This window comes from Nerophis lumbriciformis, linkage group LG14 (genome assembly GCF_033978685.3).
Source record: "Nerophis lumbriciformis linkage group LG14, RoL_Nlum_v2.1, whole genome shotgun sequence".
Taxonomy (NCBI): domain Eukaryota; kingdom Metazoa; phylum Chordata; class Actinopteri; order Syngnathiformes; family Syngnathidae; genus Nerophis; species Nerophis lumbriciformis.
This window is the reverse complement of record NC_084561.2, coordinates 40,421,324-40,546,323: the sequence shown is the minus strand read 5'-3', so window position 1 is coordinate 40,546,323 and position 125,000 is coordinate 40,421,324. Positions and strand designations below refer to the sequence as shown.

The 125,000-nt window shown below is 40.9% G+C and overlaps 2 protein-coding genes across 7 annotated transcripts; one reads left to right on the top strand and one right to left on the bottom strand.

Annotated features, from left to right (window-relative positions):
* Window positions 1–25,399: 25,399 nt before the first annotated feature.
* dnajc19 (DnaJ (Hsp40) homolog, subfamily C, member 19) lies at window positions 25,400–36,093 on the top strand. Its single transcript, XM_061976340.2, has 6 exons — window positions 25,400–25,548; window positions 25,797–25,848; window positions 32,733–32,806; window positions 35,650–35,729; window positions 35,820–35,890; window positions 35,954–36,093. The coding sequence occupies exons 1-6, from the start codon at window positions 25,546–25,548 to the stop codon at window positions 36,019–36,021; spliced, it is 348 nt and encodes a 115-aa protein (XP_061832324.1). The 5' UTR covers window positions 25,400–25,545; the 3' UTR covers window positions 36,022–36,093.
* A 6,638-nt stretch (window positions 36,094–42,731) lies between these two features.
* On the bottom strand, window positions 42,732–99,104 carry fxr1 (FMR1 autosomal homolog 1). 6 transcript variants are annotated; one of them, XM_072914713.1, is made up of 18 exons: window positions 99,019–99,104; window positions 83,968–84,020; window positions 83,788–83,881; window positions 80,956–81,027; window positions 79,062–79,210; window positions 76,216–76,309; window positions 75,935–76,051; window positions 75,672–75,842; window positions 70,341–70,419; window positions 60,677–60,786; window positions 60,475–60,570; window positions 55,830–56,058; window positions 52,416–52,509; window positions 52,147–52,250; window positions 50,491–50,691; window positions 50,217–50,294; window positions 48,439–48,521; window positions 42,732–44,211 (listed from the first exon to the last, which is right to left on the bottom strand). In XM_072914713.1, the coding sequence occupies exons 1-18, from the start codon at window positions 99,067–99,069 to the stop codon at window positions 44,032–44,034; spliced, it is 2,055 nt and encodes a 684-aa protein (XP_072770814.1). In that variant the 5' UTR covers window positions 99,070–99,104; the 3' UTR covers window positions 42,732–44,031. The 6 variants fall into 6 exon arrangements, with proteins under 6 accessions (XP_072770814.1, XP_061831516.2, XP_061831517.2 ...); XM_061975532.2 differs by having other exon boundaries at window positions 50,491–50,694; window positions 60,475–60,567; XM_061975533.2 differs by having other exon boundaries at window positions 50,491–50,694; window positions 60,475–60,561.
* Between the last annotated feature and the right edge of the window lie 25,896 nt (window positions 99,105–125,000).

The following is a 125,000-nucleotide window of genomic DNA, read 5'->3' as shown; positions in this document are numbered from 1 at the left end:
AATACATACTTGCCAACCCTCCCGGATTTTCCGGGAGACTCCCGAAATTCAGCGCCTCTCCCGAAAACCTCCCGGGACAAATTTTCTCCCGAAAGTCTCCCGAAATTCAGGCGGAGCTGGAGGCCACGCCCCCTCCAGCTCCATGCGGACCTGAGTCCGCTTTCCCACAATATAAAGAACGTCTACAGTAAAGCAGTCCGTCTGCCGTAAACAGCAATGTTGTGACACTCTTAAACAGGACAATACTGCCATCTAGTGCATTTGATGAAAGCACTTTTGTGCGTGCCACACAGCAATGCATCATCAGAGAGGGTGTTCAGCATGGTTAGAAAGATAGTGACAGAGAATAGAACAAGGATGGACAATTCAACCCTTAACTCAACAATGAGTAGATGAGTGTTATGTGTGTGTATATGTGTAAATAAATGAACACTGAAATTCAAGTATTTAATTTTTATATATATATATATATATATATATATATATTAGAGATGCGTGGCTAGGCAATTATTTCATCCGCAACCGCATCAGAAAGTCGTCAACCATCCGCAATCCACCCGATCTAACATTTGATCAGAACCGCATCCGCCCGCACCCGCCCGTTGTTATATATCTAATATAGACGATGCAAGGCATTAGTGAGGTTATAAAGCTTTTGCCTGTTAAAGAAAGGAGACTGATCCAATGCAGCACAGACATTCGCGTGCCACGCTGTCACGACCCAGACGCACACCAGTGCGCAATCATATGGGAGCCGCGCTGAGCGCACCTCCAAGCGCGTCTCGCTGCCGGCGACGGCCGGGTATATGGGCCCGACGCTCCAGCGCCATCCATTTTCAGGGCTAGTTGATTCGGCAGGTGGGTTGTTACACACTCCTTAGCGGGTTCCAACTTCCATGGCCACCGTCCTAGCTGCTGTCTATATCAACCAGGGTGAGCCCCACCCCTTTCGTGAGCGCACTGCGCGCGGAGTGACCCCTGTTACGCGCCCCCGGCAACAGGGGTGGCGGGCAGGTAAGCTGCGGGGGCGGAGCGCGCGGAGTGACCCCTGTTACGAGCCCCCGGCCACGGGGGTGGCGGGCAGGTAAGCTGCTTACCTGCTGCGCGTGACGCCGGCCGCGGCGAAGGCGGACGAGGCGGGGTGTCGGTGCGGTGGGCGCGGTGGTGACCCTGGACGTGCGTCGGGCCCTTCTCGCGGATCGCCTCAGCTACGGCTCCCGGTGGGGCCCTCTCGGGGGAAGGGGCCTCGGTCCCGGACCCCGGCGAGGCGTCCCTTCTCCGCTCCGTAAAAGTGTCCAACTCTTTTTTTTTTTTTTCTTCTGTTGTGGCATATGCTGCAGGTGCCTGCTCGTTTTTCGTATGTGGGTAACAACATTTAACTATGTATATATATTTCCGAATTGGTTTAACTGCCACCCGCCTGAATCTATTTAAAATCTAATTTTGTTTTATTTCAACCACCCGACCCGACCCGCGGATAAAATCTAATTTTTTTAAATTTCATCCGCCCGATCCGCGGATAATCCGCGGACTCCGCGGTTGTGCCCGCAAACCGCGCATCTCTAATATATATATATATATATATAATATATATATATATTATAATATAATATAATATATATATATATAGCTAGAATTCACTGAAAGTCAATTATTTCTTTTATATATATATATATATATATATATATATATATATATATATATATATATATATATCTCCATCCATCCATCTATCCATTTTCTACCGCTTATTCCTTTTGGGGTCGCGGGGATATATATATATATATATATATATATATATATATATATATATATATATATATATATATATGAAATACTTGACTTGGTGAATTCTAGCTGTAAATATACTCCTCCCCTCTTAACCACGCCCCCACCCCAACCACGCCCCCCGGGAGACTCACGAATTTCAGTGCCCCTCCCGAAAATCTCCCGGGGCAACCATTCTCCCGAATTTCTCCCGATTTCCACCCGGACAGCAACATTGGGGGCGTGCCTTAAAGGCACTGCCTTTAGCGTCCTCTCTCACCTAAAACCTTGACCCCTTAACAGCTGCATGCTGTCCAGGCGTCCGCTTTTCCTCCATATAGACAGCGTGCCGGCCCAGTCACATAATAATATAACGTTGGACGGGTTTAACAATGGTCTTTACTAGAAGATGTCAAGAAATGCTGACACGTTGTAAGATCTTTTGACTGATTTAATGATAACGTTAATTTCAAGCACACACACACACGCACGCACAAGTGAATGCAAGGCTTACTTGATCAACAGCCATACAGGTCACACTGACGGTGGCCGTATATAAACAACTTTAACACTGTTACAGATATGCGCCACACTGTGAACCCACACCAAACAAGAACGGCAAACACATTTCGGGAGAACATCCGCACTGTAACACAACAGAACAAATACCCAGAATCCCTTACAGCACTAACTCTTCCGGGGCGCTACAATAACATCTACGGCTTTTGGAGCTCAGTGCACAACTGCACACACAACAAGAAGGAGACGAAGCAGAAGAACGAAGAAGAGACATGGCGACGACGAGTAAGAAGAAGAAATACGCTTGCAAGTTCTAAAATGATTGGAGAAAAGAATTTCATTTCATCCAGCACAGCTCGAAGGGGAAGGGGTATGCTGCCCGCACCTCAACCCCCCCCCCCCGCAACCACGCCCCCAACACCCCCTCCATCTCCCGAATTCGGAGGTCTCAAGGTTGGCAAGCATGATCCAGACATCCCCGTGTTTCTCCTTCTACATGAACAGACGCTTGTGGAAATCACACATGAATACCTTAAGAGAAAGCCATTGCAGCTATTTGGGATACAACACTTCTCAGACGGCAAGAGAACTTTCCAATGTCCAGGTCAGCTGTGATTCTACTTAGCGAAAAACTACGTCCATTTGTCAAGAGAATGCGGGCTCCCGTGGATGTGATAAAAAAGGTAAGGTGTGCTTTGTATTACCTGGCCGTCGAGGGAAGACTACGGAAAACAGCGAATGCTTTTTGACAGGCAAAGCAGACTGTATCAGTTATCGTCCGCCTTGTATGTCACCGACTCAACGTCTAGGTCCAGAGTATATAAAGTCACCAAAAAGGAATGGACAATGAAGGTGAGGGCAAAAGAGTGAGGAGTGTCCTGACCAGATATCTAGATCCCTAGATTGATTGTTGTAAAATGTTCTTTATCACATTGTTTACTTTCACGTGTCCATTAAAAATTAGATTAATTTATGATGGCTCAGGTGTGATTCACATTACCGATGGGAAAATACACTTTTACACTAGGAGACACCGAGAGTAACAAGCGGTAGAAAATTGATTAGAAAGGACAGATTTTAAAAAATAATAATTAAAAAAAAAGAAGTTTAACTTGGGATTTCCCGCGGGCCGGATTTCAGAGGCTGGTGGGCCGGATGCGGCCCGCGGGCCGTAGTTTGGGGACCCCTGGTTTAACATGACTTTAGCCACGCTAACTATGTGGAGAAACGGGCTCCAGTTCTGTAGAAGACGTCACACCAAGAGGAGGCGGCATATGGAGTCTGGGGCGTTCCCAGTACACTTAGCTAATTGATAATATGGGAAATGACTGCCTGACTCACTTTAAGTGAGCAAACATACATAATGACAACGTTTTAGTGAAATGATGTGCATCTGGACACTGAGGGTCCTTTAATGGAACAGGTGTGCTGTCTCTTCTGACTTTTTACAGCGGGACCACCAAATTTGAGTGCGATCATGTCAGGCTCCGTTTGATTGGTGAAATGGAGTCAAACGTCACGAATGGCTACGTTGGATTAGTGCAGTTCTTCTCAAAAAGTGAAGCGGGCGGAGGTCATACCTGCCAACCCTCCCGGATTTTCCGGGAGACTCCCGAAATTCAGCGCCTCCCCCGTAAACCTCCCGGAAGAAATTTTCTCCTGAAAATCTCCCGGAATTCAGCCGAGTTTAGTGTGCGCGCACAAGGAGACAAAGCAGAAGAACGAGACCATAGTCGAAGAGCGCAGGGGACACACTTCTCCAGGGCTGATGTATGCTCGGGGCAACACCCTTCACCTTACCCGGCAGTGGGTCTCCACAGCGGACGACTTTAGGGTGAATGATGATGAGTCCAGCGATTAGTTGCAAATCTTGCTTTATTGATTGCTTGCACACAGCCAATCCAACACAAATCCAACTAGTCCCTCCCCGCACTCACGCTACCGCTCCCTCTCGTCTCTCGCCCACACACTCACTGACGTCACTCACCTCACATGCTGTCACCTATTAAAGGGCCACACACACACACACACATACTCTACTCTCATAATACACAGTACAGTTAGTAGAACAACTGTATTTTCATTACTGTGTATTTGATAGGTGCCATTGCCCAGGAATTGTATTGCATTGTACTTTCAAGTACAACAATGAGTAGATGAGTGTTATGTGTGTGTACATGTGTAAATAAATGAACACTGAAATTCAAGTATTTTTTTTATTTATATATATATGATAAAATAAATAAATATATATAGCTAGAATTCACTGAATGTCAAGTATTTCATACATACATATATATATATATATATATATATATATATATATATATATATATATATATATATATATATATATATATTAGAGATGCGCGGTTTGCGGGCACAACCGCGGAGTCCGCGGATTTTCCGCGGATCGGGCGGATGAAATTAAAAAAAATTAGATTTTATCCGCGGGTTGGGTCGGGTCGGGTGGTTGAAATAAAAAACAATTTGATTTTAAATAGATTCAGGCGGGTGGCAGTTAAACCAATTCGGAAATATATATACATAGTTAAATGTTGTTACCCACATACGAAAAACGAGCAGGCACCTGCTGCATATGCCACAACAGAAGAAAAAAAAAAAAAGAGATGGACACTTTTACGGAGCGGAGAAGGGACGCCTCGCCGGGGTCCGGGACCGAGGCCCCTTCCCCCGAGAGGGCCCCACCGGGAGCCGTAGCTGAGGCGATCCGCGAGAAGGGCCCGACGCACGTCCAGGGTCACCACCGCGCCCACCGCACCGACACCCCGCCTCGTCCGCCTTCGCCGCGGCCGGCGTCACGCACAGCAGGTAAGCAGCTTACCTGCCCGCCACCCCCGTGGCCGGGGGCTCGTAACAGGGGTCACTCCGCGCGCTCCGCCCGCGCAGCTTACCTGCCCGCCACCCCTGTTGCCGGGGGCGCGTAACAGGGGTCACTCCGCGCGCAGTGCGCTCACGAAAGGGGTGGGGCTCACCCTGGTTGATATAGACAGCAGCTAGGACGGTGGCCATGGAAGTCGGAACCCGCTAAGGAGTGTGTAACAACCCACCTGCCGAATCAACTAGCCCTGAAAATGGATGGCGCTGGAGCGTCAGGCCCATACCCGGCCTTCGCCGGCAGCGAGACGCGCTTGGAGGTGCGCTCAGCGCGGCTCCCATATGATTGCGCACTGGTGTGCGTCTGGGTTGTGACAGCGTGGCACGCGAATGTCTGTAGTGCATTGGATCAGTCTCCTTTCTTTAACAGGCAAAAGCTTTATAACCTCACTAATGCCTTGCATCGTCTATATTAGATATATAACAACGGGCGGGTGCGGGCGGATGGCGGGCGGATGCGGTTCTGATCAAATGTTAGATCGGGTGGATTGCGGATGGTTGACGACTTTCTGATGCGGTTGCGGATGAAATAATTGCCTATCCGCGCATCTCTAATATATATATATATATATGAAATACTCGAGTTGGTGAATTCTAGCTGTAAATATACTCCTCCCCTCTTAACCACGCCCCCAACCACGCCCCCCTCCCCAACCACACCCCCCACTCCCCTCCTCCCGAAATCGGAGGTCTCAAGGTTGGCAAGTATGCCAGAGGTGCACGGTGCGATGCCACGGGGGAACATGCGTTATCAGTATCATGCTTCAAAAAGCTCTGCACTAAAGCACTTGCTCATTGTAACCATTATTACCGAATCCCTCATTTTGATTAATACAAAAATGGTACAAATTGTTTTACTAATTTTTGTTTTGTAGCTGCAGGAGCCATTTGTGTCTTCCTTGGGTGTAGTTTATTTGGTTTGTGCTATTTGTCGTTTGACCACTGGTGACAGTAATGAGGTATCCCTCATTACTGTCATCGAGGGTGGACGCTCCCCTTTCCTCTCCTGCTTGCTTCTTTGTCTTGTCTTAACTTTTTTTGTTGCCTCTTTTTGCACTGTTCTCCAAATCCAAACATTGGAACTATTTAACTGTCCTCAACGAAATTAACAAGATCTTGGGTTTGGGGGAACCCGCTTGTCGTGATGGAGCGGTTGTTGCTGGACACACGACGGACTCTTGGGAGAAGAAGGAGTGGCGCGTGCCTGGCGACCCATTCAGTCGATGACGTGAAGATATCTACCTATTCGGAATTATGACAACAGGACATCTGCTGATTGGAGTAAGCATTGCTCTGGTTTGTCCACAAATTGGAAGTTGCTGGCAGTCTTCAAAGAACCCCAAAGCTGCCACAAATGATTGGAGGATGCGGGAAGAACTGTGGACACTCTTGTGATTTGGATAAAATCGGACTGTCTGCCCCGCAGGATGAATTTTGAGGACCAGTCATAGACAATTTAGAGTGAAAAGCAAATTTTATTTTCACTCGTATACAAAACATTCTAACTTGGATTGTTTCCCTGGTTTCGAGACTCTCCTGAAGGACAGTGCAGCGAAGACACAACAAACTCCCTTCTTGTCTCTCATGGACACACACCCGTTGTTGTTGACTTTGGACTATCGGCTGCACAACATCAAGGCCGCGGAACAGAGACACACTGAAGGCTTACACACACGTGCATCCACAAAAAATATACACCACACACTATATAGCCAAATACTTTTGGCAATATAGTGTACGTTCTAGACTTATAACACTAGTTGCTGTATTTAAATGGCCTTAAATGACACGCAAAGCTAAAAGAAGAAGAGGCTGCAACGTTTCTGCCGTAAGCTGGCTTGTTGTGAAATGTTTGCCATTCCAAAGATGCGGAGGACCTCAGGCAGGGTGCAGGTAAGATTATTATTTAGCAGCGAGACACCAACAACAGAACTCTCAAACAAACCGTCGTCTGTAGCAACTAAGACAGGGAAAACACCAGAATACAAAAGGGGAGTGCTTAGGGGCGCAACCGGGTAGGACGCTAATCAATAAACAGAAAGCAGGCGGGGCTAATCAGCCACCTAGCAACAAGAAAACGTAACTAAGGGAGAGAAGGAGCATTGATAAACATAACAGGCCACTAAACTAAGGAGAATAATACACAGACACGAACCTGGTGTGACAAATCATAACAGTTTCCTACAGAGGTTGTACGGTATACCAATACTAGTAAAGTACTGCGATACTAATCAATCACATTCTGTACTAAACCGCCTCTAAAAAGTACCGGTTCAACCCCCACCTTTTTTTTTTTTAACAGGTAAGAACAGGCCGTCGTCACGTCATGAGATTGCTGTTTTTACGAGCAGAGGAGCATGTTCGGCAGCGCACAATCACAGAGTACTTACAAGCAGACACAGCGTGTAGACAGAAAAGAAAGAACGGACGCATTTTGGCTTAAAAACTAATGATAAAGGTGAAGTTATAACACTGAAACGCCCTCAGGAAGAGGTGCTTTAAAACATGGCTAAACGTCCAGTCAGCAGTGTTTTAGCTACTTCTAAATCACTAATCCTTGTCTCCATGGCAACAAATAAAGTGAGTTGCTCACAGGTAACATTATCACTGGAGGACGAGGAATAGCTAAACATGTTTCACTACACACCGGAGCTCACCAGCGTCAAAATGTAAACGCCATTGGTGGATCTACACCTGACATCCACTGTAATGATACCAAGTATAAGAGTATACTACTATGATTACATCAATGTTTTTTAGCATCACAAAGTCTGTTTTTGGTTTTTTTAAATGGATATTATGTTTATAAACTCAGGAAATACGTCCCTGGACACATGAGGACTTTGAATATGACCAATGTATGATCCTGTAACTACCTGGTATCGGATTGATACCCAAAATTGTGGTATCATCCAAAACTAATGTAAAGTATCAAACAACTGAAGAATAAGTGATTATTACATTTTAACAGAAGTGTAGATAGAACATGTTAAAAGAGAAAATAAGCACATATTAACAAGTAGATAAATAATCCATTTTATACAGCTTGTTCTTCATAATTTTGACAAAACAATAGAATGGAAAACGACACAATATGTTACTGCATAGGTCAGCAGTCAAATTAGGAGCTTTTGTTTGTTTACTTACTACTAAAAGACAAGTTGTGTGACCTCCTTCAGCCTTACTGCCCCACCCGATCCTTAAGATCAGCCGATCAGCTGCTGTTGACGGTCCCTGACACAAGGCTGAAGCTTAGAGGTGACAAAGCTTTCGCCGTTGCTGCTCCCAAGCTCTGGAACGACCTACCCCTGAGTGTTAGACAAGCCTCCTCTCTTCCTGTTTTTAAATCTCTCTTAAAAACATACTTTTATTCCATGGCTTTTAACACTGAGTGATATCCATCCTGCAATGGCGCCCCATAATACACCTGCTGTGATCCTGTTTTATGTTTTTAGGTTTTAATTAATTCTATTTTAGTTATTTATTTTTTATCGTGTTCTGTTTGTGTTGTGTTGTGTTTGCTCGGTACTCGTTTTATCTTTTAACCTGTTCATTGTACAGCACTTTGGCTACCCCTGTGGTAAATTTTAAATGTGCTTTATAAATAAAGTTGATTTGATTTGATTTGATTTATGTTCACTATTTTATTTAAGGACAAACTTGCAATAATAAACATATGTTTAATGAATCCAATTTTTTTTTTGTTAAAATAAAGCCAATAAAGCAATTTTTTGTGGTGTCTTTTATTTAGAAAAGTATCAAAAAGTATTGAAAAGTATAGAAATAAATGTTGGTACCGGTTCTAAAATATTGGTATCGGGACAACCCGAGTTTCCTATGTATTTATTTATAAGGCGGACATTTATCGACAAATGAAAGGCTCCAGCCCCTTCACACCCCGATGGGACAAGTGGTGGGAAATGGATGGATGGATGAAATTTTCTCCGCCACAGACAGAATGTGTATTTGTATTTATATTTACATTTTTTTCGTTGGTATTTTACCTGTGCAGCAAAAACAAAAGATGACTAAGTACATCATTCCAGACCATAAAATCATGTTACTTTTGTGTTAAACAAATGCATGTAGTCTAAAAAAAAAAGGTGCTTTCAAATCAACTTTAAAGAGGCCTTATCTCTTATACTTTATATTTTAGTCAACTAAATTTACCGTCATTTTAGCTGACTGAAACTAAATCAATTTGACTAAATCTAAAATAAATTTCTCTCAAAAGACTGTGGCTGAATCTAGAATTAAAAAATGATATCAAAATGAACACTTAATATGTATGTGAAGGCAAAAAAAAAGTCAATTTTGTGTGCTTGCCTCGATCTTTTTACATTGTTGAAATCAAATGTTGGCACTCTTGATACATCTCATCTTTGCAATGAAAAAAGGGCCTAAGGCAGGTTTGGTCACTGCATGACTGCAAGCTAATCAATGCTAACATGCTATTTAGCAGAGGTGGGACCAAGTCATTGCTTTGCAAGTCACAAGTAAGTCTCAAGTCTTTGCCCTCAAGTCTCGAGTCAAGTCCCGAGTCAAGACAGGCAAGTCCGAGTCAAGTCCAAAGTCAAGACTGGAAAGTCTCAAGTCAAGTCCCAAGTCCTGCATTTTGAGTTTCGAGTCCTTTCAAGTCGTTTTAACCACAGACTAATGTATTTACACAGATTGTGTATGCTTTTAAAACGCTGCATTTATTTATTAAAACAAGTGCATTTGAAATTGCAGGGAAAAGGATAGTGGTGACATTGCACTTCATAATAGCACTGTTAACCAGTCATTTTAAACATGTAATTAATTCCTTTACAGAATAAACACATTTGAAAAAACATGTGCAACTGTACTTATTTGCACAAAAGTATTAACATTATATTTCCATGGAATATTGCATTGTAACTAGTTCCACAGCAGTTTATATCCTGTTCTTACCTTATCTCATTGATCTCATCTCATACTGTATGTGTGTTGATGTGTGCGTACACATGAAAAACATAACAAATATATGAACATAACAATGAACAGAGTTGTACTTTTTAGGAAATCAGGGCCCTATGCAATATGTACACATATTCTTAATATAATATACATTTTAACTGACCTTTATTTGACTATGTTTGTCTTTTTGTAGGTGGCTAAAATACGCGGTGCTGCTGACCACCGTCTAACGTAACGTTACTGTGTGTGATACATTGACTAACGTAACGTTACTGTGTGTGATACATTGACTAACGTTACGTTACTGTGTGTGATACATTGACTAACGTTACGTTACTGTGTGTGATACATTGACTAACGTTACGTTACTGTGTGTGATACATTGACTAACGTTACGTTACTGTGTGTGATACATTGACTAACGTAATGTTACTGTGTGTGATACATTGACTAACGTTACGTTACTGTGTGTGATACATTGTATCACACACAGTGGTACTACCGACCGGTGTCCCACCTTCCCTTTATTTCGAAAATCCTTGAAAAAATTGTCGCACAGCAGCTAAATGAACACTTAGTGTCTAACAATCTCTGTGAACCTTTTCAATCCGGTTTCAGGGCAAATCACTCTACGGAGACAGCCCTCGCAAAAATGACTAATGATCTACTGCTAACGATGGATTCTGATGCGTCATCTATGTTGCTGCTTCTTGATCTTAGCGCTGCTTTCGATACCGTCGATCATAATATTTTATTAGAGCGTATCAAAACACGTATTGGTATGTCAGACTTAGCTTTGTCGTGGTTTAACTCTTATCTTACTGACAGGATGCAATGCGTCTCCCATAATAATGTGACCTCGGACTATGTTAAGGTAACATGCGGAGTTCCTCAGGGTTCGGTTCTTGGCCCTGCACTCTTTAGTATTTACATGATGCCGCTAGGCGACATCATACGCAAATACGGTGTTAGCTTTCATTGTTATGCTGATGACACCCAACTCTACATGCCCCTAAAGCTGACCAACACGCCGGATTGTAGTCAGCTGGAGGCGTGTCTTAATGAAATTAAACAATGGATGTCCGCTAACTTCTTGCAACTCAACGCCAAGAAAACGGAAATGCTGATTATCGGTCCTGCTAAACACCGACATTTATTTAATAATACCACCTTAACATTTGACAACCAAACAATTACACAAGGCGAATCAGTAAAGAATCTGGGTATTATCTTCCACCCAACTCTCTCCTTTGAGTCACACATTAAGAGTGTTACTAAAACGGCCTTCTTTCATCTCCGTGATATCGCTAAAATTCGTTCTATTTTATCCACTAGCGACGCTGAGATCATTATTCATGCGTTCGTTACGTCTCGTCTCGATTACTGTAACGTATTATTTTCGGGGCTCCCTATGTCTAGCATTAAAAAATTACAGTTGGTACAAAATGCGGCTGCTAGACTTTTGACAAGAACAAGAAAGTTTGATCATATTACGCCTATACTGGCTCACCTGCACTGGCTTCCTGTGCACTTAAGATGTGACTTTAAGGTTTTACTACTTACGTATAAAATACTACACGGTCTAGCTCCGTCCTATCTTGTCGATTGCATTGTACCATATGTCCCGGCAAGAAATCTGCGTTCAAAGAACTACGGCTTATTAGTGATTCCCAGAGCCCAAAAAAAGTCTGCGGGCTATAGAGCGTTTTCTATTCGGGCTCCAGTACTATGGAATGCCCTCCCGGTAACAATTAGAGATGCTACCTCAGTAGAAGCATTTAAGTCCCATCTTAAAACTCATTTGTATACTCTAGCCTTTAAATAGCCCCCCTGTTAGACCAGTTGATCTGCCGTTTCTTTTCTTTTCTCCTCTGCTCCCCTTTTCGTTGAGGGGGGGGGGGGGGGGGGGCACAGGTCCGGTGGCCATGGATGAAGTGCTGGCTGTCCAGAGTCGGGACCCGGGGTGGACCGCTCGCCTGTGCATCGGCAGGGAACATCTCTGCGCTGCTGACCCGTCTCCGCTCGGGATGGTGTCCTGCTGGCCCCACTATGGACTGGACTCTTACTATTATGTTGGATCCACTATGGACTGGACTCTCACTATATTATGTCAGACCCACTCGACATCCATTGCTTTCGGTCTCCCCTAGAGGGGGGGGGGGTTACCCACATATGCGGTCCTCTCCAAGGTTTCTCATAGTCATTCACATCGACGTCCCACTGGGGTGAGTTTTTCCTTGCCCGTATGTGGGCTTTGTACCGAGGATGTCGTTGTGGCTTGTGCAGCCCTTTGAGACACTTGTGATTTAGGGCTATATAAATAAAGATTGATTGATTGATTGATTGATTGATTGACTAACGTAACGTTATGTGTCGGTACCTCATGCAACCCTGCTTAAAAAAAAATCACTTGACAAAAAGTATAAATAAGGTAGCGAACTGCAGTGGACGCAACAGATTGCCGTGTTTGCAACGACGTTATAACCATAGACATCTTATAAGTACCGGTAGACGCAGCATTGGTTGCTTTGATGTGAGCAAGTTGGCCGCCATCTTGAAGTGGTGATGAGGAGCCGGCGAGCAGCCTAAACTGACAGTTGACAGGTAGAAAACAAAGATGCCGGGCTGGTGTTCAGCGTTTTCCTGCTCAAATGAGCGGACTGTTGAAAATAGGAATCGGGGGATTACTTTTCACAAGATTTAACATTAACGTACTATTGGTTGTATTTTATGAAAATAATATTACCACAGAGTTGAGAAGGAGCAAAGATCTTCAATATTTGTATGTGAAAATCACAAAGAAATCTTCTGGGTGAGGATGACGCCCCTACAGGGGTTTGGTTTACAAACTTTCAGCCCCACCTAAAACAAAATTCACCAGCCGCCACTGATTATGATGCATTCTCATTTTAGGCAAAGTATAAGACAATACTTTCTTAACAGTATAATTGTAACCAGGAATCAGTCTTCAAGTAACAATATTCAAATACTAACATTGTTGGGTAAAACAGAATTTGGTTTTATTCTGAATCCAGTGAAACAGATTGGTGGTTTTAGCTGATATAAAGACTTTCAGGTGTTTTATATATAATAATAATAATAATAACTGGGATTTATATAGCGCTTTTCTAAGTACCCAAAGTCGCTTTACATGTAGAACCCATCAATCATTCACACCTGGTGGTGGTAAGCTACTTTCATAGCCACAGCTGCCCTGGGGTAGACTGACGGAAGCGTGGCTGCAATTTGCGCCAACGGCCCCTCCGACCACCACCTATCATTCATCATTCAATTCACCGGTGTGAGTGGCACCGGGGGCAAAGGGTGAAGTGTCCCGCCCAAGGACACAACGGCAGCGATTTTTTTTTTGGATGGTAAGAGGCGGGGAGCGAACCTGCAACCCTCAGGTTTCTGGCACGGTTGCTCTACCCACTACGCCATGCCGCCATATATGTTTAAGTATTTGGCAGACGCTTTTATCCAAAGCGACATACATAAAAAAAAATACATATAAAACAATCACTGCAAACATTATCATTTAAGGGAAGAATGTAATAGAAAAAATCAATACAAAGTGTCAAGACAGAATAAACTCTCTGCTGCTGAAGCAACAGAGACACAGTCTATAGGTCCGTAAGATATATAGATATCTAATGTATTCATACATTGTTTATGTAGGATACACGCATGTATATATAACCTAATCATATTGTTTCTTCAATTTAAAAATAGCTTACCGTTTGTTTCCCCCCTCTCTGGGATTATATTCCCAGTTTTGATCTCGGACGTCCTGTCTCTTATAGCGTATAACAATATTATATTACTGTTAAGCAAACTATGAATAATAAAACACGCCAAAACATGTGTCTGTTATCATAGCTACACATATGACAAAAAAGCGCGTGAAAATCAGTGGTATTCAGTGAGGTAAAATGAATTAAATGCGCTGACAGTTCATTGCTCCTGCCAAATGAATTGCACTGAGTGGAGAGGATCACCACTCCAAGATGGCGGCCCCGCGTCTCGTCTGCGCCAGTAAGCAGTAGCGCTCCTTGCTGCGTCTACTTATAAGATGTCTATGGTTATAACGTTAGCAGTGAGTTTGCAGTCTCACTGATTTAACTACACAGCAAATAAAAGTCACGTTACTTAGCCAATAAACGTTATCTTACATTCAAAACTTACCCTTCTTTGTGCAACTTCAAATGTCGAACGAAGTTGGAAGTTGTTGCGTCTCCGTCTGTAATATTCGAACTGCGTGATTTGCATACGGCAATTCGTTTTTTGTTGACCAAGTCGTAGTTTTTATACCCGAACGAAACCAACTTTAACATAATTATTTCTCACTGGCACGTTGTTTGACAACTCTTGTTCATTGGTTGTCCTGCAATTTGATTGGATGAATGCTGCGTGATGAAAATAACGTAGATCTAATTTGATTGGCTATTGAACTGAGAGCACACCAGCTGACAGGAACAACACGCTGACCGACACAAACGAAGAAAATTAAAAATACGGAGCGCTCCCAAATAACTTTTTAAGCTTTGGATTTTGGGGAAAGTGTCAAGTCATGTCAAGTCAAAAGGCTCAAGTCCAAATGAAGTCACAAGTCATTGATGTTAAAGTCTAAGTCGAGTTGCAAGTCTCTTCACATTTTGTCAAGTCGAGTCTAAAGTCATCAAATTCATGACTCGAGTCTGACTCGAGTCCAAGTCATGTGACTCAAGTCCACACCTCTGCTATTTAGGCTAGCTGTATGTACATATTGCATCATTATGCCTCGTTTGTAGGTATATTTGAGCTCATCACAAAGCAAAAAAATCCATTAGAAGAAGACGGCCTGCCGTTTCCTTTAACTTAGACAAACACATCCATACCTTTGGCCATTCTAAGCCAGACATTTCCAGGAGTTATCTCACCCTTAGAGAAGCCTCCGCTTTACTAATGTTTTCAAATTTTACAAAAATGTGTAAAATAAATATTACATTTTAACATTTCTATCAACAAAGATTTGCGTCAGCCTGTGAAACATCGTCATTTTGATAGTTAATAGCTCATTTAAACACATACACCATGTGTTGCCTTCACCATAAGAATTATATACCGTATTTTCCGCACCATAAGGCGCCCTGGGTTATAAGCCGTGCCTTCAATGAACGGCATATTTCAAAACTTTGTCCACCTATAAGCCGCCCCGTGTTGTAAGCCGCATCTAACTGCGCTAAAGGAATGTCAAAAAAACAGTCAAATAGGTCAGTCAAACTTTAATAATATATTAAAACCAGCGTGATGTGGGCGCGCATGGAATCGTATATCAACATGGACAGAGCTGCGTGAAAAAAGCCACCCGGCCTCTTCGCGTAAACTTAAACTTACCTTAACCACTCGCTCATCTTCTCTTCATCCATCCCTTCGAGTTAGCTTTTATGATGACACCGGCTGGAAAGGTCTCTTTTGGCAAGGTCTTCCTTTTGAATATCCCCATGGGTGGAAGTTTCTGGCCATTAGCATGGCAAGCTAGAACCACAGTGAAGGATGACTTCTCATTCCCTGTGGTGCGAATATTCACCGTACGTGCTCCCGTTGTATCCACAGTGCGGTTCACAGGAATATCAGTTGCTGTGAAATAGTAATCCGTGTGCGGATGGAGAGATTGCGTCTTTTCATGAACCGGATCCCTGTCGTTTAGTAGGAGCCATTTTGTGGTCTTTACAGATGTAAACACACAAAGGAAATGAAACGTACGGTAATATCCGCGCGCTTTTTCTTCTTCTACGCGGGCGGGTGGTTGCTTACAGTAGAAGAAGAAGCGCTTCCTGTTCTATGGGGGCGGGTGCTTACCTTGGCGGTTGCTTGCGTAGAAGAAGAAGCGCTTCCTGTTCTACCGGGAAAAAAGATGGCGGCTGTTTACCGTAGTTACGAGACTGAAACTTTATGAAAATGAATCTTAATATTTATCCATATATAAAGCGCACCGGGTTATAAGGCGCACTGTCAGCTTTTGAGAAAATTTGTGGTTTTTAGGTGCGCCTTATAGTGCGGAAAATACGGTATCCATTTTCTACCGCTTATTCCCTTCGGGGTCGCGGGGGGTTGCTGGAGCCTATCTTAGCTACAATCGGGCGGAAGGCGAGTTACACCCTGGACAAGTCGCCACGTCATCGCAGAAGAATTATATAAGGCTTTTAATTTTTTGCGGCTCCAGAATAATTTTTTTTTGTGTATTTTTGGTCCAATATGGCTCTTTCAACATTTTGGGTTGCCCATCCATCCATCCATTGTCTACCGCTTGTCCCTTTTGGGGTCGCTGGAGCCTATCTCAGCTACAATCGGGCGGAAGGCGGGGGTACACCCTGGACAAGTCGCCACCTCATCACAGGGCCAACACAGATAGACAACATTCACACACTAGGGCCAATTTAGTGTTGCCAATCAACTTATCCCCAGGTGCATGTCCCTGGTATATACCAACATAGCCTGTAACCCAGACCTGGGCATTCTGCGGCCCGCGGGCCACATCCGGCCCTTTGTGCGTCCCTATCATAAATTACAAAATAAATTGAAAAAAGTATCTATGTCGAGTGTGCAATACAACGGTGCTGCTTTTGTTTTGAAAAACGTTATTTGTATTACTTCCGTGTGGACGTATGCGCGTGTGTGATTGTGAGTGAATGTGAACAGCGGCAATCACAATTTACAAAATAAAGTTTAAAAAAAGACTCTGCAGCATCGCGTGGACATCGGGGGCGGTACCACTGGATTGGCAGACCGGGGTGGTGGTTCCTCTCTTTAAGAAGGGGAACCGGAGGGTGTGTTCTAACTATCGTGGGATCACACTCCTCAGCCTTCCCGGTAAGGTCTATTCAGGTGTACTGGAGAGGAGGCTACGCCGGATAGTCGAACCTCGGATTTAGGAGGAACAGTGTGGTTTTCGTCCTGGTCGTGGAACTGTGGACCAGCTCTATACTCTCGGCAGGGTCCTTGAGGGTGCATGGGAGTTTGCCCAACCAGTCTACATGTGTTTTGTGGACTTGGAGAAGGCATTCGACCGTGTCCCTCGGGAAGTCCTGTGGGGAGTGCTCAGAGAGTATGGGGTATCGGACTGTCTGATTGTGGCAGTCCGCTCCCTGTATGCTCAGTGCCAGAGCTTGGTCCGCATTGCCGGCAGTAAGTCGGACACGTTTCCAGTGAGGGTTGGACTCCGCCAAGGCTGCCCTTTGTCACCGATTCTGTTCATAACTTTTATGGACAGAATTTCTAGGCGCAGTCAAGGCGTTGAGGGGATCTGGTTTGGTGGCTGCAGGATTAGGTCTCTGCTTTTTGCAGATGATGTGGTCCTGATGGCTTCATCTGGCCAGGATCTTCAGCTCTCACTGGATCGGTTCGCAGCTGAGTGTGAAGCGACTGGGATGAGAATCAGCACCTCCAAGTCCGAGTCCATGGTTCTCGCCCGGAAAAGGGTGGAGTGCCATCTCCGGGTTGGGGAGGAGATCTTGCCCCAAGTGGAGGAGTTCAAGTACCTCGGAGTCTTGTTCACGAGTGAGGGAAGAGTGAATCGTGAGATCGACAGGCGGATCGGTGCGGCGTCTTCAGTAATGCGGACGCTGTATCGGTCCGTTGTGGTGAAGAAGGAGCTGAGCCGGAAGGCAAAGCTCTCAATTTACCGGTCGATCTACGTTCCCATCCTCACCTATGGTCATGAGCTTTGGGTTATGACCGAAAGGACAAGATCACGGGTACAAGCGGCCGAAATTAGTTTCCTCCGCCGGGTAGCGGGGCTCTCCCTTAGAGATAGGGTGAGGAGCTCTGCCATCCGGGAGGAGCTCAAAGTAAAGCCGCTGCTCCTCCACATGGAGAGGAGCCAGATGAGGTGGTTCGGGCATCTGGTCAGGATGCCACCCGAACGCCTCCCTAGGGAGGTGTTTAGGGCACGTCCGACCGGTAGGAGGCCGCGGGGAAGACCTAGGACACGTTGGGAAGACTATGTCTCCCGGCTGGCCTGGGAACGCCTCGGGGTCCCAAAGGAAGAGCTGGACGAAGTGGCTGGGGAGAGGGAAGTCTGGGCTTCCCTGTTTAGGCTGCTGCCCCCGCGACCCGACCTCGGATAAGCGGAAGAAGATGGATGGATGGATGGAGTTTAAAAAACCTCTATGTCGTGCGTGCAATACAACTGTGCTGCTTTTATTTTGAAAAGTGTTATTTATGGGCGTATGTCCGTCCGGGTGTAACCTGTGAATGAAAATGCACAGCGACAAGTGATGAGACGCTAAAAAGAGAAAAGTTGATGACGAATGGCGTGTTTTCAACAAGACATGGACTGCCTAGTATTTCTTTACAGAAATTAAAAGGTAAAGCCGTGTTTAATTTGTGGTACACATGTTGCTGTGTTTAAAGAATATAATTTGAATCGCCACTACACGACGAAGCACGAGGAAAAATACCGGAATCTGTCTGATGAGGCGCGTGCAAGGGAGGCTGATGCGTTGATGGTAAAACTGCAAACCCAACAAGGACTTTTTGACAAATTCCACACCCCCAGAGATGCAGCCGTCAGGACAAGTTTCGTCATTTCTCAAAAAAATCGCCAGAAAAAGTAAGGCGTTTTCTGACGGAGAGTTTATTAAGGAGTGCTTATTGGACTCTGTTGCGCTGATAATGCCCGGAGACTTTGACTGTTTTTCGCTGGCTTTGGATGAGAGCTGCGATGTACGTAACACCGCCCAGCTGCTCATCTTCTTACGTGGGATAACTGCCGACTTTCAAATCACGGAGGAGCTGGCAGCCATGCAGTCAATTAAAGAGACAACCACAGGTAATGACTTGTTCACATAGGTCAGAGGTCGGCAACCTTTACCAGTTAAAGAGCCATTTTGACCAGTTTCACAAATTAGAGAAAACAATGGGATTAATTAATTTATTAATTTATTTATTTTTTTATATATTTTATTAATATTATTTTTTAATTTTCCCCTCCCTCAGGGGGGGGGCTCGGCGGGGCGGTTGCTGGTTGTTCCATCTCCATCGTTGGGGTCCCTGCGGGTGGGGTGGGTGGTTCCCGTGGCCCTGTGCCTGGGTGGTCCTGCGGCGGCCGGTTTGGGTGGGGTGGCCGGGGGCTGGCCTCGCCGCGCTCTCCGGGGGTGGGGGGTGGGCTCGTGGGGGCCCGGTTGCCGGTGGGGCGGGGGCGGTCTTCCCGTCCGGTTGCGGGGAGTCTCTGGGTCCCTCGGGCGGGGCGTCTCGCCTTTCTGCCCGTGTGGGGTGTGGTCTCTCGCTGGCTTGGGGTCTGGCTGTCCCCTGCTTTTCTCGTGCCCTGTCCTCTGCCGGGTGCGTCTGTCTGCGGCCTGCTGCTGGCCCTTGTGGGCGGTACGGTGGGTCGGGCTCTGGGGTTCCTGTCGCTGGCCGGCTTGGCTGCGTGGGGGCGGTGGTCCCTGGTTCCCTGGGCACCACGCCTCCTGTTTGTGGGTTGGGCTCTCAGGGGTGATGGGGCCGTGCTCTGGCTCCCACGCACTCTGGGAGTCGATTGTATTGTACATGCAAATTCACATATGCTCACATACGTACATAGGTACCTACGCTCCCACATACATACACAAATACAGTACATATTTACCTACCTAATGTTCGTACATCCACACGCACATTCAATATACAAACATACACATACACATACTGTACATATACATTCACTGTACAAACACATATACACATTCTGTACATATACATTCATTGTACAAACACATATACACATTCTGTACATATACAAGTACATATGCATACTTACACTCATGCACATAATCACGTTTCATCAAACATATATTAACGTTGTTGCCCTAGGGTAAACTGGGTGTAACACATGGCACACTGACAAAGCTTAACCTATTGTGACTATAACAATCTACAAGGTTAATGTAGGTTGCTTCTCTTTCTCCCCCTCCATTTTTCTGCATTCTTTCGTATCTCAAGTTATCATTACGTATATGTATTGTTGCATTTAAACAACTGTATTGTTGATAATAAAGGTAAATTATTGGTATTGTTCATTATCAATAGCAATATTTCTATTGGTATTTGTATTGATCCATTTGTAGTGTAATAATGCTCATTGTTATTTCTGTATTATTTTTTATTTTTCGCTAACTGCTTATTTGCTATTACTTTTACCATCATATTTGTACATGTCATATTTGCTGATGTTGCTCTATTGTTGTTGTTGTTGTTGTTTGCTGTTGTTGTTTTTGTCTCTCTGTCTAATCCCCCTCTTGTCCCCACAATTTCCCCCTCTGTCTTCTTTTTTTTTCTCTTTCTATCCCCTCCTGCTCCGGCACTGCACTAAATGATAATATAAATACATTTAATAAAGTCAAATACAAATAAGGCAACAAGAGAAGTATCCTACACTTCTCTTTTGTAAAGTAAATCTGAACAGCCGACATGGGCATCTACATCAACTATATGATTTGCCTGAGAAGCTGGACAGGACATAAAAAAAAAATAAAAAAAATAAAAATAAATAAAAATAAAAAAAAAGAGAAAACAATGGGAGCCACAAAAATCTTTTGAAATTTAAAATGAAATAACACTGCATACTAAGGTTTTTTTTTTGCTTTGTGCTATGTATAAACCAAGGGTCTCAGACACGCGGTCCACACCTTAATAAGAAAATGTAATGTTAGTGCGGCCCGCGGGTTTTATATGAATAGCGCTTGACAGCGTCATACTTGTCAACCCTCCCGATTTAAGGGCAACTATTCTCTCGAACGTGCCGTTGCCGTGATGGTACAGCATTTAGCGACAACTACAACCAGCGTGTCGAACTAACCCCACCTTGTATGGGGCTTCTTCTTGCTCACGAAAGTGAGGGCAAAGCATACTTGGTCAACAACCACACAGGTTACACTGACGGTGGCGATATAAAAAAACTTTAACACTCTTACTAATAATGCGCCACACTGTGAACCCAACACCAAACAAGAATGACAAACACATTTCGGGAGAACATCTGCACCGTAACACAACAAAGCAAATACCCAGAATCCCATGCAGCCCTAACTCTTCCGAGCTACATTATACACCCCCGCTACCAAACCCCGCCCACCTCAACCGACGCACAGAGGAGGAGGGGGGGGGGGGGGGGGGGGGGTTTGATGGTAGCAGGGGTGTATAATGTAGCCCGGAAGAGTCAGGGCTGCATGGGATTCTGGGTATTTGCTCTGTTGTGTTACGGTGCAGATGTTCTCCCGAAATGTGTTTGTCATTCTTGTTTGGTGTGGGTTCACAGTGTGGCGCATTATTAGTAAGAGTGTTAAAGTTTTTTATATCGCCACCGTCAGTGTAACCTGTGTGGTTGTTGACCAAGTATGCTTTGTCCTCACTTACGTGAGCAAGAAGAAGCCCCATACAAGGTGGGGTTAGTTCGACACGCTGGCTAATCCATTATTAACATATTCAAACGACGGATTAAGGAGGCGATCGGACCATACTTGCCGACCTTGAGACCTCCGAATTCGGGAGATGGGGGAGGGTGTTTGAGGTGGGGGGCGGGGTTTGGTGGTAGCAGGGGTGTATATTGTAGCGTCCCGGAAGAGTTCGTGCTGCAAGGGATTCTGGGTATTTGTTCTGTGGTGTTTATGTTGTGTTACGGTGCGGATGTTCTCCCGAAATGTGTTTGTCATTCTTGTTTGGTTTTGGTTCAAAGCGTGGCGCATTATTAGTAAGAGTCTTAAAGTTGTTTTATATAGCCACCGTCAGTGTAACCTGTGTGGCTGTTGACCATGTATGCCTTGCTGTCACTTGTGTGTGCGAGCAGAAGATGCACATAACAAGAGGTTGGGCTGGCAAACTGTTAATGCAGATTGTAGAGGGCGCTAAATGCTGTACCACCATGGCACGCCCTTATTATTATTGTAAGGGTGATTATCGGAGAATATTAATCCCGGGTGTTTCCTGCGAGAGGCACCGAAATCCGGAAGTCTCCCGGGAAAATCGGGGGGGTCGGCAAGTACGCAGCTGAGCCGCATCAGAATGATCAAAGAGCCGCATGCGGCTCCGGAGCCGCGGGTTGCCGACCTCTGACATAGGTAAATGCGTGTTTGGACATGTTAGGACTGAAATTGGACAAGCTGGCAGGTGTGACAATTCAATCCACTTTATTTATATAGCACATTTAAACAACAAAGTGCTGGACAACAATATTAAAAACAATATTCAAATATTATCCTTAGCTCCACCAATGACTGAATAAAAACAAAAAATAATAATAAATATGATTAAAAACGATTTTTAACAACAGATTGTTGTCCAAATCTGACGGGGAAAAATGTTGGATAATGCAGGATAAAGTGACAGAAATTAACCCTGTGCAGAAATGGACATTTTTGCATTGTATATACACCAGGAAGTGTTGTGTAAGACAGTGTTAAAAATAAAACCATCAAAAGCAATCTGCTTTTGTATAAAGTTAAGTTAGGTTAAATGAAATTATTATTATTCATTATTATTATTATTATTATTACCAGTGACGTGCAGTCACTAGAGGCAGGTGAGGCGGGGCCTCACCTGCCATCATGGAAAGAAAAAAAATGTAAAAAGAAAAAAAAATAATTAAATTGTTATATGCATCCAGTGATTATACTATAAAGTTATTTTCCATTTAACTTCACCAGTTTTAGATTATTTTATTCAAAAATCGCTGAATTTTCACATTTGCCGTTCAAATACTGAGAAGAGACGGTGCGGTGAACAGCAGCCAGTTGAGGCACGTCACTCAGTGCCTCAACATGGATTGCGGACTCGGCTAACTGCTGGCCTGCTGTGCAGTGAGACCGTATTGCTATATGAACTATATTATACATTTCCATAGTTTAGTTAGCTGAGGTATATAATGTACAGTGTATTTTGTCAACAACTGTATGTGTGTAACGTATTTCTTGTGCTGAGCGATCATAAAACGGCTGCAAAAGACGCACTGGCTGAGGCTCCAGTAATCCCGCCTCCTGCACCCCCGCCGTAGAATTGTTATATCAACTAAAGCCCACACTTAAACTTTCCACGTGCAAGATTGAATCTATTTAAAAAAGTTATTTCATAAGAAGCCAAAAAGTGCAAAAACAATAATGTTCATGTTGGAGGAGTTGTGAATGACTGCAGGGCCACAACATTAGGTACACCTGCAGACTGCAGGTGTACCTAATTCACAACTCCTCCAACACGAACATTATTGTTTTTGAACTTTTTGGCTTCTTATTAAATAACTTTTGTAACCTATTTTCATGGGCTTTCCTCTTTGTGATGTTAAGTTCCTGTTATGCGCTGTTATACAGTATATGCCTTGAGCTCTTATTTTGAAGGCGCTAAGAGCGGAAGTGATCGTAGGTTTTTGAAAGAAGGTAAATAAAGTGGTCCTCATGTAAATTGGAGCCTCCGTGTTTGTTATTTTGTAGTTTCATACAGTATAGGCGACATTTATAAACCCTCGGTTACACTTTTTTAAATAGATTCAATCTTGCACGTGGAAAGTTTAAGTGAGGGATTTAGTTGTGGACTTCATTTATAAGTAAAGGTAAGACCATAATAACGTTTTTTTTAATTAAATGTGCTTTTTTGTGTGCTACAGTTTGTATGTGTAAAGTTAAAGTTAAGTTAAAGTACCAATGATTGTCACACACCAGAGGTGGGAAGTAACGCGCTACATTTACTCCGTTACATCTACTTGAGTAACTTTTGGGATAAATTGTACTTCTAAGAGTAGTTTTAATGCAACGTACTTTTACTTTTACTTGAGTATATTTATAGAGAAGAAACGCTACTTTTACTCCGCTACTTTTATCTACATTCAGCTCGCTACTCGCTACTAATTTTTATCGATCTGTTAATGCACGCTTTGTTTGTTTTGGTCTGTCAGACAGACCTTCATAGTGCCTGCGTTTCAACAAATACAGTCACTGGTGACGTTCACTTCGTTCCACCAATCAGATGCAGTCACTGGTGACGTTGGACCAATCAAACAGAGCCAGGGGTCACATGACCTGACTTAAACAAGTTGAAAAACATATTCGGGTGTTACCATTTAGTGGTCAATCGTACGGAATATGTACTGTACTGTGCAATCTACTAATAAAAGTTCCAATCAATCAATCAAAAGTGTGAAGGAAAAATGACCCTTTTTTATTTCAACCGTTCATCCCGTCAAAAGCCTAAAGACTGACTGCACAGTTCCTGTCTTCACAATAAAAGTGCCGCTCCATCGCGCATGCGCTTTCAAAATAAGAGTCTCCGAAAGCCAGCGCAAACAAGCTAGCAAGCTACGGAGTTTGCCGCCAATGTATTTCTTGTAAAGTGTATAAAAACGAATATGGAAGCTGGACAAATAAGAAGCCAAAAACCAACCACTTTCACGTGGTATTAGACAGAAAGGAGGAACTTTTTTTCTCCTCCATTTGAAAACGTGGACGATCATTATCATCACTACTGTCTGATTACAATCAATGCAAGTCATCACAATCAGGTAATACACCAACTTATATTCTTGTTTTCATGAAAGAAAGGAATCTATATGTGTTAAACATGCATGTATATTCATTAAAACACCTTTAACATGTAAACAAAAACGGCAAAATAAATAAATATAAATTATATACTGTATATATCAATGTATGTATGTATATATATATATATATATATATATATATATATATATAATGTGTGTGTGTGTATATGTTACTCATCAGTTACTCAGTACTTGAGTAGCTTTTTCACAACATACTTTTTACTTTTACTCAAGTAAATATTTGGGTGACTACTCCTTACTTTTACTTGAGTAATAAATCTCTAAAGTAACAGTACTCTTACTTGAGTACAATTTCTGGCTACTCTACCCACCTCTGTCACACACACACTAGGTGTAATGAATCATTTTTTGGTGATTTAACCCCCAATTCCAACCCTTGATGCTGAGTGCCAAGCAGGGAAGAATGCTGGTATGAGCTTTTAAACATAACCCGTTAACTGCTGCCAATCAAATGGTGAATAAGATACTCTTTAGGGTTCATATGTTTGTAAATCTGACTGTGATGAAGTCAGTGCCTCACCAGCCATCAACCTCACCGCACGTCACTGATTATTACTTATCTTACGGTATATAAAAAATAATATTGAGCAATATTTTATTGACATTTTGTCGATGTGGCCCTCCAGCAGTGCTCGGGTTGCTTATGCGGCCCCCGGTAAAAAAAAAAGAAATGAATTGCCCACCCCTGCTGTAACCTGAGGAGACACACTCCAGTACAGGAGGTGGCGCTATGCAGCTGTAACGTTGGTCGCCACAAAATGAAGACGAAAAAAGACGACGTTTCCGACACAAACACAGAGACGTCAGGAGGTCGAAAGTGACTACGCTCTTATTTAAATAACCAAAGAGAACACATAGAAATGGTAAGTGCGAGGTGGAATTATTCAAGAGGACGAGAACGTTCCACGACGTTGTTGTTGTTGTTGCGCGCCGCTAAATGCTAAGACGGGTAAGCTAGGCTAACGTTAGCATAGATCAAATGTGCAAACTTCAATCCAACTTGCTAGTTTGTTTTTGTTGACGTTTTATTGTACACACAAAAACACGCCAGAACGATGAGGGGAGCATAAATGTTGATGTTGTGGTGCGACTTACCTTCGTGTGTCTTCAGGCGAGTTCCATGGTGGCGGTGGGACTGACTCTGGCCGCAGCTGGGTTCGCAGGTACGTCTTCTTTACTCATCCATATTAAAAAAAAAAAATAATAATAATATATATATATACTACCGTTCAAAAGTTTGGGGTCACATTGAAATGTCCTTATTTTTGAAGGAAAAGCACTGTACTTTTCAATGAAGATAACTTTAAACTAGTCTTAACTTTAAAGAAATACACTCTCACAGAGGTGGGACCAAGTCATTGTTTTGCAAGTCACAAGTAAGTCTCAAGTCTTTGCCCTCAAGTCCCGAGTCAAGACAGGCAAGCCCCGAGTCAAGTCCAAAGTCAAGACTGGAAAGTCTCAAGTCAAGTCCTAAGTCCTGCATTTTGAGTTTCGAGTCCTTTCAAGTCCTTTTAACCACAGACTTAATATATTAACACAGATTGTGTATGCTTTTCAAACGCTGTATTTATTTATTAAAACAAGTGCATTTTAAATTGCAGGAAAGAAAATTGTGCTGACATTGCACTTCATAATAGCACTATTAACCAGTCATTTTAAACATTAACTCATTCCTTTACAGAACAAACACATTGAAAAATAAAGTGCAAATGTACTTATTTGTACAAAAGTGTTAACATTGAAAAAACATGACATATACGTGAACATAACAAAAAAGTTGTACTTTTTATATGTCAGGGCCCTATGCTGCATTGCATTTGCAAAAGACCAAATTAGCCAAGAGTCTGTCAGTCATTTGTGCACGATGGGGGCGTAGTATGATGCCACCATGGCTGAAAACTCGCTCCACTGGAGCACTGGAGGCAGGCACTGCCAAGACTCTCATGGCCACTCGGAACAGTGAAGGAAGAGTCTTCATGTTCAATGCCCAGAACAAAAGGGGGGAGAGAGTTGTTTTGGGTTGGTGCACTACTTGTAAGTGTATCTTGTGTTTTTTATGTTGATTTAATTAAAAAAAGAAAAAAAATATATATATATTTCTTGTGCGGCCCGATACCAATCGATCCACGGACCAGTAGCGGGCCGCGGCCCGGTGGTTGGGGACCACTGAGGTAAACAACCAACAGTATGTCAGAAAGCTAGCTAAAACGGTACACATATTCATAATATAGTGTACATTTTAACTGACCTTTATTTTACTATTTTTGTCTTTTTTTAGGTGGCTAAAATACGCGGTGCTGCTGACCGCCGTCTAACGTTACGTGTGATATATTGACTAACGTAACCCTGCTTAAAAAAAATCACTGAACAAAAAGTATGAATAAGGTAGTGAACTGCAACAGATTCCCGTGTTTGCAATAACGTTATAACGTTAGCAGTGAGTTTACAGCCTCACTGATTTAACTACACAGCAAATAAAAGTCACGTTACTTAGCCAATAAACGTTATCTTACATTCAAAACTTACCGTTCTTTGTGCAACTTCAAATGCCGGACGAAGTTGGAAGTCGTTGCCTCTCCATCAGTAATTTTCGAACCGCATGTGTTGCATACTGCAAACCGTTTTGTGTTGACCACCTTGTGATTTTTATACCCAAACAAAATTATTTTAGGTATCATTTTTTGTTCACTGGCGTGTGGTTTGGACATGTCTTCTTCGTTGGTTGTCCTGCAATTTGATTGGATGAATGCTGTGTGATGAAAACAAAGTAGATCTAATTTGATTGGCTGTTGTACTGAGAGCACACCAGCTGACACACGCAACGCTGATAGACAAGTACACAATGAAAAATACGGAGCGCTCCCGAATAACTTTTTCATCTTTGGGTTTTGGGGAAAGTAGCAAGTCATGTCAAGTCATGTCAATTCAAAAGGCTCAAGTCCAAGTGAAGTCACAAGTCATTGATGTTAAAGTCTAAGTCGAGTTGCAAGTCTTTTTACATTTTGTCAAGTCGAGTCTAAAGTCATCAAATTCATGACTCGAGTCTGACTCGAGTCCAAGTCATGTGACTCGAGTCCACACCTCTGCACTCTCATACCTGCCAACTTTTGAAATCAGAAAAACCTAGTAGCCAGGGTCCAGGGGCCGCAGGCCCCGGTAGGTCCAGGACAAAGTCCTGGTGGAGGGTTGAGGCTTCGCCCCCCGACGCAAAATGATTATTAGCATTCAGACAGGTTAAAATGTTGCTAAAACCACCACTTTTCTATCAGTCACAGTGACTTTTCAAAACAAAAATATTACAGCAAAAATCATATGGGTTGATTGACATGTTTATTCTGTAAGCTAACTTCAATAGTTTGAAATTATTTTGACAGTTAATGCCAGTTATCCTGTCAACCTTTCACAAGACTTCAATTTGTTAATTGAAAGTATAAACAACTTTTACAGTTAACAAATGGTAAAACAGTACTAAACAATTCCATAAAAAAAAAAAAATTGGTGTCATTATTAACTTTCTGTCCAAGATTGTATAATCTACTGCCTTGTTCTATTGTAAAAAAATATTCTGTGCCTAAAATTCACATTTCTATCACAATTATCATACTGTAAACATGGTAAGCTAACTTCATTACAATTAATAGTCCTGTCAATAGCATGGAATTACAATTCAAATGTAGTTTTTTTGTAAGCCTTTCAAAATAATTCAAAATATGAAACATTTCTGAAAATTAATTTAAGCCATCAGACACTTGAAAAGTGGCACATCACATCTCTAATGTAATCATTTTAACTTTTCAACAGAAATAGCACTGCAAAAATATTAAGGACATACTTCTGTATTTTGGTAGTTATGCTGTCAACATTTAACAAGATTTCTTCAACTTGGACTTGAAAGCATAAATAGTATAAACACTTTTAACAGTATAATAGTACTAAACAATTCCAATAGATAACATTGGTGTCATTACCTTTTTGTTTGCTCAATTATTGCCTCCGTAAATAAAACTTCGGCATTTATCACATCCAAAGAATCTGTTTGGGCGACGAAAAACGTTGAAAGTTTTCCACTTGTATCGCTAGCAACGCCATTAGACTTGTGTTTTTTTGTCCCAACGTGGTCTTTTACATCGCTAATTCCTCCGTGTCCGATCGAAAAATCTTGTCTGCACAAGGTGCAATTCGCGTAGTTTTCACCCTTTTTGGAACGGATAATTATTCCCGGATAGGCTTTTGAATATTCTTCACGGAATGACTGCAGTTTTCTTTTCGGTTTAAGACTCGTATGCGATTTTTCTCCGGCTGATTCCATGATCGTTCGCTCGTTTGGAAACAATGGCCTCGTGCTTGGCAGCGGTGCTATAAATAGCCTCGCGCATGGCATTCGGAATGGCTCGATAGGAAGTTACGGGAAGCAGTGTCGATTGTCATTGTTGTTACGCGATTTCGTGAATAAAACTTTAAAAAATATATTTTTTTTAATGAATGAAAAACCGTATTTTTTATCACTGCAACCGTAACCCGGAATAGGTTGATGAAAACCGTACTAATTACGGGAAAACCGGAGTAGTTGGCAGGTATGCACTCTATACATTGATAATGTGGTAAATGACTATTCTAGCTGCAAATGTCTGGTTTTTGGTGCAATATCTACCTAGGTGTATAGAGGCACATTTCCAGCAACTATCACTCCAGTGTTCTAATGGTACAATGTGTTTGCTCATTGGCTCAGAAGGCTAATTGATGATTAGAAAACCCTTGTGCAATCATGTTCACACATCTGAAAACAGTTTAGCTCGTTACAGAAGCTACAAAACTGACCTTCCTTTGAGCAGATTGAGTTTCTGGAGCATCACATTTGTGGGGTCAATTAAACGCTCAAAATGGCCAGAAAAAGAGAACTTTCATCTGAAACTCGACAGTCTATTCTTGTTCTTAGAAATTAAGGCTATTCCATGCGAGAAATTGCTAAGAAATTGAAGATTTCCTACAACGGTGTATGCTACTCTCTTCAGAGGACAGCACAAACAGGCTCTAACTAGTGATGGGTTGATGAGGCGTCATGAAGCGTTTCGACACATTACAAAACTGTATTGATACTGTGTCGATACTGTGTCACTAAATACTGACATCTGCTGGACATTAAAAATCCCTACAGGCAACCTATGGACCGACTCAACTGACACTGATTGTATGCCCTAGTACAGGGGTCACCAACCTTTTTGAAACCAAAAACTACTTCTTGGGTACTGATTAATGCGAAGGGCTACCAGTTTGATACACACTTAAATAAATAAATATATTGTCATTTGTAAGTTACACGTAAGTGTGATTTAAACAAGAATAGCTAAATAAATACATTTATATATATAAAAAAAATTGGGTATTTCTGTCTGTCATTCCGTCGTACTTTTTTTTTTCCTTTTACGGAACGTTTTTTGTAGAGAATAAATGATGAAAAAAACACTTGAACGGTTTAAAAGAGGAGAAAACACGAAAAAATGTAAAATAGAATTTTGAAACATAGTGTATCTTCAATTTCGACTCTTTAAAATTCAAAATTCAACCGACAAAAAGAAAAGAAAAACTAGCTTATTTGAATCTTTTTGAAAAAATAAAAAAAATAATTTATGGAACATCATTAGTAATTTTTCCTGATTAAGATCAATTTTAGAATTTTGATGACATGTTTTAAATTGGTTAAAATCCAATCTGCACTTTGTTAGAATATTTAACAAATTGGACCAAGCTATATTTCTAACAAAGACAAATCAGTATTTCTTCTAGATTTTCCAGAACAAAAATGTTAAAAGAAATTCAAAATACTTTGAAATAAGATTTAAATTTGATTCTACAGATTTTCTAGATTTGCCAGAATAATTTTTTTAAATTTTAAATCATAGTAAGTTTGAAGAAATATTTCACAAATATTCTTCGTCGAAAAACCAGAAGCTAAAATATTTATTATTCTTTACAATAAAAAAAATAAAAATTACTTGAACATTGACTTAAATTGTCAGGAAAGAGGAGGAAGAAATTTAAAAGGTAAAAAGGTATATTTGTTTAAAAATCCTAAAATCATTTTTAAGGTTATATTTTTTCTCTAAAATTGTATTTCTAAAAGTAATAAGAAGCAAAGTAAAAAATAAAAGAATTTATTTAAACAAGTGAAGACCCATCCATCCATCCATTTTCTACCGCTTATTCCAAGTGAAGACCAAGTCTTTAAAATATTTTCTTGGATTTTCAAATTCTATTTGAGTTTTGTCTCTTTTAGAATTAAAAATGTCGAGCAAAGCGAGACCAGCTTGCTAGTAAATAAAATAAAATTTAAAAAATAGAGGCAGCTCACTGGTAAGTGCTGCTCTTTGAGCTATTTTTAGAACAGGCCAGCGGGCGACTGATCTGGTCCTTACGGGCTACCTGGTGACCGCGGGCACCGCGTTGGTGACCCCTGCCCTAGTATATACAATAATATAAACCAAGTCATTGTATTTAATTTAGGATTATTTCATATCTTCATTTAAATAAAAATATATTTTTATCTTTTTTAGATACAGTCAATAAATAATGTGAACATGTATCATAACATGGAAATCTAAGAGAACGTGTTGTGGATGATTGTGGACTGGGAATTTTTTTAATTTAATTTTTTTACACATTTTTATAAAAAATAAAAAAAAAGTTTTTCTGACGTATTACATTTTAGACGATTTCTCTTCTTAGTTATTATTTCTCCGGCTGTAGAAAAGACACGCTACAGGGCACAGAGGAGGCATCAGTGCGACACAGTTCGCGTATCGGTCACGTGACCAAAACAGCTCATGATCGGTCACGTGACTTTCTAAAAGTGGTACGCGCACCGACACAGGGTTTTGCTCTATGAGCTCGACGCATCGGTGTTGCCGGACCCATCACTAGTGTGTACTACTCTCTTCAGAGGACAGCACAAACAGGCTCTAACCAGAGTAGAAAAAGAAGTGGGAGGCCGCGTTGCACAACTGAGCAAGAAGATAAGTACATTAGAGTCTCTAGTTTGAGAAACAGACGCCTCACAGGTCCCCAACTGGCATCTTCATTAAATAGTACCCGCAAAACACCAGTGTCAACATCTACAGTGAAGAGGCGGCTGCGGGATTCTGGGCTTCATGGCAGAGTGGCAAAGAAAAAGCCATATCTGAGACTGGCCAATAAAAGAAAAAGATTAAGATGGGCAAAAGAACACAGACATTGGACAGAGGAAGACTGGAAAAAAGTGTTGTGGACGGATGAATCCAAGTTTGAGGTGTTTGGATCACAAAGAACGTTTGTGAGATGCAGAACAACTGAAAAGATGCTGGAAGAATGCCTGACGCCATCAGTTAAGCATGGTGGAGTTATGTGATGGTCTGGGGTTGCTTTGGTGCTGGTAAGGTGGGAGATTTGTACAGGGTAAAAGGGATTCTGAATAAGGAAGGCTATCACTCCATTTTGCAACGCCATACCATACCCAGTGGACAGTGCTTGATTGGAGCCAATTTCATCCTACAACAGGACAATGACCCAAAACACACCTCCAAATTGTGCAAGAACTATTTAGAGAAGAAGCAGGCAGCTGGTATTCTATCGGTAATGGAGTGGCCAGCGCAGTCACCAGATCTGTTGTGGGAGCAGCTTGACCGTATGGTACGCAAGAAGCGCCCATCCAACCAATTCAACTTGTGGGAGCTGCTTCTAGAAGCGTGGGGTGCAATTTCTCCAGATTACCTCAACAAATTAACAGCTAGAATGCCAAAGGTCTGCAATGCTGTAATTGCTGCAAATGGAGGATTCTTTGACGAAAGCAAAGTTTGATGTAAAAAAAAAATCTTATTTCAAATACAAATCATTATTTCTAACCTTGTCAATGTCTTGACTCTATTTTCTATTCATTTCACAACGTATGGTGGTGAATAAGTGTGACTTTTCATGGAAAACACAAAATTGTTTGGGTGACCCCAAACTTTTGAACGGTAGTGTATATATATTTTTCTGTTTGTGTTACCGATCTTTCATGCATTGTCCTCCCCAGGTCGCTTTGCCATGAAGGCCATGAAGCAGATGGAGCCTCAGGTGAAGCAAGCCCTTCAAAGCTTCCCCAAGACTGTAAGTAAACATACATTTAGTGAAATGACCCAATATGAAACTATAACGTACAGTACATCTTAAATTAATGGTAAATGGATTATACTTTTCTACCTTCAAGGTACTCAAAGGGTTTTGACACTATTTCCATTTTCACCCATTCACACACACACATTCACCACCACCAATCAGGAGCAAGGGTGAAGTTTCTTGCTCAAGGACACAACGGACGTGACGAGGTTGGTAGAAGGTGGGGATTGAACCAGGAACCCTCTCCCAACTGCGCCACGCCGTCCCCCAATAATAAGCATTTGTGTTGTTCCCTGATTAATGTAAATGTTACGATAAATTGGAAAATACTCAAATAGTTTTGGTTTGTGTTGATGATACACCCGACGGTTTACTATTATGTTGTCAATAAAATAGATAAATATCTGTACAGTGGAAACTTGGTTATCATTCAAAATGAACATCCATCCATCTTCTTCCGCTTATCCGAGGTCGGGTCGCGGGGGCAGCAGCCTAAGCAGGGAAGCCCAGACTTTCCTCTCCCCAGCCACTTCGTCCATCTCCTCCCGAGGGATCCAGAGGCGTTCCCAGGCCAGCCGGGAGACATAGTCTTCCCAACGTGTCCTGGGTCTTCCCTGTAGCCTCCTACCGGTCACGTGCCCTAAACACCTCCCTAGGGAGATGTTCAGGTGGCATCCTGACCAGAGGCCCGAACCACCTCATCTGGCTCCTCTCCATGTGGAGGAGCAGCGGCTCACTGGATACCAAATCATAAAAAGTAGGACGTAAATGAACCAAAAAAGAATATGATTTGGATAGGACATATTTATAAAAAGTATGTAAATAATATTTCAGTAACATTATACCATTAAAGGGGTAATTATGATTTTTTTTTTTTTTTTTACATGTTTATTACTATTAAATGGATCATGTTATGATTATTTTACATGTAAAACACTTCTTAGTGTTGTACGTAACATGTAATGGTGGTGTTTTGGTCAACATTTTGAATAGATTGTTCGTTTTGTGGGCGGTTTTATCTCCATGAGAAAAATAAGGAACTTGTTTACACCTGAATAAAATGGTGGCGTCGCGCTAAGCTCTTTGGGTAAACTTATACCACGTATTAGAGATGCGCGGTTTGCGGACACAACCGCGTAGTCCGTGGATAAACCGCGGGTCGGGCGGGTAAAAATAGATTTTAAATAGATGCGGGCGGTTGGCGGTTGAACCAATTCGGAAATATATATACATAGTTAAATGTTGTTACCCACATACGAAAAACGAGCAGCACTCTTTGAAACAGTCAATTATTCATCAGGCACCGCGTCCCAGCAACAAGTGCCGCAAGTGAGCGCTCCTTCTGCGCAGCAGGGCGCATTTTAGAGGCCAGGCGCTCTCGCATGAATCCTGGTACTGTAGATGCCATTTTATTCCTGCAGAGTGCTAACAAAAAAAAAAAGTAAGTAGACATACGGTTGGATATGTTAAACGAATTAGTCTACGTTACCTATAGGCTATACCAAATAAGCCCATGTCTAACCTATATTGAGTTCGGTCAGCTAAATAATTTTGATGGTTACGTGTTTGGGCGCACTACAATGCAAAGGAATTAAGGCAATTGCGTTGTTTATTGTGGTTTTTCTCTATTGGAGATATACTACTATGTGTGTTAATTATTTGGCCTCGCTTTCAAGTGAAGCGCATCTCCGATTGGCGACAATGTAAGGATATTTAGTCTGCTTTGTTTGTCCCGACCGTCTATTTTCATTATAATTCAAGTTTGATGATAAAGTGCAGTCTGATGGGTTTGATTTCCCCCCTTCAGCTATTTGCCTTGGCCAATAAGTTGCAGGTAATTTATTATTTATTTAATTTATTTTTGTTTAAATAGAGATGACATATGTTATTGTATAATTTAAGTTTGTGCGCGTGATTGACAGCCTAAGGCTTATGAGGCACATTTTTTATTTATTTCAACTTAAAAACGTATGAGCCTATGCCTAGAACATAGGCTATGTGTTCATCTTTATTTTCCTGCCTGTCGTTGACAATGGAGATTGTCTGATATTTTGTCATGGCTGCAGATCAATCAATAAAGGTTCATCTTTGTCGCGAAATTGTTCACTGTTTCACTGTGCACCCCGCCCTCGTCCCTATTTGAGCATTATAACGTTAACAAGTTAATATTCATTGAAATAAATTCAGAACATTTTTTTTACCTAACGAAAATATAGGCCTAGTCTTTCTAAAACATTTTTTTAACTTCTTAAAAGCCTCGTTCTGCTTTCTGCAACTGCGCACACAAAGTGTGAGGAACGCACTCCTGATCTGAGGGCATTGGCAACAATAGTCAACATTTTCTTAATGGAAATGACAATAATATTATCACGCATTAATATCTCTTAGCCACTAATGCGTGGCCAAGATATATTAATGCGTGGCACGCATTGAATGTCTCTGCTACATTGGATCAGTCTCCTTTCTTTAACAGGCAAAAGCTTTATAACCTCACTAATGCCTTGCATCGTCTATATTAGATATATAACAACGAGCGGGTGTGGTTTTGATAAAATGTTGGTTCGGGTGCATGGCGGATGGTTGACGACTTTTGTGATGCGGTTGCGGATGAAATAATTGCCTATCCGCGCATCTCTACCATGTATGGAAATATCCGCTGACGTAAATAAGGCAAAATATGTCACTAAATTCTCAAACTCCAAACGGCTCGCTTTGAGCAAGTTTGGAATACTGGATTTGGATTTTCATCTTTGGGTGTTTGCACACGTTCTCTAACTGTACTGAGTTTTAGTAGGATAAGGTGACTTAAGAACTGTATGTGTTTCTTTCTGAAGGGATTTGGAGGAGGTTACTACAAAGGTGGGTTTGAACCAAAGATGACTAGGAGAGAAGCTGCTTTAGTTTTGGGCATCAGGTATGTTTCTTTGCACCCCCACCACATTGTCATTCCAGGCTAACAGACAAGTGGGGGAAACTAGCTACTTTACATTGTGTTGTCTTTCAGTCCCGCCGCCAGTAAGAATAAAATCAGAGAAGCCCACAGAAAACTGATGATACTAAACCACCCAGATCGAGGTATGTGGAATGGTATTGACCAAGATTTCTGTGATTTTAAATGTCTTTGTTGTGTTCTTCCAGGTGGATCTCCCTACCTTGCAGCAAAGATTAATGAGGCTAAAGATCTCATTGAAGGCCAGACTAAGTGACAACAGTGAACCAAGCCCTTTCGCGCTTAAACAATAGTTGTGTGTTCTTAAATAAATATATTGTACAAATTGTTCATAGAACTCTTTTTTGCTGCTCTGGTCCTCCTCACACTGCAAAACTGAAATCTAAGTAAGATTAAATATCAAATAAGGGTGATATTTGCTTATTTTCTGTCTGATAAAATAATTCTTCTCACTTAGCAGATTTTATGTTAGTGTTTTACTTGTTTTAAGGGTTTTGGTCCTAAATGATCTCAGTAAGATATTACAGCTTGTTGCTGAGATTTGATGACCTATATTGAGTAAAACATGCTTGAAACTAGAATATCAACTGATGCAAAGCTGTGTCATCAACACTCACAAGTATAAAACTACTTTCTTAAAGTAATCATTTATTTCATGCATGAAAAAAAAAATCATGACTTTTGACACATTTGTGTCTCATATTAAAACAGATGACAGCCAAATGGACTTTGCTGTTATATTTTTAATGAAACAATAGAAAATATGTACTCGTACAGTTATTAGTGAGAATATACTTATTTTAAGGTATTTTTGGGTTCGTTGAGGTTAGCTAATTTTACTTGTTTTGGAAAGTCTTGACAAGCCAAATTTTCTTGTTCTATTGGCAGATAATTTTGCTTAGTTCAAGTAAAATACCCCTAATTTGTGTATTTTTTATTCTTGTTTTTTAACTGACGTTTTGCAGTGTACCGTATTTTCCGCACTATAAGGCGCACCTAAAAACCACACATTTTCTCAAAAGCTGACAGTGCGCCTTATAACCCGGTGCGCTTTATATATGGATAAATATTAAGATTCATTTTCATAAAGTTTCGGTCTCGCAACTTCGGTAAACAGCCGCCATCTTTTTTCCCGGTAGAACAGGAAGCGCTTCTTCTTCTACGCAAGCAACCGCCAAGGTAAGCACTCGCCACCCATAGAACAGGAAGCGCTTCTTCTACTGTAAGCAACCACCCGCCCGCGTAGAAGAAGAAAAAGCGCGCGGATATCACCGTACGTTTCATTTCCTTTGTGTGTTTACATCTGTAAAGACCACAAAATGGCTCCTACTAAGCGTCAGGGATCCGGTTCATGAAAAGACGCAATCTCTCCATCCGCACACGGATTACTATTTCACAGCAACTGATATTCCTGTGAACCGCACTGTGGATACAACGGGAGCACGTACGGTGAATATTCGCACCACAGGGAATGAGAAGTCACCCTTCACTGTGGTTCTAGCTTGCCATGCTAATGGCCAGAAACTTCCACCCATGGTGATATTCAAAAGGAAGACCTTGCCAAAAGAGACCTTACCAGCCGGCGTCATCATAAAAGCTAACTCGAAGGGATGGATGAAGAAAAGATGAGCGAGTGGTTAAGGTAAGTTTAAGTTTACGCGAAGAGGCCGGGTGGCTTTTTTCAGCAGCTCTGTCCATGTTGATATACGTATGTTTGTGATTGCACATTTGCGTACATTTTGGGAGTGAACAGAGTTGTTAGAACGCTGGTTTTTAATATATTATTAAAGTTTGACTGACCTATCTGACTGTTTTTTTGACATTCCTTTAGCGCAGTTAGATGCGGCTTACAACACGAGGCGGCTTATAGGTGGACAAAGTTTTGAAATATGCCGTTCATTGAAGGCGCGGCTTATAACCCAGGGCGCCTTATGGTGCGGAAAATACGGTACATACGGTAATACAACTCACGGTTCCCTGGGAGGCTGCTGTGGAGGAGGCATTTCAATGCAAAAGCCTTAAGTACACCTGCTGAGCAGAATGGATGGAAAGTGGAAGTTGGCTGCAGAGGCTTTGTGGGCCGGACAACCGTCAGGCTGCTTAAGGACATTGGAGTTTGAGGTCGAACCCTGCGAAACACCATCAAAGCCCTCTCAGGAGCAGCAGAGACAGCCTTTGGGTGAAGAGGAGAGACACCATCTGGAGCTATCGTAATACCTACAGCTAAGGGTGTAACGGTACGTGTATTTGTATTGAACCGGTTCGGAAGTGTACCGAAAGAGTTTCCACACGGACACATTAAGTAGCGTACCGCACGTTGTGTAAACAATGCACACTGAGGCACAACACACGGCATGCCAGCAGCGACCGGGCTACTACAAAATGCAAAAAGCCAAAGCTGGAATAAACTCCTGCCTCGTTAAGATCCCCCGTTTGGGAACATTTCGGTTTCGCGGTGCGATACAACAATGGATGACATCGCTTCAACGAAGAAAAAGACTTACAAACACAGCTCCCCACCGCATTCAAGCAGCCTCTCCTCGGCGAGTCAGGCAGGGCTAAAGCAATAACAAATGCCGTTGGTGTTTTTATAGCAGCAGATTTAAGACCATATTGCATTAAAAACTAGATTTTGACCAACTTCTATGGTAGAAGAACAATGAGCCCATATATCCTCTTACTGCCAAGTTAGCCAGGCACTACCTCGCCATACCTGCTACCTCCGTGCCAAGCCAAAGGCTATTTTCCACAGCTAGAAACATTTTAACTGCAAGCAGGTCTGCTCTTTCTGCAGACTGTGGATAAACTGATTTTTCTGGCAAAAAAACATGAAAATTGAGTGAAAGTCACCAGGGTTAAAGGCTGGGGGGGGAAAAGAAAAGTTAATTTGAGGGTGAGTTGACTTGAAACTGTTTAATGTTGCACTTTTTGTATATAGAAGAAAAGTTTTGTCATTTTATTTAATCTGAGCAACAACTTGAAGAGGAGTTCAACAACTTGGGAGGAGTTCAAGTACCTCGGAGTCTTGTTCACGAGTGGGGGAAGAGTGGATCGTGAGATCGACAGGCGGATCGGTGCGGCGTCTTCAGTAATGCGGACGCTGTATCGATCCGTTGTGGTGAAGAAGGAGCTGAGCCGGAAGGCAAAGCTCTCAATTTACCGGTTCGATCTACGTTCCCATCCTCACCTATGGTCATGAGCTTTGGGTTATGATCGAAAGGACAAGATCACGGGTACAAGCGGCCCAAATGAGTTTCCTCCGCCGGGTGGCGGGGCTCTCCCTTAGAGATAGGGTGAGAAGCTCTGCCATCCGGGGGGAGCTCAAAGTAAAGCCACTGCTCCTCCACATGGAGAGGAGCCAGATGAGGTGGTTCGGGCATCTGGTCAGGATGCCACCCGAACGCCTCCCTAGGGAGGTGTTTAGGGCACGTCCGACCGGTAGGAGGCCGCGGGGAAGACCCAGGACACGTTGGGAAGACTATGTCTCCCGGATGGCCTGGGAACGCCTCGGGGTCCCACAGGAAGAGCTGGACGAAGTGGCTGGGGAGAGGGAAGTCTGGGCTTCCCTGCTTAGGCTGCTGCCCCCGCGACCCGACCTCGGATAAGCAGAAGAAGATGGATGGATGGATGGAACAACTTGAAGCAGTTTAATGTTGCAATTTATATGTAGAAAGGTTTTGTTAAGAAACCAATTCTGAGCCTTCTTATTTAGTTTTTATTTTATATATGTTGACTGCATTAAAGGGGAACATTATCACCAGACCTATGTAAGCGTCAATATATACCTTGATGTTGCAGAAAAAAGACCATATATTTTTTTAACCGATTTCCGAACTCTAAATGGGTGAATTTTGGCAAATTAAACGCCTTTCTATCATTCGCTCTCGGAGCGATGACGTCACGTTGTGACATCACATCGGGAAGCAATCCACCATTTTCTCAAAAACAATACAAACACCGAGTCAAATCAGCTCTGTTATTTTCCGTTTTTTCGACTGTTTTCCGTACCTTGGAGACATCATGCCTCGTCGGTGTGTTGTCGGAGGGTGTAACAACACGAACAGGGACGGATTCAAGTTGCACCAGTGGCCCAAAGATGCGAAAGTGGCAAAAAATTGGACGTTTGTTCCGCACACTTTACCGACGAAAGCTATGCTACGACAGAGATGGCAAGAATGTGTGGATATCCTGCGACACTCAAAGCAGATGCATTTCCAACGATAAAGTCAAAGAAATCTGCCGCCAGACCCCCATTGAATCTGCCGGAGTGTGTGAGCAATTCAGGGACAAAGGACCTCGCTAGCACGGCAAGCAATGGCGGCAGTTTGTTCCCGCAGACGAGCGAGCTAAACCCCCTGGATGTCTTGGCTCACACCGTCCCTTATGCCACCGAAGATGATCAAGAGAAGAATATCGACCCTAGCTTCCCTGGCCTGCTGACATCAACTCCAAAACTGGACAGATCAGCTTTCAGGAAAAGAGAGCCGATGAGGGTATGTCTACAGAATATATTAATTGATGAAAATTGGGCTGTCTGCACTCTCAAAGTGCATGTTGTTGCCAAATGTATTTCATATGCTGTAAACCTAGTTCATAGTTGTTAGTTTCCTTTAATGCCAAACAAACACATACCAATCGTTGGTTAGAAGGCGATCGCCGAATTCGTCCTCGCTTTCTCCCGTGTCGCTGGCTGTCGTGTCGTTTTCGTCGGTTTCGCTTGCATACGGTTCAAACCGATATGGCTCAATAGCTTCAGTTTCTTCTTCAATTTCGTTTTCGCTACCTGCCTCCACACTACAACCATCCGTTTCAATACATGCGTAATCTGTTGAATCGCTTAAGCCGCTGAAATCCGAGTCTGAATCCGAGCTAATGTCGCTATAGCTTGCTGTTCTATGCGCCATGTTTGTTTGTGTTGGCTTCACTATGTGACGTCACAGGAAAATGGACGGCTGTATATAACGATGGTTAAAATCAGGCACTTTGAAGCTTTTTTTTAGGGATATTGCGGGATGGGTAACATTTTGAAAAAAACTTCGAAAAATAAAATAAGCCACTGGGAACTGATTTTTGATCAACCTATCCCCAGGTGCATATACATATTATATATGGGAATTATTCGTAAATATGGATTATCATTTTCATTTGGCATTGGTTTTCCCCAGAGATAACCAATTTGATTTTACCCTCACCTAACAAAAAAAAGTCCTAAAGTATCAGTATTGTTGAAAAAACAAGTTGACTTTATGCCTAATTGTGTTTCATTGCATTCATTAAACCATATCCAATTGTATTTACAATCTGCAAAGTACGTGAAAATACTGTTAAACATCACAAAATGCCACAAATTCAGTCGGTCATTTTGAATATTCAGCTCCAAATTTCCGTCGATTCTACGTCACTGGAGTAAACGCTTCTGCACTTTGACCACATTATTAGATCAGTTATACTGGAAATACACAAACATGCTGTTTATCATTCACAATCCTTATGTAAGACAAGAAAACAAATGCTTGGCTTTTTTATGCATTTGAAATTGTAATTAAATAGCTAACAATTGAGTCAATAGATTGAGGGTCCTCTTTTGCGGCCACTATACTCTAAAATACATCCAGAAACCGCCAAAAATACTCCATTTACATGTCGTGAACTAAATAATTAACCAAATATGAGCAATATCGTTATTCTAACCGCCAACTCAGACGGCTTATTTTAGCTTACGCTGCTATTGTTGACACTGAGCCAGCGGCTGCTTCTGCTTTGTCTCAAACTTGGTAAAATATTATTCTAGATTATAAAGGCCTAGTGGTTAGAGTGTCCGTCCTGAGATCGGTAGGTTGGGAGTTCAAATCCCGGCCGAGTCATACCAAAGACTTTAAAAAATGGGACCCATTACCTCCCTGCTTGGCACTCAGCATCAAGGGTTGGAATTGGGGGTTAAATCACCAAAATGATTCCCGGGCGCAGCCACCGCTGCCGCCCACTGCTCCCCTCACCTCCCAGGGGGTGATCAAGGGTGATGGGTCAAATGCAGAGAATCATTTCGCCACACCTAGTGTGTGTGTGACAATCATTGGTACTTTAACTTAACTTTAACTTTAAGCATCTCTCACCTGGTAGTAGACAAATGTGGCCATGGACCGACTTTGAAGTAGATGCAACTTTTTTTTTTAACCCTTTCTGAGGATTGCGATTGAATCTTTATCTAAATACTACCAATGAGGCCATGGACCGAGAGGCTGGTCGACTTTGAAGTAGATGCAACTTTATTTTTTTAACCCTTTCTGAGGATTGCGATGGAATCTTTATCTAAACAGGATTATGTGATCCTCCTGTTGGTTGGCATCCCAGCGAGAGTGGAAATTGTACAGTAAATGTTTGTTTTATTATGGTTAGGGTTTTAACCCTTCTGAAATTGTGATAATGTTCCCCTTTAACACTGGCAAATGACCCTGTGTGCATATGTATGTTATTATGTTAAAAGGTTAAAGCCATTGTTTACAAATTTTGGTAAATAAATAACCAGAAAAAGTATATTTTGTTTTTTTCTTACTGTACCGCAAATGAACCAAACCGTGACCTCTAAACCGAGGTACGTACCGAACCGACATTTTTGTGTACCGTTACACCCTTACCTACAGCACAAAATAATTAAAAGCAGAGGGAGAGGGCTCACCTGGGACGCCGGGTGTTGCCGACGAGCCTTCTGGAGGTAACACCGGTGAAGGAGGGTGATGACTCCTGAAGACCCCAATGAAGCTGGCAACCATCCCCTCTTTTGCAATCTCACCCAACCAGATCCAACACCGTAACAGCACTGAAGCATCTCCGATGGAGGTATCCTGTTACCACTCTACTCTGGTATCATGGGATTGTTCCATCGAGTCCTAAAATTGAACACAATTGAACTTTCTAACCTGTTGTGGGTCAAAATCAACCCCTTTGAGATGAGAGCACACACACAGCTTTTAGATCTACACGGAAGATCCTATTTATTTAAGAACTACCTGCATACAAAACATATTGCACATCAACCAAACAGAATGATCATTTAGAAAAAAAACAAAGACTGTTGTCGAGCCAACAGGAAAAACTTGAGCTGGCGCAACTTTTAGTAGTCCAAATTTGTCATTTGTGCCAAAGCCTCTCATGATGTTGCTTTTAGTGTCAAGTTAAACGTTGCCTTTTGTTTAGTTTTGTCTTTTTTTTAAATACTGTACATAAAATAAATAAACCTTCCTTTGTGGAAAAGTCGTCACCAGTTTCCAGCCAAACTAAAATCATGACGCCGTACTTGTTCGCTACACCTCTGTTCAGAACCTAAACGGGAACAAGGCGGGTTCTGAACACATTTGCCTCTTGACAGAAAAATACATTTCAGTGCAAAGGAAACAACCCTCCAAATTTTTCTTTCCCAGACACGCGTTAACAACATTTCCTGGTGAACAAAGTGGTTGCATATAGAAAAAGAGAAAGCAGCTACGTCAAACTTATTAGTATATAAAGGATAACAAACATTTAGAACAGTCACACCTGACTTTTAAAAGATATGCATCTGAAAGTATTTTACAGCTCTTTTCAGTGGTTGCGTTCGCGAGCGTTTAAAAACGAGCCATCTGGTCCGACTGTGGCGAGCGAGCATCAACGACTGAAACCAAGCGAAAAGCTTTCAGATATTGTGCGCATCAGGTTTGAAACTATCCTCAAGGCACAACAGCTGATCACGTCAATGTCAAGCATACAGGGGGGCTTCCGATAAACCTAGCTGCACTGTGGTACTGCCCATGCAGACAAACAGTGAAGTACTTCAGATGCACAATATTCAGAACATGTTTTGGAAGCGTCTTCATGTCCCGTTGGTAACGTCAGACTTTTTAAAAAAAAACAGAAAAAGAAACCTTTACAAAAAAGAAGAGCGTCAATACCACAGTATGGGCTTGAGTGGAATCCCTGACTATTTGAAATACTGCGTTCACACTCATTCCTTGGACTGAAAATGAACATTTCCATAGTCTGTGTGTTAGACTATCTTTGGCAAGCTTGTACAGGAAGAGCTGCTAGAAGAAATAGACTAACTGCATGGATAGTCGGACAGGAGTGTGTAAAGAGGTGGTGCAAGTACAGACCACTAAAATGTGCACAGTGAAACAGGTTTCAAATTTCCCTAATGTAAAAAAAAAAAAAACAGTTCTTGCTGCAATCTTAACATCTGAGACTTACTCACGTGACTGAGATTCCAAAAGAGAAATATTTCAAACTATATTCTTTAGCTCGGGTCTGACAAAGCGAGACCGTTTACAGCAGATTGGAGGTCAGGGTCGACGTTGTTGGAGCCCTCGGTGGAGACGTCTGGGGCAATGTTGCCATTTTCTGCAGCACTGTTGGATCCGTTGGTGGTTGTAGAGACAACGTCTGGGCTGTGCTCTGCTGTGGCGTCCGCCTGAACCTGGAAAAACAAACAAGGAAAAAGATGCAAAGTAAAAAATGATTGAACGTTCACAAAAACCATACTTGCCAACCTTGAGACCTCCAATTTCGGGAGGTGGGGTGTGGGGGGTGGTTGCGGGGGGCGTGGTTGGGGGCGTGGTTAAGAGGGGAGGAGTATATTTACAGCTAGAATTCACCAAGTCAAGTATTTCTATATATATATATATATATATACATATATATATATATATATATAGAAATACTTGAATTTCAGTGTTCATTTATTTACACATATACACACACATAACACTCATCTACTCATTGTTGACTTAAGGGTTGAATTGTCCATCCTTGTTCTATTCTCTGTCACCATCTTTCTAACCATGCTGAACACCCTCTCTGATTATGCATTGCTGTGTGGCACGCACAAAAGTGCTTTTATCAAATGCACTAGATGGCAGTATTGTCCTGTTTAAGAGTGTCACAACATTGCTGTTTACGGCAGACGGACTGCTTTACTGTAGACGTTCTTTATATTGTGGGAAAGCGGACTCAGGTCCGCATGGAGCTGAAGGGGGCGTGGCCTCCAGCTCCGCCTGAATTTCGGGAGATTTTTGGGAGAAAATTTGTCCCGGGAGGTTTTCGGGAGAGGCGCTGAATTTCGGGAGTCTCCCGGAAAATCCGGGAGGGTTGGCAAGTATGGCAAAAACAATACATGAATCTTACCAAGTTTTGGCTAAGCCTCAACATAAGAATGTGTACCGAATTTGGTACTTTTATTGGTACCAACGAGGGCTGGGCGATATATCAATATGCGCGATATATCACAGGTTTGTCTCTGTGCGATATAGAAAATGACTATATCGTGATATTCGAGTATACGTTCTCACGCAGTTGCTTTTAGCTGCGGGCATTACACTACAGGCTCTCCTCACTCTTTCCTGTTTCTCCTTCTCACAGACAGCAAGTGCAGCTTCTACACACGTCCATACCTGCCAACTTTTGAAATCAGAAAAACCTAGTAGCCAGGGTCCAGGGGCCGCAGGCCCCGGTAGGTCCAGGACAAAGTCCTGGTGGGGGGTTCCTTCACCCCCCGACGCAAAATGATTATTAGCATTCAGACAGGTTAAAATGTTGCTAAAACCATCACTTTTCTATCAGTCACAGTGACTTTTCAAAACAAAAATATTACAGCAAAAATCATATGGGTTGATTGACATGTTTATTCTGTAAGCTAACTTCAATAGTTTGAAATTATTTTGACAGTTAATGCCAGTTATCCTGTCAACCTTTCACAAGACTTCAATTTGTTAATTGAAAGTATAAACAGTATAAACACTTTTTACAGTAAACAAATGGTAAAACAGTACTAAACAATTCCATTAAAAAAAAATTGGTGTCATTATTAACTTTCTGTCCAAGCTTGTATAATCTACTGCCTTGTTCAATTGTAAAAAATATTCTGTGCCTAAAATTCACATTTCTATCACAATTATCATACTGTAAACATGGTAAGCTAACTTCATTAAAATTAATAGTCCTGTCAATAGCATGGAATTACAATTCAAATGTAGTTTTTTTTGTAAGCCTTTCAAAAGAATTCAAAATATGAAAAATTAATGAAAATTAATTTAAGCCATCAGACACTTGAAAAGTGGCACATCACATCTCTAATGTACGGTAATCATTTTAACTTTTCAACAGAAATAGCACTGCAAAAATATTAAGGACATACTTCTGTATTTTGGTAGTTATGCTGTCAACATTTAACAAGATTTCTTCAACTTGGACTTGAAAGCATAAATAGTATAAACACTTTTAACAGTATAACAGTACTAAACAATTCCAATAGATAACATTGGTGTCATTACCTTTTTGTTTGCTCAATTATTGCCTCCGTAAATAAAACTTCGGCATTTATCACATCCAAAGAATCTGTTTGGGCGACGAAAAACGTTGAAAGTTTTCCACTTGTATCGCTAGCAACGGCATTAGACTTGTGTTTTTTTGTCCCAACGTGGTCTTTTACATCGCTAATTCCTCCGTGTCCGATCGAAAAATCTTGTCTGTACAAGGTGCAATTTGCGTAGTTTTCACCCTTTTTGGAACGGATAATTATTCCCGGATAGGCTTTTGAATATTCTTCACGGAATGACTGCAGTTTTCTTTTCGGTTTAAGACTCGTATGCGATTTTTCTCCGGCTGATTCCATGATCGTTCGCTCGTTTGGAAACAATGGCCTCGTGCTTGGCAGCGGTGCTATAAATAGCCTCGCGCATGGCATTCGGAATGGCTCGATAGGAAGTTACAGGAAGCAATGTCGATTGTCATTGTTGTTACGCGATTTCGTGAATAAAACTTTTTAAAAAAAATTTTTTTTTAATTACCGGTAATGAAAAACCGTATTTTTTATCACTGCAACCGTAATAGGTTGATGAAAACCGTACTAATTACGGGAAAACCGGAGTAGTTGGCAGGTATGCACGTCACATACCGTCACGTCATACGTCACATACGTATACGCCCTCGCGCAGCAAAGAGGTAGCAGCATGGCTAACGTTAGCTGTGATAATAGCGGTAATACGAGAGAAAGAAGGTGCGAATCTGGTAACAAATGAAGGAATAATTAATTCCCCCAAAAAACAGCAGGGGGTCCATCGTCTGGCGGTGGTTTGGCTTCAAGTGGGAATATGTCGAACAGACAACCGTAATTTGTCAAGTGTGAGGCGAAAGCGTTGCTATAAAAAGTAGCATAACTGCTAATATGTAGCATCGTTTTAAAAGTCACCTGCTAGAGAATGAACAGTGCTTACTCCGCATGTCAACATCTCCGTTTGGTGCCACACGCCCACACCATCAAAATGCAGAGGCAAACATTTCCAGATCAACACCGTATGAAAAAAATAGGGATTTTTTTAGTTGTGATTTCCTTCTCTGCATGAAAGTTTTAAAGTAGCATATACAGGACTGTGTCAGAAAATTTGAATATTGTGATAGTCCTTTATTTTCTGTAATGCAACTAAAAACATGGAAATGTCATACATGCTGGATTCATTACACATCACCTGAAATATTGCAAGCCTTTTATTATTTTAATATTGCTGATTATGGCATACAGCTTAAGAAAACTCAAAAATCCTATCTCAAAAAATTAGAATATTTCCTCAGACCTAGTAAAAAAAAAAGATTTATAACAGCAAAACAAAATCAAACATTTGAAAATGTCAATTAATGCACTCAGTACTTGGTTGGGAATCCTTTTGCACGGATTACTGGATCAATGCGGCGTGGCATGGACGTAATCAGCCTGTGGCATTGCTGAGGTGTCATGGATGCCCAGGATGCTTCAATAGCGGCCTTTAGCTCATTTGTATTATTGGGTCTGGTGTCTTTCAGTTTCTTCTTCACAATACCCCACAAATTCTCTATGGGGTTCAGGTCAGGGGAGTTGGCAGGCCAATCGAAGACAGTAATGCCATGGTCAGTACACCAGTTACTGGTGGTTTTGGCACTGCTGAATCATGCTGGAAAATGAAATCATCATCTCCATAGAGCTTTTCAACAGATGCAAGAGAAAGCATGACCTGCCCAAGCTCCAGGGTCCTTTACCTTTTTACCATGAATTGATTAACGTGGACCCCGACTTAAACAAGTTGAAAAACTTATTCGGGTGTTACCATTTAGTGGTCAATTGTACGGAATATGTACTGTACTGTGCAATCTACTAATAAAAGTTTCAATCAATCAAAAAAAACCTTTTCTTTGAACTGTTTTACGACCTTTTCTTTGAACTGTTTTGTAATCAAAGGCGATGGCTGTTTACGACCCCCGCCCCTTTAGAAACAGCTGTTGCCATGTAATCAGGGAAAGTCCAAATAAAAGAGGAGGCGTACAATCTTTCGTCAGAGCGTGAACACTGTACAAGGGTACAGGTGTATGCGTTTCTCCTCATTGAGCCAAATTTAATTCAGTCTCTGTTTAATAGATGTCATCAGTGTTTGAACCTGACAAATACAGTTATCATAATCAGCTAAATCTGAAATGTTACATAAAAAATTATAGATTTTGTCATTAAAAGAATGTATAGTATAACCAGACACAGAAAAGTACCAGTAATTGGTACTGTATCGATTAAAATGTGAAAGGTACACATCGACAGGTACACTCAACAAAACACCTTTATTCAATGAAGATTAGTGGTTTGTAAAAGTTTTCTTCAAAAAGGAAAGAATGACTAAGCACAAACCTCATCCGTGTTTTTCTTAGTGTCCGTGGTCGTGATCAGTCTGCTCTGAGAGTCAGCTCGGGACATGAAGTCAGCCACTGTCACTGCAAGGATCATAGATCAGATTCATGCATTTTAGCATGAAAGCAGAAACAGGTAAGATGACATGTTTAAAGGGGTCACTTTCTTGAAGGGTTAGTGACGGTCATAAACAAACAAAACAATCATAACCGCTTCTATCAATCAACCTGGTTTACATGAATATTAGTTAGCTAGTCCAAAATGCGGCTGTTGGTCTTTTTAACCTTTAGGGTTAAAATGTTTGTCCTTTCAGTAAATATATTTTGGCCACAATTTTTGTTGTGTTCCTCCATTATGCATGATTTTTCAAACTACTACTATAATTAATTAATATATAATATTTAAGAGAGAAAATTATTATTCGTATTTTCCGCACTATTAGCCGCACCTAAAAACCACAAATTTACTCAAAAGCTGACAGTGCGGCTTATAACCCGGTGCGCTTTATATATGGATTAATATTAAGATTCATTTTCATAAAGTTTCGGTCTCGCAACTACGGTAAACAGCCGCCATCTTTTTTCCCCGTAGAAGAGGAAGTGCTTCTTCTTCTACGCAAGCAACCGCCAAGGTAAGCACCCGCCCCCATAGAACAGGAAGCGCTTCTTCTTCTACTGTAAGCAACCACCCGCCCGCATAGAAGAAGAAGAAGCGCGCGGATATTAAGTTTCATTTCCTTTGTGTGTTTACATCTGTAAAGACCACAAAATGGCTCCTACTAAGCGACAGGTTTCCGGTTCATGAAAAGACGCAATCTCTCCATCCGCACACGGACTACTATTTCACAGCAACTGCCTAAAGACTTTCAAGAAAAGCTGGCTACTTTCCGTGCATATTGTAAAAACAAGATACCGTAGCTGAAAAAAAGATCCGGCCAGAGAACATTATCAACATGGACGAGGTTCCACTGACTTTTGATATTCCTGTGAACCGCACTGTGGATACAACGGGAGCACGTACGGTGAATATTCGCACCACAGGGAATGAGAAGTCATCCTTCACTGTGGTTCTAGCTTGCCATGCTAATGGCCAGAAACTTCCACCCATGGTGATATTCAAAAGGAAGACCTTGCCAAAAGAGACCTTTCCAGCCGGCGTCATCATAAAAGCTAACTCGAAGGGATGGATGGATGGATGAAGAAAAGATGAGCGAGTGGTTAAGGTAAGTTTACGCGAAGAGGCCGGGTGGCTTTTTTCACGCAGCTCCGTCCATGTTGATATACGACTCCATGCGCGCCCACATCACGCTGGTTTTTAATATATTATTAAAGTTTGACTGACCTATCTGACTGTTTTTTTGACATTCCTTTAGCGCAGTTAGATGCGGCTTACAACACGGGGCGGCTTATAGGTGGACAAAGTTTTGAAATATGCCGTTCATTGAAGGCGCGGCTTATAACCCAGGGCGCCTTATGGTGCGGAAAATACGGTACAACAGAGGGTCGGTAAATGTCTAACCTTAGTCGTTAATTACTAAATAAGGTCTTGCATGAGTGAAGACCAATAATCGTAAGTCTGGCAGTGCGGGTCGACAATGGAGACAACTTACACAGCAAACACATGCACGTGGTTAGAAGAAGAAAACACCACATCAAACCATTTTAAGACTATTAGAATTTGGTCAAAAAATATGATTTAGTCAAAAGCTAAAATATGTTGACACATCACCCAAAGACTTCCGGTGCAAAAGGCGATGGATACGAGAAATCCCCAGTTACCTGGCTGCCTCTCTTCAGGCAAGCGAATACGACGTCGTCTACTACGGTTACGGCGTTGAGGTTGCGCCTCAGAGTCATCTATGGGTGTTGAAAGGAATTTGAAGCTGAACATGAATGCCTACTACACGACAACTTGTTTTTTTGCTAGTGCTGCCATCAATTATATTTAAAAAAAAAAATGCGATGTGATCAGTTTTTTCATGCCTAGTCGGACAGAAAATTCTGCTGTTTTTAACAACGTTGGTGATCTTTCCTTAATTTGTGACTTTCATACCGATTCCATTTTCACTCATTGAAGCGTTGTCAGACTCGCTCATTCCATCCATCATTGTGGTGTCCTCATCTGTTCTACGTCGTCGAGATCTTCGCCGGCGGTTGGTAAGCGAGTTAGATTCGCTGGCATCGGTGTCGGCCGTCTGGTCTGTCTCTGTGTTGGTCTCCGAGACAACAAAGGCACCGTTGTCATCCCGGGGCACTGCTGCAAAGTCAGTCATTTATTTAAACATAATACACACATCTTGCTTTTCTACCAACATGCATTCAAACCATATTTAAAGGGGAACATTATCACCAGACCTATGTAAGCGTCAATATATACCTTGATGTTGCAGAAAAAAAGACCATATATTTTTTTAACCGATTTCCGAACTCTAAATGGCTGAATTTTGGCGAATTAAACGCCTTTCTAATATTCGCTCTCGGAGCGATGACGTCACAACGTGGCGTCACATCGGGAAGCAATCCGCCATTTTCTCAAACACCGAGTCAAATCAGCTCTGTTATTTTCCGTTTTTTTGACTGTTTTCCGTACCTTGGAGACATCATGCCTCGTCGGTGTGTTGTCGGAGGGTGTAACAACACGAACAGGGACGGATTCAAGTTGCACCAGTGGCCCAAAGATGCGAAAGTGGCAAGAAATTGGACGTTTGTTCCGCACACTTTACCGACGAAAGCTATGCTACGACAGAGATGGCAAGAATGTGTGGATATCCTGCGACACTCAAAGCAGATGCATTTCCAACGATAAAGTCAAAGAAATCTGCCGCCAGGCCCCCATTGAATCTGCCGGAGTGTGTGAGCAATTCAGGGACAAAGGACCTCGGTAGCACGGCAAGCAATGGCGGCAGTTTGTTCCCGCAGACGAGCGAGCTAAACCCCCTGGATGTCTTGGCTCACACCGTCCCTTATGCCACCGAAGATGATCAAGAGAAGAATATCGACCCTAGCTTCCCTGGCCTGCTGACATCAACTCCAAAACTGGACAGATCAGCTTTCAGGAAAAGAGCACGGATGAGGGTATGTCTACAGAATATATTAATTGATGAAAATTGGGCTGTCTGCACTCTCAAAGTGCATGTTGTTGCCAAATGTATTTCATATGCTGTAAACCTAGTTCATAGTTGTTAGTTTCCTTTAATGCCAAACAAACACATACCAATCGTTGGTTAGAAGGCGATCGCCGAATTCGTCCTCGCTTTCTCCCGTGTCGCTGGCTGTCGTGTCGTTTTCGCTTGCATACGGTTCAAACCGGTATGGCTCAATAGCTTCAGTTTCTTCTTCAATTTCGTTTTCGCTACCTGCCTCCACACTACAACCATCCGTTTCAATACATTCGTAATCTGTTGAATCGCTTAAACCGCTGAAATCCGAGTCTGAATCCGAGCTAATGTCGCGATTTCTTGCTGTTCTTTCCGCCATGTTTGTTTGTGTTGGCTTCACTATGTGACGTCACAGGAAAATGGACGGGTGTTTATAACGATGGTTAAAATCAGGCACTTTGAAGCTTTTTTTTTTTTAGGGATATTGCGTGATGGGTAAAATTTTGAAAAAAACTTCGCAAAATATAATAAGCCACTGGGAACTGATTTGTAATGGTTTTAACCATTCTGAAATTGTGATAATGTTCCCCTTTAAAAGCGTATTCATTCACCTGAGCTGTTACTGTATCCTCCTCTTCCTCGTCCCCCTCGTCCTCTGCCAGGTCCTGGCCGCCTGCGACCATCTCTTTGTGGACGTGGGCCTCTTTCCCTTTCCCTGTAAGTCAGTCAGCCAATACATCCGTCAAACCAAAGCTTACATGTGATCAAAACAAATACAGTATGGTACAGAACATTTGGTAATAAACTCAGACACCTGACTAAAGACCATATTTCACAAAGAATACCAAAAGAGCCCTTTGCACCGTATAATTTCTCTTACCTATTCTGATCCTCCCCAGCCAAAGACCAGTCACTGAGCTCATCTCGACGCTCAGAGTCAGTCTCAGAGGCGTTGGACTGCTCAGAGTTGGTGCCTGGCAGAATCATAAAGAGACACCAAATGAAAACAGTAGATTTCATACAGCAAAATGAGTACATACAGGGTCTCTTTAGGTTTCAACAAGTCAAATTTAAGACTTTCTAACATCATAATTAATCATATCTAAGAGCATTTTACACCAATACTGACAAAAAAGTCATGACTAGAGATGTCCGATAATATCGGACTGCCGATAAATGCTTTAAAATGTAATATCGGAAATTATCGGTATCAAAAAGTAAAATTTATGACTAAAACGCCGCTGTACGGAGTGGTACTGACCGGCAATAAACCTTAAAGGCACTGCCTTTGCGAGCCGGCCCAATCAGATAATATCTACGGCTTTTCACACACACAAGTGAATGCAATACATACTTGATCAAAAGCCATACAGGTCACACTGAGGGTAGCTGTATAAACAACTTTAACACTGTTACAAATATGCGCCACACTGTGACCCCACACCAAACAAGAATGACAAACATTTCGGGAGAACATCCGCACCGTAACACAACATAAACACAACAGAACAAATACCCAGAACCCCTTGCAGCACTAACTCTTCCGGGACGCTACAATATACACCCCCCGCTACCTCCTACACGTCCCCACACCTCAACCCCGCCCACCTCAACCTCCTCATGCTCTCTCAGGGAGAGCATGTCCCAAATTCCAAGCTGCTGTTTTAAAGCATGTTTAAAAAAAAGAATGCACTTTGTGACTTCAATAATAAATATGGCAGTTGGCATTTTTTTTCCATAACTTGAGTTGGTTTATTTTGGAAAACCTTGTTACATTGTTTAATACATCCAGCGGGGCATCACAACAAAATTAGGCATAATAATGTGTTAATTCCACGACTGTATATATCGGCATCGGTTGAAATCGGAATCGGTAATTAAGAGTTGGACAATATCGGATATCGGCAAAAAAGCCGCTATTGGACATCTCTAGTATATAGTGCTGGTATGTGCGTTGTACAAAACAACAACGGTTTGGCAAAGGACCCCCGAAAATGGCACCTACGAAGAGACAAGCGTACGAAGCACAGTTCAAACTGCAAGGTATCAGTTATGCGGAGGAACACGGAAATCGAGCATCCGCGAGAGAATTCAAGATCAGTTGCGAGCGTCATGGGAGCGATGGATGACAGATGGCGAACACAGCTTTACGAAAACTGGGAGGCAGCGAGTTAAGCCACAATTTGTGAATGGATCGTGGATGCTTGGACTAACGTGTCTCCTTGCACTGTTATTTGAGCTTTCCCAAAAACTACAATTTCCTGTGGAGCCCCACAGCAACGAGACTGACTCTAAAAATGCCGAGAGGGAATCTGGCGTGTTTCATGGAGAACTTTCCCAGTTGTTCATTTCGGACACAGAATGAGGACTTTGATGGATTTGTGGATGAGGATTGACCAAAAAATAATGTGAGTACATTGTTAAATACTTCAATGAAGTACAGCCGAACTCAGCTTTGCTCCTGCTGCCTTTTTAAAACGGTGTGCATGCATGCTACCGTATGTTTTAAACTAGCGTATAATTTACCATGCCAGCACCCCAAAATACGGTGCGCCTTATTTATGCGTTAAATACAGAAATAGCACCCGAAACTAAGACTGCGCCTTTTAATATGGTCACGAAAATACGTTAAGTGTTTTGAGTTAGGAGAGCTGTTATCGAACCAGTTGAGCTCATGAGTTGTGATTAGGGATGTCCCGATCCGATATCGGATCGGCCGCCGATATTTGAAAAAAAATGCGTATCGGCAAGGCATGGGAAAATGCCGATCCAGATCCAGTTTTAGAAAAAAACGCCGGTCCGTGTTTTCCAACGCACCGATTTAAATAATACATTCCACTTTTCTGCTGCTCCCTAATTTCCGTTCCGCATTTTCCAGCACACCTTCAACACATCCACAGGTCTGTGGATTCTCACGCAGTTCCTTTTAGCTGCTGGCATTACACGACAGGCTCTTCTCACTCTTTCCTGTGTCTCCCTCTCACAGACAGCAAGCGCACCTTCTTACACACGTCACATATTGTCACGTCATACGACACATACTGTCACGTCATACGTCACATACGTATACGCCCTCCCCGAGCAGAGAGGTAGCAGCATGGCTAACGTTAGCTGTGATGCTAGCGCAGCCGTGCAAGCAACCTTCCCTGTTCAAGCGTCCTCTGCGCACGGCAAATATATGCCACGCACAAAATCAAATTAAAAAAATAAGCGCATAACAATTTTCGACACGGACACGACAGAGAAAACAGTTTTCGTCATCTTTGTTCAAATATTGTGACGTCTGTCGAGACGCTTATCTCCGTTCGGTGCCACACGTCCACACCATCAAAATGCCGAGGCAAACATTTCCACATCAACACCGTATGAAAAAAATAGTGATTTTTTTAGTTGTGATTTCCTTCTCTGCATGAAAGTTTAAAAGTAGCATATATTAATGCAGTATGAAGAAGAATGTTTTAATGTAGACACATAGAATCATCATACTGATGTGATTATATGCATCAAGTGTTCATTCAAGGCTAAGGCAAAATATCGAGATATATATCGTGTATCGCAATATGGCCTTAAAATATCGCAATATTAAAAAAAAAGGCCATATCGCCCAGCCCTAGTTCAATGATGCCATTTTTGTTTGTTATGTATAATTTTGTCTATTTTGTGTTTATCTTTGAATAAACAGGTCAGTTTCTTGTTACCAACCATTGTGTATTATTCAAACTCCCCTAATTCAGCTGGCTAGTTGTTATCAAGAGTACTAAAACCCTTTTCAACATGATTCTGACAACTAAGTAGGCTAAATAACTTTAAACTTTAATACATGCTCGGATAGGCCAGTATCGGAAGTGCAAAAACAAAATCGGTATCGGATCGGAAGTACAAAAACCTGGATCGGGACATCTCTAGTTGTGATACCATTGCACAGCATTGAGCAGTTTATTGTTGTGCATGTTTCGACAAGTTTGAATTTTTAACATTGGTAAGTTATCCATCTATTTTCTACAACACCTCAGAGTCAATGGGAAGTTTGTGCCTATCCTAGAGTCTGAAGATTGGAGATGACATACTTGATTGATCAAAAGGCAATTACTGGACTCAAACTCACATTCTAGAAACCAAGAGTAGTTGGGTAAATCTCATGCAAGTACAGGTAGGACATAGACGAGACTCCTTCTACATGAATCTAAATGAACTGTCGTGTGTATGAACTGATAAGCAATTACAAGAAACGGGGACAAAAAGCTGTATTACCCACATAAGAGACGCGGACTATGGAAGTAAGTTGGGTGCTTACCGTATCCTGTGCTGTAGTTGTGGCCCCTGCGTCCACGGCCCCGATTGTTGTAGGAACGACCGACATGTGGCGTTGAAGATGAAGCATTGGCACTGCCATCCGTGTTATTTCCCCTTCCTCCTCGCTCCGCCCGCTCCCCTTTTTCCCTGTCTGCTGTTCGATGGCCCTGAGTGAGCTGACGCAACTGTTCATCAATCTGCATCCGTTCAAGACGAAGCTGTTCAACCTCCTAGTTGGATGAATACAAATACAACAAAAAGGTAAAATAGAGGAAAAAGGAGTACAACAAACTGAGAACTGACGACCCTAAATACATTTTCAATTTCGAATTGGATATCAAGCAAAACATGAGGGAACTATTTTTTACATGCATACTCATCATACACACATCTACACATCTTGTTTGCCATGAGCGACTTATTCTCAACTGTGCTAGGTTGCATCCCTGTGCAATGTCCACTATCTGTCTCAGCTCTTCCTCTGTGCAAGAAGCTCCATCATGTCCTACACATACAGTGAAAAACCAACACACCAACAGCACAGACATGCACATAGCACAAGACAAACATATACAGTTCAGTGTTTCCCACAGGACAGGCATCTATTTGTGGTGGTGTGGGCGGGGGGTGGCGGCGGCAGCGGCGATGACCAAGAAGAACGCGGAGTTGGAATATAATTACAACATTTTATGTACATATTTATATACAGATTTGAACAATTAGTGATTCACTGAAATATATTTATTAATTGTGGTTCTTACAAAAAATATATCTTATAAAATATAAAAGCTAAAATGTCTCTTAAAGCTCTGCCCCTTTAATTAGTGAATACTAAATAATTTAACTTTAGCCTACTACTACAACCATATTATTTACCAGCAACATGAAGTGAAACAGAGGCAGAGGTGTCCTGCCACAGTCAGTCAACCTTCTCCTCCTCCTCCTGCTGCTGCTGAACAGGTCGCACCTGTGGTCCGGACTGTAGGCCTACCTCCTCTCCAAGTCGAGCCCTTTTCGGCCGTTGAAAATATTTTTCTATACTCATCTGTGTGAAGGAGTGAACATCCAACATTAGAATTTATTACTAACGAGCACAACCGCTCTATGTACAGTGCCGTCTAACCTTAAGCGGAAGCAGCTCAACACATGCAGGGTTCAACGTTAAGGTTTTTTTCTACTTGCCCGACTTCTCAAATCTACTTGCCCCAATATTTTTACTTGTCCTGCCTAGGTTTTTTTCTGGCTGTGTAGTGCTCATGGCTTATATCTTACTAAAATTCTTCCCGTTGACTATTTACAACACTACACAGTATTTATTATTATTATTATTATTATCTATAATTACATTTAAATGGCATTGCATACATGTAAAATTAAATGCTATTTCACATTATTTGACCAGTAGCAGTTACACTCATCTGAACAGGTCAGCCACCTGTTTAAAGCCCGATCACAGTTGAAATCTTGAAATGAAGGGCCTTTAATGGCCAAAACATTAACCTGGACAACATTTTAACAGCTGGTTGGCTCAGATTGTATTCTTTTCATTGCATTCACATGCTGCAGTGGACAGTGGACAATTTAGCTTCAGTCCACGTGTGTTTATTGACAACAGGGTTATAACCTGGACACGTTAGCTCGTCGGTATGAAAACAGGTGATTGTTACTACGTGCGTCTGCCCCGGCCCCCGAGTCAAACAGCGGCGGTGTTAATGAAGCAGCATCAGGCTGCTCACCGTAAGTGAAACGCTCGGTGAAATCGCGGATTAACGTTAAATATATGACGAGCCGCGAGCGATGCAGCTATAACCTATCTACCTATAACCTGTATTACCCTCGTATTTTGATCCCGTCCGTCCGTCCCTCTTCTTCTTCTTCTTCTTCTGGCCCACCAGGTGAATTAAGTGCTATTGGCGGAGTTACAATGCATAGTAGGCTACCGCCACCTACTGCACCGGAGTTGTAACTACAAGCAACATTCACAGAAAGTCCCATTGCTTTTATGAGCGGTCGAGCGAGTCAAAAGCCGAAAAATCCATTTGTGGCGGACGGAATTCTTTCGTGGCGGGCCGCCACAAATAAATGAATGTGTGGGAAACACTGCAGTTGTGTTCAGAATAATAGCAGTTTGGTTAGAAAAGTCAATACAGTGTTCCCTCGCCACTTCGCGGTTCTTTTACTGCTGTTATTATCTTGAACAGGATAATAACAGCTAAAAACAACCAAGAATGGCTAAGAACAAAACAACATGCACTACTTTGCTGAAGTGGTCTTTAATAAAAACTCATCGGAGGGAGCTAAAACATGCAGTCACAAGAAGGCCCTATTCAACTCTGAGACAGATGGAGCACTTTGCTTGTGAGGAGTGAGCTAAAATAGCTGTGGACAGGTGCAGTCTCATTAAAAGATTACAGTTTGAACGATTGCAGTGATTGTCTCAAAAGGTTTAACTTAAAGGGTCCGTTCATTTTTGTCCAGTCAGTTTCATTAGTTTGTTTTAAAAACAAATACTGTTAGAACAATGTCTGCTTTACATTAATGTTATGATTAGTTTTGTCAATTTCAAGTAATTTCAGTGACCAGTGTGGGTTTTCAACACTACCAAAAATCCTGCTGTCTACAGTATATTATTAGGCCCATTATTGACTTTAATTTTTAAGTGCAACTAGGGATGTCCCGATCCGATATTTGGATCGGATCGGCCGCCGATATTTGCAAAAAAATGCGTATCGGCAAGGCATGGGAAAATGCCGATCCAGATCCAGTTTAAAAAAAAACTCAGCTCTGTGTTTTCCAACGTACCTATTTAAATATTACATTCCACTTTTCTGCTGCTCCCTAATTTCCGTTCCGCATTTTCCAGCACACCTTCAATACATCGACAGGTCTGTGGATTCTCACGCAGTTGCTTTTAGCTGCTGGCATTACACGACAGGCTCTTCTCACTCTTTTCTGTGTCTGTGCTTCTCACAGACAGCAAGCGCACCTTCTTACACACGTCACATACTGTCACATCATACGTCACATACGTATACGCCCTCCCCGAGCAGAGAGGTAGCAGCATGGCTAACGTTAGCTGTGATGCTAGCGCAGCCGTGTGACCAACGTTCTCTCTAAGGTGCGCGCTTGTGCAATTGCGCACTGTTTAAACGTCCTCTGCAATTATATGCCACGCACAAAATCAAATAAAAAAATAAGCGCATAACAATTTTCGACACACGGACACGACAGAGAAAACAGTTTTCGTCATCATTGTTCAAATATAACGTCTGTCGAGTTGCTTATCTCCGTTCGGTGCCACACGTCCACACTATCAAAATGCCGAGGCAAAAATTTCCAGATCAACACCGTATGAAAAAATGTGTGATTTTTTTAGTTGTGATTTCCTTCTCTGCATGAAAGTTTAAAAGTAGCATATATTAATGCAGTATGAAGAAGAATGTTTTAATGTAGACATGCAAGCCTTGAAAGAAAATTTTGAAAATCAAGACTACATTTCCTGCAAATGGGTGCATTTCTACCCTATATTTTAACTTTAGATTTATTCTCATATCAAACTCTTTTGGCTGTCTTTTTGACACTTACATCCGGCGCCCCCCTTCACACCCTGGATTATAAATAATGTAAATAATTCAATGTGATTATCTTGTGTGATGACTGTATTATGATGATAGTATATATCTGATAGTATATATCTGTATCATGAATCAATTTAAGTGGACCCCGACTTAAACATGTTGAAAAACTTATTGGGGTGCTACCATTTAGTGGTCAATTGTACGGAATATGTACTTCACTGTGCAACCTACTAATAAAAGTCTCAATCAATCAATCAAAACACATAGAATTATCATACTGCTGTGATTATATGCATCAAGTGTTCATTCAAGGCTAAGGCAAAATATCGAGATATATATCGTGTATTGCAATATGGCCTTAAAATATCGCAATATTAAAAAAAGGCCATATCGCCCAGCCCTTGTTTCAATGATGCCATTTCTGTTTGTCATGTATAATTTTGTCTATTTTGTGTTTATCCTTGAATAAACAGGTCAGTTTCTTGTTACCATCCATTGTGTATTATTCAAACTCCCCTAATTCAGCTGGCTGGTTGTTATCAAGAATACTAAAACCCTTTTCAACATGATTCTGACAACTAAGTAGGCTAAATAACTTTAAACTTTAATACATGCTCGGATAGGCCAGTATCGGTCAGTATCGGTATCGGATCGGAAGTGCAAAAACAATATCGGTATCGGATCGGAAGTGCAAAAACCTGGATCGGGACATCCCTAAGTGCAACAACTTAATATTTTGAACATAACTTTTAACTTTTTATTAAATTGTGATTTATTGCTTAGGTATCAATCTATGTACTGTGTTTTCATTATTTTATGTGCTGTATATTATTATAGTATTTACATTCCTATACTATAACTTGCATGTCTAAAAGTTCAGTAAAAATAAAAAAGCTATTTTATTTTATTTTTTTAAACTAATTGTTTGTTTTTTTGTGACTAATCGCATGCATTAACATATTATCTTTGACATGCCAAGTTCAAATGTCAACAATTCACCTCCCCAGTGTTGCTGGGGAAACTCCAGAACACACACTCACACACATGCACGCCCAAACATGCACTTACATTGAGATAAGAGATGTGGTACTCCAACAAAACCTGAACATTTCCAATACTCTCCCTCGTACCGACAAAGGTAAAGGGGACCATTCCCTGTGTCAACAACACCAAAAAAACACAATGTACAAGTCAGTATATGGCAGTTAGGGACACTAAATCCAGTATGATAAAAGAAAAACTGCAGTAGCAGTGAGCAGAAGCAACATACTTCTTGCCGAGGTTGCTTGTTGTCTTTGTCTCCTTCTATCTTGACCCTCACCACTCCAGACTTGTCCACAAGCTCCTGAATTACTTTTCCATTCTTACCGATGACTTTACCTATGGACAAAGAGTGAAGAGGTAAATAAGTGTACCAATACATTGCATCACAGATTCCTGCATTTTAAAAACATGATTGACATGTTTTCAATAAATAAGATCTCATCGTAGTTGACCACCAGTTAGGGCTGCACACACACAACAAATTGTAATCTGTGTGGGGGGGCGTGGCCTGCGGACCTGCAGCGAAGCGGGGTGTGCCAGGACCGGTTTTGAGATTAGCGACAGGTGCGTAGATGGCACACCTGGGCTGGTTTATCTAATCACCGGTCGCTCTGTTAAAGGGCAGCAGCCGGGAAGGAGAGGGGTTGTTGATGGTGGAGAGAAAACCCGAGCACAAACGAGAGTGAGAGCGAGACAGACAGAAATGACTGAAAACGAACACAAAAAACATTTATTGCAAAATAAATCATTGTTCAGAAAGATGTACTAGTCGGTCATGTCCGTAATTGGTGGTCTGAAGAACCCGGAAGAGCAAGTCTTCCACAATCTGTAATCTGTAATGTAATTGTAACAAGTAACACTAACACATCAAAACTTAAGAGACACCTGAAATGTCAACATCGCTAAGACAGTATTTGGAAAGCCAGAGAAGACGCCGGCTGTTAAAGAAGCTGCCCAAAGCCAGTCGCAAAAAAAATGGCTAGGGATTGTTCTTATTGCTGCCTCGTTTGAAAAGTGCAAAAAAACGCTCGCCAGAGACAACCCGCAACCTGAGGGCTGCAGCTAACAAATATTTTAGTAATGAAGTATTTTGAGTAATCGGGTAAAAAGTATTTTTGCTTGGTTACAGCAAGTATAAATACATGAGTACTGTCACCGATTCTGTTCATAAATTTTATGGACAGAATTTCTAGGCGTTGAGGGGATCCGGTTTTGTGGCTGCAGGATTAGGTCTCTGCTTTTTGCAGATGATGTGGTCCTGATGGCTTCATCTGGCCAGGATCTTCAGCTCTCGCTGGATCTGTTCGCAGCCGAGTGTGAAGCGACTGGGATGGGAATCAGCACCTCCAAGTCCGAGTCCATGGTTCTCGCCCAGAAAAGGGTGGAGTGCCATCTCCGGGTTGGGGAGGAGATCTTGCCCCAAGTGGAGGAGTTCAAGTACCTCGGAGTCTTGTTCACGAGTGAGGGAAGAGTGGATCGTGAGATCGACAGGCGGATCGGTGCGGCGTTTTCAGTAATGCGGACGCTGTATCGATCCGTTGTGGTGAAGAAGGAGCTGAGCCGGAAGGCAAAGCTCTCAATTTACCGGTCGATCTACGTTCCCATCCTCACCTATGGTCATGAGCTTTGGGTTATGACCGAAAGGACAAGATCATGGGTACAAGCGGGCGAAATGAGTTTCCTCCGCCGGGTGGCGGGGCTCTCCCTTAGAGATAGGGTGAGAAGCTCTGTCATCCGGGGGGAGCTCAAAGTAAAGCCGCTGCTCCTCCACATCGAGAGGCGCCAGATGCGGTGGGCATCTGGTCAGGATGCCACACCTAGGGAGGTGTTTAGGGCACGTCCGACCGGTAGGAGGCCACGAGGGAGACTCAGGACACGTTGGGAAGACTATGTCTCCCGGCTGGCCTGGGAGCGCCTCGGGATCCCCCGGGAGGAGCTGGACGAAGTGGCTGGGGAGAGGGAAGTCTGGGCTTCCCTGCTTAGGCTGCTGCCCCCACGACCCGACCTCGGATAAGCGGAAGAAGATGGATGGATGGATGGATGGATGGATAAATACATGAGAAAAAAATCTCCCATTTCACTTGATAATAAACGACAAGTTAGTTTCATTTTGAAATTACTAAGACTAAATGACATTACAATATGTTCATGGCTGTGCATTTATGAACCGTAAACTTAAGACTGGTTGACTAGAACAGTGTTTTTCAACCTTTTTTGAGCCAAAGCACATTTTATGCGTTGAAAAAATGCGGAGGCACACCACCAGCAGAAATCGTTAAAAAACGAAACTCAGTTGACAGTAAAAAATCGTTGTCGCAATTGTTGGATATGACTTTAAACCATAACCATCAATATAGCTCTTGTCTCAAAGTAGGTGTACTGTCACCACCTGTCACATCACCCCCTGACTCATTTTGAGTTTTTTGCTGTTTTCCTGTGTGTAGTGTTTTAGTTCTTGTCTTGCGCTCCTATTTTGGTGGCTTTTTCTCTTTTTTTGGTATTTTCCTGTAGCAGTTTCATGTCTTCCTTTGAACAATATTTCCCGCATCTACACTGTTTTAGCAATCAAGAATATTTCAGTTGTTTTTATCCTTCTTTGTGGGGACATTGTTGATTGTCATGTCACGTTCGGATGTACATTGTGGACGCCGTCTTTGCTCCCCAGTAAGTCTTTGCTGTCGTCCAGCATTCTGTTTTTGTTTACTTTGTAGAATGTTCAGTTTTAGTTTCGTTCTGCATAGCCTTCCCGAAGCTTCAATGCTTTTTCTTAGGGGCACTCACCTTTTGTTTATTTTTGGTTTAAGCCGTAGACACCTTTTTACCTCCACGCTGCCTCCCGCAGTTTCCGACATCTACAAAGCAATTAGCTACCGGCTGCCACCTACTGATATGGAAGAGTATTACACGGTTACTCTGCCGAGCTCTAGACAGCACCAACACTCAACAACATATAATTTGCAGACTATAATTACTGGTTTGCAAAAAAGATTTTTTTACCCAAATAGGTGAAATTAGATAATCTCCCACGGCACACCAGACTGTATCTCACGGCACAGTGGTTGAAAAACACTGGACTAGAATTAAGACACATTTTTGTTTTAAGATTGTGAGTTTTTGCAGTGTTTAAACTAAAATGAAGACTACTACTGCAGTGAAGCACATTAGACATCATTGTTACTTGATATTTTATCCATCAACCAATAATGAGACACAAACTTCCTTGTTCCATTACACAGTATTGTCTACTCCAAATGACAAGCTACTGATTAGTTACCGGGTAGTTAAAATGTTATTTTCCATCTCTTTAACTCAAAGCACTGTTGTGACATCCTCTTGTCATTTATAATGAAATAAGATAATAAAAAGGATGACGAAATGTTATAGATTTTAAGACAAATCTTTGTGTCTTTATTCATTGTTAGAACAGACATTTCAGCTTTTTCTCATTACATTATACCTTTTAAATAGATGTTTTCCATTTTTGTTGTGTTTTGTGTTATTTTATTTCTAAAATGTGCCACGGACCCTTAAAAAGATCAAGGTTTCACAATTGGCCCCAGGTCAATACTTTGAACACCACTAGTTTATGTCCTTCATCATGAAACAATGGAAACATTTCTTCAAGCATGTTACAAGCAAGGTTTCACACTATTGGAGGTTTTCGCTCTAAATGCACAATGAAGGTAATGCACAGTTGCAGACTCTCTGGGCTTGTGGAGGCAGATGTTGCTCACACAGCCAATACTTCGTCTTTCGTGATGGCTTGTATTTCGTATATATATATATCCGAAACAGTCTGCTGCCGCAAAAAAGCTAAGTACTATCTTTCTATCTGAGTGCTTATAATCGTTTTAAAACGTTCTTTGTCCCTTCTCAAACATATTTAGTAGTCTTATCAAACTTACAAAGCACCCAATCTCTGTCTCACCGCCTCTCTCTCAGCCAGCTAGCTGCTAAGCTAACAAAGCTAAACTAGCCGCGGTCCAGATTAGTCTCGCTTAACAAGTGGCCGGCTAGTTTTTGTAGAGAACAGGGAATAACGTTTATTGATAATTGGCCCTCTTTCTGGGGCAAACCGGGCTTGCTGAGGAGGGACCACCTTCACCCCAACCAGGGAGGCGTCATCACTCTTTCCAAAATTCTAGACTACTATTTGAGTCAAGCTTGACTAACTACACTAGAGCAAGCTCGGATACAGGCAATTCCAGTGTCTGCTAGCCCGGGTGTGGAGTCTGTTAAGCTGGAACTAACCAACGCCAGGCTAGAAAATTCCTGCACACATAGCATTTCTCGTAGAATAATACATAACTCACATGTTTTTTTCTGTAGTGACTGTGCCGGATGTGAACATGCATTCACTGAGGTGGCAAATTATGACACGTTAAATCTATCACAGCACCAAGCAAATAATCTCAAGATCTGCATCATATCAATTCCTCGATGTGATCGAAATTATTTAGGACGCACTACACAAAATAAATGTGCCGTTATTATTATCACTACTACGAATACCATTAACAAAAATGCCTCAAAACAGCCCACTACCCATAATATGGGCTTTTTAAACATCAGATCATTGTCTCCCAAATCGTTTAGTTAATGAGGTCACTAGAGACAACAATCTTAATGTCATTGGTCTCAGCGAAACCTGGCTAAAACCAGATGAATTTTTCCCGCTTAACGAGGCATCTCCTCCTAACTATACGAGTGCACATATTGCCCGTACCCTTAAAAAGAGTGGAGGGGTCGCACTAATATCCAATGGAAACCTTAACCTTAACCCTAACCTAAGTAATAAATATAAATCATTTGAGGAGCTTACTATGAGGTCTGTCACACCGCTACCTCTCTGTCTGGCTGTTATCTATCACCCCCCTGGGACTTTATCAGTGAATTTTTAGAGTTTGTCGCTGATCTAGTGACGCACGCAGATAATATAAGGTTTTAACATCCATATGCGTCGTACCTTCCGTGTGTGGCGCGCCAGACTATAATTAACAGCTGTGGTCTAACACAAATAATAAATGAACCCACGCATTGCAACGGTAATACGATAGACCTAGTCCTTGTCTGGGGTGTCACCACCTCCAACGTTATGGTACTCTCGTACACTAAAGTAATGTCCGATCATTCCTGAGAAAATTTGGAGAGCTGACTCATTGTCAACAAGCTACTAATAACCAATGCTTTAGCAGCCGCGACATTAATGCTGTCACAACTACGACTCTTGCTGGCTCTACGCCTTCGGTGATGGCACCAATCCCAAATTATGTGGGCTCTGTCAATAACCTCACTAACAACTTTAACGATGCCCAGCGCTACACCATTGATAGTATAGCACTGCTAAAGCTAAAAAAGGCCCCTAAAAGGCACACCTCCCGGTTTGAGGAAGAAATCAAAGCTCTTAAACTATCATGTAGAAAGCTGGAACGCAAATGGCGCGTGACTAAACTTGAGGTTTTCCGTCAAGCTTGGGGTGATAGTTATAAACACTCACTTATCTTAGCTAAAACTAATAACTTGTCCAATCTCATTCGCCTCAACAAAAACCATCATAAATATTTGTTCAGTACAGTACCATCGCTAACCCAACAAGGGACTCACCCCAGTAGCTCTGCCTACTCGGCTGATGACTTTATGAAATTCTTTACGAAGAAAATTGAACTCAGTAGAAAGGAGATTAAAGATAACGCGTCCCGGCTCCAGCTGGGTTCTATTAACGCAGACACGAATGTATGTACGACGGATATGGCCCTCCAAAATAATCTCTCTCTTTTTTGAAGAAATAACATTAGAGGAACTCCTGCGACTTGGGACAAAACAAACAACATGTTTACCTGACCCACTTCCTGTGGAACTTATCAAGGAGCTGGGCACATTCAAAACAGCGGTTGTTCATCCTCTGCTCAAAAGACCTAACCTCAATCCTGACCTCATGGTAAACTACCTGCCGGTGTCCCACCTTCCCTTTATCTCGAAAATCCTCGAAAAAGTTGTTGCACAGCAGCAAAATGAACACCTAACGTCTAACAATCTCTGTGAACCCTTTCAGTCCGGTTTCAGGGCAAATCACTCTACGGAGACAGCCCTCACAAAAATGACTAATGATCTACTGCTAACTATGGATGCTGATGCATAATCCATGTTGCTGCTGCTTGATTTTAGCGCTGCTTTCAATACCGTCCATCATGCCATTCTATTAGAACGTATCAAAACACGTATTGGTATGTCAGACTTAGCCTTTTCTTGGTTTAACTCCTATCCTACTAACAGGATGCAGTGCGTCTCCCATAACAATGTGACCTCCGAGTATGTTAAGGTAACGTGAGGAGATCCACAGGGTTCGGTTCTTGGCCCTGCACTCTTCAGCATGTACATGCTGACGCTAGGTGACATCATACGGAAATACGGTGTTAGCTTTCACTTTTATGCTGATGACACCCCGACTCTACATGCCCCTAAAGCTGACCAACACGCCAGATTGTAGTCACCTGGCGGCATGTCTAAATGAAATTAAACAATGAATGTCCAGCAACTTTTTGCATCTTAACGCCAACAAAACTAAAATGCTGATTATTGGTACTGCAAGACACCGACACCTATTTATTAATACCACCTTAACATTTGACAAGGAAACAATTACACAAGGCGACTTGGTAAATAATCTCGGTATTATCTTCGACCCAACTCTCTCGTTTAAGTCGGACACTAAGAGTGTTACTAAAACAGCCTTCTTTCATCTCCACAATATGGCTAAAATGTGTCCCTTTTTGTCCACCACCAACGCTGAGATCATTATTCATGCTTTCGTTACGTCTCGTCTTGATTACTGCAACATATTATTTCCGTGTCTCTCTATGTCTAGCATTAAAAGACTACAATTGGTACAAAATGCGGCTGCTAGACTTTTGACAAGAACACGAAAGTTTGATCATATTAGGCTTATACTGGCTCACCTGCACTGGCTTCCTGTGCACTTAAGATGTGACTTTAAGGTTTTACTACTTACGTATAAAATACTAAACGGTCTAGCTCCATCCTATCTTGCGGATTGTCTTGTACCATAAGTCCTGACCAGAAATCTGCGTTCAAAGAACTCTGGCTTATTAGTGATTCCCAGAGGCCAAAAAAAGTCTGCAGACTTCAGAGCGTTTTCTATTCGGGCTCCAGTACTCTGGAATACCCAACTGGTGACAGTTACAGATGTAGTAAACCGATTAGTAGAAGCATTCAAGTCCCATCTAAAACCTAATTTGTATACTCTGCCTTTAAATAGACCCCTTTTTGGACCAGTTGATTTGCCGTCACTCTTTTTTGCTCTGCCCCCCTCTCCTGCATGGAGAGGTTATCATGTGACCACGGATCAGCCTCCATGGAGGATGCGCTAGCTGTTCAAAGTCTGGACCCAGGGTAGACCACTCCTCTTTGCATCAGTCGGTCACGTCTCTAAGCCTCGGCGTGTCTACATGCAAGAGGATCCCCTGCAGCCCCCACTATGGACTGGACTCTCACACTATTAACTGTATCCACTCAGCATCCACTGCACTGGCCACCCAGAGTGGGGTCGCCACATCTTCAGTCCCTTCCAGGGTTACCGGTACTCGTTGTTCCAATTGGGTTGAGTTTTTTCTTGCCCTGATGCCCTATGCAAACTCCACTCTTTCCCGTTTAATGCATAGGTGTACTCGCTAAATATATTGACAAAGTTGCTAAATTGGAAGTACATATCTTGTCTGCTATGTCTCTGCCAAAACAGGTGTCTATGAAGTGTGTTGTGAAGCGGAGGATGCCACCACAATTGCATGTAGCGAGGGCAAACTGGAAGTGGAAATATGCGTTTGTGACGAGACAAATTCCATTTGTTAATTTGCAGTCTCTTCCAAGGTTTCTCGTTGTTCCTATTGGGTTGAGTTTTTTCTTGCCCTGATGTGGGATCCGAGCCGAGGATGTCGTTGTGGCTTGTGCAGGCCTTTGAGACATTTGTGATTAAGGGCTATATAAGTAAACATTGATTGACTGATTAATTAATTGAAATGTCAGCCTCAAATAAGTACAAAAATGCATTCACTTCTTCCTTGTTCTGCGTGGGTGACGTAATCACATTGGACCACATAAAAAGTTGTCATGCTGTTAGGCAGGGAAAATTACTTCATCATTTGTTGTAATCGAGTCACTCGAATTACTGGAGGAATTCTTTCACCCCTACGAGGGCTAAAAAGCAAGTTGTGATTTTATCATGAATATGATCTATTTGTTTGAGTCGCTCACTTCCAAGTGCGCACAAACTGCAGTAAAAACTATATTAAAAAAACATATATATATTAAGTTATTGTACCGGTTTGTCGAACCTCGGATTCAGGAGGAACAGTGTGGTTTTCGTCCTGGTCGTGGAACTGTGGACCAGCTCTATACTCTCGGCAGGGTCCTTGAGGGTGCATGGGAGTTTGCCCAACCAGTCTACATGTGCTTTGTGGACTTGGAGAAGGCATTGGACCGTGTACCCCGGGAAGTCCTGTGGGGAGTGCTCAGAGAGTATGGGGTAACGGACTGTCTGATTGTGGCAGTCCGCTCCCTGTATGATCAGTGTCAGAGCTTGGTCCGCATTGCCGGCAGTAAGTCGGACACGTTTCCAGTGAGGGTTGGACTCCGCCAAGGCTGCCCTTTGTCACCGATTCTGTTCATAACCTTTATGGACAGAATTTCTAGGCGCAGTCAGGGCGTTGAGGGGATCTGGTTTGGTGGCTGCAGGATTAGGTCACTGCTATTTGCAGATGATGTGGTCCTGATGGCTTCCTCCGGCCAAGATCTTCAGCTCTCACTGGATCGGTTCGCAGCCGAGTGTGAAGCGACTGGGATGGGAATCAGCACCTCCAAGTCCGAGTCCATGGTTCTCTCCCGGAAAAGGGTGGAGTGCCATCTCCGGGTTGGGGAGGAGATCTTGCCCCAAGTGGAGGAGTTCAAGTACCTCGGAGTCTTGTTCACGAGTGGGGGAAGAGTGGATCGTGAGATCGACAGGCGGATCGGTGCGGCGTCTTCAGTAATGCGGACGCTGTATCGATCCGTTGTGGTGAAGAAGGAGCTGAGCCGGAAGGCAAAGCTCTCGATTTACCGGTCGATCTACGTTCCCATCCTCACCTATGGTCATGAGCTTTGGGTCATGACCGAAAGGACAAGATCACGGGTACAAGCGGCCGAAATGAGTTTCCTCCGCCGAGTGGCGGGGCTCTCCCTTAGAGATAGGGTGAGAAGCTCTGTCATTCGGGGGGAGCTCAAAGTAAAGCCGCTGCTCCTCCACATCGAGAGGAGCCAGATGAGGTGGTTCGGGCATCTGGTCAGGATGCCACCTGAACGCCTCCCTAGGAAGGTGTTTCGGGCACGTCCGACCGGTAGGAGGCCACGGGGAAGACCCAGGACACGCTGGGAAGACTATCTCTCCCGGCTGGCCTGGGAACGCCTCGGGATCCCCCGGGAGGAGCTGGACGAAGTGGCTGGGGAGAGGGAAGTCTGGGCTTCCCTGCTTAAGCTGCTGCCCCCGCGACCCGACCTCGGATAAGCGGAAGAAGATGGATGGATGGATGGATGTATCGGTTTGAAAAAAACAACAACTTTGCATCCCTAGTTTTTAAAGGTAATTTCACATCATAGTGATCACATAGAAATACAATTGCAAGTGAAGAGCGTATTGTACAAGTCCATCCATCCATTTTCTAACGCTTATTCCCTTTGGGGTCGCGGGGGGCGCTGGAGCCTATCTCAGCTACAATCGGGCGGAAGGCGGGGTACACCCTGGACAAGTCGCCACCTCATCGCACCACCTCATTTGTACAAGTCAAAATTTGCAAAAACAAAGTTCTAATAGACATTTACAAATAATATATGTGTTTACATACCAACAAGGTTTCTTGGTACTTGGACAGAATCCTCCAGAAATTCGAGAAAGTTCCTTGCCTTTTTCACTGCTTCCGCTGTCTGAAAAAAACATTAGGCCGCTTTATACAATCAACACCTCCATGTTCTACAACAGTGGTTCTCAACCTTTTTTCAGTGATGTACCCCCCTGTGAACATTTTTTTAATTCAAGTAACCCCTAATCAGAGCAAAGCATTTTTGGTTGAAAAAAAGGGATAAAGAAGTAAAATACAGCACTATGTCATCAGTTTCTGATTTATTAAATTGTATAACAGTGCAAAATATTGCTCATTTGTTAAGTTAAAGTTACCGTATTTTCCGCACTATAAGGCGCACCGGATTATTAGCCGCACCTTCTATGAATTACATATTTCATAATTTTGTCCACCAATAAGCCGCCCCGGACTATAAGCCGCGCCTACGCTGCGCTAAAGTGAATGTCAAAAAAACGCTGCGCTAAAGTGAATGTCAAAAAAACAGTCAGATAGTTCAGTCAAACTTTAATAATATATTGAAAACCAGCGTTCTAACAACTCTGTCCCAAAATGTACGCAAATGTGCAATCACAAACATAGTAAAATTCAAAATGGTGTAGAGCAATAGTAACATAATGTTGCTCGAACGTTAATGTCACAACACACAAAATAAACATAGCGCTCACCTTCTGAAGTTATTCTTCATTCGTAAATCCTTCGAATTCTTCGTCTTCGGTGTCCGAATTGAAAAGTTGCGCAAGCGTGGTATCCAAAATGGCCGGTTCCGTCTCGTAGAAGTCATCGGGAGTCAGTGTCGCTGTTGTTCTGTGAATCCTGCCTTCCGGAAAGCTCGGACCACAGTTGTGACCGAAATATCTGCCCAGGCATTTACGATCCACTGGCAAATGTTGGCGTATGTCGTCCGAGGCTGTCTGCCCGTCTTAGTGAAGGTGTGTTCGCCTTCGGAGCTGTGTGAAAAAAGCCACCCGGCCTCTTCGCGTAAACTTCCCTTAACCACTCGCTCATCTTTTCTTCATCCATCCATCCCTTCGAGTTAGCTTTTATGATGACGCCGGCTGGAAAGGTCTCTTTTGGCAAGGTCTTCCTTTTGAATATCACCATGGGAGGAAGTTTCTGGCCATTAGCATGGCAAGCTAGAACCACAGTGAAGGACGACTTCTCATTCCCTGTGGTGCGAATATTCACCGTACGTGCTCCCGTTCCACAGTGCGGTTCAGTTGCTGTGAAATACGGTAGTAATCCGTGTGCGGATGGAGAGATTGCGTCTTTTTATGAACCGGATCGCTTAGTAGGAGCCATTTTGTGGTCTTTACAGATGTAAACAGGAAATGAAACGTACGGTGATATCCGCGCGTTTTTTCTTCTTCTTCCGGGGGCGGGTAGAAGAAGAAGCGCTTCCTGTTCTATGGGGGCGGGTGCTTTCCTTGGCGGTTGCTTGCGTAGAAGAAGAAGCGCTTCCTGTTCTACCGGGAAAAAAGATGGCGGCTGTTTACCGAAGTTGCGAGATCGAAACTTTATGAAAATTAATCGTAATAAAGCGCACCGGGTTATAAGGCGCACTGTCAGCTTTTGAGAAAAATTGTGGTTTTTAGGTGCGCCTTATAGTGCGGAAAATACGGTAAGTTAAAGTGCCAATGATTGTCACACACACACTAGGTGTGGCGAAATTATTCTCTGCATTTGACCCATCACCCTTGATCACTCAAGAGATGAGGGGAGCAGTGAGCAGCAGCGGTGGCAACGCCCGGGAATTATATTGGTGATTTAACCCCCAATTCCAAACCTTAGTGGTCTTTCTTGAACTATTTGGAATAGAAGATATAAAAATAACTAAAAACTTGTTGAAAAATAAACAAGTGATTCAATTATAAATAAAGATTTCTACACATAGAAGTAATCATCAACTTAAAGTGGCCTCTTTGGGGATTGTAATAGAGATCCATCTGGATTCATGAACTTAATTCTAAACATTTCTTCACAAAAAAAGAAATCTTTAACATCAATATTTATGGAACATGTCCACAGAAAATCTAGCTGTCAACACTGAATATTGCATTGTTGCATTGTTGCATTGTAATGAATGGAATAGCCTACTTGATTTGATGTTCAGTTTATGAACTTACATTCACATTTTGTTGAAGTATTATTCAATAAATATATTTATAAAGGATTTTTGAATTGTTGCTATTTTTAGAATATTGAAAAAAAAATCTCACATACCCCTTGGCATACCTTCAAGTACCCCCAGGGGTACGCGTACCCCCATTTGAGAACCACTGTTCTACAAGATATAGAAAACACCACAAGGAGTATCTAACAAAACGTCAACATTGTGACCCACAAACATATAGGTCAGGAGACAACTTGGGGGTTATATCAACAAAAATGATTCCTGGGCGCAGCCACCGCTGCTGCCCACTGCTCCCCTCACCTCCCAGGGGGTGATCAAGGGTGATGGGTCAAATGCAGAGAATAATTCCGCCACACCTAGTGTGTGTGTGTGACAATAATTGGTACTTTAACTTTAACCACTCTACCACATGACGCTTGTCGCCGCAGGCTTCACAGGTCTTTACACCTTGTTCCACGATATTACATTTTTTGTGAGATACGCGAGTAATAATGGCTCGCAAATGATTGAGTCGCAACTGCAAATCGTTTTTTATTGTTCACTTAAAAGGGCAGCTGAAAACACCCTACCTATTCGGGAACATCACAGCTGTACTAAGCAAAGACCAGCGAACCAAAGTTCTTTCACCAGTTGAGAATTACTTAAGTAAAACAATAAATAAACACACACGTCAACTAAAAACCTCTGAATTTAAGTCAACTGAGGGTAGAGAGGATGCAGTGTTGACACTCAGAGTGGGAAAGTTATTTGCATTTACTTTGTATCATACTATGATAAAAGGTACTGTGTGCCGTATTTTCCGCACTATAAGGCGCACATAAAAACCTCAAATTTTGTCAAAAGCTGACAGTGCGCCTTATAATCCGGTGCGCCTTATACATGGACCAATATTGAGCCACAACAAACCTAAACTTCATTTTCATAAAGTTTAGGTCTCGCAACTACGGTAAACAGCCGCCAACTTCTTTTCCCCCCGTAGAAGAAGCGCTTCTTCTTCTACGGTAAGCAGCCGCCAACTTAATTTTCCCCCATAGAAGAAGTTCTTCTTCTATGGTAAGCAGCCGCCCCCGTAGAAGAAGAAGCGAGCGGTGCATGCTGGGATATATGACTGTGCGAGGCGTGCCATTTTGATTTCCATTTGTTTTTTTATGTAAAGACCCCAAAATGGCTTATTAAGAGACACGCTTACGACGCAGAGTTTAAATTTAAGACGATCAGTCACGCAGTAGAACACGGGAATAGAGCAGCAGCGACACCGACTCCATTAATGACGACTTCGACGAGACGGAGCCGGGCATGTTGGATGCCGTATTCGCCCAAATGTTTAATTCGGATACTGAAGAAGAATTCAAGGGATTCGTGGATGAGGAATAACTTCATAAAGTGAGCTTTACATGTTTATTTTGTGTGTTGTGTTTGAGCAACGTTGAGTTATTGATATATTGTTATTGCTCTGCACTATTTCGAGTGTTACTATATTGTGATTGCACTAACGTTTGATTTACCGTAACAGTATCACTGTTTTTTCCGAATTTAATGATAAATAGGGAAATGTTCCGCTCCACTATGTGATATAAATGTTGCACTACATGTTATACCTTGCTGTTGTTAAAAGATAAACAAAACACCACGTCACTGACTTTACCTCGGGGAAAATAATAAAACAGCTGTTTATTCATTTTGGGAGTGAACTAAGTTGTCAAAACGCTGGTTTGTAATCTAATAATAAAGTTTGACTGACCTGACTGTTTTGTTGACATTCCCTTTAGCGCAGCTCCATCTAATGGATTCATAGGTGCGCCTTATATGCCGGTGCGCCTTATATATGAACAAAGTTTTGAAATATGCCATTCATTGAAGGTGCGCCTTATAGTGCGGAAAATACGGTATATGGAATGGAAATGTTCACAGTAGAGATGTCCGATAAATGCTTTAAAATGTAATATCGGAAATGATCGGTATCGGTTTCAAAAAGTAAAATGTATGACTTTTTAAAACGCCGCTGTACGAAATGGTACACGGACATAGGGAGAAGTACAGAGAGCCAATAAACCTTAAAGGCACTGCCTTTGCGTGCCGGCCCAATCACATATTTACGGCTTTTCACACACACACAAGTGCATACTTGGTCCACAGCCATACAGGTCACACTGAGGGTGGCCGTATAAACAACTTTAACACTGTTACAAATATGCGCCACATTGTGAACCCACACCAAACAAGAATGACAAACATTTCGGGGGAACATCCGAACCGTAACACAACATAAACACAACAGAACAAATACCCAGAACCCCTTGCAGCACTAACTCTTCCGGGACACTACAATATACACCCCCCCCGCTACCTCCCCTCACACACCTCAACCCCGCATGTCCCAAATTCCAAGCTGCTGTTTTGAGGCATGTTAAAAAAAATAATGCACTTTGTGACTTCAATAATAATGAAAACTAGGTCTAAGTCAGACCTACATAGAGGTTTTTCTTTCATGTCTCTCCGATCTTCCTAGTGGGAGATATAGGCAGTCTAGTTTTATTTTTTCCTAGGGGGCGCTAGAGCGCAATTTTGAGTTTTGGGGTTCGTTTTTTTTTTAAAAAGGTAATTTTCGCAGGTCCTGATGTGTGGGTCAAATATGGTGAGTTTTGAAGCATGTTAAGTGGGTCAAATTACAGTTTATTGTGGCGGCGGAAGAAAAAAAATAAAAAATAATAATAATAATAATAATAAAAAACCTTAGAAATTCAATAGGTCCTTATGTCCCATTGCATAAGGACTCCCTGTGGGAGTCCTTTTGCAATGGGCCGTGCGGGCCCTAAAAATATGGCAGTGCAATGTTGGCATTTTTTTTTCCATAACTTGAGTTGATTTATTTTGGAAAACCTTGTTACATTGTTTAATGCATCCAGCGGGGCATCACAACAAAATTAGGCATAATAATGTGTTAATTCCACGACTGTATATATCGGTATCGGTTGATATCGGAATCGGTAATTAACAGTTGGACAATATCGGAATATCGGATATCGGAAAAAAAGCCATTATCGGACATCTCTAGTTCACAGGCATTGTTTTTTTTCCTAGTCACAATACTTCCAATTTACTTTTAGTCCTGATTTTTTAGCTGGATCAATACTGATCCCATTAATAGTCACGAATAATCCAACAAACAACAGGCTGAAACCTACCTCTCCATAAATTCTAAAGGTCGCAGTCTCTTCATCCAAATCAATAGCGGTGACGCCTGGAACTTTCCGTGCTTGCTGAATGTTACTGCCATGGCTACCAATGGCCAGTCCCATCAAATCTGGTCTCACCGTAAATTCCTCCTGGAAGGATGACACCAGGTGTCTGGAGTTCTGAACAAAAAAAAGCAACAATTGTGAGGTCGATCTTAGTGTGTCCTATAGCATCCCCGAAATAATTCCCCGGAAACAACAAAACAACTGACCTCAAGGTGTTTGGTGGCTTCCTGGTTGCGAGACATTAGCAGAAGCTTAGTTCTGAGGCTGCGGAGGTGCATGTCACTCAGCAAAGACACACGCTTCACTGTTGACTCATTGGTGGACTACACATGAAACAGATGCATTTGCATTACGGTAAGTGTCTTGATCACTATTCATAATGACCATTACATGTACAGTTGCATATCATGTAAATGCCATGACAGGTACAGTAAAGATAGATAAATAAGACAAAGGTGTAACAGAATAAAAGAAGAAAGCTCGTTACCACAATGATGAGCTCACTGGTCTCAGGACAGTATGACACTTGACAGGCTTCCACAGCTTTTTTAAATTCTTTATGGGCATTATCACTCTGGCACCTGAAATGTATAAAAACAACTTTCAACATTTTACAAATGATTTCTAAGTTAAACCTCTTTCAACATTCAAATGCAAAATCTGAGTCTGAAAAAGCTACTCCAGCTTACCGATTCCTTGCTGAGAAATTAAAGTAAATGTGCTCAGAGTGAGGCATTAATGACATTTTGTCATAAGATACCAACATTACTGGAATGCAGAGGGATTCATTTGCTAAATTAGTTAATTTTGGATTTTGATAGTCCCCCATGTAGGCCAAATTAATTGCAACAGAACTGCACTGATTTAAACATTTGACGAATCATATTTCACATAGTTTACAAAAATGCTAACGACCTATGAATAGTTGTCTATCCTTACTATAAATGGAGGTCAATTAAAAGGGGACCTACTGCAAGTATTGTACAGTAAATATTAAGTAGATCAGTCTAAGACAAGGGTGTCAAAAAGTGTGGCTTGGGGGTAGGACATTCTAAAAATACAATTCATTTTAAACATTTAAACTTTGACTAAAACTAACAATGACACAATTTATCACCAAAAAGACATAGCTAAAAGGCAGGCTGGTCTTCTTGAACTATATATTAAATGTCATAGCATATCTATCCTAGATTTGTTTTAGCCTATTTAATAGAAAAAAATTATATTACCGGTAATAAATTAATAAATAATTTAAAATATATATATATATATATATATATATATACACACACACCGTATTTTTCTGAGTATAAGTCGCACCGGAGTATAAGTCGCACCTGCCGAAAATGCATAATAAAGAAGGAAAAAAACATATAAATCGCGCTGGAGCCCGGCCAAACTATGAAAAAAACTGCGACTTATAGTCCGAAAAATACGGTGTATATATATATATGTATATATATACACACTACTGTTCAAAAGTTTGGGGTCACATTGAAATGTCCTTATTTTTGAAGGAAAAGCACTGTACTTTTCAATGAAGATAACTTTAAACTAGTCTTAACTTTAAAGAAATACACTCTATACATTGCTAATGTGGTAAATGACTATTCTAGCTGCAAATGTCTGGTTTTTGGTGCAATATCTACATAGGTGTATAGAGGCACATTTCCAGCAACTATCACTCCAGTGTTCTAATGGTACAATGTGTTTACAGGATATGAAATACATTTGGCAACAACATGCACTTTGAGAGTGCAGACAGCCCAATTTTCATCAATTAATATATTCTGCCAATAAAAGAAAAAGATTAAGATGGGCAAAAGAACACAAACATTGGACAGAGGAAGACTGGAAAAAAGTGTTGAATCAAAGTTTGAGGTGTTTGGATCACAAAGAAGAACGTTTGTGAGACGCAGAACAACTGAAAAGATGCTGGAAGAATGCCTGACGCCATCTGTTAAGCATGGTGGAGGTAATGTGATGGTCTGGGGTTGCTTTGGTGCTGGTAAGGTGGGAGATTTGTACAGGGTAAAAGGGATTCTGAATAAGGAAGGCTATCACTCCATTTTGCAACGCCATGCCATACCCAGTGGACAGCGCTTGATTGGAGCCAATTTCATCCTACAACAGGACAATGACCCAAAACACACCTCCAAATTGTGCAAGAACTATTTAGAGAAGAAGCAGGCAGCTGGTATTCTATCGGTAATGGAGTGGCCAGCGCAGTCACCAGATCTGAACCCCATTGAGCTGTTGTGGGAGCAGCTTGACCGTATGGTACGCAAGAAGTGCCCATCCAACCAATCCAACTTGTGGGAGCTGCTTCTAGAAGCGTGGGGTGCAATTTCTCCAGATTACCTCAACAAATTAACAGCTAGAATGCCAAAGGTCTGCAATGCTGTAATTGCTGCAAATGGAGGATTCTTGGACGAAAGCAAAGTTTGATGTAAAAAAAAGTCTTATTTCAAATACAAATCATTATTTCTAACCTTGTCAATGTCTTGACTCTATTTTCTATTCATTTCACAACGTATGGTGGTGAATAAGTGTGACTTTTCATGGAAAACACAAAATTGTTTGTGTGACCCCAAACTTTTGAACGGTAGTATATATATATATATATATATATATATATATATATATATACATACACACCAATATTTTGGTACCGGTACAAAAATTATTTCGGTACTTTTCTTAATAAAGGGGACCACAAAAAAATTGCATTATTGTCCCTATTTTAACAAAAAAATCTTAGGGTACATTAAACATGTTTTTTATTGCAGTTAAGTCCTTAAATAAAATAGTGAACATACTAGACAACTTGTCTTTTAGTAATAAGTATGCAAACAAAGGTTCCTAATTTAGTCTGCGGACATATGCAGTAACATATTGTGTCATTTATCGTTCTATTATTTTGTCAACATTATTAAGGACAAGTGGTAGAAAATTAATTATTAATCTACCTGTTCATTTACTGTTAATATCTGCTTACTTTCTCTTTTAACATGTTCTGTCTACACTTCTGTTAAAATGTAATAATCACGTATTCTTCTGTTTGATACTTTACATTAGTTTTGGATGATACCACAAATTTGGGTATCAATCCGATGCGTCCGTTCTCCCTTTACTGTATACACCCTGTGTCTGCTTGTAAGTACTCTGTGATTGTGTGCCGCTCCTCTGCTCGTAAACCAGCAATGTCTCGACGTATAATTTTTTTTATTAGTATTTATTTATTTTAATATTGAAATTAAAAAATGGCCCCTGAATCCTTAAAGTTTGGACACACCTGGTCGAGCACTGACTTTGTAATGCTGTTGTACTCACGCCTCTTGTAGATCTTGAGGAATGGGGATACTGCACTTGTGAAAGTAATTCTCCATTATTGCCTTGTTAGTGTTGACTGGGCGTAGGCGCTCAAAGGTCACAATCTCATTGTAGGTTGCATCACAGGCTGCATACTCAATCACATAGAACTGAAGAGATATACTGGTTAAGTGCAGGCTCATGAGGGGTTCAGTTGGTTTTCTTTAAATGTATGAGAATCACTGGTTCTAGATACAATTGTATGTAAAAAAAAAAAAGTGGGTTGAGATGACATTTTGGGGGAATTTGCGCTGTATAAATAATGACTTTGTATATATTGTAATCTCAAGCATACACTGTTCCCCCGACCATTACATTGTAACAACAACCCGCCACCCATCCTTGAAGGTGAAGCGAATTCTACACAGATCACCACAAACTAATTAAAAGATATTTACAATAGAACACAAAAATATAATTTTATTAAAGGGGAACATTATCACAATTTCAAAAAATCAGTTCCCAGTGGCTTATTATATTTTTCGAAGATTTTTTCAAAATTTTACCCATCATGCAATATCCCTAAAAAAAGTTTTAAAGTGCCTGATTTTAACCATCGTTATAAACACCCGTCCATTTTCCTGTGACGTCACATAGTGAAGCCAACACAAACAAACATGGCGGAAAGAACAGCAAGCTATAGCGACATTAGCTCGGATTCAGACTCGGATTTCAGCGGCTTAAGCGATTCAACAGATTACGGATGGTTGTAGTGTGGAGGCAGGTAGCGAAAACGAAATTGAAGAAGAAACTGAAGCTATTGAGCCATATCGGTTTGAACCGTATGCAAGCGAAACCGACGAAAACGACACGACAGCCAGCGACACGGGAGAAAGCGAGGACGAATTCGGCGATCGCCTTCTAACCAACGATTGGTATGTGTTTGTTTGGCATTAAAGGAAACTAACAACTATGAACTAGGTTTACAGCATATGAAATACATTTGGCAACAACATGCACTTTGAGAGTGCAGACAGCCCAATTTTCATCAATTAATATATTCTGTAGACATACCCTCATCCGCGCTCTTTTCCTGAAAGCTGATCTGTCCAGTTTTGTAGTTGATGTCAGCAGGCCAGGGAAGCTAGGGTCGATAGCTCGCTCGTCTGCGGGAACAAACTGCCGCCATTGCTTGCCGTGCTACCGAGGTCCTTTGTCCCTGAATTGCTGACACACTCCGGCAGATTCAATGGGGGTCTGGCGGCAGATTTCTTTGACTTTATCGTTGGAAATGCATCTGCTTTGAGTGTCGCAGGATATCCACACATTCTTGCCATCTCTGTCGTAGCATAGCTTTCGTCGGTAAAGTGTGCGGAACAAACGTCCGATTTCTTGCCACTTTCGCATCTTTGGGCCACTGGTGCAACTTGAATCCGTCCCTGTTCGTGTTGTTACACCCTCTGACAACACACCGACGAGGCATGATGTCTCCAAGGTACGGAAAACAGTCGAAAAAACGGAAAATAACAGAGCTGATTTGACTCGGTGTTTGAGAAAATGGCGGATTGCTTCCCGATGTGACGCCACGTTGTGACGTCATCGCTCCGAGAGCGAATATTAGAAAGGCGTTTCATTCGCCAAAATTCACCCATTTAGAGTTCGGAAATCGGTTAAAAACAATATATGGTCTTTTTTCTGCAACATCAAGGTATATATTGACGCTTACATAGGTCTGGTGATAATGTTCCCCTTTAACAAACCCCCTAAAGTTAAATAACTGTTCAGTCATTAGAAGCTTGAAGCCTTCAATAGCGGAAACAATGTACCACTTCATTTAAAAAAAAAAAGCAACAGCAGTGTATGTTATGTCAGTACAGTAGGTGGTCTTGAGAAAGGGTTCGTGACAAAAACTCACATCTCCTTTCATCATGCAGACTTTAGCCAGCCACCAACCACAAGGCTCTTGGTCATTGGCCCTGGAGAGGATCTGACAAGAAGTGAAAAGGATTACGGCCAAGTCCGCATGATGTATAGTTTTCTCTGTGTTTTGGCGTCTAGTCCACATGTGTGTCATGAAAAACACATCCTTTTAAAAATTTCAGCGTTTGTGTGGGGTAAAACAGAATGTTTTGGTTTGTGTCATACAAAATATGCAACTTTCTGTCATGTTTTTTAGCCTAACAACAGAACACAATAGTTATTAACTAATGAGTGTTGTTTCATTTCAGGGTGAGGTAGATGCATGTGCATTTGCTTTAAAGGGGAACTGCACTTTTTTTTTTTTATTCTGCCTATCATTCACATCATGACGACATGATGACTGAGGGATTTTTTTTTTTTGTAATGCATTCCAACTTGTAAATTAACGTAAATAAAAGTCAGTTTAAAACGGAGCGGTCCTCTATTTCACCCATAAAACCCAATAAAAAAATGTGGGGGGGGGGGGGGGGCGTTCTCACCATTTCCGGTTCCTAAATGGTTATCAGAGTGAAGTGTACCAACTTGTCGGAATACGTCACAGACTTCTTTTGTCCAGGTGAGATGCATGATTTATGAACTACATTAAACTTTTAGGGAGCAAGGAAGCAAGGAGACAACTCGCCAGTCGATCATGTTGAAATTGTACACCGCTGTAAATAGTTTGTCTGCGTTAGCGCTCTGACACTTGGTTAATAGTCAAATCACAAAATGTAAATGGAGTATTGTTGGTGGCTTTGAAAGAGAATGTATTGGATTTTATGGGTGAAATAGAGGAGCTCCCATATATATATATATATATATATATATATTGTATATATATACACACACATATACATATACATACACATATATATATATATATATATATATATATATATATATATATATACACACACACACACACACACACACACACACACAGGTAAAAGCCAGTAAATTAGAATATTTTGAAAAACTTGATTTATTTCAGTAATTGCATTCAAAAGGTGTAACTTGTACATTATATTTATTCATTGCACACAGACTGATGCATTCAAATGTTTATTTCATTTAATTTTGATGATTTGAAGTGGCAACAAATGAAAATCCAAAATTCCGTGTGTCACAAAATTAGAATATTACTTAAGGCTAATACAAAAAAGGGATTTTTAGAAATGTTGGCCAACTGAAAAGTATGAAAATGAAAAATATGATCATGTACAATACTCAATACTTGGTTGGAGCTCCTTTTGCCTCAATTACTGCGTTAATGCGGCGTGGCATGGAGTCGATGAGTTTCTGGCACTGCTCAGGTGTTATGAGAGCCCAGGTTGCTCTGATAGTGGCCTTCAACTCTTCTGCGTTTTTGGGTCTGGCATTCTGCATCTTCCTTTTCACAATACCCCACAGATTTTCTATGGGGCTAAGGTCAGGGGAGTTGGCGGGCCAATTTAGAACAGAAATGCCATGGTCCGTAAACCAGGCACGGGTAGATTTTGCGCTGTGTGCAGGCGCCAAGTCCTGTTGGAACTTGAAATCTCCATCTCCATAGAGCAGGTCAGCAGCAGGAAGCATGAAGTGCTCTAAAACTTGCTGGTAGACGGCTGCGTTGACCCTGGATCTCAGGAAACAGAGTGGACCGACACCAGCAGATGACATGGCACCCCAAACCATCACCCAACCATGCAAATTTTGCATTTCCTTTGGAAATCGAGGTCCCAGAGTCTGGAGGAAGACAGGAGAGGCACAGGATCCACGTTGCCTGAAGTCTAGTGTAAAGTTTCCACCATCAGTGATGGTTTGGGGTGCCATGTCATCTGCTGGTGTCGGTCCACTCTGTTTCCTGAGATCCAGGGTCAACGCAGCCGTCTACCAGCAAGTTTTAGAGCACTTCATGCTTCCTGCTGCTGACCTGCTCTATGGAGATGGAGATTTCAAGTTCCAACAGGACTTGGCGCCTGCACACAGCGCAAAATCTACCCGTGCCTGGTTTACGGACCATGGTATTTCTGTTCTAAATTGGCCCGCCAACTCCCCTGACCTTAGCCCCATAGAACATCTGTGGGGTATTGTGAAAAGGAAGATGCAGAATGCCAGACCCAAAAACGCAGAAGAGTTGAAGGCCACTATCAGAGCAACCTGGGCTCTCATAACACCTGAGCAGTGCCAGAAACTCATCGACTCCATGCCACGCCGCATTAACGCAGTAATTGAGGCAAAAGGAGCTCCAACCAAGTATTGAGTATTGTACATGCTCATATTTTTCATTTTCATACTTTTCAGTTGGCCAACATTTCTAAAAATCCCTTTTTTGTATTAGCCTTAAGTAATATTCTAATTTTGTGACACACGGAATTTTGGATTTTCATTTGTTGCCACTTCAAATCATCAAAATTAAATTAAATAAACATTTGAATGCATCGGTCTGTGTGCAATGAATAAATATAATGTACAAGTTACACCTTTTGAATGCAATTACTGAAATAAATCAAGTTTTTCAAAATATTCTAATTTACTGGCTTTTACCTGTAGTCATGAAAATAAAGAAAATGCATTGAATGAGAAGGTGTGTCCAAACATTTGGCCTGTACTGTATGTATACTTGCAGTGTGTATGTAAAACGTTGGAGGGTTTTGAAGTTGTTTTAGAGGGCTTTGAAGGCTACAAAGATGACTACCATTAGCCGCATCTTACGAGCGTTTATCATCTTTAAAATCCTACAAAAAAATGGTGAATGATAGGCAACATTCCAAAAAAAGTGCAGTTCCTCTGAGTAAATCATACATACCTCCACCTCCTCACCCTCCTTAATCTCTTTTGGGGCATCAGCAGGAGGTGGCATCCTGACATCAGTGAAGGGCACTTGGCGTTCTGGTTGCCAACTAAAATCAAGGCAATTATCATGAGATACAATAATTCTTTTTAAATGGAAAGGGACATTTATTGCAGAGGGAGAGCAAATACTTACTTGTTCTCAAAGGCAATGGTGAGTGAATCATTGTGAATATCTTTGACTAAGCCCTTTTAAAATAGAAACAGACAAGAATATTGTAAGTTATTCAACAAGAACATTAAAAACAAACAAACATAACTGACTGAAGATTTAAATAATACACAAGCTGGTCAAAATACCCCGTGGGATTTTTAAATAAAGGCATCATTTGAAAAAAAAATGTCCTTCATTTTATATTGGTGTGATCAAAAAACCTGAAATAGTGATTAATTTTTTTTTGGAACTGTTCCCAAAATATAACTGAAGAACTAGGGGTGTAACGGTACACAAAAATGTCGGTTCGGTACGTACCTCGGTTTAGTTCATTTTCGGTACAGTAAGAAAACAACAAAATATAAATTTTTTGGTTATTTATTTACCAAATTTGTAAACAATGGCTGTATCCTTTTAACATTGGGAACACTAATAATTCTGCCCACGTTAATCAACATTAAACTGCCTCAAGTTGTTGCTCAGATTAAATACAATGACAAAACTTTTCTTCTACATATAAAAAGTGCAACATTAAACAGTTCCAAGTCAACTCATCATGCTTAATTTATTACAGCATTTGGGAAGCCTGTAGTTGATTTTTATTATGTAAATGTTATATGGCAGGGACCCTGCCATTCAAAACTAGGCTGCTACATTTCTAATGATTAATATAACTACAGCTGAAAAAATGGTACAATAGCAATAGGAGACTATTCATCCCTGAACACCATGGAGTTCATGTAGGCTTAATGATGCAGTTACATTAAAATATCAACTATCAGAGACAGAAACTCTTCATATAACATAATGTCCTTTTTTGCTGCTTCAACACAGCTCAATCAACACAGAAAAAGGTAAAGTGAAATAACAGACAGACAGGGCTTTGCTGCCCGTAACACACACACACACACACACACCGCAAAATGAGCTAACGTTACGCTAAAAGCGAATTAGCCTTCACCTCAAGCCAGGACTACGAGCGAGCTGAACTGCCTTTTATATTTCTAGAAGGTCAACGGGCTCATAGTGATGTTACTAGTAGTTGACTGGGAGGTGTTTATTATAATTTGGGGAGAGTCCGCTGCCTGATGCTTACCTGCTAAACGCTAAGCACTGACTACATGCGCTCTGAATACGCACTGCTGATTGGCTGTTACCGCTCTGAATACGCACTGCTGATTGGCTGTTACCGCTCTGTTTGTAACCAATCAGATGGTTGTGTGGGTGGGACAATGCTGAGTGCTGTGTAGAGTCCTGACAGAGACAGAAGGAAGCGGAGGCGGCTACTTAATATGTTCGTGTGGAAACTCGTTCGGTACACCTCCGTACCGAAACGGTTCAATACAAATACACGTACCGTTACACCCCTATAAAGAATTTTTTTTTACTTTAGGCTGCACACAAAAACAAAACAAATTGGATCTGAGTGAACACTGCCAGCAACAACTCGATTGCTAATCATGAGGTGAAGATAGCTTTACCACCACAATTTCAAGTTGACCAACTTTCGGTAGAACAACTTTTTGATGGACTTCACCTTCAACACCTGCCTCCTAAATAACACATCTCCACATGGTGACTTTGAAACGAATAGTATCATAAGACAACAGTGGGACGTAGCATCGGAGTCGGTGCAGCACTTCAGCCTACAAAACTGCTGTAAAATATAAGCTATCAGTAAATGTCTCGCCAAGGTGGGGATGAACGGCTACTGTGATGCCGCTTGGAGGATCCTCCAGGCTCGGTGACTCGGTGAATACTTTAATCGACAGTAGAAAACACTCAAAAAAAGGTGATTATATTATTTCATGTTTAGATAACTAATAATGTAAAAAAAATTATTTATGTCGTAAATAGTTCTCGATGCCCCAACTATGAAAATAATTGCTTTATTGATAACAATCGTACTTTGTGGAAAAATGTTGGTACCAATTAACCGCGATAAACAAGGGATGGCCATAGTTCAAGACACTATACAGATAAAACATACATCTCCGCTTTGTGTTATGATAGCAGCTTATATGATTAACGTTCAACATTAGGGCTAGGCCGTAGGGTTATACGGTATACCTGTACTAGTATAGTACCGCGATACTAATGAATCATTTTCGGTACTATACCGCCTCTGAAAAGTACCTGTCCGATATTTTTTGGCATTAAAACATCTTCTTTTGGTTTTTTTTTATTTATATTATGTTTATAAACTCAGGAAATATGTCCCTGGACACATGAGGACTTTGAATATGACCAATGTATGATCATGTAACTACTTGGTATCGGATTGATACGCAAATTTGTGGTATAATCCAAAGCTAATGTAAAGTATCATACAACAGAAGAATAAGTGATTATTACATTTTAACAGAAGTGTAGATAGAACATGTTAAAAGAGAAGGTGAGCAGATATTAACAGTAAATGAACAAGTAGATTAATAATTCATGTTTACAGTTTGTCCCTCATGATGTTGACAAAATAATAGGTAGATAAATGACACAATATGTTACTGCATATGTCAGCAGACTAATCAGGAGCCTTTGTTTGCTTACTTACTACTAAAAGACAAGTTGTCTAGTATGTTCATTATTTTATTTAAGGACAAATTTACAATAACAAACATATGTTTAATGTACCCTAAGATTTTTGGTTAAAATAAAGCCAATAATGAAATTTTTTTTGGTCCCCTTTATTTAGAAAGGTACCGAAAAGTATCGAAATAATTTTGTTACCGGTACCAAAATACTAGTATCAGGACAACACTACTATATATAACAATATTAATGTATTTATTTATATACACAATCATTATCAATATAATATCAAAATATATTTGATAAAACGTTCGCTCATATATATATATTTATGTATATTTATTTATTTATTTTGGGGGGTCAAAAGAAACCGTAAATAATGAAGCATGCTTGGTTGCATGAACAAATAAATACACTTGCTGTCTGGTAACCTAACAAAATCAGTGAGCAATGGAAGGGACATGCTAAACAACCAATCGCGTAAGAGTAGCAACAATCATTTTGGCTGTGCCATATTGCTGTCTAGCTGTTGATTCTCTGCATGGAGTGGCAAGAGCAACTAAAAATGAGTGCTGCAGATATATACATATATACACACACATACACATACAGTACAGGCCAAAAGTTTGGACACACCTTCTCATTCAATGTTTTTATTTTTTTATTTTCATGACTATTTACATTGTAGATTGTCACTGAAGGCATTACAACTATAAACAAACATGTGGAGTTACAGTCGTGGTCAAAAGTTTACATACACTTGTAAAGAACATAATGTCATGGCTGTCATGAGTTTCCAATAATTTCTACAACTCTTATTCTTTTGTGTGATTGGAGCACATACTTGTTGGTCACAAAAAAAATTCATGAAGTTTGGTTATTTTATGAATTTATTATAGGTCTACTGAAAATGTGAGCAAATGTGCTGGGTCAAAAGTATACATACAGCAATGTTAATATTTGCTTACATGACCCTTGGCAAGTTTACCTGCAATAAGGCGCTTTTGGTAGCCATCCACAAGCTTATGCTTGAATTTTTGACCACTCCTCTTGACAAAATTGGTGCAGTTCAGCTAAATTTGTTGGTTTTCTGACATGGACTTGTTTCTTCAGCATTGTCCACACGTTTAAGTCAGGACTTTGGGAAGGCCATTCTAAAACCTTCATTCTAGCCTGATGTAGCCATTCCTCTTCCACTTTTGACGTGTGTTTGGGGTCATTGTCCTGTTGGAACACCCAACTGCGCCCAAGACCCAACCTCCGGGCTGATGATTTTAGGTTGTCCTGAAGAATTTGGAGGTAATCCTCCTTTTTCATTGTCCCATTTACTGTCTGTAAAGCACCAGTTCCATTGGCAGCAAAACAGGCCCAGAGCATAATACTACCACCACCATGCTTGACCATAGGTATGGTGTTCCTGGAATTATAGGTCTCACCTTTTCTCCTCCAAACATATTGCTGGGTATTGTGGCCAAACAGCTCAATTTTTGTTTCATCTGACATCACATGGACAAAGAAAGATAAGACCTTCTGGAGGAAAGTTCTGTGGTCAGATGAAACAAAAATGCCATGTAAGAAAACCAACAAATTTAGCCAAATATTAACATTGCTGTATGTATACTTTTGACCGAGCAGATTTGCTCACATTTTCAGTAGACCCATAATAAATTCATAAAAGAACCAAACTTCATGAATGTTTTTTGTGACCAACAAGTATGTGCTCCAATCACTCTGTCACAAAAAAATAATACCGGTAGTTGTAGAAATGATTGAAAACTCAAAACAGCCATGACATTATGTTCTTTACAAGTGTATGTCAACTTTTGACCACGACTGTATGTACTTAACCAAAAAATGGTGAAATAACTGAAAACATGTCTTGTATTCTAGTTCCTTCCAAATAGCCACCCTTTGCTCTGATTACTGCGTTGCACTCTCTTGGCATTCTCTTGATGAGCTCCAAGAGGTATTCACCTGAAAGGGTTTTCACTTCACAGGTGTCATAGTTTTGATGCCTTCAGTGACAATCAACAGTGTTAATAGTCATGAAAATATGGAAAACGCATTGAAATGAGAAGGTGTGTCAAACGTTTGGCCTGTACTGTATATTGTCCAGGGTGTACTCCGCCTACCGCCCGAATGCAGCTGAGATAGGCTCCAGCGACCCCTCGCGACCCCAAAAAAGGGACAAGCGGTAGAAATGCAGTAACATATTGTGTCATTTATCATTCTATTATTTTGTCAACATTATTAAGGACAAGTGGTTGAAAATGTATTATTTATTTACTTGTTCATTTACTGTTAATATCTGCTTACTTTCTCTTTTAACATGTTCTATCTACTCTTCTGTTAAAATGTAATAATCACTTATTCTTCTGTTGTTTGATACTTTACATTAGTTTTGGATGATACCACAAATTTGGGTATCAATCTGATACCAAGTCGTTACAGGATCATACATTGGTCATATTCAAAGTCCTTGTGTGTCCAGGGACATATTTCCTGAGTTTGTAAACATAATATGAATTTTTTTAAAACGAAAGAAGATGTGATAAGGGCTGGGCGATATATCGAATATACTCGAAACATCGCAGGTTTGTCTCTGCGCGATATAGAAAATGACTATATCGTGATATTCGAGTATACGATCTCACGCAGCTTTTAGCTGCGGGCATTACACTACAGGCTCTTCTCACTCTTTCTTGTCTCTCCTTCTCACAGAGACATAAAACAAGCGCACCTTACATACGTCACATACTGCAACTTCATACGCTCTCGCGGAGCAGAGAGGTAGCGGAATGGGTAACATTAGCTGTGATGCTAGCGGTGCAGTGCGAGTGGTAATACGAGAGAAAGAAGGTGCGAATCTGGTAACAAATGGAGGAGGAAGAATTAATTCCCAAGAAAAACAGCACGGGGTCCATCATCTGGCGGTGGTTTGGCTTCAAGCGGGAAGATGTTGAACAGACAACCGTAATATGTCAAGTATGCGGCAAAAGCATTGCCACAAAAAGGAGCAGCTCTACTAATATGTAGCATCATTTGAAAAGTCACCCGCTATACAGGTAAAAGCCAGTAAATTAGAATATTTTGAAAAACTTGATTTATTTCAGTAATTGCATTCAAAAGGTGTAACTTGTACATTATATTTATTCATTGCACACAGACTGATGCATTCAAATGTTTATTTCATTTAATTTTGATGATTTGAAGCAGATGACATGGCACCCCAAACCATCACTGATGGTGGAAACTTTACACTAGACTTCAGGCAACGTGGATCCTGTGCCTCTCCTGTCTTCCTCCAGACTCTGGGACCTCGATTTCCAAAGGAAATGCAAAATTTGCATGGTTGGGTGATGGTTTGGGGTGCCATGTCATCTGCTGGTGTCGGTCCACTCTGTTTCCTGAGATCCAGGGTCAACGCAGCCGTCTACCAGCAAGTTTTAGAGCACTTCATGCTTCCTGCTGCTGACCTGCTCTATGGAGATGGAGATTTCAAGTTCCAACAGGACTTGGCGCCTGCACACAGCGCAAAATCTACCCGTGCCTGGTTTACGGACCATGGTATTTCTGTTCTAAATTGGCCCGCCAACTCCCCTGACCTTAGCCCCATAGAAAATCTGTGGGGTATTGTGAAAAGGAAGATGCAGAATGCCAGACCCAAAAACGCAGAAGAGTTGAAGGCCACTATCAGAGCAATTTATCTACTTGTTCATTTACTGTTAATATCTGCTTACTTTCTCTTTTAACATGTTCATGCCCAACCTGGGCTCTCATAACACCTGAGCAGTGCCAGAAACTCATCGACTCCATGCCACGCCGCATTAACGCAGTAATTGAAGCAAAAGGAGCTCCAACCAAGTATTGAGTATTGTACATGCTCATATTTTTTATTTTCATACTTTTCAGTTGGCCAACATTTCTAAAAATCCCTTTTTTGTATTAGCCTTACACAATATTCTAATTTTGTGACACACGGAATTTTGGATTTTCATTTGTTGCCACTTCAAATCATCAAAATTAAATGAAATAAACATTTGAATGCATCAGTCTGTGTGCAATGAATAAATATAATGTACAAGTTACACCTTTTGAATACAATTACTGAAATAAATCAAGTTTTTCAAAATATTCTAATTTACTGGCTTTTACCTGTATTGTGTCATTTATCATTCTATTATTTTGTCAACATTATTAAGGACAAGTGGTTGAAAATGTATTATTTATCTACTTGTTCATTTACTGTTAATATCTGCTTACTTTCTCTTTAAACATGTTCGATCTAAACTTCTGTTAAAATGTAATAATCACTTATTCTTCTGTTGTTTGATACTTTACATTAGATTTGGATGATACCACAAATTTGGGTATCAATCCGATACCAAGTCGTTACAGGATCATACATTGGTCATATTCAAAGTCCTTGTGTGTCCAGGGACATATTTCCTGAGTTTATAAACATAATATGAATTTTTTAAAAACGAAAGAAGATGTGATAAGGGCTGGGCGATATATCGAATATACTCGAAACATCGCAGGTTTGTCTCTGCGCGATATAGAAAATGACTATATCGTGATATTCGAGTATACGATCTCACGCAGCTTTTAGCTGCGGGCATTACACTACAGGCTCTTCTCACTCTTTCTTGTCTCTCCTTCTCACAGAGACATAAAACAAGCGCACCTTACATACGTCACATACTGTCGCGCGTGCAACGTCATACGCTCTCGCGGAGCAGAGAGGTAGCGGAATGGGTAACATTAGCTGTGTAGCTAGCGGTGCAGTGCGAGTGGTAATACGAGAGAAAGAAGGTGCGAATCTGGTAACAAATGGAGGAGGAAGAATTAATTCCCAAAAAAAACAGCACGGGGTCCATCGTCTGGCGGTGGTTTGGCTTCAAGTGGGAATATGTTGAACAGACAACTGTAATATGTCAAGTATGCGGCAAAAGCATTGCCACAAAAAGGAGCAGCTCTACTAATATGTAGCATCATTTGAAAAGTCACCCGCTATAGAATAAGGAGTGCTTGAAACTCCGCATGTCAACATCTCCATTCGGTGCCACACCAACAAAATGCCCAAGCCGCCATTTCCAGATCAACACCGTATGAAAAAAATAGTCAACAACAGAAGGAGATAACGTCCGCAGGAACCTACCACATAGCGAAGGACATACACTATTTGATTTCCTATTATGCAGCTCATTTTTATTTGACCGTTATTGCAATATCTTGTGTGACATCATGCACAAAAATGCACTTCGTTTGTTTTAAACTATTGTAGTGGCGTTCTGTACAAAAAGTGCACTTTAATTTAGTGTTGTTTTGATATGTCATCTTAGTGACATCATGCACAAAAGTGCACTTATAGCTTGTTTTAAAATGTGTCTTGCACTTTCTGTTTTGAAATGACATGAATGTTTGTGCCACTGCTTAATAACTGTTTAATAAATACACTTTTGGTCAATTGACTTAGTTGTGATTTCCCTCTCTGTTTGAAAGTTTAAAATGAGCATATATTAATGCAGTATGAAGAAGAATGTTTTAATGTAGACACAGAATTATCATACTGCTGTGATTATATGCATCAAGTGTTCATTCAAGGCTAAGGCAAAATATCGAGACATATCATGTATCGTGACATGGCCTAAAAATATTGAGATATTAATAAAAGGCCATATCGCCCAGCCCGAGTTGTGATGACAAAAAATATCCACGTAATCATAGTAGTATCGACTAGATACGTGCCTGTACTTGATATCATTACAGTGGATGTCAGGTGTAGATCCACCAATGGCGTTTGTTTACATTTTGAAGCATGTTTAGCTATTCCTCATCCTGCAGGGATGCTACTTGTAAAAAACGTACTTTATTTGTCACCATGGAGACAACGATTAGTGATTTAGAAGTAGCTACAACACTGCAGACGGCGGCTGGACGTTAGCCGCTAGCTAGCGAGCCATGTCTTAAAGCATCTCTTCCTGAGGGCGTTTCAGTGTTATAACTTCACCTTTATCTTTAGTTTTTAAGCCAAAATGCGTCCGTTCTCCCTTTTCTGTCTACACACTGTGTCTGCTTGTAAGTACTCCGTGATTGTGCGCTGCCGAACATGCTCCTCTGCTCGTAAACCAGCAATGACTCGACGTGACTTCGAAAATGATTAATTAGTATCGCGGTACTATAACGTGCAACCCTAATATAGTCCATTATCAGTGGTCTAGTGCAGTGTTTTTCAACCTTTTCTGAGCCAAGGCACATTTTTTTCATTGAAAAAATTCTGAGGCACAGAAAACATTAAAAAATGAAACTCAGTCGCCAATATTGACAATAAAAAGCTGTTCTCGCAATTGTTGGATATGACTTTAAACCATAACCAAGCATGCATCACTATAGCTCTTGTCTCAAAGTAGGTGTACTGTCACCACCTGTCACATCACGCCCTGACTTATTTTGACTTTGTTGGTGTTTTCCCATGTGTAGTGTTTTAGTTCTTGTCTTGCGCTCCTATTTTGGTGGCTTTTCCTGTTTTGTCGGTATTTTCCTGTAGCAGTTTTAATGTCTTCCTTGAACGCTATTCCCCATACCTGCTTTGTTTTTGCAACCAAGACTATTTAAGTTGTGCGGACGCTATACTTGTGGGGACATTGTTGAGTGTCATGTCATGTACGGATGTACTTAGTGGAAGCAGTCTGCTCCACACACTGCAAGTATTTGCTGTCATCCAGCATTCTGTTTTTGTTTACTTTGCAGCCAGTTTAGTTTTAGTTTCGTTTTGCATAGCCTTCCCTAAACTTCAATGCCCTTTCTTAGCGGCACTCGCCTTTTGTTTATTTTTGGTTTAAGTGTTAGATACCTTTTTACCTATTTACATATTGTGATCGCGACGAACAAAGCAATTAGCTACCTGCTGCCACCTACTGATATGGAAGAGTATTACACGGTTACTCCGCCGAGCTCTAGACAGTACTGACACTCAACAACAGAACATTTCATCCATATATTTTCTACCGCTTATTCCCTTTGGGGTTGCGGGGGGCGCTGGAGCCTATCTCAGCTACAATCGGGCGGAAGGCGGGGTACACCCTGGACAAGTCGCCACCTCATCGCAGGGCCTACACAGATAGACAGACAACATTCACACTCACATTCACACACTAGGGCCAATTTTAGTGTTGCCAATCAACTTATCCCCAGGTGCATGTCTTTGGAGATGGGAGGAGTACCCGGAGTGAACCCACGCAGTCACGGGGGTAACATGCAAACTCCACACAGAAAGATCCCGAGCCCGGGATTGAACCCAAGACTACTCAAGACCTTCGTATTGTGAGGCAGATGCACTAACCCCTCCTCCACCGTGCTGCCCACAACAGCACATTTGTGAATTATAATTACTGGTTTGCAAAATATATTTTTAACCCAATTGAGTGAAATTACATAATCTCCCACGGCACACCAGACTGTATCTCACGGCACACTAGTGTGTCGCGGCACAGTGGTTGGAAAACACCGGTCTAGTGGTTAGAGTGTCCGCCCCGAGATCGGTAGGTTGTGAGTTCAAACCCCGGCCGAGTCATACCAAAGACTATAAAAATGGGACCCATTACCTCCCCTGCTTGGCACTCAGCTTTAAGGGTTGGAATTGGGGGTTAAATCACTAAAAATGATTCCCGGGCGCAGCCACCGCTGCTGCTGCTCACTGCTCCCCTCACCTCCCAGGGGTTGATCAAGGGTGATGGGTCAAATGCAGATAATAATTCCGCCACACCTAGTGTGTGTGACAATCATTGGCATACTTGCCAACCCTCCCGAATTTTCCGGGAGACTCCCGAAATTCAGCGCCTCTCCCGAAAACCTCCCGGGACAAATATTCTCCCGAAAATCTCCCGATTTTCAGCCGGAGCTGGAGGCCACGCCCCCTCCAGCTCCATGCGGACCTGAGTGAGGACAGCCTTTTTTCACGACGGGAGGACAACAGGGTGACAAGAACTAAATCATCCATAGGAGAGATAAATTGTATTATTATGTTTATCTTACCTAAAAATAAATATATTTATTAATTAAAAAAAAAAAAAAACTAAATAAATGTTTATTATATTTTGCTGAAAACATCAAAATTAATTGTATTTTTATTTGTATTTTTTCTGACTCCTTATTACATCCAGGCATTAGAATTATACATTAAAATAAACATATTTGAAATAATTAATTTTAAATGATCATAATAATTCATTTAAAATGACCATATTTAATTATTAAAATAATTGCTTGTTTATCAACAACTTTAACATTTTATTCATTACATTTTGAAGCTCTCAGAAGCCAAGTTATGTTATATTCCTTAAGATTTATTTATGCAAGTTTGAAGTATCAATTATCTAAACACAGTTTTGTTTGCATATTTTCAGGATGTAGAGATATATATATATATATATATATATATATATATATATATACATACACACACACACACACACACACACACACACACACACACACACACACACACACACACACACACACACACACAGCTAAAAGCCAGTAAATTAGAATATTTTGAAAAACTTGATTTATTTCAGTAATTGCATTCAAAAGGTGTAACTTGTACATTATATTTATTCATTGCACACAGACTGATGCATTCAAATGTTTATTTCATTTAATTTTGATGATTTGAAGTGGCAACAAATGAAAATCCAAAATTCCGTGTGTCACAAAATTAGAATATTACTTAAGGCTAATACAAAAAAGGGATTTTTAGAAATGTTGGCCAACTGAAAAGTATGAAAATGACTCTACTTGCTGGTAGACGGCTGCGTTGACCCTGGATCTCAGGAAACAGAGTGGACCGACACCAGCAGATGACATGGCACCCCAAACCATCACTGATGGTGGAAACTTTACACTAGACTTCAGGCAACGTGGATCCTGTGTCTCTCCTGTCTTCCTCCAGACTCTGGGACCTCGATTTCCAAAGGAAATGCAAAATTTGCATGGTTGGGTGATGGTTTGGGGTGCCATGTCATCTGCTGGTGTCGGTCCACTCTGTTTCCTGAGATCCAGGGTCAACGCAGCCGTCTACCAGCAAGTTTTAGAGCACTTCATGCTTCCTGCTGTTGACCTGCTCTATGGAGATGGAGATTTCAAGTTCCAACAGGACTTGGCGCCTGCACACAGCGCAAAATCTACCCGTGCCTGGTTTACGGACCATGGTATTTCTGTTCTAAATTGGCCCGCCAACTCCCCTGACCTTAGCCCCATAGAAAATCTGTGGGGTATTGTGAAAAGGAAGATGCAGAATGCCAGACCCAAAAACGCAGAAGAGTTGAAGGCCACTATCAGAGCAACCTGGGCTCTCATAACACCTGAGCAGTGCCAGAAACTCATCGACTCCATGCCACGCCGCATTAACGCAGTAATTGAGGCAAAAGGAGCTCCAACCGAGTATTGAGTATTGTACATGCTCATATTTTTCATTTTCATACGTTTCAGTTGGCCAACATTTCTAAAAATCCCTTTTTTGTATTAGCCTTAAGTAATATTCTAATTTTGTGACACACGGAATTTTGGATTTCCATTTGTCGCCACTTCAAATCATCAAAATTAAATGAAATAAACATTTGAATGCATCAGTCTGTGTGCAATGAATAAATATAATGTACAAGTTACACCTTTTGAATGCAATTACTGAAATAAATCAAGTTTTTCAAAATATTCTAATTTACTGGCTTTTACCTGTATATATATATATATATATATATATATATATATATATATATATATATATATATATATATATATATATATATATATAGTAGAGATGCGCGGTTTGCGGGCACAACCGCGGAGTCCGCGGATTATCCGCGGATCAGGCGGATGAAATTTAAAAAAATTAGATTTTATCCGCGGGTCGGGTCTGGCGGTTGAAAAAAAAAAAAAAAGATTTTAAATAGATTCAGGCGGGTGGCAGTTAAACCAATTCGGAAATATATATACATAGTTAAATGTTGTTACCCACATATGAAAAACGAGCAGGCACCTGCAGCATATGCCACAACAGAAGAAAAAAAAAAAAAAAAAGAGATGGACACTTTTACGGAGCGGAGAAGGGACGCCTCGCCGGGGTCCGGGACCGAGGCCCCTTCCCCCGAGAGGGCCCCACCGGGAGCCGTAGCTGAGGCGATCCGCGAGAAGGGCCCGACGCACGTCCAGGGTCACCACCGCGCCCACCGCACCGACACCCCGCCTCGTCCGCCTTCGCCGCGGCCGGCGTCACGCGCAGCAGGTATGCAGCTTACCTGCCCGCCACCCCCGTGGCCGGGGGCTCGTAACAGGGGTCACTCCGCGCGCTCCGCCCGCGCAGCTTACCTGCCCGCCACCCCCGTTGCCGGGGGCGCGTAACAGGGGTCACTCCGCGCGCAGTGCGCTCACGAAAGGGGTGGGGCTCACCCTGGTTGATATAGACAAGGAGTGTGTAACAACCCACCTGCCGACTCAACTAGCCCTGAAAATGGATGGCGCTGGAGCGTCGGGCCCATACCCGGCCGTCGCCGGCAGCGAGACGCGCTTGGAGGTGCGCTCAGCGCGGGTCCCATATGATTGCGCACTGGTGTGCGTCTGGGCCGTGACAGCGTGGCACGCGAATGTCTGTGCTGCATTGGATCAGTCTCCTTTCTTTAACAGGCAAAAGCTTTATAACCTCACTAATGCCTTGCATCGTCTATATTAGATATATAACAACGGGCGGGTGCGGGCGGATGCAGTTCTGATTAAATGTTAGATCGGGTGGATGGCGGATGGTTGACGACTTTCTGATGCGGTTGCGGATGAAATAATCGCCTATCCGCGCATCTCTAATATATATATATATATATATATATATATATATATATATATATATATATATATATATATATATATATGTATGTGTGGGAAAAAAAATCACAAGACTATTTCATCTCTACAGGCCTGTTTCATGAGGGGGGGTACCCTCAATCATCAGGAGATTTTAATGGGAGCATTCGCATACCATGGTTTATATAGGGCACAGAGTGGGTGGGTACAGGCTGGCGTAGGGGCGTGGTGATTGGCTCATGTGTTACCTAGGAGGTGTTTCCGTCTATGGCGGCATGCTGTTACAATTTCGCTGCCGCCATAGACGGAAACACCTCCTAGTAACACATGAGCCAATCACCACGCCCCTACGCCAGCCTGTACCCACCCACTCTGTGCCCTATATAAACCATGGTATGCGAATGCTCCCATTAAAATCTCCTGATGATTGAGGGTACCCCCCCTCATGAAACAGGCCTGTAGAGATGAAATAGTCTTGTGATTTTTTTTCCCACACATACATATATTGCGCTCTACTACGGTATCGAGCACTATTTTTTGGATAACCTTATTAAGACATATATATATATATATATATATATATATATATATATATATATATATATATATATATATATATATATATATGAATTACTTGACTTGGTGAATTCTAGCTGTCAATATACTCCTCCCCTCTAAACCACGCCCCCAACAACGCCCCGCCCCACCCCCGACCACGCCTTCACCCCCCCACCCCCCACCTCCCGAAATCAGAGGTCTCAAGGTTGGCAAGTATGATCATTGGTACTTTAACTTTTTAAAATATTACGTAAAATAAACATTAATTACGATGACATTTTAGTCTCAAGTCTGAGAAATGTGTAAATAACACAATTGTATTTGCAAACGTAATACTTCACTTAAATCGATATCCTGTGTGACTCATTAATGGCTCGTTGGAGCCTTAAAAAAGATCAGATGGAAATACAGTAGGTGACACGGAAGATGGGTAACAAGAAAGTGCCTTTAAGCTGACTGGAAATAGCATTTAAGGTTTCAGTATCAGGGAGCCACCCCTCTTCTTCCGTCAGCTGCCCATGACTGACAAGGAACAACTGGCTCATAGCAAAAAAAAAAAAAAAATAGCTTCGGCATGATGAAGTATCAAATAATAGACGACAATGGCGGCGGGAGAGCGCTTAACTTCACGCACTGGCCTCGTTGTTAAGCATTATGCTTCACAGATGTTACAACACCCGCTTAAATAAATAAGACTACAAAATAAAACATTAGGCAGCAACACGTCGAAACTCTCTGTGACGTCATTCCTTGACGTCAGCTAATAAGTTAAGTAAGTAAAAACATGTACTTAAAAAAAAAAAAAAAAAAAACATCCACAATTGGTTACGCGACGGCAATATTGCACTACTATTACTATAATTTGTAGTAATATACAATATTAAATGACATTATTAGGTTAGCTGTGGCGAAGACTTTGGCATCAACGCTAGCTTAGCCGGCTAGTTGTTGCTAGCGGGGCTAACAGGGGTTACTAGCCAGCGCTCGGACGGCTTAGACGTCGTCTAAAAAGCGCAGGCACCTTCCAAGATGTCCCGACCGAATGCATGAATGCGACGTGGTTATGCGCGGCCACGATAAGGCAGTATTTACCTTGTAATAAGCTCCGTTGGAGCCACGGACCTCCACCTCCAGTTCCTCCATGTTGGACGCGCAAAGGATGCTGGGACGACAGGTGCTGCTTAAAGCGCCAACGATGTTTATTTTCTACGTCCTGCTCTTTGGCAGCACTATTACTACCCTTTTCACCTCAATAATCACATATTAATAAATAACAGCAGATATGCGTTCGATAGAAAAGAAGCTAGCTGCAAAAAAACAGTGAACCCAGAAGTTAAATAATCCAGCTGTGCCAAAAGTACATTAGTTTGAGAGCTGCATACACACGCATGCGTACACGTACACTTCGGCGCCGATCTACAAACCCCGTTTCCATATGAGTTGGAAAATTGTGTTGGATGTAAATATCAATCAATCAATCAATGTTTACTTATATAGCCCTAAATCACAAGTGTCTCAAAGGGCTGCACAAGCCATAACGACATCCTCGGCTCAGATCCCACATCAGGGCAAGGAAAAACTCAACCCAATGGGACAATGAGAAACCTTGGAGAGGACCGCAGATGTGAGGACCACCCCCTAGGGCGACTGGTGCAATGGACATCGAAGGGGTTTCTAGCATAATATTGTGAGAGTCCAGTCCATAGTGGATCTAACATAATAGTGAGAGTCCAGTCCATAGTGGATCTAACATAATAGTGTGAGAGTCCAGTCCATAGTGGATCTAACATAAAAGTGTGAGAGTCCAGTCCATAGTGGATCTAACATAATAGTGTGAGAGTCCAGTCCATAGTGGATCTAACATAATAGTGTGAGAGTCCAGTCCATAGTGGATCTAACATAATAGTGAGAGTCCAGTCCATAGTGGATCTAACATAATAGTGAGAGTCCAGTCCATAGTGGATCTAACATAAAAGTGTGAGAGTCCAGTCCATAGTGGATCTAACATAATAGTGAGAGTCCAGTCCATAGTGGATCTAACATAAAAGTGTGAGAGTCCAGTCCATAGTGGATCTAACATAATAGTGTGAGAGTCCAGTCCATAGTGGATCTAACATAATAGTGAGAGTCCAGTCCATAGTGGATCTAACATAATAGTGAGAGTCCAGTCCATAGTGGATCTAACATAATAGTGTGAGAGTCCAGTCCATAGTGGATCTAACATAATAGTGTGAGAGTCCAGTCCATAGTGGATCTAACATAATAGTGTGAGAGTCCAGTCCATAGTGGATCTAACATAATAGTGAGAGTCCAGTCCATAGTGGATCTAACATAATAGTGAGAGTCCAGTCCATAGTGGATCTAACATAAAAGTGTGAGAGTCCAGTCCATAGTGGATCTAACATAATAGTGTGAGAGTCCAGTCCATAGTGGATCTAACATAATAGTGTGAGAGTCCAGTCCATAGTGGATCTAACATAATAGTGAGAGTCCAGTCCATAGTGGATCTAACATAATAGTGTGAGAGTCCAGTCCATAGTGGATCTAACATAATAGTGTGAGAGTCCAGTCCATAGTGGATCTAACATAATAGTGAGAGTCCAGTCCATAGTGGATCTAACATAAAAGTGTGAGAGTCCAGTCCATAGTGGATCTAACATAATAGTGAGAGTCCAGTCCATAGTGGATCTAACATAATAGTGTGAGAGTCCAGTCCATAGTGGATCTAACATAATAGTGTGAGAGTCCAGTCCATAGTGGATCTAACATAATAGTGAGAGTCCAGTCCATAGTGGATCTAACATAATAGTGAGAGTCCAGTCCATAGTGGATCTAACATAATAGTGAGAGTCCAGTCCATAGTGGATCTAACATAATAGTGTGAGAGTCCAGTCCATAGTGGATCTAACATAATAGTGAGAGTCCAGTCCATAGTGGATCTAACATAAAAGTGTGAGAGTCCAGTCCATAGTGGATCTAACATAATAGTGTGAGAGTCCAGTCCATAGTGGATCTAACATAATAGTGTGAGAGTCCAGTCCATAGTGGATCTAACATAATAGTGTGAGAGTCCAGTCCATAGTGGATCTAAGATAAAAGTGTGAGAGTCCAGTCCATAGTGGATCTAACATAATAGTGTGAGAGTCCAGTCCATAGTGGATTTAACATAATAGTGTGAGAGTCCAGTCCATAGTGGATCTAACATAATAGTGTGAGAGTCCAGTCCATAGTGGATCTAACATAATAGTGAGAGTCCAGTCCATAGTGGATCTAACATAATAGTGAGAGTCCAGTCCATAGTGGATCTAACATAAAAGTGTGAGAGTCCAGTCCATAGTGGATCTAACATAATAGTGTGAGAGTCCAGTCCATAGTGGATCTAACATAATAGTGTGAGAGTCCAGTCCATAGTGGATCTAACATAATAGTGAGAGTCCAGTCCATAGTGGATCTAACATAATAGTGAGAGTCCAGTCCATAGTGGATCTAACATAAAAGTGTGAGAGTCCAGTCCATAGTGGATCTAACATAATAGTGTGAGAGTCCAGTCCATAGTGGATCTAACATAATAGTGTGAGAGTCCAGTCCATAGTGGATCTAACATAATAGTGAGAGTCCAGTCCATAGTGGATCTAACATAAAAGTGTGAGAGTCCAGTCCATAGTGGATCTAACATAATAGTGTGAGAGTCCAGTCCATAGTGGATCTAACATAATAGTGTGAGAGTCCAGTCCATAGTGGATCTAACATAATAGTGAGAGTCCAGTCCATAGTGGATCTAACATAATAGTGTGAGAGTCCAGTCCATAGTGGATCTAACATGATATTGTGAGAGTCCAGTCCATAGTGGATCTAACATAATAGTGAGAGTCCAGTCCATAGTGGATCTAACATAAAAGTGTGAGAGTCCAGTCCATAGTGGATCTAACATAATAGTGTGAGAGTCCAGTCCATAGTGGATCTAACATAATAGTGTGAGAGTCCAGTCCATAGTGGATCTAACATAATAGTGTGAGAGTCCAGTCCATAGTGGATCTAACATAATAGTGAGAGTCCAGTCCATAGTGGATCTAACATAATAGTGTGAGAGTCCAGTCCATAGTGGATCTAACATAATAGTGTGAGAGTCCAGTCCATAGTGGATCTAACATAATAGTGAGAGTCCAGTCCATAGTGGATCTAACATAAAAGTGTGAGAGTCCAGTCCATAGTGGATCTAACATAATAGTGTGAGAGTCCAGTCCATAGTGGATCTAACATAATAGTGTGAGAGTCCAGTCCATAGTGGATCTAACATAATAGTGAGAGTCCAGTCCATAGTGGATCTAACATAAAAGTGTGAGAGTCCAGTCCATAGTGGATCTAACATAATAGTGTGAGAGTCCAGTCCATAGTGGATCTAACATAATAGTGTGAGAGTCCAGTCCATAGTGGATCTAACATAATAGTGTGAGAGTCCAGTCCATAGTGGATCTAACATAATAGTGAGAGTCCAGTCCATAGTGGATCTAACATAATAGTGTGAGAGTCCAGTCCATAGTGGATCTAACATAATAGTGTGAGAGTCCAGTCCATAGTGGATCTAACATAATAGTGAGAGTCCAGTCCATAGTGGATCTAACATAAAAGTGTGAGAGTCCAGTCCATAGTGGATCTAACATAATAGTGTGAGAGTCCAGTCCATAGTGGATCTAACATAATAGTGTGAGAGTCCAGTCCATAGTGGATCTAACATAATAGTGTGAGAGTCCAGTCCATAGTGGATCTAACATAATAGTGAGAGTCCAGTCCATAGTGGATCTAACATGATATTGTGAGAGTCCAGTCCATAGTGGATCCAACATAATAGTGTGAGAGTCCAGTCCATAGTGGATCTAACATAATAGTGAGAGTCCAGTCCATAGTGGATCTAACATAATAGTGTGAGAGTCCAGTCCATAGTGGATCTAACATAAAAGTGTGAGAGTCCAGTCCATAGTGGATCTAACATAATAGTGTGAGAGTCCAGTCCATAGTGGATCTAACATAATAGTGAGAGTCCAGTCCATAGTGGATCTAACATAAAAGTGTGAGAGTCCAGTCCATAGTGGATCTAACATAATAGTGTGAGAGTCCAGTCCATAGTGGATCTAACATAATAGTGTGAGAGTCCAGTCCATAGTGGATCTAACATAATAGTGAGAGTCCAGTCCATAGTGGATCTAACATGATATTGTGAGAGTCCAGTCCATAGTGGATCCAACATAATAGTGAGAGTCCAGTCCATAGTGGATCTAACATAATAGTGAGAATCCAGTCCATAGTGGATCTAACATAATAGTGAGAGTCCAGTCCATAGTGGATCTAACATGATATTGTGAGAGTCCAGTCCATAGTGGATCCAACATAATAGTGAGAGTCCAGTCCATAGTGGATCTAACATAATAGTGAGAATCCAGAATACAATGATTTCCAAATCATTTTCAACCCATATTCAATTGAATGCACTACAAAGACAAGATATTTGATGTTCAAACTCATAAACTTAATTATTTTTTTTTGCAAATAATAATTAAAATTTGCGTTTCCATATGAGTTGGGAAATTGTGTTAGATGTAAATATAAACGGAATACAATGATTTGAAAATCATTTTCAACCCATATTCAATTGAATGCACTACAAAGACAACATATTTGATGTTCAAACTCATAAACTTTTTTTTTTTTTGTGCAAATAATAATTAACTTAGAATTTCATGGCTGCAACACGTGCCAAAGTAGTTGGGAAAGGGCATGTTCACCACTGTGTTACATGGCCTTTCCTTTTAACAACACTCAGTAAACGTTTGGGAACTGAGGAGACACATTTTTGAAGCTTCTCAGGTGGAATTCTTTCCCATTCTTGCTTGATGTACAGCTTAAGTTGTTCAACAGTCCGGGGGTCTCCGTTGTGCTATTTTAGGCTTCATAATGCGCCACACATTTTCAATGGGAGACAGGTCTGGACTACAGGCAGGCCAGTCTAGTACCCACACTCTTTTACTATGAAGCCACGTTGATGTAACACGTGGCTTGGCATTGTCTTGCTGAAATAAGCAGGGGCGTCCATGGTAACGTTGCTTGGATGGCAACATATGTTGCTCCAAAACCTGTATGTACCTTTCAGCATTGTTGGTGCCTTCACAGATGTGTAAGCAGTGTTGGGACTAACGCGTTACAAAGTAACGCGTTACTGTAACGCCGTTAGTTTCGGCGGTAACTAGTAATCTAACGCGTTATTTTTTATATTCAGTAACTCAGTTACCGTTACTACATGATGCGTTACTGCGTTATTTTACGTTACTTTTGATGTAGTATCGGCTAGAAACAGAAGCGCTGCGGTGTCGTTCTTCTGAATCTTCCTCTGTCACAAGCCGGAGAGAAGAAAAGAGGCGCGCTCTGGGTGTGTGTGTGGAGGGGAGGGGAGGCACACACGTGATACGCGGTTTGATATAGGAAACAAACAAAAAAAAAGTTGTTGTCACGTTCAGTCCACACACAGCGTGGTCATGGTGAGCGCAGTAACGAAGGAGCTTGAACGCCCCGCGCCATTGAATCGGTGTGTTTATAAGTGCAGACTCGGTTGTGCAAAACGAGGGTTTTAAACACATGCTGAACGTGCATGAGCCACGTTACGACATCCCGTCGCGCACCCACTTCAGCGATTAGATTGTGCCAGATCTTTATGAGCAGGAGAAGAAAAAAGTTGTGGATGAACTATCCCGAGCATCATCTGTTGCGCTCATGACAGACGGGTGGACGTCCAGCGGAACTATAAGCGCTCACTTCATCACAGCAGACTGGGAGATGAGAAGACACGCCCCCTCTACGAGAGTCACCTTGCGCAGGTACTGACACAAGCAGTGGAGGAATGGAAGATAAAGATATCCCAGTCACACGTGATAATGCCAAAAATCTAATAATTACAGTGAATGAGGCAGGACTGGGACCACAGATAGGTGCTTTGCACATGTAGTGAATTTGGCATCACAGAACGGAATCTCAGTCAATAGGATGGAGTGCCTCCTTGGGAGGATCAGGAAAGAGGTTTCCTACTTCCATCCAAGCACAACAGCTGCTCATGTGCTTAAGACAAAGCAAGAAATGCTGAAGCTGCCTAATCATAAGATCATACATGATTTCCCAACGAGGTGGAACTCCACTTATGGTATGTTGGAGCAGCAGGCAGCTATATACTCTGCATTGACCCACAACACGCCCTGCGATGAGGTGGCGACTTGTCCAGGGTGTACCCCGCCTTCCGCCCGATTGTAGCTGAGATAGGCTCCAGCGACCCCAAAGGGAATAAGCGGTAGAAAATGGATGGATGGATGGATGACCCACAACACCCTGAAGACAAATGTCACCCTGTCTGATGATGATGTGAGAGTGGCAGATGAGGTCCTCCAGGTGCTTAAACCCCTCAAAAGTGTTACATCTCTACTGAGCACTGAAACTTCACCATCTGTGTCAATGATCCTGCCACTGAAAACAAGGATTCTACAATCCATGGCTCCAAGTGTGGAAGACAGCAGCATCACTCCAGATGTCAGGCTTAATGTGCCTTCTTATGTTGCACTTTAACTTGTTTTTTATTAATGGTCATTTGTCCAAGTTTAAAGAAAGGAGGAATGCCTTTTTATGTTGCACTGTTTTTCATTAATTATGTTAAAAGGAAAATAAAAATACATGTCAAGTTGATCAACAGATTGTATTATTCTCCAGTGCAATAACAGTACTGAAATGAAGGCTAAAAGGGCATTAATGGGAGCTTTAAAAAAAAAGAAGAAAAAAAGAAGTAACTAAATAGTTACTTTTCACAGTAACGCATTACTTTTTGGTGTAAGTAACTGAGTTAGTAACTGAGTTACTTTTGAAATAAAGTAACTAGTAACTGTAACTAGTTACTGGTTTTCAGTAACTAACCCAACACTGTGTGTAAGTTACCCATGTCTTGGGCACTAATACACCCCCATACCATCACACATGCTGGCTTTTCAACTTTGCGCCTATAACAATCCGGATGGTTCTTTTCCTCTTTGGTCCGGAGGACACGACGTCCACAGTTTCCAAAAACAATTTGAAATGTGGACTCGTCAGACCACAGAACACTTTTCCACTTTGTATCAGTCCAGCTTAGATGAGCTCAGGCTCAGCGAAGCCGGCGGCGTTTCTGGGTGTTGTTGATAAACGGATTTTGCCTTGCATAGTAGAGTTTTCACTTGTACTTACAGATGTAGCGACAAACTGTAGTTACTGACAGTGGGTTTCTGAAATGTTCCTGAGCCCATGTGGTGATATCCTTTACACACTGATGTCGCTTTTTGATGCAGTACCGCCTGAGGGATCGAAGGTCGCTTACGTGTGGCTTCATAGCTTACCAAAGTCGTACTAAAACATTTTGATGGATTTTTGAGCGCCATTTGTAATGTTCTATATTTTCAATGGAACATTTAAAATGTTGGTCTTGTTTAATTGAGACACATTGCCATCATAGTGCAGTCTGCACATATCTCTTATGTTTGACTGCCATCTACTGGTCACACTTATCATTACACCATGTACCAAATAAATAACTTCGAGGCCGGTAAGCTCAACCAAACGTATTCCTTACATTAGGCGCAGCGGGTTATAAGGCGCACTGTCGAGTTTTGAGCAAAAAAAAAAAAGGATTTGCCTTATAGTCCGGAAAATACGGTGCACACTCACGAATCTGGATGCGCTCGCTCAAAGAGTACACGACAGAAGTGTCGCAAAAGTCACGTGTAAGTAGACACAGACATTTTAAAACATATTAGACTTAGACTTAGACAAACTTTTAATGATCCACAAGGGAAATTATTCCACACAGTAGCTCAGTTACAAAGGATGGAAAGTGTAAGGATAGAAAGGATAATGCAGGTATAAAGTAGACTAAAAATGTACCCAAGTAGCAATATAAAATATAACATACAGGTAAAAGCCAGTAAATTAGAATATTTTGAAAAACTTGATTTATTTCAGTAATTTCATTCAAAAGGTGTAACTTGTACATTATATTTATTCATTGCACACAGACTGATGCATTCAAATGTTTATTTCATTTAATTTTGATGATTTGAAGTGGCAACAAATGAAAATCCAAAATTCCGTGTGTCACAAAATTAGAATATTACTTAAGGCTAATACAAAAAAGGGATTTTTAGAAATGTTGGACAACTGAAAAGTATGAAAATGAAAAATATGAGCATGTACAATACTCAATACTTGGTTGGAGCTCCTTTTGCCTCAATTACTGCGTTAATGCGGCGTGGCATGGAGTCGATGAGTTTCTGGCACTGCTCAGGTGTTATGAGAGCCCAGGTTGCTCTGATAGTGGCCTTCAACTCTTCTGCGTTTTTGGGTCTGGCATTCTGCATCTTCCTTTTCACAATACCCCACAGATTTTCTATGGGGCTAAGGTCAGGGGAGTTGGCGGGCCAATTTAGAACAGAAATACCATGGTCCGTAAACCAGGCACGGGTAGATTTTGCGCTGTGTGCAGGCGCCAAGTCCAGTTGGAACTTGAAATCTCCATCTCCATAGAGCAGGTCAGCAGCAGGAAGCATGAAGTGCTCTAAAACTTGCTGGTAGACGGCTGCGTTGACCCTGGATCTCAGGAAACAGAGTGGACCGACACCAGCAGATGACATGGCACCCCAAACCATCACCCAACCATGCAAATTTTGCATTTCCTTTGGAAATCGAGGTCCCAGAGTCTGGAGGAAGACAGGAGAGGCACAGGATCCACGTTGCCTGAAGTCTAGTGTAAAGTTTCCACCATCAGTGATGGTTTGGGGTGCCATGTCATCTGCTGGTGTCGGTCCACTCTGTTTCCTGAGATCCAGGGTCAACGCAGCCGTCTACCAGCAAGTTTTAGAGCACTTCATGCTTCCTGCTGCTGACCTGCTCTATGGAGATGGAGATTTCAAGTTCCAACAGGACTTGGCGCCTGCACACAGCGCAAAATCTACCCGTGCCTGGTTTACGGACCATGGTATTTCTGTTCTAAATTGGCCCGCCAACTCCCCTGACCTTAGCCCCATAGAAAATCTGTGGGGTATTGTGAAAAGGAAGATGCAGAATGCCAGACCCAAAAACGCAGAAGAGTTGAAGGCCACTATCAGAGCAACCTGGGCTCTCATAACACCTGAGCAGTGCCAGAAACTCATCGACTCCATGCCACGCCGCATTAACGCAGTAATTGAGGCAAAAGGAGCTCCAACCAAGTATTGAGTATTGTACATGCTCATATTTTTCATTTTCATACTTTTCAGTTGGCCAACATTTCTAAAAATCCCTTTTTTGTATTAGCCTTAAGTAATATTCTAATTTTGTGACACACGGAATTTTGGATTTTCATTTGTTGCCACTTCAAATCATCAAAATTAAATGAAATAAACATTTGAATGCATCAGTCTGTGTGCAATGAATAAATATAATGTACAAGTTACACCTTTTGAATGCAATTACTGAAATAAATCAAGTTTTTCAAAATATTCTAATTTACTGGCTTTTACCTGTATATGCAATTGTAGAGGTTTCCCTCTTGTGGTGGGTTCTCCTGACGCCGACAGATCTTCGGGAGCCCGGTAGACAGTTTGAATCAAGTCTTTTATTGACATAAACCCCAGGGGGTGGCTTGCTTTCCAGCAATACATGTTTGACTTTCCAGTCCGGCGTGTCTCTCTCTGTGCGTGTCCGTGCGTCTGCTCACCAGCAAATCCAACTCCAACAACATGTCTCGGGTCCGGCTGCTGCTAATAAGGGCGACAGGTGATTAGATAACCAGCCCCAGCTGGGCAATCTACTCACCTGTTGCTGGATTCGAGGCCGGCCCTTACACAACCCGCTCCGCGGAAGGCCCGCAGGCCACGCCCCCCTCCACAGCTATATTAACATATTATATATACAGTATATAATATATATTTATACAGTCGTGGTCAAAAGTTTACATACACATATGTACGTGTATCTGAATACACACACTCAGCTTGATATACAGACACACAAATTAGTACACACACACACACATTAGATTACACGTTTGCAAATAATTTGGCGACAATAATACTTCCATATTCACGCCATCACACACTAAAAGCCATAAGAGGGCATATTATAATGCTTTCAAGTTAGCGCCCTCTGTAGGCATCTGCATAGAGTTTGCAAACACCCCCTTTCCATCCATCCATTTCCTACCGCTTGTCCATTTCTGGGTCGCTGGAGAATGAAATGAAATGAAGAATAAAAAGATAAATAAGCCAAGAGTTATCTCCCAAAAAAACTCCATATGGTCCTTTTATGGACGGAACCTACATGTTCATAAGCGCTATAATATTTTGATAAAGTGAAATAATTTTTGGTATAACACTAGCTTTCCATTATTTGGATTAAAAATGACTGCCTCGGTGTCAGCAAAGTTTCCCACCCGGATATGAAGGATAAGTTCAAAAACAAAAATGATTAAGGTTTAATAACGTTTTCTATTCAGGCTCCAGTACTATGGAATGCCCTCCCGGTAACAGTTAGAGATGCTACCTCAGTAGAAGCATTTAAGTCCCATCTTAAAACTCATTTGTATACTCTAGCCTTTAAATAGACCCCCTTTTTAGACCAGTTGATCTGCCGTTTCTTTTCTTTTCTGCCCCCCTTCCACAAGGTCCGGTGGCCATGGATAAAGTGCTGGCAGTCCAGAGTCGGGACCCGGGGTGGACCGCTCGCCTGCGCATCGGTTGGAGACATCTTTGCGCTGCTAACTCATCTCTGCTCTGGATGGTCTCCTGCTGGCCCCACTATGGACTGGACTCTCACTATTATGTTAGATCCACTATGGACTGGACTCTCACTATTATGTTGGATCCATTATGGACTGGACTCTCTCTATTATGTTAGATCCACTATGGACTGGACTCTCACTACTATGTCGGATCCACTATGGACTGGACTCTCACTATTATGTTAGATCCACTATGGACTGGACTCTCACTATTATATTAGATCCACTATGGACTGGAATCTCACACTATTATGTTAGATCCACTATGGACTGGAATCTCACACTATTATGTTAGATCCACTATGGACTGGACTCTCACTATTATGTTAGATCTACTATGGACTGGACTCTCACAATATTATGTTAGATCCACTATGGACTGGACTCTCACTATTATGTTAGATCCACTATGGACTGGACTCTCACTATTATGTTAGATCCACTATGGACTGGACTTTCACAATATTATGCTAGACCCACTCGACGTCCATTGCATCCGGTCCCCCCTAGAGGGAGAAGTGTCACCCACATCTGCGGTCCTCTCCAAGGTTTCTCATAGTCATTCACATTGACTTCCCACTGGGTTGTGAGTTTTTCCTTGCCCTTATGTGGGATCTGAACCGAGGATGTCTTTGTGGCTTGTGCAGACCTTTGAGACACTCGTGATTTAGGGCTATATAAGTAAACATTGATTGATTGATTGATTGATTGTTATCTTTCGTTTCTGTCCTTAGTAAATGAACAAAGGGGAAATTGGTCGCGTTTAGGACACTGACTTACTTGACAATTGAATAATATCCAAGTTATTTTCCAGAGATTCCATTTTAGGACACAACAACAACAACAACAACATAGTCTTCTGTGATTATGGGGTGTTTATATTTGGGCTTTGCAGTTGGATATATCCAAGTGTAATAAAAAGGCCATGGCTCAGGTTTCATTAGAGTGAATTCTTACAAACAGCTACTGTGACACCTAGTGGCCAATAAGTAATATATTCATGAAATATATGTATCAAATCAGTTGAGATAGGTAAATTAATGAATATTCATGCATCAAAAGAAGGACATTGCATACAAACATAAATGCATGTAATGTTACCATGCATTCAACCTCACCTGCCATGCGTGAGGAAAGGAAATACATGCAACAGTTGTATGGTTTTCATTATTCTAATAAGGTAAAAGTTAAAGTACCAATGATTGTCACACTAATTTGTCAATTTGTCCTCTGCATTTGACCCATCCCCTTGATCATCCCCTGGGAGGTGAGGGGAGCAGTGGGCAGCAGCGGTGCCACGCCCGGGAATCATTTTTGGTGATTTAACCCCCAATTCCAACCCTTTATGCTGAGTGCCAAGCAGGGGAGGTAATGGGTCTCATTTTTATAGTCTCGGCCGGGGTTTGAACTCAACCTACCGAACTCAGGGCGGAGACTCGAACCACTGAGTAGGTTATAATTAATATTAAAAATAATTAATTATATAAAAAATAATTATAAGGGTAATTCATTCTCACTTTGTTGTGTGTTTTTACTGCATACTTCACAAAGCCAGAGTTGGTAAGCCAGGGGTCGGCAACCCAAAATGTTGAAAGAGCCATATTGGACCAAAAATACAAAAACAAATCTGTCTGGAGCCGCAAAAAATTAAAAGCCATATTACATACAGATAGTGTGTCATGAGATATAAATTGAATTAAGAGGACTTAAAGGAAACTAAATGACCTCAAATATAGCTACAAATGAGGCATAATGATGCAATATGTACATATAGCTAGCCTAAATAGCATGTTAGCATCGATTAGCTTGCAGTCATGCAGTGACCAAATATGTCTGATTAGCACTCCACACAAGTCAATAACATCAACAAAACTCACCTTTCATGCACAACGTTAAAAGTTTGGTGGACAAAATGAGACAGAAAAAGAAGTGGCATAAAACACGTCCTCGAAAGTCGGAGAAAGTTATACATGTAAACAAACTATGGTGAGTTCAAGGACCGGCAAAATTAGTAGGACAAAACGGCGCTCGCCAAATACTTGAGTCAGTGAAGCATGTTTAATATAAACAGTGTGCTTTATAACAATTAGGGAGGTTTGTGTCATGTTTGTCTTCCTACAGAAACCATATTAAAACAAAAAATATATATTTTTTCCCCTCATCTTTTTCCAGTGTTCATACATTTTTGAAAAAGCTCCAGAGAGCCACTAGGGCGGCGCTAAAGAGCCGCATGCGGCTCTAGAGCCGCGGGTTGCCGACCCCTGGGGTAAGCAAACAGTGACTGTGCCAATGAGCTGAGAGATGTGGTCAGGGCCGGCCCGTGGCATAGGCCGTATAGGCAAATGCTAAGGGCGCCGTCCATCAGGGGGCGCCACGCCAGTGCCACAAATGTTGGAGAAAAAAAAAAAAAAAAAAGTTGGTACTATTATTTCTAAATACAAAAAATAATCCCACGTTAATTAAAATGCAAAGTAAAGCCTATTTAATAGAAATATTATTTTTTACAACATTACGCCCCCCCCCCCGCACGGTACGCCCCCTCCCTTCCCGTATCATGACTCTTTTTGGACATCACCACATCAAAAAATCAACACAAGATGTCAAAACGGCCAAAACTGTCAGGTGCCCAGGGAAAAAATAAGAGAAAAGAAGAGGAGGAGAAACGAGAAAAAGACAAGAGGTAGCAGGTAGGTAACGTTAGCCTACATGAAATTATTTGTCTGTTACAAAATGTGATAGTAACCTGGCTTTTTAGCATTAAGCTAATGTTACATGATTCGGCAATTGCTAATCAATAAATAGCTAGTTCTGTTTTAACGTCGGGTTAATATTGAGGAGGGGGCTAAATTGTTATGGAAAATAATAATGTAACGTTAGGTAATTACAGTACTCCCACCTTACATTCATCAGGGACATTTGTATTAGATCTTTTAAGCAGGTGTTTTTTGTTTACATTGTTATTGCCTTCTGGTTAGCTAATGTTTGCCCTGCAGGTAATAGTCACTTTTCCACCCCTTTATATATTAGGTATAGTTGTAAGCCTAGTTGTTAAAGTGCACATCATTATTGTAAATTAAGCAATATGTATGTAAAAAATATTGTATTTCATATATTCATTTTTTATTTTTTGCATTCATTTATTTATTCATTTTTTTCTTGTTAACTATTCTGATTGTTGATTTGCTTTCTTTAAGTAAAAAAAAGGTCAAAGACAAAGCTATTCGGTTTCTTGTGAGTATATACACTTCACTGCCGATGTGGGGGGGCGCCACCTAAAATCTTGCCTAGGGCGCCAGATTGATTAGGGCCGGGCCTGGATGTGGCTATAGCGCCTTGCTCGAAGGCACTTCAACGGTGTATGCATTTTAAGAGGTATACAAAAAGGTAAAGTGCAGGATGAATGCATATCACACATATATGTACAGAATCGTTGCAATACCACCTTGATTTAAGCTATTTCAATATACATTACGCTTAGGTGGTAAATGGTTTGGATCACAAACCAAAAATATATTTGAAAAAAAAAACAGTGTCACATTAGCATAAATATTGAATTATTATTGTGAAAACATAACGTGTTGATGCATTTTTCACTCTGGGTGTGGCGAGTGTGCCTGTGGAAATATTCCTGAAGACCCTCACGGTCCGCTTGATAGTCGGCCCCCCCTCACGTTCAGATTTAAAACCAGTTTACCAATTCCATTATGCTAAGCCTGAACACTGGTTGAGAAATGATGAACGATTATGTGAAACACATAATCTCCCCTGCTGCACCATCATTGCAATATGACAGACAAATTTCATTCATCCTATCCAATTTTTGCCCTTATTGAGGAGAGAAAATTACTGGTGCCAGTAATCAGATATGTGGTGGGGCTATGCGAAGTTAAGCTCACTCCCATTAGGCTTGCCACATTGCTCCCCGTGTCGTCAAACACACACACACACACACACACACACACAAACACACACACCCTCCTTACTTCTCATCCCTTTCCTAACCCATTTCAAGGACTATTATTCAGCCTTGATATACTGTATTCTCTACAACATCATCCGTTAGTGATGCAAGTTTGAAACAGAAAGTCCTCAAAGCTGCAAACACACTTACACACACTTACAGAAAAAAAAGAGAAAAAAATGAGATTAAATACAATTCTGGCTTTTGGGCTCTGAATACAATGACAACGCTGAAAAATAACAATACCTATATGAGGCAATTCCTGAGGGAATTGCGTGTGAATGCTCCGATGCTGAAGTTGAACTGAAATCCTGGAGGGAAAAAAAATTTAATTGTTGAAGGAGAGCACACAATTCCTGAACAGGCTGAGTATTTTGAAGGGGGAACAGTTTGAATCAGATGAAAAATGTGGAAAATTTATGAATGTCCCATTGAATTCAATGGGAATTTCAGAAAACAATTGGGAATTTCGGGAAAAGCGGGAGGTTTTTTTGAAAATGGTAACAAACTTGAATGGTCTGAATGAGTTGAAATGGCTGGTGTTTACATTTTTTAAATCGGTCGAGAAATCTTGAAGTAGTAGCATGTTGAATTGAGAAATGGTATTACGGAATTTCAAAAAAATTTAGGGAAAAATGGGAATTTTTGCAGTTCAAAAAACAACTTCCTTTTTTGTCCTGATTAGGAGGAATGTTTTGACGGTGGAATGGTTGAAATGGGTTGAAAAATGTGGAAGGAATAGACGCCAGAAAAAAGGGTGGAAATACGGCTTTGGAAAAGCAGGAATTCTGGAAAATCCTGGAATTCTTCTGAACTTGGAAAAATGATCGCTTAAATTTCCCAAATGGTGGAATTTGTTGAAGGGAGAATGGCTTGAATAAGTTGAAAAATGTGGAAATGGTGGAAGTTTAAAAAATGGCCAATTCATTTTGAATGGGGAAAAATGCAAAAAAAAAAAAGAAATTATGGGAAATCCGGGATTTTTTTTTAGAATTGTTGAAAGAGAGCACACAATTCCTGAACAAGCTGAATATTTTTAAAGTGGAACAGTTTGAACCAGATGAAAAATGTGGGATTGTGGAACTTTGAAGAATGTCCCATTGATTTCAATGGGAATTTCAGGAAAAAATTGGGAATTTCTGGAAAAGCGGGAATTTATTTGAAAATGGTAACAAACTTGAATGGTCTGAATGAGATGAAATGGTTGTTGTTGACATTTTTCAAATCGGTCGAAAAATGTTGAGGTAGTAACATGTTGAATTGAGAAATGGTATTACGGAATTTCGAACATTTCGGGAAACCCAGGATTTTTTCCAGTTCAAAAAACAACTTCGTTTTTTTGTCCTGATTAAGAGGAATGTTTCGACGGTGAAACAGTTGAAATGCGTTGAAAAATGTGGAAGAAGTAGTCGCCAGAAAAAAGGGTGGAAATAGGACTCTGGAAGATCAGGAATTCTGGAATTCTCTGTAAATTGATTTCAATGGGAATTTCAGAAAAAATTGTGAATTTCAGAAAAAATTGTGAATTTCAGAAAAAATTGTGAATTTCAGAAAAAATTGGGAATTTCGGGAAAAGCGGGAATTTTTTGGAAAATGGTATAAAGAAACTTGAATGGTCTGAATGAATTGAAATGGTTGGTGTTGAAATTTTTCAAATCGGTCGAGAAATGTTGAAGTAGTAACATGTTAAATTGAGAAATGGTGTTACGGAATTTCGAAAATTTCGGGAAAACTGGGAATTTTCAAAAAACATCTTTGTTTTCTGTCCTAATTAAGTGGAATGTTTTGACGCTGGAACGGTTGAAATGGGTTGAAAAATGTGTGAGGAGTAGTCGCCAGAAAAAAGGTTGGAAATAGGGCCTAGGAAAAGCAGGAATTCTGGAAAATCCTGGAATTTTTTGGAATTAAAAAAAAATGATTTTGAGTTTCCAAAATGGTGGAATATGTTGAAGGTGAAATGGTTTGAATCGGTGGAAAAATGTGGAAATGGTGGAAGTTTGAAAAATGCCTAATACATTTTGAATGGGAAAAATGTCCCGGAAAACCAGGAATTCTGGCAAATCTGGGAAATATGGGAATTTTTCAAGGAAAAGCCTGCAATTCCCGAATAGGCTGAACAGTTTGAAGTTGAAACGGTTTGAATCGGGTGAAAAATGAGGACGTTCGAGCGCACCAAAATCTGGGGAAGAAGAATAACTAGATGAGGCAATTCCTGGAGGAATTGCGAGTGAATGCTCCAATGCTGAAGGTGAACTGAAATCCTGGAATTTTTTTTAGAATTGTTGAAGGATAGCACACAATTCCCAAAAAGGCTGAATATTTTGAAGTTCGAACAGTTTGAATCAGGTGACAAATGTGGGAATTGTGGAACATTGAAGAATGTTCCATTCATTTCAATGGGAATTTCCCAAACATTTGGGAATTTCACCAAAATGCGGGAATTTTTTTGAAAATTTAAAAAGAAATTGAGTTTTGTGAATGAGTTGAAATGGTCGGTGTTGGAAATTTTGAAATTGGTTGAAAAAAGTAGTAAAATGTTGAATTGAGAAATGGTATTACGGAATTCCTGAAATTTTGTGAAAACCGGGAATTTTTCCAGTTAAAAATAACCTTTGGTTTTTTTTCCTAATTAAGTGGAATATTTAGACGCTGGAACGGCTGAAGTGGGTTGAAAAATGTGGGAAGAGTAGTCGCCAGAAAAAAGGTTGAAAACAGGGCTTTGGAAAAGCAGGAATTCTGGAAAATCCTGGAATTTTTTGAACGTGGAAATATGACAGTTTAAATTTCCAGATCAGTGAAATGTGTTGAAAGTAGAATGGTTGAATATGTTGAAGGTGGAATGGTTTGAATAGATTGAAAAATGTGGAAATGGTGAAAGTTTGATAAATGGCCAATTCATTTTGAAAGGGAAAAAAGTTCCCGAAAAAGCGGGAATTCTGGGAAATCTGGGAGTTTTTTTAATTTGTCAAGTGAAAGCCTGCGATTCCCGAACAAGCTGAATATTTTGAAGTTCGAACGGTTTGAATCAGGTGAAAAATGTGGGAATTGTGGAACATTGAAGAATGTTCCATTAATTTCAATGGGAATTTCCCAAACATTTGGGAATGTCACCAAAATGCGGGAATTTTTTTTTAATTTAAAAAGAAATTGAGTTTTGTGAATGAGTTGAAATAGTCGGTGTTGGAAATTTTGAAATTGGTTGAAAAATGTTGAAGTAGTAAAATGTTGAATTGAGAAATGGTATTACGGAATTCCTGAAATTTCGGGAAAACCGGGAATTTTTCCAGTTAAAAAAAAACGTTGTTTTTGTTTCCTAATAAAGTGTAATATTTAGACGCTGGAACGGCTGAAGTGGGTTGAAAAATGTGGGAGGAGAAGTCGCCAGAAAAAAGGTTGGAAACAGGGCTTTGGAAAAGCAGGAATTCTGGAAAATCCTGGAATTTTTTGAACGTGGAAATATGACAGTTTAAATTTCCAGAATGGTGAAATGTGTTGAAGGTAGAATGGTTGAATATGTTGAAGGTGGAATGGTTTGAATAGATTGAAAAATGTGGAAATGGTGAAAGTTTGATAAATGGCCAATTCATTTTGAAAGGGAAAAAAGTTCCCGGAAAAGCGGGAATTCTGGGAAATCTGGGAGTTTTTTTAATTTGTCAAGTGAAAGCCTGCGATTCCCGAACAAGCTGAATATTTTGAAGTTCGAACGGTTTGAATCAGGTGAAAAATGTGGGAATTGTGGAACATTGAAGAATGTTCCATTCATTTCAATGGGAATTTCCCAAACATTTGGGAATGTCACCAAAATGCGGGAATTTTTTTTTAATTTAAAAAGAAATTGAGTTTTGTGAATGAGTTGAAATAGTCGGTGTTGGAAATTTTGAAATTGGTTGAAAAATGTTGAAGTAGTAAAATGTTGAATTGAGAAATGGTATTACGGAATTCCTGAAATTTCGGGAAAACCGGGAATTTTTCCAGTTAAAAAAAAACGTTGTTTTTGTTTCCTAATAAAGTGTAATATTTAGACGCTGGAACGGCTGAAGTGGGTTGAAAAATGTGGGAGGAGAAGTCGCCAGAAAAAAGGTTGGAAACAGGGCTTTGGAAAAGCAGGAATTCTGGAAAATCCTGGAATTTTTTGAACGTGGAAATATGACAGTTTAAATTTCCAGAATGGTGAAATGTGTTGAAGGTAGAATGGTTGAATATGTTGAAGGTGGAATGGTTTGAATAGGTCGAAAAATGTGGAAATGGTGAAAGTTTGAAAAAATGGCCAATTCATTTTGAAAGGGAAAAAAGTTCCCGGAAAAGCGGGAATTCTGGGAAATCTGGGAGTTTTTTTTAATTTGTCAAGTGAAAGCCTGCGATTCCCGAACAAGCTGAATATTTTGAAGTTCGAACGGTTTGAATCAGGTGAAAAATGTGGGAATTGTGGAACATTGAAGAATGTTCCATTCATTTCAATGGGAATTTCCCAAACATTTGGGAATTTCAGCGAAAGCGGGAATTTTTTTGAAAATTTAAAAAGAAATTGAGTTTTGTGAATAAGTTGAAATGGTCGGTGTTGGAAATTTTGAAATTGGTCGAAAAATATTGATGTAGTAAAATGTTGAATTGAGAAATGGTATTACGGAATTCCTGAAATTTCGGGAAAACCGGGAATTTTTCCAGTTAAAAATAACCTTTGTTTTTTTTCCTAATTAATTGGAATATTTAGACGCTGGAACGGCTGAAGTGGGTTGAAAAATGTGGGAGGAGTAGTCGCCAGAAAAAAGGTTGGAAACAGGGCTTTGGAAAAGCAGGAATTCTGGAAAATCCTGGAATTTTTTTGAACGTGGAAATATTACAGTTCAAATTTTCAGAATGATGAAATGCGTTGAAGGTAGAATGGTTGAATATGTTGAAGGTGGAATGGTTTGAATAGGTCGAAAAATGTGGAAATGGTGAAAGTTTGAAAAATGGCCAATTCATTTTGAAAGGGAAAAAAGTTCCCGGAAAAGCGGGAATTCTGGGAGATTTTTGAATTTGTCAAGTGAAAGCCTGCGATTCCCGAACAAGCTGAATATTTTGAAGTTTGAATCAGGTGAAAAATGTGGGAATTGTGGAACATTGAAGAATGTTCCATTCATTTCAATGGGAAATTCCCAAACATTTGGGAATTTCACCAAAAAGCGGGATTTTTTTTGAAAATTTAAAAAGAAATTGAGTTTTGTGAATAAGTTGAAATGGTCGGTGTTGAACATTTTAAAATTGGTCGAAAAATGTTGAAGTAGTAAAATGTTGAACTGAGGAATGGTATTACGGAATTCCTGAAATTTCGTGAAAACCAGGAATTTTTCCAGTTAAAAATAACCTTTGTTTTTTTTTTCCTAATTAAGTGGAATATTTAGACGCTGGAACGGCTGAAGTGGGTTGAAAAATGTGGGAGGAGTAGTCGCCAGAAAAAAGTTTGGAAATAGGGCTTTGGAAAAGCAGGAATTCTGGAAAATCCTGGAATTTTTTTAACGTGGAAATATGACAGTTCGAATTTCCAGAATGGTGAAATGTGTTGAAGGTAGAATGGTTGAATATGTTGAAGGTGAAATGGTTTGAATAGGTTGAAAAATGTGGAAATGGTGAAAGTTTGAAAAATGGCCAATTCATTTTGAAAGGGAAAAAAGTTCCTGGAAAAGCGTGAGATCTGGGAAATCTGGGAGTTTTTTGAATTTGTCAAGTGAAAGCCTGCGATTCCCGAACAAGATGAATATTTTGAAGTTCGAACGGTTTGAATCAGGTGAAAAATGTGGGAATTGTGAAACATTGAAGAATGTTCCATTCATTTCAATGTGAATTTCCCAAATATTTGGGAATTTCAGCAAAAGCGGGAATTTTTTTGAAAATTTAAAAAGAAATTGAGTTTTGTGAATGAGTTGAAATGGTCGGTGTTGAACATTTTGAAATTGGTCGAAAAATGTTGAAGTAGTAAAATGTTGAATTGAGAAATGGTATTACGGAATTCCTGAAATTTCGGGAAAACCGGGAATTTTTCCAGTTAAAAAAAAATGTGTTTTTTTTTCTAATTAAGTGGAATATTTAGACGCTGGAACGTCTGAAGTGGGTTGAAAAATGTGGGAGGAGTAGTCGCCAGAAAAAAGGTTGGAAACAGGGCTTTGGAAAAGCAGGAATTCTGGAAAATCCTGGAATTTTTTGAACGTGGAAATATGACAGTTTAAATTTCCAGATCGGTGAAATGTGTTGAAGGTAGAATGGTTGAATATGTTGAGGGTGGAATGGTTTGAATAGGTTGAAAAATGTGGAAATGGTGAAAGTTTGAAAAATGGCCAAATTTATTTTGAAAGGGAAAAAAGTTCCCAAAAAACCGGGAAATCTGGGAGTTTTGGGAATTTGTCAAGTGAAATCCCGCGATTCCCGAATAGGCTGAACAGTTTGATGTTGGAACGGTTCGAATCAGGTGAAAAATGCGGAAGGTAGAGCGCGGCAGAATCCGGAGAAGAAGTAGAGAAACCATATGTCTGAAAGCTTTGTAGCATTCACACAGTAATGAAACATTATCCATGACCAATATTCATTCCGTGTCTCTTTGTGGAGGAAAATCACTGGGAAAAAAAAAAAAACCCTGCATCATTGATACTCTCCACATATCATAAAAAGTGTATTGAGCCCACGCATCTGTTTGTTCATGTTCAATTCCACTCTCCAATTGGAAATGCATTATAGGTGTAATTGAAAATTAGTCGTACATATTTTTTTTTTGCACAGGGTAATTTATCAGGCCGTATTGTTCCTGCGTGACACCTTCAGGGCTTGTTTCTAACGAGGCGCCCTGGAGCACCAAGAGGCTTTCTGCCTTGCCGGGGGGGCCCCCGTGGCGCTTTGTCACTAATTGTGGCCTCCTCTCCAATGAATTGTGTGATTCGGCTAAAAGAGCTTTTTGGCTCAATGCGATGAAGCTGCCGGTGACGCTCTTACTATTATCAAAGATACTCTTGATCTTTTCAAAAGCAGGAAATGGATTTTTTTTCCCCCTCCTCCTACCCCAGCCACTGTTCAATCACACACAAGGTAGAAAGAAAAAAAAAATGTAATTTGCAATGCGTCCATTAGTTCTTCATTAAAGCAAGATTAAATTGCACCTCGAATCACATCTGCCTTTGCTGGAGTAAAGGGTGACAGTTTTAGGGCCAAAACTAATTACTAGTGCCAATGAATGAAAGAGGAAAACAGGGCTGTTTTTACATGAGATAGTGTGGCCTGTCATTATATTCACACTAATTCCACTCAGCCGGCTCTCTTAATGAGACCACGGCGTCCTCACATCTCCCGCACTCTTTCTCTCTATCTGCGCTCGCTCCGAATGTATAATTGTGATAGCACTCGGAGTACGCATTAATTAATTTGTCCACATATAAGTGGCAAATCTGCCATGCTCTCGCATTATCATTTTTGAGGGAAAGACCAGACGGACAGGACCGGGCAGAAAGAAAAGGTGCAGAGGAGCCGTTCAAAAGGCTGAGAAATTTCAGAAAAAAATAGGAATTTTGGGAAAAGCAGGAATATTTTTTGAAAATGGCAACAAACTTGAATGGTCTGAATGAGTTGAAATGGTTGGTGTTGAAATGTTTCAAATCGGTCGAGAAATGTTGAAGTAGGAACATGTTGAATTGAGAAATGGTATTATGGAATTCCTGGAATTTCGGGAAAACTGGGAATTTTTCCAGTTCAAAAAACAACTTCGTTTTTTTGTCCTAATCAAGACAAATGTTTTTATGGTGGAACAATTGAAATGAGTTGAAAATGTGGGGCTTTGGAAAAGCAGGAATTCTGGAAAATCCTGGAATTTTTTTTAACTTGGAAAAATTAAAATTTGAATTTCTAGAATGGTGGAATGGTTTGAATAGGTTGAAAAATGTGGGAATTGTTGAACTTTTAAAAAATGTCCCATTGATTTCAATGGAAATTTCAGAAAAAAATAGGAATTTTGGGAAAAGCAGGAATATTTTTTGAAAATGGCAACAAACTTGAATGGTCTGAATGAGTTGAAATGGTTGGTGTTGAAATGTTTCAAATCGGTCGAGAAATGTTGAAGTAGAAACATGTTGAATTGAGAAATGGTATTATGGAATTCCTGGAATTTCGGGAAAACCGGGAAATTTTCCAGTTTAAAAAACAACTTTGTTTTTTTGTCCTAATCAAGACAAATGTTTTTATGGTGGAACAATTGAAATGAGTTGAAAATGTGGGGCTTTGGAAAAGCAGGAATTCTGGAAAATCCTGGAATTTTTTTTAACTTGGAAAAATTATAATTTGAATTTCTAGAATAGTGGAATGGTTTGAATAGGTTGAAAAATGTGGGAATTGTTGAACTTTTAAAAATGTCCCATTGATTTCAATGGAAATTTCAGAAAAAAATAGGAATTTCGGGAAAAGCAGGAATATTTTTTGAAAATGGTAACAAACTTGAATGGTCTGAATGAGTTGAAATGGTTGGTGTTGAAATGTTTCAAATCGGTCGAGAAATGTTGAAGTAGGAACATCTTGAATTGAGAAATGGTATTATGGAATTCCTGGAATTTCGGGAAAACCGGGAATTTTTCCAGTTCAAAAAACAACTTTGTTTTTTGTCCTAATCAAGACAAATGTTTTTATGGTGGAACAATTGAAATGAGTTGAAAATGTGGGGCTTTGGAAAAGCAGGAATTCTGGAAAATCCTGGAATTTTTTTTAACTTGGAAAAATTATAATATGAATTTCTAGAATGGTGGAATGTGTTGAAGGTGGAATGGTTTGAATAGGTTGAAAAATGTGGGAATTGTTGAACTTTAAAAAAATGTCCCATTGATTTCAATGGAAATTTCAGAAAAAAATGGGAATTTAGGGAAAAGCAGGAATATTTTTTGAAAATGGTAACAAACTTGAATGGTCTGAATGAGTTGAAATGGTTGGTGTTGAAATGTTTCAAATTGGTCGAGAAATGTTGAAGTAGGAACATGTTGAATTGAGAAATGGTATTATGGAATTCCTGGAATTTCGGGAAAACTGGGAAATTTTCCAGTTTAAAAAACAACTTTGTTTTTTTGTCCTAATCAAGACAAATGTTTTTATGGTGGAACAATTGAAATGAGTTGAAAATGTGGGGCTTTGGAAAAGGAGGAATTCTGGAAAATCCTGGAATTTTTTTTAACTTGGAAAAATTATAATTTTAATTTCTAGAATGGTGGAATGGTTTGAATAGGTTGAAAAATGTGGGAATTGTTGAACTTTTAAAAAATGTCCCATTGATTTCAATGGAAATTTCAGAAAAAAATAGGAATTTTGGGAAAAGCAGGAATATTTTTTGAAAATGGCAACAAACTTGAATGGTCTGAATGAGTTGAAATGGTTGGTGTTGAAATGTTTCAAATCGGTCGAGAAATGTTGAAGTAGGAACATGTTGAATTGAGAAATGGTATTATGGAATTCCTGGAATTTCGGGAAAACCGGGAAATTTTCCAGTTTAAAAAACAACTTTGTTTTTTTGTCCTAATCAAGACAAATGTTTTCATGGTGGAACAATTGAAATGAGTTGAAAATGTGGGGCTTTGGAAAAGCAGGCATTCTGGAAAATCCTGGAATTTTTTTTTTACTTGGAAAAATTATAATTGGAATTTCTAGAATGGTGGAATGTGTTGAAGGTGGAATGGTTTGAATAGGTTGAAAAATGTGGGAATTGTTGAACTTTTAAAAATGTCCCATTGATTTCAATGGAAATTTCAGAAATAAATAGGAATTTTGGGAAAAGCAGGAATATTTTTTGAAAATGGCAACAAACTTGAATGGTCTGAATGAGTTGAAATGGTTGGTGTTGAAATGTTTCAAATCGGTCGAGAAATGTTGAAGTAGGAACATGTTGAATTGAGAAATGGTATTATGGAATTCCTGGAATTTCGGGAAAACCGGGAAATTTTCCAGTTTAAAAAACAACTTTGTTTTTTTGTCCTAATCAAGACAAATGTTTTCATGGTGGAACAATTGAAATGAGTTGAAAATGTGGGGCTTTGGAAAAGCAGGCATTCTGGAAAATCCTGGAATTTTTTTTTTACTTGGAAAAATTATAATTGGAATTTCTAGAATGGTGGAATGTGTTGAAGGTGGAATGGTTTGAATAGGTTGAAAAATGTGGGAATTGTTGAACTTTTAAAAAATGTCCCATTGATTTCAATGGAAATTTCAGAAAAAAATAGGAATTTGGGGAAAAGCAGGAATATTTTTTGAAAATGGTAACACACTTGCATGGTCTGAATGAGTTGAAATGGTTGGTGTTGAAATGTTTCAAATCGGTCGAGAAATGTTGAAGTAGGAACATGTTGAATTGAGAAATGGTATTATGGAATTCCTGGAATTTCGGGAAAACCGGGAATTTTTGTTTTCCGTCCTAACCAAGACAAATGTTTTCATGGTGGAACAATTGAAATGAGTTGAAAATGTGGGGCTTTGGAAAAGCAGGAATTCTGGAAAATCCTGGAATTTTTTTTAACTTGGAAAAATTATAATTGGAATTTCTAGAATGGTGGAATGTGTTGAAGGTGGAATGGTTTGAATAGGTTGAAAAATGTGGGAATTGTTGAACTTTTAAAAAATGTCCCATTGATTTCAATGGAAATTTCAGAAAAAAATAGGAATTTTGGGAAAAGCAGGAATATTTTTTGAAAATGGTAACACACTTGCATGGTCTGAATGAGTTGAAATGGTTGGTGTTGAAATGTTTCAAATCGGTCGAGAAATGTTGAAGTAGAAACATGTTGAATTGAGAAATGGTATTATGGAATTCCTGGAATTTCGGGAAAACCGGGAAATTTTCCAGTTTAAAAAACAACTTTGTTTTTTTGTCCTGATCAAGACAAATGTTTTTACGGTAGAACGGTTGAAATGAGATGAAAAATGTGGAAGGAGTAGTCGCCAGAATAAAGCGTGGAATCAGGACTTTGAAAAAGCAGGAATTCTGGAAAATCCTGGAACTTTTTTTGAACATTAAAAAAATATAATTTGAATTTCCAGAATGGTGGAACGCGTTGAAGGTGGAATGGTTTGAATAGGTTGAAAAATGTGGGAATTGTTGAACTTTGAAGAATGTCGATGGGAATTTCAGAAAAAATTGGGAATTTGGGGAAAAGCGGGATTTTTTTTGAAAATGGTAAAAAACTTGAATGGTCTGAAAATGGTTGGTGTTGACATTTTTCAAATCGGTCCAGAAATGTTGAAGAAGTGACATGTTGAATTGAGAAATGGTATTACAGAATTCCTGGAATTTCGGAAAAAAAGGAAATT

Excerpts from the sequence above, each read along its gene's own strand:
- dnajc19 (XM_061976340.2), top strand. Across the intron at positions 32,807-35,649 it reads TTCAAAGCTTCCCCAAGACT|GGATTTGGAGGAGGTTACTA; the intron begins GTAAGTAAACAT and ends TTCTTTCTGAAG. Across the intron at positions 35,891-35,953 it reads ACTAAACCACCCAGATCGAG|GTGGATCTCCCTACCTTGCA; the intron begins GTATGTGGAATG and ends GTGTTCTTCCAG.
- fxr1 (XM_061975530.2), bottom strand. The coding sequence starts at position 99,069 with ATGGAGGAACTGGAGGTGGAGGTCCGTGGCTCCAACGGAGCTTATTAC. Across the intron at positions 76,310-79,061 it reads CCTCAAGATCTACAAGAGGC|GTGCCAGAGTGATAATGCCC; the intron begins GTGAGTACAACA and ends TATACATTTCAG. Across the intron at positions 50,695-52,146 it reads AGGATACAGTAACAGCTCAG|CAGTGCCCCGGGATGACAAC; the intron begins GTGAATGAATAC and ends CTGACTTTGCAG.